Here is a 125,608-nt window from a genome sequence, read left to right on the forward strand (position 1 = left end):
AAAAACAGTAAAACCCACAAGTTTTTTTCAGCTGGTCCCCAGAAGGAAACAGATCTGGCATAGAGACCTATATAAGGTAAAACTTACAATTTGGGGTTAGTGTTAGGTCAGGAAACAATACATTGTATATCAAAGCAGATGTTGAATCTAGCACAGGCAGAATTTAAGTTATGATTAGTTGTTAGGGCTACTTATGTCTAAGTCTAATTATGAAAAGGTTATTGGGGTTTAGTTTAGGGTCAAGTTAGCAAGGAATATACAAAATATGGAATGATTTTTCTGGTCTCCAACGACAATAGAAAACAATTCCCTGTGTGAATGTGTGAGTGTTTGTGTTAGAATATAATGTGTTCGAATATAACACCATACTATTCATTGTGGAATATTTAAGAGTGTTATTACTCTATTTCCCCTTGCATTTTAGTGTAACTTCACATAGGGGAAAAAGATCAATACAAATAAATCATGTTTGGGAGTCATTGTCCCTTCAAGTTGCCGTTTCCCTGCCACTCTGTCAACTGGAAACAGGCCTTACTGTCACTGTCCCCACTGGACTTTTTAGATGCTACGAAAAACGTGAAAACTGGCAGTCGGACCTTCCACACAGATAGAGACAGGCTTCCCCGCGGATAGAGACAGGCTTCTTATCAGATCAGGATAGGAAGTTTATTTTCGGAAGTAAATCTGGATCAGGGCGGATAAAGAAATGACACATCCTTTATGAAAACAAAGAGAGCGAGAGAGAGAGAGAGAGATGGAGATTAGCTCTCCTGGAGAATATGTGGCTTTAGTTGACTCTGTCAGGCGGCGGATTGAGAGGTCATCAAACCATAATCCCTTCTTTCTTCTCCTTTAATCCTGTGAGGGTGTCTCACTCCATCCTGGAACAAGGAGGACAGAGGATGGACTCTGCAGGGAACCTGCTCTCAGTGATTACCTCTACTGCTGTATGTCTTCCGCTCTGTCTACACCTCTACTCCTCTCTGTCTACACCTCTACTCCTCTCTGTCTACACCTCTACTCCTCCACCTCCTCTACTCCTCTCTGTCTACACCTCTACACCTCCACCTCCTCTACTCCTCTCTGTCTACACCTCTACACCTCCACCTCCTCTACTCCTCTCTGTCTACACCTCTACACCTCCACCCCCTCTACTCCTCTCTGTCTACACCTCTACTCCTCTCTGTCTACACCTCTACTCCTCCACCTCCTCTACTCCTCTCTGTCTACACCTCTACTCCTCCACCTCCTCTACTCCTCCACCTCCTCTACTCCTCTCTGCCTCCACCTATACTCCTCCACCCCCTCTACTCATCTGTGCATACACCTCTACTCCTCCACCTCCTCTACTCCTCCACCCCCTCTACTCCTCTCTGTTTACACCTCCACCCCCTCTACTCCTCTCTGTCTACACCTCCACCCCCTCTACTCCTCTCTGTTTACACCTCCACCTCCTCTACTCCTCTCTGCCTCCACCTTTACTCCTCCACCCCCTCTACTCATCTCTGCATACACCTCTACCCCTCCACCCCCTCTACTCCTCTCTGCCTCCACCTTTACTCCTCGACCCCCTCTACTCCTCTCTGCCTCCACCTTTACTCCTCGACCCCCTCTACTCCTCTCTGCCTCCACCTTTACTCCTCGACCCCCTCTACTCCTCTCTGCCTCCACCTTTACTCCTCCACCCCCTCTACTCCTCTCTGCCTCTACTCCTCCTCCGATTCTACTTCTCCCTGTTTTTTGACTCCCCACCTCTCCTCCTCTTCTCTTCTCCTAACTCCTCTCTTTTCTGGCTTATTTCAATTAGTTTCAGTACAACTGATGAGGCCTTTATTGTGCTGTTGTCTTTGGTTGTGTTGTTTTGCACAGTGTGTGTGTATGTGCGCGCGCGTATGTGCTTGTGTTTGTGCTCACATGCATGTGTGTGTACGTGTGTATATTTTCTCCCCCAAGTCATCCCATCTGGTTAAACAAGGAGATCTTTATCGTCTCTGGGAGGAAATTAAAGGCCTGGCCCATGAGGTGGATATATGCTAATGACATGCAGAGCAGTTGGAATTTAGTGTCTGTTGAGTTACTGTCTGTCTGTCTGTGATTACTGGCTGTCTGTCTGTGACTCCAGCTCTGTCACTGACTACATATTCATGAACAGAAATGCAACGTTCCCAGAGTCGTGCCTTATGGTGACAGATAGAAAAACAGACAAACAGACCGATAGACATACAGAAAGACATGCAGAAAGACATAAAGTCAGACAGAGAGAAAGACAAACCGAAAGGCAGACCAGGTAGACAAACAGATTGGCAGACAGACAGATGGACGGACAGACACACAATCAGACAGACAGAAGAAAGGCAGACCAATCGGACAGACAGACAGAGAGTCAGCCAGGTAGAAAGTCAGATAGCCAGAATGTCAGACAGGCAGAAAGACAGCTAGAAAGTCAGAAAGACAGAAACGCAGACAGACCGAAAAGCAGACCAGGCAGACAGACAGGCCATAGTGTCTCTGATATGACCAGTAGAATTGGAAATGTATTAATGCAAAGTTTCTTGGCTACTGCGGAACATGTCATTTTGATATGTTCTGGTGTTATTGTCCTGTAGACTGCTGTAGATTGCTGGTGTGGTTTGTATTGTGGGGAAGAAGCAAACAGCAGGGGAGATAGTAGCAGTAACCCTGTCCTTCCACTCCTAATCTGTCTGGATGCTTCCCTCTCTTTGTCATTTTGCTGTTTCCATCCACTTAAGCTGTAATTAAGTTTGCTGACCCCCAGTCTAGCAGCCTTAACTTAAACTTGGCAATGGGAAATGTACAGCTACAGCAGATCTCTTAGCCTGATGCGCTTCTCTCCTTTATATATCTCTTGGTCGTCTCTTTGCGTCTCTCTCTTTGTCTCTCCCTGTTTCTCTCTCTTCGTCTCTCTCTCTGGCTGTTCATTTCTTTCTGTTCATCCCTCACCATCTCTCCCACGCCCAACTGCACCTCTCTGTGGTCCTTTAACATTTATTAATCGAGTGATTGGGTGGAAAATGTATTAATCGAGTGATTGGGTGGAAAAATGTTTGATCGAGTGATTGGGTGGAACATTTATTAATCGAGTGATTGGGTAGAACATTTATTAATCGAGTGAGTGGGTGGAACATTTATTAATCGAGTGATTGGGTAGAACATTTATTAATCGAGTGAGTGGGTGGAACATTTATTGATCGAGTGATTGGGTGGAACATTTATTAATCGAGTGATTGGGTGGAACATTTATTAATCAAGTGACTGGGTGGAACATTTATTAATCGAGTGACTGGGTGGAACATTTATTAATCGAGTGACTGGGTGGAACATTTATTAATCGAGTGACTGGGTGGAACATTTATTAATGGAGTGACTGGGTGGAACATTTATTAATCGAGTGACTGGGTGGAACATTTATTAATCGAGTGACTGGGTGGAACATTTATTAATCGAGTGACTGGGTGGAAAATGTATTAATCGAGTGACTGGGTGGAAAATGTATTAATCAAGTGATGGGTATAACACATTATTATGCATGGAATTTCCCCTTTCTCATGGAATGTCCCCTTTCTCATGGAATGTCCCCTTTCTCATGGAATGTCCCCTTTCACATGGAATGTCCCCTTTCTCATTTTCGATGCATGATTATCAGGCTATAGGACTGGATCTACAACACCCATTTCTATTTCCATCATTCCTTCTATTCTCCTTCATCCTGATCATCTCACACACACACACACACACACACGCACACTCACATGCACACACACATGCACACACACACATTTACTGTGTCTATCCTGCCAACACCAAAACAAGCAAGTTTATTTACATACCACAATTCATACATCAAAGCAATTCAATGTGCTTTACAAAGACAAATATATTAAAGTACAATAACATAAAAACAAATACAAACCCAACCTGAAAAGTTGGGACACTGTATTAATTGTGAGTAAAAAAGGAATGGAATAATTTACAAATCTCATGATCCCATGATCTTCGGGCCCTCAGACGGCACTGCATCACATACAGGAATGATACTGTAATGGAAATCACAACATGGGCTCAGGAATACTTCCAGAAAACATTGTCGGTGAACACAATCCACCGTGCCATTCGCCGTTGCTGGCTAAAACTCTATAGGTCAAAAAAGAAGCCGTATCTAAACAGGATCCAGAAGCGCAGGCGTTTTCTCTGGGCCAATGATCATTTAAAATGGACTGTGGCAAAGTGGAAAAGTGTTCTGTGGTCAGACGAATAAAAATGTGAAGTTCATTTTGGAAAACTGGGACACCATGTCATCCGGACTAAAGAGGACAAGGACAACCCAAGTTGTTATCAGCGCTCAGTTCAGAAGCCTGCTTCTCTGATGGTATGGGGATGCATGAGTGCGTGTGGCATGGGCAGCCTAAACATCTGGAAAGGCACCATCAATGCTGACAGTTATATCCAAGTTCTAGAACAACATATGCTCCCATCCAGACGTCGTCTCTTTCAGGGAAGACCTTGCATTTTCCAACATGACAATGCCAGACCACATACTGCATCAATTACAATGTCATGGCTGCATAGAAGAAGGATCCGGGTACTGAAATGGCCAGCCTGCAGTCCAGATCTTTCACCCATAGAAAACATTTGGCTCATCATAAAGAGGAAGGTGTGACAAAGAAGACCTAAGACAGTTGAGCAACTAGAAGCCTGTATTAGACAAGAATGGGACAACATTCCTATTCATAAATTTGAGCAACTCCTCAGTCCCCAGACGTTTGCAGTCTGTTATAAAAAGAAGAGGGGATGCCACACAGTGGTAAACATGGCCTTGTCCCAACTTTTTGGAGATGTGTTGATGCCATGAAATTTAAAATCAACTTATTTTCCCCTTAAAGTGATACTTTTTCTCAGTTTAAACATTTGATATGTGATCTATGTTGTATTCTGAATAAAATATTGAAATTTGAAACTTCCACATCATTGCATTCTGGTTTTATTCACAATTGTACACTGTCCCAACTTTTTTGGAATTGGGTTTGTACTCAAATGAAAACATCAAAGCAAATGAATACATCATAATAATAAAAAAATACAATAAGAAAACATATAAAGATTAAAAGTGGGTCACTATAAGGCTAAACAGTGTGGTTAAGTTTAAGTGCTCAGTCATAGGCACGTGAGAAATCTTTTTAACCTGGATTTAAAAATGTATACGTTTGGGGCACATGTAAGATCTTCGGGTAGTTTATTCCAGTTTTGTGCCGCATGAAGGCTAAATGCAGCTTCTCCATGTTTAGTTTGGAGAAAGAAAAATAGCACATATTGTAAAGTTACACATCTGATTTGGAGCATTACGAACATCTTATGAAAAGAGCGATAGTGTCTGTGTTTTTCAGTTTGCTCCGAATGTTGCAGATTTTTCTTTCATAAGGTTCATTTTAGAAAAGAAATGTGAAATGATTTTAGATTGACATATTGTACATTTCATGCTCTGCTCTGTTCACACATACCTTTCAATGCTAATTTAATTAACACCTTGCAAAGCATGAGATACTATTTCCTGCTAATGTTGGCATATTGTACCAACCCTGCTAGTGTAAGGGACAAATGTATGAATCAGAATGTCAGCTAAGCACCTTTATAATAAAGATATATACACAATAGAAGGTGATTAATTTGCCTCAAAAGATTTAATTTAATACATTTGAGTCTGATCAGTGTTCCAATGTGTTTGGGGTAAAGTTTGAGGTTGAACCGAACCAACTTTACCGCTGTGGTTTCATACAGACGCTGCACAATGCATTATGGGAGCCAACACGTCCTCATGGCTTAGGGCACCAGGGGGATGGAATGGGGGAAAGGAAACTGATTGTTTTTGACACTCAGCTGTTCAGTAAGGTGTCGGTGTGTTGAGGAAACTGAAGATTGTTTAATTAAAAACTTCCTACTAAAGGTCCCTGCATGTTGAGTAGAGGAGATGGAGGGAATGACAAACAGAGGGAAAGAGGAAGAGATGGATGGAGAGAGAGCGAGAGTGAGGGGGGTGATGAGTGTCTGGCAGGTTTGGAGAAGGTTGGAGCTGGCAGGGGTAGGTGGTGCTTCAACAACGTTTATTGGCAAGAGCCTTGGTCTGGACCACAAGTGTCAGATCACTCTCAGACCGAACGCCTTGGTCTGGACCACTAGCGTCAGATCACTCTCGGACCGAACGCCTTGGTCTGGACCACTAGTGTCAGATCACTCTCAGACCGAATGCCTTGGTCTGGACCACTAGTGTCAGATCACTCTCAGACCGAATGCCTTGGTCTGGACCACGAGTGTCAGATCACTCTCAGACCGAACACCTTGGTCTGGACCACTAGTGTCAGATCACTCTCAGATGAGTCAGCACCATCAATTACAAGCAAATAAACGTAGACATTCTCCTGAACGCACGGGGCACGTAGTCGGTCAGTGTTTGACTGACTGAATGGATATGGAGACACCTTGTGAGAGAAGAAGAGGGCTGCATAACTCAGTCCCCATTCTCTGTTCTCTCAGTCAGTGTGGGGTTTCCTCTCTGGCACTCATCCACCCTCAGGAGGAGATGAAGGCAGCAGAGTCTCAAACGGATCTCCAGGAACAGAGAGATTAAGGAGAAGCGCCAGAGAACAGAGGATTATGCCGTATCAGGTGATTTCCCTTGATGTACCTTCACACTTGGTTTTCACTTTTGTTATGCCCCCCCCACCCCCCACCCCCCCCAAAGAGGGTCAGGATATTTACCCGGGACACACTCATGTATGTCGGAATGTCTGCGTACGTTGGTTCAAAGATGTTCTATTTCAAGGGCACCCAGTTCTGATTATGCTCTTGTAGTTTTACTGATCTTCTTGTTAAAGGTCCATATATATTATGATCATAAGGTGTGTGTGTGTGTGTATATGCACATGAGTACTGTGTGTGTGTGTAAATGCTTGTGTGTGTATGCGTATTCGCACATCTCTCTGTCACAGTGTGTGTAGCCATTCGATTAAATCCACTGCCATCACTAACAGGATTAGTTGAATGGGAAGACAGAAGTCTATCATGGCTTATTGATCCACGCCGATCCCCATCAGAGGACAGACATTCTCTGGGGAACAGACAAACACGTGTACACACACGTTTAACGTTTTACTATCCTTCTGAGGACTGTAAAACTATTGCCATTCATAACCCTAAAAACCGAACTCTAAACTTCTAACCCTCAACTTAACCCAACACTAAACTTCTAACCCGCAACCTAACCCAAGTGTTATAATAATTACCCTAAACTTAGTGCTTAAGATAAGAAATAGCATGTTTCAAAATGGGGACAGGAAAAATGTCCTTGCAGAACATGTTTGTCCCCATTTCTGTCGCCTTAACCCCACCCCACGAACAAAATAATTAATGAACAAATCTTGATTCACCCCATGTTGCTATACACACACACGCACGCGCACACACACTGGGCAATGTCAGCTCCCCACTAAAAACATACATTGTAAGAGATCTCTGAAGCATCCAATGAGACACCCACCTTGGTCCAGGCCACGCCCCTCCCCCCCACACCATTTTGCTTGGGTATAAACTCCCTCTCCATGTCCCCCAGTCCTGGATCAATAACCAATCCAATGATCCATCCGTCAATAATGCTGAGCTACAGTGGAACGGGAGCTCTTTGTTTTTACAACCTCTGACTCAGTGAATAAAGCTGCTCTGGGGAGGGGGTAGTAGGGGTGGAGTGGATGGGGGGGTCTCAATTGATAGGAGATCAGGCGCAATGGAGCCAGTGGTTAAACCAATTGACAGGAATAGAGAGAGTAAATAGAGAGAGGGGGATGGAGGCAGTGGAGGTGGGGAAAGAGGGAACGGTTGTGTTGGTGAGGAATAGACAGAGGGAGAGAAGGAGAGAGGGAGAGAGAGAGCGAGGGAGAGAGAGGGAGAGGAGGGTAATACTTACAGAAGCAAACTCCAGTTCATGTTTCGCGCCTCACGTGTCAGAGGAGTAGAAGAGGCCAGAAGAGAGAAATGAATCCATCTGTGGAGAAAGACACACTGCACAAGGGGAGGCTTTAACGGGTAATTCTGGATGCAGCTGTGACAAGACCAGAAGAATTAGCACAATTAAAAGTGGTAATTGCTTGGCTAATTCCCCTGTTAATTTCACTCCGGGTGCACAGAGGGGTGATAGCATAATAAGCAGAGCTATTTTACCCCCTCGCCTCACCTGACTTCCCTCCCTCTTCTCAGTCTTTCTCTCTCTGCCTCTTTGAATAGCCTCCCTGCCCCCCCATCCCTGTACATACCCCCAGCCAACCCATTTCTCCATGGAGTCTCCTTTTGTTTTTTAGCCTTTTGTCACAATTGGTTGTTAGCAGACTGCTTGGATAAGGAAATCTGCAGAGAGAGAGAGAGAGAGAGAGAGAGAGTGAGAGAGAGAGAGAGACAAGCAATCAGTTGTTAGATGTTAGTGAACCAATGGTTTTAGACATCTCTGTGTAGTCAGGTGTGTTAGACATCTCTGTGTAGTCAGGTGTGTTAGACATCTCTGTGTAGTCAGGTGTGTTAGACATCTCGGTGTAGTCAGGTGTGTTAGACATCTCTGTGTAGTCAGGTGTGTTAGACATCTCTGTGTAGTCAGGTGTGTTAGACATCTCTGTGTAGTCAGGTGTTTTAGACATCTCTGTGTTGTCAGGTGTGTTAGACATCTCTGTGTAGTCAAGTGTGTTACACATCTCGGTGTAGTCAAGTGTGTTAGACATCTCTGTGTAGTCAGGTGTTTTAGACATCTCTGTGTAGTCAGGTGTGTTAGACATCTCTGTGTAGTCAGGTGTGTTAGACATCTCTGTGTAATCAGGTGTGTTAGACATCTTGGTGTAGTCTAGTGTTTTTTGGTATCTTGTTGCAGCCATTATGTTGTAGCTAGGTGTGTACGTAGTTAAAAACAAAATATCTGTTGAACATTTGGCCTAATGTCCGTTGAGAGGCAGATTATGTGTAAGGAAGACATTCAACATGTGTTCAGAAAAACAATATTCTATCTAATTACAACATTCTTTCATTTCAGAAACAACCAAATCAAGTGGTTTTCCACTGTTGAGGGTAAACTTGACGGTTAAATGTCCTTGCAGCATGTCTTTGTAGCGGGTCTTTGTAGTGTGTCCTTGTAGCGCGTCTTTGTAGCGTGTCCTCGTAGCGTGTCTTCGTAGTCTGTCCTTGTAGCGTGTCCCTGTAGCAAGTTCTTGTGTTGTATCCTTGTAGCTCACCCTTGTAGCGCGTCTTTGTAGCATGTCCTTGTACCGCGTCTTTGTAGCATGTCCTTGTAGCGCGTCTTTGTAGTGTGTCCTTGTAGCGTGTCTTTGTAGCGTGTCCTTGTAGCGCATCTTTGTAGTGTGTCCTTGTAGCGCGTCTTTGTAGCGTGTCCTTGTAGTGCATCTTTGTAGTGTGTCCTTGTAGCGCGTCTTTGTAGCGTGTCCTTGTAGCAGCTGTAATCTAACGACTTCCCTTCTGTCAAACCAAGAAACTGTATGATTGATCTCTATCCGATTAGCTTTTAAATCAAATCCCACCAGAGGACAGTGAATTACATCTCATCTTTTTCTCATCAGTCAATCCCATGTCGAGTGGTAATTCAACATGGATTCCAAGGCTGGTCATGAACAGAGGAACAGACACACAGAAGTGTGTCTAAGCAGACAGGCCCTTTGGATTCTCATCCGTCATGGTTAGTTACGCGCCTGTCAACTACTTTTCAACTGCCCAGCAGCCTACCGCGGACCTCTGACCTCTACCCTCTGACCTGGATGCATTACATCTTGTTTGCGTAACTTTTTTCTGAAGCTAGTAGACTAAGACATCTGCCTGTGTGTCGCTCCCATCAGGTTTAACCCCCGACATGCTATTGACAACAGCTTTATTAGCTATTTTTTCCCTTCTGTAAGGTGTGTGTGTGTGTGGTTTGTCTGTATGGTGTGTGTGTGCTGTGCTAAGTGTGTGTGTGTGTGTGTGTGTGTGTGGGTCAGGGTTTGAGTTCTAACAACCTGATGGAAGGACAATACCGTGTAGGACAGGACAACAAAAAGAAGTGCCTGGGTTTCTTTCTATTCAGCACTAATGGATGTGAGAGCAAAGCCTTCTGTCAGTCCATGCTTAGCCTTGCTGCTTTTGTTGCCTGCAGATGTCCCAGACTGAAGGAGTGTGTGTGCGTGTGTGTGTGTGTGTGTGGGTTGGCGTGTGTCCGTCCTGTTTAGGTAATATTATCCTAATTAGGACCGCCGTGAAAGGTGTGGCTCCCACAGATCCAGACCTTTGATCACTCTGTTGCTCAGAATGCGGGAAATGCAGGAGAGTTTTGTAGATGAATGGGGACATGAATTCACTGAGAACCTGCGCTCAAGACACACTGTCAGAACACTGCAGCATCCGCGGTCACATTTACAGAGACTCAGGGGGATGGGGAGGGGGGAAGAAGAGGGGGGAGGGGAGAGGGGAGGAGGGAGGGGAGGGGAGAGGGAGAAAGAGGAGGGAGGGGAGGGGAGAGGGAGGAAGAGGGAGGAAAGGAAGCAGGGAGGAACGAAGAGAGGGGAAAAGGATGGAGGGAGATCGGGAAAGGGAGAGGTTGGGAAATGTAGAGAGAGAGAAAATAACTCAAATAACTCGTTCTGTTTCAATCTTGTATAGGTTTGTGTATAGGTGACAACCATGTATAGGTGTGTGTGTGTGTGTGTGTGTGAATGTGTGAGTGTGTGTGTATGAATATGTGCTGGTGCTTGCATGTAGGTGGGTGCACCTTTCTAAGATACATGAGATTGAATGTTTAGTCTATTGGCCCTCTCTACCTGATGTCCATGGAATGGAAGGCACTAGAACTACGGCCTCAGTTATCTTCCACACAGACACACAGAATCAGAGCTCTTAAAGTTGAAAATGCTCAGGTTAGGACAACTCAGTCAGCCTATCAGCCACTGTTTGAAAATAAACAGATTAATGGGATGAGTAGCGTTGCTAACTGACCTTGTTGATTTTGTGGTAATGGGCGTAATGGGGGTTCATATTGTCTTATCAAAAGCCTGCCCGCCCGTGACCTCTGCAGATCCTATTTTCACTGTCCTAGTTACGTTTTTGGTTCCACCTTTGGGGGTGGACACAGGCTACTAATACATGATAACAAAATGGTGTGGAAATGTTTTGGCCAATATGTGGAGAGGAGAATGGACAACCGCAGAGTGTCTCAGCTGAGGTTTGGTTGACATGGTTCAGACTCTTCATAATTCCATGGAAAATGCACCCTCCCTTAACCAACATAGACCTTTACAATGGTATCTACAGCCATGTTTTTGGATGGATGATGAATAGATGGATAAATGGGTGGGTGGCTGTCTGGATGGATAAATGGGTGGGTGGCTGTCTGGATGGATAAATGGGTGGGTGGCTGTCTGGATGGATAAATGGGTGGGTGGCTGTCTGGGTGGATAAATGGGTGGCTGTCTGGATGGATAAATGGGTGGGTGTCTGTCTGGATGGATAAATGGGTGGGTGGTTGTCTGGATGGATAAATGGATGGGTGGCTGTCTGGGTGGATAATTGTGTGGGTGGCTGTCTGGATGGATAAATGGGTGGGTGTCTGTCTGGATGGATAAATGGGTGGGTGGTTGTCTGGATGGATAATTGTGTGGGTGGTTGTTTGGATGGATAAATGTGTGGGTGGTTGTCTGGATGGATAAATGGGTGGGTGTCTGTCTGGATGGATAAATGGGTGGCTGTCTGTCTGGATGGATAAATGGGTGGGTGTCTGTCTGGATGGATAAATGGGTGGCTGTTTGGATGGATAAATGTGTGGGTGGTTGTCTGGATGGATAAATGGGTGGTTGTCTGTATAGGTAAATGGCTGGGTGTCTGTCTGGATGGATAAATGGGTGGGTGGCTGTAGGTGTCTGTATGGATGGATGGGTTGATGTGCTGTAAAAACGTCTCTTTCCGTCTGCTTCAAAACTAATTAGCTAGGAGATACTCAACCCTCGCTTTCCAGCCTGGCCCTTGTCTGCGGTGAAGTGTGTCTTCCTCACACCGTACACACACACCTACCGTGCGCACAGCCATGCGCTCTGGCCATTGTGGTGTTCTTAGCCCAAGGACGTGTGCTATTCAGAGCCCAGCTATCTCAGAGCCCACGCGTAGACTGCTGCAGCTACTCCTCATGCCTTCAATTAGCGTTTAAGTCGTAAGAGGCAGCCGCTCGGTGACTATCTACTCGCACACACACACGCACACACACACACACACACAGGTAGGCACTGATGAGATTTTTCCTGTGCTTCTGGCTCACAATAGACAGTGAGCAAGCCTTGGCCGATCTCAAGATGATACGCTGGCCTTCCATCAAACATTCAATCTGCTGTCTCTTCTGTCTCCTCTGTATCCTCTCTCTCTTCTCTCTCCTCTGTCCCTTCTCTCTCCTCTGTCTCCTCTCTCTCCTCTGTCTCCTCTCTCTCCTTGGTCTCCTCTGTCTCCTCGGTCTCCTCTGTCTCCTCGGTCTCCTCTGTCTCCTCACTGTTTTTACTCTTCAGTCCATTCACTCTTTCCTCTCTTCTACTATTTTTCCTGTCGTCTCCATCTCATCTCTCAATTTTAATTCAATTTCAATTCAATGGGCTTTACTGGCATGGGACGCATTTGTTTACTTTGCCAAAGTGAGTGAGAAATAATCTGTAATATAAAGCAAAAGTAAAATCTGAAATTTGAAAAAGATTAAGTCCATCTGAATGCTATAATTAACACAGCATATAAATCTGCAAATAAGTATGGGTGTGTGTGATGGACAATACAGATTAATAATGGTTGGAACAAAGTGGTTTTCCACAGATCAACATTTTTCTCCAGGAAATGGGTCACAGATTCTCCTCCTGAGACGTCAAATTGTAATATTTGGCCAAGCAGAGATTTATTTAATAAATAAAACTACTCTATCCTTGCTTCTCTAGTCTCCTCTCCTCTCTACTCTAATAACTCTCCAGTTCTCTCTCCTCTCCACTCTAATAACTCTCCAGTTCCCTCTCCTCTTCTGTTCTCTCTCTCATCTCTCTCCTCTGGCTCTAACCCTTGGCTGTATTTATGTTTTATAATACTGACATCCACTACAGGTTCTCCAGTTTCAATGGTCAATGTCACTGTATTAAGTGGAATCGTAACAGGAGGGAGTTGGAGTTGTGGTTCAAATCCCAACCCTAACCCTAAAACAGGTTGTACCTCTTGACCGTGACCTAACCCTAAAACAGGTTGTACCTCTTGACCGTGACCTAACCCCTAAGACAAAGGTTTTCACATTATACTTGGTTGTTCCTTGCAGAGATATTTTCTAACCCAGTATTGCCTCAAAACTGACAAAAACACACCTCCCTCCATTTCTCACAGACTCTCATCGCCATTTCCCCCTGAAAGGCCTGAAAGATTTCTTTATATATTTACTGCTGATTTATTCAGAGGGACCAATTTTCTCCATATTCATAAGCGTCCGTTCATTTCCATTCTCACCCCGGCTCTCGTTTCCTCTTTCAGCTCTAAATTAAAGGTACAGGAGTGAGCCAGGCCTTTCATCATGTGGGGAGGGGAGGGGGTTCTCTCAGAACACCATTTATTAGCCCCGACCCACACACCCCGCACCACCACCACCCCTCCAACCTCTAAAGACCCGGAGCTGGTAGCCTCCACCCTCACCGAGACCCTCTTTCCCCTCTTCCCTGTCATCCAGTCCCTCCTCTTCCCCCATCTCCTCCACACACTGCACCTGGCAGAAATGATCCATTCATTCAAATAGCAGCGTTTTGAAAAGCAGCAGTTCAAAGGCACTGGCCAGGGAAGGGAGGAGAGGACACAGAAGAAGAGAGGAGACCGATAAGGAGACAAAATAGGAGAGGAGACAGAAGAGGAGATTAGAGGAGAGGAGACAGAAGAGGAGAGATGAGAGGAGACATGAGAGGTGTGGCGATGAGCAGTAGGAGCAGGGAAAATGTAGCAGGGAGTGAATTTAGTTGAAAGCAGAATGCACCCCCCCCACCCCCCCACCAAAGAATAAAGATTAGTGAACACCACAGCGAAATTAGGAGTAATGACATATCCAGTTCAATGGCAGATGAATGGCACGGAAAGTCGGGATCCTATCCTAACCCTAACCGTATTTGTTTAAATATCTTATGGCAGGACAAGTTGGAACACTGTCTTTACCATAACCCTATCTGGTTAGTTATATTATGGCAGGACACGTTGGGACACTGTCTTTACCATAACCCTATCTGGTTAGTTATATTATGGCAGGACAAGTTGGGATACTGTCTTTACCATACCCCTATCTGGTTAGTTATATTATGGCAGGACAAGTTGGGACACTGTCTTTACCATAACCCTATCTGGTTAGTTATATTATGGCAGGACATGTTGGGATACTGTCTTTACCATAACCCTATCTGGTTAGTTATATTATGGCAGGACAAGTTGGGACACTGTCTTTACCATAACCCTATCTGGTTAGTTATATTATGGCAGGACAAGTTGGGACACTGTCTTAACCATAACCCTATCTGGTTAGTTATATTATGGCAGGACAAGTTGGGACACTGTCTTTACCATAACCCTATCTGGTTAGTTATATTATGGCAGGACAAGTTGGGACACTGTCTTTACCATAACCCTATCTGGTTAGTTATATTATGGCAGGACAAGTTGGGATACTGTCTTTACCATAACCCTATCTGGTTAGTTATATTATGGCAGGACAAGTTGGGACACTGTCTTTACCATAACCCTATCTGGTTAGTTATATTATGGCAGGACAAGTTGGGACACTGTCTTTACCATAACCCTATCTGGTTAACCCTGTGGCTCTAGCAGTCTAGGTACAGAGACCCGTAACATAAAACTCATGCTAAGGGGTGTAGTGTACAGGATCAGTGAGAACAAACGGCACAGACAACCAAAGCTACCGTCAAACATAAAACGTTTATTATAAACACACGGTAAAGGGGTTAGGGAAAAGGGGCTGAGCTGGACCCAAGAAATTAAATAATACAGTCCAAAAACCCCTAAACTGAACTTGCCTGCCTCAAGAACCACTTAGCTGACTGCTAACCAATACAAAAATACAGTGGGTGGTCCGCTCAGTTCTAACTAGTGTTTTTAGACAGAGGTTTTCCCAGGGACACAGGGACAAACAAAACACACAGGTTGAAAAAGGACTAAACAAGGACTCAAACGGCCAGATAAGGACAGCTGTCCTGACATCGGGGACACGTTCTCACGGTCTGTCGGGTCGTCCATGTAGGGTGTTTCTCGGAATACCTTCTCGGGGAGAACAAACTCGGGAAAATGACCTTGAAATCCATAATATAACAATCCTTCTCTCACATCCCCTCCTTTTCTTGTCTTTTCTTCATCCTCCCCTCCTCCCCTGTCCTCCCCCTTAACTAAAGAAAGGTCACTGTGTTGGAACCACTGCAACCTCACATTGAATGAACTATTATACATTTTGGAGTTTGAATCTTGAACTCCAACTGGCTAAATGGCGTCATATGACAAATACAATATTTGTTAACAAAGCGATTATACTAGTAAAGAGTATGACAACACATAACTCTTTACTGGTATAATTGCTTTGGTAACAGTTTATAATTGCGGTAAGGCATCTTGTGGGTTTGAAGTATATCAGCAATTACCCTGTTAAAGGTCAAAGTGCACTGTGTTAAGTTGTTCCAAATAACAGCCGTTAGTTGTGGATTGACTGGGAGAGTTGTAGTTTTTCTTCGCTTTAACAAGTGGTACATTCTCATTGATTGCTTTGATGTTCTGCAACCTGCGGATTTTGGCAATGTAGGTCCCTAACAATTTTAATGGATTTAGCCAAACTGCCAGCTTGAGGGGAGACATGGCGTTTCCTGAAGTCAACCACCACCTCAGAGGTTTTATCTGTTTAGCTCCGGTTTACTTTGACCCCACCAGGCCACCTCCAGGTTGTACCTCTCTGCAGTACATTGTCTTATCAACGTCAGCAATTAAACTGACCCGACTGGTAAAATCAACTAATCCCAGAAGCCTGACGGATGCATTTTAGGAGATACAGTCCTGGACTTTGACGACGGTTGGGGTGAGAGCTCACATCCTTGTGGTGCTTCAGTCCTTCTGTACTGAGGGACAAAAATTCCAGAATGTACTTAATCATCTTCATGCTACTGATCACCACTTCCTCTTCTCCTTCATTTATTCACACTTTAAATATGACAGAAATGCTGTGCACAAAAATCGCTGCTAAAAGGAATAAAATGGAGATACAGCTTCTGGAGCTCCTCATACTGAGATGCCTGTCTGTTAAAGCATTTTGGCCAATAGCAATCCTCCTCATACTGACATATTTATCTGTTAGAGGATTTCAACCAATTGCAATCCTCCTCCTCACACTGACATATGTTTCTGTTAGAAGAGTTCTGCCAATTGCAATCCTCCACCTATTAATGAGCAATATTTTACCATTTTGGTTATACGCCTGTACTTAAGTCCCATTGCTGTTTTTCATTGTTCCCCTTTAATCAGGGGTGATTTAAACCTGGCACCCACAGCTATCAGGTAGAACCTTGTAGAGTAAGAGTTCCACTAGACTCACCCAGGGTGGGTGACAACAGCTATCAAGTAGAACCTCATAGAGTAAGAGTTCCACTAGACTCACCCAGGGTGGGTGATAACAGCTATCAAGTAGAACCTCGTAGAGTAAGAGTTCCACTGGACTCACCCAGGGTGGGTGATAACAGCTATCAAGTAGAACCTCGTAGAGTCAGAGTTCCACTGGACTCACCCAGGGTGGGTGATAACAGCTATCAAGTAGAACCTCGTAGAGTAAGAGTTCCACTAGACTCACCCAGGGTGGGTGATAACAGCTATCAAGTAGAACCTCGTAGAGTAAGAGTTCCACTAGACTCACCCAGGGTGGGTGATAACAGCTATCAAGTAGAACCTCGTAGAGTAAGAGTTCCACTGGACTCACCCAGGGTGGGTGACAACAGCTATCAAGTAGAACCTCGTAGAGTAAGAGTTCCACTGGACTCACCCAGGGTGGGTGACAACAGCTATCAAGTAGAACCTCGTAGAGTAAGAGTTCCACTAGACTCACCCAGGGTGGGTGACAACAGCTATCAAGTAGAACCTCGTAGAGTAAGAGTTCCACTGTGCTTTGGAATGATTCTGTTTTTTTATGATGCCAGTTCCACACTGACAGGTATGTGTACAGACAACTTCTGTTCGTCTCTCCTTTCATCCCCACTCCCTCCCTTTCACTGGTCTCTCCTGGGTGTGTGTGTGTGTGTGTGAGAGAGACCGGGCCTCCTTTGGGGTCTGATGATTACAGTATTAAAAATAAATGTGGGTTAGGGGGTGTGGGGGTGTGGGGGGATGGCTGCATACATGTCTGTTCATTTTCTGTCCCCTCGTCCTCCTTCTATGTAATGACTGATCTGGCTGAATATGATAGTGGCCTGTCAAGCCTGTAATTACAGTAGGCCCTGTTTTCCATGAGGTCATCTTACAGGGATGTTGGACAGCTGTGGTTCACACACAGGGCTCTGTGCTGTAGCCCCACCCTCTGTGCTACTGCCCCGCCCTCTGTGCTACGGCCACACCCTCTGTGTTGCAGCCCCACCCTCTGTGCTGCAGCCCAACCCTCTATGCTACGGTCCCACCTTCAGTGCTACGGCCCCACCCTCTATGCTACGGCCCCACCTTCAGCACTATGGCCCCACCCTCTATACTATGGCCCCACCTTCAGCACTACGGCCCCACCCTCTATACTATGGCCCCACCTTCAGCACTACGGCCCCACCCTCTATACTATGGCCCCACCTTCAGCACTACGGCCCCACCCTCTATACTATGGCCCCACCTTCAGCACTACGGGCCCACCTTTAGCACTATGGTCCCACCCTCTATGCTATGGCCCCACCTTCAGTGCTGCGGCCCTACTCTCTTTTCTGTAGCCCCACCCTCTGTGCTACGGCCCCGCCCTCTGTGCTGCAGCCCTCTAGTCCCTCCATACTTCTAAGTGACAACTAGAGAATACAGCCCCCCAGCTCAATCAACAGCTGCAAACTGGAATTAGAAATCAATTGCTTAGCTTGGCAAACACTCATTTAGGTTGTGAATGGGATTCAACCTTTTGCTGTTTGCGTCCTGACTTCTCACCACTCCTTAACGCTAAACAACGCTGTCTTATTCTCCCTGGTAATGTTTAGTGTGAAGTTTATTGTTGGTGGAAAACTTAAACTTAATTCCGGTGTTCCCCAAGGCTTGGTACAAGGCCAGTTTCTGCTCATTAAATTTATCCGCTCCTATCTTGAATGAGTTACCTTATTGGTTTGAAAATATATGCCATTACACAGACCCTTTAATCCAAAGCAACCTACACTCACTCAGGTCATGTATTGTATTTAATTTTACACCCAGGGGTGGAGCCATAGATAATTGAATATGTAACATTTGGTGTTGATGTCATCACGCTGGACTGGCTGAGTCTCCTCCTGGGTTGTCCTCCTCCTGGGTTGTCCTCCTCCTGGGTTGTCCTCCTCCTGGGTTGTCCTCCTCCTGTGTTGTCCTCCGCATGGTGACAAGAGTGGTAAAAGACATGAGGGCAGGATTGGTAAAGGACATTAAAGAGATTGTGTGGTTTTTGTTTAACGACTCAACAGGCTGTGCTTATTTCAGGCTCTTCCTAATTGATTTGAGCCATCATCAGACTAAACTACGCATTAATAATCAAAGGCATGAAAGCTAGGTAAATTAGGCATTAATAATCAAAGGACAACTGGAAATGAATCCACTGGTTACAAATCAAGCAACAATAATCATCAAGGAGATGGAGGAGCAACAAAGAAGGGAGAGAGATGTGGGAGAATGAGACAGGAGGAGAAGATAGAGGGTGAGACAGGAAGAGAGCGAGGTGGGAGAAAAAGACTGAGAAGGTGAGACAGGAAGAAAAAGAGGTGAGAGAATGAGACAGGAGGAGATTGTGGTGGTGAGACAGGAAGAGAGAGATGTGGGAGAATGAGACAGGAGAAGGAGATAGAGGGGGTGAGACAGGAAGAGAGAGATGTGGGAGAATGAGACAGGAGAAGGAGATAGAGGGGGTGAGACAGGAAGAGAGAGATGTGGGAGAATGAGACAGGAGAAGGAGATAGAGGGGGTGAGACAGGAAGAGAGAGAGGTGGGTGAATGAGACAGGAGGAGATTGTGGTGATGAGAGACAGAGGGCCTACACATTGGGCCTACATCACCAGCTCTCGCGTCGTTCTATCCATGTCTCCTCCCTCCCTCCCTCCCTCTCTCTCTCCCTCTCTCTCCCATTCTCCCTCTCTCCCCTCTCCTCTCTCCCCTCTCCTTATTGTGTGTCTATCTGATCCTGTGCTCTTTTGTTGCGGTCTGAAAGGCCTGATGCCAGGCTCATTATTTCCTTCTATATCTCTCTCCCCACTGCTCTGATTAGAACAGACTCCCCAACACCTACTATCCATTACACCCCCCTGTGTGTGTGTGTGTGTGTGTGTGTGTGTATGTGTGTGTGATTTCGTGGGTGTGTGTTTGTGCATGTGTGTGTCTGCAGTATAACATTCAGACATTAACAGAGAGTGACCTGTAGTATTACAATGTATTTATACTTCTTTGCTGATCTGATGCTTTCTCTGTCTCACCCCTACACTCTCTCCCCCGCCTTTTCCCTTCCTTTTTCCCTCTCTCTCTACGGATGTGAGGGTTGTTGAGAGTCCTGCCTGGGCTTCGGTGTTCTCGTCCCTAAGGTGTGTGTGTGCGTGTGTATGTATGTGTGTGTGTCTGTGTGTGCGTGTGCGTGTGTGTGTGCGTGTGCGTGTGCTTGTGTCTGTGTGTGCGTGTGTGTGTGTATGTGTGTGTGTATGTGTGTGTGTCTGTGTGTGCGTGTGTGCGTGTGTGTGTGCGTGTGAGTGTGGGTGTGCGTGTGTTTGTGTGTGCGTGTGTGTGTGTGTGGGTGTGTGTGTGGGTGTGTGTGTGCGTGTGTGCGTGTGTGTGTGGGTGTGTGTGTATGTGTGTGTCTGTGTGTGCGTGTGTGCGTGTGTGTGTGCGTGTGTGTGTGCGTGTGCGTGTGTCTGTGTGTGCGTGTGTGTGTGTGTGGGTGTGTGTGTGGGTGTGTGTGTGCGTGTGTGCGTGTGTGTGTGTGTGGGTGTGTGTGTGGGTGTGTGTGTGGGTGTGTGTGTGCGGTGTGTGTGTGCGTGTGTGCGTGTGTCTGTGTGTGTGTGTGTCTGTGTGTGTGTGTGGATGAATGAGACAGTGAGAGATAGAAAGAAAGAGATGGAATTGCTGATTTTACTGTTCTGGGAAAAAGCACCCTGACTGGTATTGCTCGACATCTGAACTGTGTTTGTCTGCTCAAATTGCTGTTCAAGTGAGGACTGGTCTGAGTTTTACACTGTTTAGGTCAGGATCTTTTGCTGACCTAAACAGTTTGATGTTTTAGGCTTGAGGCTAAGTATCGAGTTAGCAGTGAGTTCAGGGTTTGAGTCAGGAATAAGGATTCGTTTTAGCAGTTAGGATTTAGGTTTAGAGAAAATACAAGCATGTCAGTGAGTTTGTTAAAGGTTCAGAAGATTGGAGTGCAATGACTCAGAAGTATATATGAAGAGGGGGGGGGGAGGGAGGGAGGGAGGGAGGGAGAGAGGGATGGAGGGAGAGAGGGATGGAGGGAGAGAGAGATGGAGGGAGAGAGGGAGGGAGGAAGGGAGAGAGGGAGAGAGGGAGAGATGGAGGGAGGGAGAGAGGGAGGGAGGGAGGGAGAGATGGTGGGAGGGAGGGAGTGAGGGAGGGAGAGAGGGAGAGAGGGAGAGGGAGGGAGGGAGAGAGAGAGAGAGGGAGGGAGGGAGGGAGGGAGGGAGGGAGGGAGGGAGGGAGGGAGGGAGGGAGGGAGGGAGGGAGGGAGGGAGGGAGGGAGGGAGGGAGGGAGGGAGGGATGAGGGATGAGTGAAGGTGGGGGGATAAGGGAGGGAATTATATGCGATTATAAAAAAACTTTTATAATCGCATTTAGAAAATAACGGGACTCATTTCTACATACATATTTATTTCTCATCACTTAGAATTTCTGGCGTCACCTTTTTGTGGTCCAAAAATGTTATTTGCTTTTAAATTGCATTAACATACAAAATAAAACAGATATTTGATGAAATTCAGATGGATTCACCTGAGTTAATGGAATATGGGTTTAAGAACGAACTAATTATCTGGTTTTGGCCTGAGAATGTGTTTCTTTGGTAGGGCCTGATTTTAAATGTAAACATTAATGGCCTCCTTGATTAGCATTAGAATAGTCTGTTATTGTCCTGTGTACGCAGCCTTCTGCATCTGCCCGCTTTCTGCTTTCAAAAAACACACTCACACGCACAGAGGCACACACACACACTCAAACACACACAGCGCCAGCTTTGAATCAGTGATTACTTAGTGTACTCTATCTACTGATACGGACAGTGTGGTCTCTCACAGTTTTTCAGAGATGCGTAGTTATCAGTACACAGAATTATGGGGCCTGAGTTATTCTTCTAAACGGCAGCACATGAACACAGTTGTAAAAATTGTTGAGTGGAAGTGGTCTGTCTTCAACTTGTTCTCTGTGTCTGCTGTCTGAGATGTCCTAGTGGAGGAGGAAAAATCTGAAGAGGAGGAGCGGGAAGGAGGTACAGAATAAAAGACTGTCTGGAGAGGAGGAGATGGGGAGGAGGTAAAGGGCAGGTTAAGGTGAAACTTTGAAGCCCCTGGCCTCCTGGATGCATGACCTCATCTAGAATTCTGGATGTTTCAGGAAGAGGAAAAGAGGGAAGCGGAACCCTGTGCTGAAAAGACACACAGACACAACAAACCAAAATACTATCACAGTTTAAACCTCAGAGACATGACAAACACACTGAATATGATGTCTTTAAACACAGACACAACACCAGAATACTATCACAGTTTAAACCTCAGAGACATGACAAACACACTGAATATGATGTCTTTAAACACAGACACAACACCAGAATACTATCACAGTTTAAACCTCAGAGACATGACAAACACACTGAATATGATGTCTTTAAACACAGACACAACACCAGAATACTATCACAGTTTAAACCTCAGAGACATGACAAACACACTGAATATGATGTCTTTAAACACAGACAAAACACCAGAATACTATCACAGTTTAAACCTCAGAGACATGACAAACACACTGAATATGATGTCTTTAAACACAGACACAACACCAGAATACTATCACAGTTTAAACCTCAGAGACATGACAAACACACTGAATATGATGTCTTTAAACACAGACACAACACCAGAATACTATCACAGTTTAAACCTCAGAGACATGACAAACACACTGAATATGATGTCTTTAAACACAGACACAACACCAGAATACTATCACAGTTTAAACCTCAGAGACATGACAAACACACTGAATATGATGTCTTTAAACACAGACACAACACCAGAATACTATCACAGTTTAAATCTCAGAGACATGACAAACACACTGAATATGATGTCTTTAAACACAGACATAACACCAGAATACTATCACAGTTTCACTTTGTTGAGGTGAGGATAAACATCATCTTCATGGCTTAGTTGGATTTTCAGTGAGTTTAATGTTTGGGACTGGTTGAAAACAGAAAGGAATTGAGTGTTAGGTTCAGGCATGCTCTCTTCAACTGGTGCTAGATCAGGTAAAAAGGAAAGCCAGTGCAATGGGATTTAACTTGAGACCCTCAGAGTCATGACAAACATGACAAACATGACATTTTCTTTACACACACACACACACACACTCGTCTGCTCTCTTCTCTGTTAGAAACGGATGAGAAAAACAACTTTGCGTGTTTGGCCTGACAGAGGTTTTTTCTAAGCCAGCAAGGCTCTAAACATCCAGGGACTAGAGTTGTTCCCAAGCCCAGGAGAGTGTGGGCGTAGGGGGCACCGGGGTTGAAGACAATCACCCCGGCTGTGACTTGTAAGCCTGGATTTCTTTTTCCTTCGTCTATGGAGCGTGTCAAATTTAATTGGCAGCTTGTTTTATGACATGATGGGTGAACGGCTGTCTGTGATGTGTGCGTTTGTCTGTGTATGCATGTAAAATACAAAACACATCAATCAAGAATGTCCTGTTACAAAATACAGTGAAGATTAAAGAAGTAAAGGGTATTCACTCACCTCTAGTATTTCCCCATTATTCAGAATCCCCCGAGTGGGTCAGCACTATTTACTATAACAGGCACCCTGACCAGGGCCAGGACATAGAGCTTATGTTTTAGATGAACTCACCTGTTGGACCACAGGTGTTGAATTTACACACTTTATTGATTAGCTTAGTTGGTCTGATGCAAGATCGTTCTTTTTTATATTTCAGTAATCTATCAGATGCTCTCATCCAAAGGGGCTTAGCAGTGTCCTCATCCTCTCCTTTCTATTGCATGCTTAGAGTCCTCTCCCCCTCTTCCTCCCCTTCTACCTCCCCCTCTTCCTCCCCCTCTACCTCCCCCTCTTCCTCCTCCCCCTCTCGTCACCCTCGGTGGTACAGCAGATCTACAGATAGCTCTGTCTAATGATGAGAGCTGTAAAGTGCATCAGCCCTAACAAGGCCTAAGTGCCAAAGTGGTTAACTAGGAAACCATCTCCATCGCCCGCCTCTCTCTCTCTCTCCTCTCTTCTCTCCCTCCTTCTATAACTCCTCCTTTACAAGCTCTCCTTCCCTGTGCTTTACTTCACTGCTGCTTCTTTCCATCGCTCTCTTTCCATTTTTCTTCCCTCTTCTCGCTCTACCTCCGCTCCCATTCCCTGTCTCTATCTACCCATCTCTCCCCTCGCCTCATTCCCTCTCCCCCTCCTCTCTCCCCCTCCTTTCTCCCCCCCTCTATCTCCACCTCAGCCAGAGTGTCTTTGTGGATCTTGTCTATGTGATGGCCATTAGCGCAACGCCTTATTACTTTTTAATTTTTTGTTTTGTTTAACCGCGAGAAAGACTCACTGAGATAAAAAAATCTCTTTTACAGGAGCGTTCTGGCCATAATGACTGACTGTGAGGCCTAATTAGAGATGTACTGGGTGCTTGGAACTTGCTAGACCTCTCCTCTCTCCTCCCCCTGCCCTCCCCTCTCCTCCCCCTCTCAAGTCACACTGTGAAGCTGTTACTGCAAATCCCATCATCATGGCGACACCATTAGCACCGGCGCTCTAAGAGTTGCGACTGCCGACTGGTAAAACCATTACACTCATTAGAGGCCAGTCAGAAGGGAAGGTGTTACGGATAATTGATAAATCCCAACAATGTCTGGGAACATCTTGCTCTATAATTGCTACTGGGCCAAAAATAAAGAAAGAACTGGAATAAAAGCGAACAAAAATTGACTACTGTACCATTCTAATCTTTATGGACCTGAGGTTTGTATATGTTTTTTATGGATTGATTTCAAAAACAGACCATCCCCTTTCATAATGTGCAGTTTATCCAGGTTTTGTGATGAATGACAAACCACTCTTCCTTTGATTATGACAACATTTGACTATATTCTTTGGCAGATTTTTCCTCCTTCACATTAGGCCCGGAGAAAAGAGAAAAACAGGGATCGTTCTACAGAAATGTTAAATGACGATCATCACAAAACCTGTGCCCAGATGAGGGTTTGGGTTTGAAGAGCACCACTCCTGTGGTCTGATGGGATGGGGGTTGAGTGTGTGTGTGTGTGTTTTCATTTTAAGCCCCCCTGTCTCTTTGAAGTGTGTCTATAGTGAAGGGTTTGCCTTTGAGGATTTCTGTCAGCCCTTTATGAATGGAACCGGGACCCTCTCTGCTTTTGCCCCTTTGTCTTTCTCCTTTCCATGCTTTTAGGCCTGACCCTACTACTTTCTCTCACCCCCGTCTCTTAACCCTTTTCTCTTTCCGTCCCTCTTGCCTCATCCTAATACAATCAACTTTCTTCAAAACCAATTTCTCTCTCCAGCTCTCTCTGTCATATTCTTTGGTTGATGCCTCCAGCTTTTTTCTGGCCCTTTTCCACTTCTCAGATTGTTATTCCCTCTCAGTTCTCTCCATCTTTCTTTTCGGTCTGACAGTCAGAGGGGTTGTGTCAGTGGTGGATATGTCAGTATGTTGATATGTCGGTATGTTGATGTCAGTGTTGAATGTGTCAATATGTTGATGTGTCGGTGTTGAATGTGTCAGTATGTTGATATGTCAGTATGTGGATGTGTCAGTTTGCAGATATGCCAGTATGTGAATGTGTCAGTATGTTGATATGTCAGTATGTTCATGTGTCGGTGTTGAATGTGTCAGTATGTTGAAGTGTCGGTGTTGAATGTGTCAGTATGTTGATATGTCAGTATGTGGATGTGTCAGTTTATAGATATGTCAGTATGTGGATGTGTCAGTTTATAGATATGTCAGTTTATGGATATGTCAGTATGTGGATTTGTCAGTGTTGAATGTGTCCGTGTTGAATGTGTCAGTATGTTGATATGTCAGTATGTGGATGTGTCAGTTTATAGATATGTCAGTATGTGGATATATCAGTGTTGGATGAGTTAGTATGTTGATGTGTCAGTATGTTGATATGTCAGTGTTTGAATGTGTCAGTATGTTGAAGTGTCGGTGTTGAATGTGTCAGTATGTTATAGATATGTCAGTATGTGGATTTGTCAGTTTATAGATATGTCAGTATGTGGATGTGTCAGTTTATAGATATGTCAGTTTATGGATATGTCAGTATGTGGATTTGTCAGTGTTGAATGTGTCCGTGTTGAATGTGTCAGTATGTTGATATGTCAGTATGTGGATGTGTCAGTTTATAGATATGTCAGTATGTGGATATATCAGTGTTGGATGAGTTAGTATGTTGATGTGTCAGTATGTTGATATGTCAGTGTTTGAATGTGTCAGTATGTTGATATGTCAGTGTTTGAATGTGTCATCATTTACTATTTTTGCATTTTCTTGACAAGCTTTATGAGGTAGTCACCTGCAATGCTTTTCCAACAGTCTTGAATTAGTTCCCACATATGCAGAGCACTTGTTGGCTGTTTATCCTTGATTCATAGCTTTGATGTCTTCACTATTACTCCACAACGTTGGAAATAGTAAAAAATAAATACTCTCAAATTAGAAAGGTGTTTCCAGACTTTTCACTGGTAATGTAGATATGCCAGTCATTAGTCTTAATTTAACCACTTTGAGTCCAATTGAGATTGGACAAATCTCTATTGCAACAGAAACCTGGCCAAATTGGCAGCTCATAGTACACTGTTATGTATATTACCTCAAGGTTAATGAGATCCCCAGTGCTCTGTGGTTAACAGAGTCCAGCATGCAATGAGGCCATAGGTAAATGCAGGTACAAGGTGTGAACATAATTACCTACAGGCAAGCAGGGGTGGAGTCAAAGGAGGGGCACAGAGTGGCTCGTGTCACACCTGAAATCTGATTGGTTCCCAGCTGCCCCCCCCCCTATTTTAATTGGCTCTGAACGAAAATAAGAAACAAAGATCTTTTACAGCAATATGGCTCAACAGTAAATTTCCCCCAAACTATTGAAACTGCAACTGCAGCATCAAATAAAACCATGTGATGTGATATGGTGGTATATCTACGGACTTAGACTATAAGAATAGTAATATTCTCAAACAGCGGTCGGTGGCAGGATAAGCTGATACTGCGTCCAGTAATGCAGTGCCGCTGAAGAAGAAGAAATCTTGCTGTACTAAAAAACATACGTTGACACACTGTGGACGACGTAAGGTGAGATAAGTTGAGATAGTTCCCCGGCATTGCATGTGTATAGGACACACAAACTGTAATTAAATTTGCAAACTAACATCTCAATTATAATTACAGTTAGCATGTTTTCATGTGGTCAGGTCCCTATTCAAAACGTTAACCATCATCTACTTGGCCTTACAGGTAGGGAGGTCAGACGTTCTTGCGCGGTTGTGCGGTTGATTTTTGTAGCATATTACTTTGGTATTCTGGAAGAGTTACGTTAGTGAAGTGACGTTAATACCCAACGTTAGCTAAGCACAAAACAACAGGCTCACGTCGGTCAAGCACGGAATTTAACAAAATTATACGAAGTGCTTTGATTTTAACAAAGGCTAGAAGGAATTTACATACTCCTGTATGAATATTTACCATAAAACATAATTAAAAAGCAGAATAGATTTTCCCATACCTATTGTCCAGATGAACACATGAACAACAAGATGTCAGTACACATCCCAATAATGCAATTTAAGGAAACACAGTGTTTCTATTACTCTAATGCACATTACTTGAACTTCTGGATGCCCCCCCCTCCCCAGTTTTACTGCTGCTCCCCCTGTGCCCCTCCACTGATAATATTCTGTAGCCGTCCCTGCAGACAGGAAGGTATGAAAAACAATATTTGTTTCCTAATAAAAGCGTAACTTGACTCTGGGTTTTTGAGGTGAAACACTCTTCTATGAAAAAATGGCTGTCACTGTAAAGGTACACTGACGGTATGCAAGTGGCTTTTCTCTTCCTGGGGCATTATGAATGTTTGACCTTGATGTTGTCAGTGGCTTGAGATGAATGAATGCAATAGGTGCAAGACGTCTTCTAACTTCAGAGAAGATTGGACTGACGTTTTGTTTATATACCGCTCTTTGTGGACAGATGTCACTGCAGAGTTTTCTAGTAAACATATCCTATTGCACTCAGAGCGAAAACAGAGTCCAAAGTGTTTCCATGACGACAATCACTCGACCAGGTCTGCTTTAGACACTAGTACACCACCCAAGCAGAGAGCCCAAGCAACCCACATATTCTGAAGGGTGTGGAACAGCTGGATGTCACTTAGCGGTTCTGCTATGTCTTTCATCTGGTTAAATAGTAAAAAAGAAAGTTCTGTAAGTGCCAATATATTTCACACCTACTGGTGCTAGTGGACTGACACTAAACTGAGAATTACTGTTTCTGCAGAGCACCTGCTTTACAGTAACACACCACAAAAGGAAGTTCACTAATTATTCCTCGGGCCAAATGCCTGGCCAGCTTGTCTGCTGCCGCTGTCTGGAGGCAAAGTGAGCGTCCGCTCTGCAACAGTTTGGCCTGTTAAACACCAGGGACACAGCACATACTGGTCTGGATGCCTTCCTGGGTCTCTCTGTGTGTGTGTGTGTGTGTGTGTGTGTGTGTTATGTGCTAGCACTGCAATGTTGTTTGAGGGGCTTGATCACTGAAAAGATGAGAAGAGGAATCAACTGCCCAGATCCTGATGTTAAATGAGGTGCCGACACTCTTTGAGGAGAAAAAAATGTGTATTACTGGAGCTTTAGTCAGACGACTTGGCTGTGGGATCAAGTCAGACGACTTGGCTGTGGGATCAAGTCAGATGACTTGGCTGTGGGATCAGGTCAGACGACTTGGCTGTGGGATCAAGTCAGACGACTTGGCTGTGGGATCAAGTCAGATGACTTGGCTGTGGGATCAGGTCAGATGACTTGGCTGTGGGATCAGGTCAGACGACTTGGCTGTGGGATCAGGTCAGACGACTTGGCTGTGGGATCAGGTCAGACGACTTGGCTGTGGGATCAGGTCAGACGACTTGGCTGTGGGATCAGGTCAGACGACTTGGCTGTGGGATCAGGTCAGACGACTTGGCTGTGGGATCAGGTCAGACGACTTGGCTGTTGGATCAGGTCAGACGACTTGGCTGTGGGATCAGGTCAGACGACTTGGCTGTGGGATCAGGTCAGACGACTTGGCTGTGGGATCAAGTCAGATGACTTGGCTGTGGGATCAGGTCAGACGACTTGGCTGTGGGATCAGGTCAGACGACTTGGCTGTGGGATCAGGTCAGACGACTTGGCTGTGGGATCAGGTCAGACGACTTGGCTGTGGGATCAGGTCAGACGACTTGGCTGTGGGATCAGGTCAGATGACTTGGCTGTGGGATCAGGTCAGATGACTTGGCTGTGGGATCAGGTCAGACGACTTGGCTGTGGGATCAGGTCAGACGACTTGGCTGTGGGATCAGGTCAGACGACTTGGCTGTTGGATCAGGTCAGATGACTGATCAGCTGCTCTATGAGGATGTATGGGAGTGAGAGAGGTCACTATAGATTGAGGACTCATATTATTAAACCCTGGTTTTGAGATTGTGTGTGTGCTTGACAGTCTCCATCAGAATCCTGAGTGTTGCCGCCTGCCTGTCAAAGCAATGTGGTGGCAAGCTGTGTTAGATGACAAACCCCTCCTGAGATACACAACAGATGGTGGATAATTAATTATATTGTAGCTGATAACTTGGTCCACAACGTTGCATATAATGCCTGTGGACTGTCTAATGTTGATTTATTTTAAAAGTTTCACTTTAATAATTTTACTGGAACATTGTTGAATATTGTTACACATATAGATGTGAAACTGTAATCATAGCCAATAGGCCTATTCAAAAAAAATATGTGCAACCCTTACAGTTTAGCAGGAGAAATTACTCCAGTCTAAAACTTGATTAATGCAAAGTATTATATAATCCTAGACCTATTCGAGAATAATAAGCAAAACCGTTCTCTTTTCCCGCTCCTGTCCCCACTCACGTCTCCCACTCTTTTCTCCACTCATCCGCTGTTCTCTCCCTCTCCTTTCTATCAGTGCGTCGCGACCAGTAATGTGAGTCGGTATCCATGGGAAGCCGCACGCGGCGCACAGCCAGGTTCCCGCCCCCCTCTCCCCTGAATGCGACGCAGCTGCTTTTCAGAACCCAACCGCTCGAGCCCATTCATCCTTCGAGAGCGAACAAAAAAGTGGCTATTTATTAGAATACTTGTTTTGTATTATTCCGCCCCACACAAAAGACGCTTCATTATGTAATAAGCAACCCCCTTTCGATGGGACAAACAATAACTTGAAATTGTATTTTAGCTTGTATAATAAATGTAATTTCTTCTTGTCTCTTCTCTCAGTGTTGAGTGGTGGGTTTGGGCACCGGGCACGGATGGCACACACAGAAAGTGGTTTGAGTTTAGTTGGGATGGCGTTCTTACAAGACGCTTTGGTTAGTTTAGGACAACGTTAGGAGGAGCATGGGGAAGGAATCGCATCCTACTTCACTGGCAACGATAGAGACGATCAGGAAGACGTGCGTAAGTTTGCTTAACCTCAGCTATTTTACGCGCGAGGCGGTTGGTTAGTCTGTCTTTTCCTCGACGTCTTTATTTTCCAGTGGCTGCTGCAAGAGTAGCTTTTAGATATGAACTAAAACATTTGAAATATTTTGTGTTTAAAAACAGGTTGTATCTATGGGTGTTTTTATGATGCCTTGCGGTGTAATATATTACAAATATGGGTTCGTCAATTAATATTTATCGGTCATTAAATGTAGGTGATGTAGAGTAGCCTAATCCTTGACGGGTAGGTCAACTGAAGGCAAATACAAGTCCCGAATCTCTGGTGAGCATTGGAATGAGTGTGTAGCCCAATAGTAAAAGCATAGTTAATAATAATACAGTACAATATCGAAATAATTAATATTAGGCTATTTAAGTTATTGTAGTCATTGGATATCGCCTGGACCTAATCACAGAGATTAGATTTTCGGAATTAACTATTCGGTTTCCCCCTAAATGTATTTGACACTTTTCAGCTGTTTTACACTTTTCAATCTCATAATCGCAGCAAAGTAAAACCTGTAGCATTTTTATGTGTATTTATCAGCGTATTTTCCAGGGCACCGAATATCCCTGTGGCTACGACGGGTTACTGTGCAAGCCGTCAACAGGCGGTGGAGGGACTGGGGGGGTCAACAGGCGGTGGAGAAACGGGGACGTGCGGGCGAGGCAGAGGAGGGTATAGATAAATTGATCAACCGATGAAGACCCTCGCCTGATCTCTGTCGCTGAAACAGGTGTTTTCACATGATAGCCGGGTAGGTTAATTGACTGGTACAAATCTGAGTTTTACGGCCGTGTCTCTGTGCTGGTATAGGTATTGTCTTTAACGAGGCTGTCAAGACACCTATTACTGAAGACCAGTCTTCTCGATAAACTACCTCAGACGCTTATGAAGGTTATTGGCCGCTATATACTTTAATGTCAGTCCAGGGAACATAGTCTACATTCATTATTGTAACTTGTTAAAAATGTAAAACCAGTGATATAGGCTATACTAAATACACATATTAGGCTACGAATAGTTATTCCAATATATTGACTCGTGACAGACTACATATTTATCCTAAAATAACATAGCACAGTAATGCAGGCTGATTCAAATTGTGCTTATAATATCACATCAGAGTTACGTTTATAATAACAGTTTGGAACAAGCAATGGTTTACAATCAGTGGTTCTTGAAGAATACATGTAAAATAACATAAAAATGCTTGTTCTTTTATTTGTTATAGTATATTTGACATACATTTGAGAGTATTGACTGAAATATTCTGAGTAACTATACACACATTTTGATAATGCACATACTAACAGTAAGCCTTCTATGTATTACCATTACTAATAAGATGCATTAATTTAAACTGCAAGATGTTTTACCATATATACTCAGAATGAATACATAACTCTAACCTAAACAACTCATTCCTGGACTTTTGCAAAATAAAAAAAATGGAAACCTACATTTCAAATCTTTTGATGTGAAATGTTTTGTTAATATTTTATTTGCATTATATAAGTAGAATTAATATCATATCTTAGTCAGCAATAAAATTCCAAGTTTCAAAGGAGTGGTTTTGATCAGGGACCCATTTTTGCTTGACAGCGCCTTTTTTACAACAAGTGGCCAAACATCTCTGAATGCATCTTTAATGCCTATCCATAAACCTAACTCTAAACTTAAGACTATAATTCTAACCATAGACATTACCGTAAATGCCAACTTTAATACCTGACTCCAATATTTGTATAGCCTACATTCATTTTATAGGTTTCAATTCACCCAAAGGACAAACGCTGAATACTGATGTGAGCTTTCAGATCACATGAACACACAAAACACACCTGTCAGAAGGCAACCAAGCTAAATGCTACCTCTCCCAAATTCTAGAGTCTTTACATGCATGACTAGTTTGCACAGAATGGCAGCGGGGAAACGGATTTGGGTGGCACAAAATAAACGTTAAGGCATACAAGTAACCTGATCTGAAACTGGATCCTTTCTGATTTTATATTGAATAATTACTATGAAATTATAGAAACAAATCAGGTCCCAAAGAAATGTTCATGTTGCCAATGAATCTAAAAAAAAGTAAATTCAATCGTATCCCTATGATTAGGAGGTACTTCAAAACCTGCGTGCTCCGGATTAGTCGCATTTCCCGTAAATCTCCATACCTAATAGTGCCTAGGCGAGAAAATAACAATAATAATGCGGATTGGAAGTAAAGCGCGGGACCATGATCTGCGGACTGCGGGCAACCGAACAGCTCGAGTACTTCGATGGGAAATTAATATTAAGCACATGATATTGCAGCAGTGATAGGTTGGACTAACTAAATTTTGGGTAAAGGTGGTAGTTCAGTCTAAATTCAATGCCCGTTGTCAGCATGTTACCCTAAAACCACTCCCTAATCAAAATTAAATGTGAAGCGAGAAAGAAAGTTCAAAGCTATTGTTCTAAGGTAGTTGAGGGGCAGAATATCTGCTGTGACCCTTGCTACTGCTCGTCAACCTGCAGCAGCGCGTGTGTAGCGTTTCACAGAGTGCGCATGCACAAAGAAGCCGGGAGAATTCTAAAAGCGCAGGCGAGTGATCCAGAATGACAGGGAAAGTAAATATGGCCCACGAGGGTCGGAGTGGGTTTGCAAAGGCTAATCCCCTCACTAACGCTATTTCCACTTTAGGTTCAGGCTCTGCGAGTTGTGTTTGATTTCTGAAACGATAGGCATTTTGAAATTATGCTAACTAGAATAAAATGATTAGCCCATCATTGTAATATTCAATAGTTATGAGAATAATGGCACATAATATATCTTATTATCATTCCAACAACATAATAATAATTCCGTGTGTGCCCTTGATGGAATACGGTTATGCAAAATAATTAATCCGAAATTATCCAAATGAGGACTAGGCCTACATCAAATATAATTGTTAATCGGTCTACCAAGAAATGTACGTTGATTTTATTAATCATTATACATGCCATCAGTCATTATCCACTTTGAAAATTGAAAACCATTTGTTGCAATATAACAAAATGCTCTATATAGAGAATCTATTAGGATGGTTATTATTAGAGTCACCAATATACTGCACGTTCGTCGAGTAATCGTTGTCTGTCACTTGAAAAGTTAGTTCATCTGTAAACATGCTCTTCAAAAACAGGGTATGTTCACTCACCTAAGAGTAAATACATAGGCTACTGTATTTAGACTATACATTTGCATATGCTGTCCTTATTGTGGGCTGTTTAAGTGTAAAGTGTAAAACCAACATCTCTAAAGAGGATTGTTTATTCTGTATGTTATGGTGTCGAGGCTCCCACTTTCTAAAACTACGAACAGGCCTAATTTCAAATTGTCCAACTGAAATAATTATTAAAACGTGACGTTACTACATGGCTGTTTGTGTTAACATAAAGATTCGTCTATAACCAGACTATACCTCACAAACATATTGTCGACTGTGTATCTTTTTTATTCGTAGAAACTATGTATACATCGAAATTATCACAATGGAAATATTATATTTTGATTTTACAAGCTTTAACGCAAACCTATTATCATGACGCTTCATATTTGTCATTACAGATGACCTAATATAGCCTAATGGCAACAGTTGTGATGTTAAGCCAAACGGGGGATCTTATTATTGTGTAACATGGTATCAGTCCGCACTCACGCTGGTTGGGTAAGCTATGGTGGATGTATTCCATGAAAAAATCTTTGAGTCAAAAGCCAGGGTCGCTGTATACACGGTCGCAAATACATCATTGACCGTTGTGAGTTCGCGTAACCATATTATGGAACGCAGAGGGATAGCTAGAGCTACCGGAATTATCCTGCTACGGTACAGAAGGATATGTCAGCCAAACTAAAACCAACAAACTCCGATACAATTATTAAATCGTTAGCTTCGCCGCAGGGAAGAGACATGCAGTTTAGCTTTTCAATTAGCAGCTGATTGGGCCTTTTACGAGGTCAGCTGTGAAATTTGAATAATAAGTGCGCGCGATCGTGGGCGGGTGAAAGACCTGACCACAAGTTATAACTTTTTTAACATACTTTAAAAAAAATATTATAATTTTTTACAATAGTAAAGTGTGTCATTTGCACATAAAAAATGATGATTTCTAATGTTCTATCACCATGCTCATAATTTGGTTCATATCATTATTCTTTTGAATGCACATATCTGTTTACAGAGAAGCCCTAGCCATTTCACGTCCTGATGTAAAGGGAATAGTATGTCCTTACTATAACCGTTCCATTCTGCTCCCCTCCAGCAGGCGGCGATGTCAGTCTAGATGCCAGTAACTCAGTTTTGTTTTGATGCTTAACTGCTGATAAGTGAAATATCTCGGCCCATAACCCAGCTTGTGCACGACATCTGAAAAAGCTACTCTTTAGGTTTGTTTGTACGTGTGTGTATCATCTTCTAAGTGTCTATCGTCTGACTAAACATGTCACTGTGCAAAAGTCTTAGGCGCCTGAAATTCGAACTAATGCCATTTATTTAGGTAGTGTTTTAATTAAATATATATAATGTATTTGTATATGTATATTAATACATGAATATACTATACAAATAAACACTATCCAAATAAATTACTTTAGTTAGACTTTCAGGTGCCTAGGACCTTTGAACAATACTGTGTATATACATATTTATAAAACAAGTAGCCAGATGAGTGTGAAAGTGTATCTACATTTGAGCATGTATATGCCTATAAAGTGTAATAGTTATGCAGCTGAATAACGTCTACGCTTGCCTGGAATGTGGCAAACGGCTTCAGATGTTGTGCCCCCCAATTTAAACCCACCATGCCACTTCGGGGGGTGACCCTCCTCTCACCCCACTGCTAGTGTGTTCCTCATTCACCAGCTCTTCGTCACCTGACCGAGCGCCATGCAAATCGCTCTGTTTCTAGAACGCGATTGGCCGCTCGTGGCTCATTTAATGCTGTCAAGGCGCGTCAGACGGCTGCGGCTTTAACAAACTTCTCAACTCCGTCAGAGAAAGTGGCTCTATTGCGCATTCTGTCAGCGTGGATTGTGAACCAACAACCGGAGAAGACATAAAGCACCCACAAGGAAAACATTTCAGCAACTTCCTCATCCTTGGATTATGAATTAAGTTTGCATTTCACAATTTTCTGGGCGTAGGATTGTTTCCGCGTGTGCACCTGCTCTGCCGGACTCGGGTGCCGACTGAACCAGACTTTTTTTCTTTGTTGGTTGAAAGTTTGTAAACCAGGTGAATGTATAGCATGATGATGGAGACGGACCTCCATTCCCCTGGACCCCAAACGAACACAAATTCGGGTCAAACGGGGCCGAACAGTGGGTCCAAAGCGAATCAGGACCGGGTGAAGCGTCCGATGAACGCGTTCATGGTGTGGTCCCGCGGACAACGCAGAAAGATGGCTCAGGAGAACCCCAAAATGCACAACTCTGAGATCAGCAAGCGGCTTGGCGCCGAATGGAAAGTGATGTCCGAGGCAGAAAAGAGACCTTTTATCGATGAGGCGAAGCGGTTACGAGCTATGCACATGAAGGAGCACCCGGATTACAAGTACCGACCGAGACGAAAGACCAAGACGCTGATGAAAAAGGACAAATACTCTTTGGCCGGTGGCCTACTCTCTGGGGGCAGCGGTGGCGCAGGAATGGGTCTTGGGGCCGGGATGGGTTCATCCGGTGTTGGCCAGCGGTTAGAGAGCCCGGGCGGGCATGGAGGCTCCTCAAGCTCTGGCTACGCGCACATGAACGGCTGGGCGAACGGTGCGTACTCTGGGCAGGTTGCTGCAGCCGCTGCGGCCGCGGCGATGATGCAGGAGGCGCAACTAGCTTATAGCCAGCATCCAGGCAGTGGCCACCACCACCACTCACACCACCACCACCCGCACAACCCCCAGCCCATGCACCGCTACGACATGACGGCGCTCCAGTACAGCCCCATCTCGAACTCTCAGGGCTATATGAGCGCCTCCCCGTCCGGCTACGGCGGGATCACCTATACACAGCACCAGAGCTCTGGCGTCTCCTCCTCGGCTGCCATGGGCACGCTAGGGTCGCTGGTGAAGTCAGAGCCGAGCGTAAGCCCTCCCGTTAGCACTCACTCCAGGGGCCCTTGCCCCGGAGACTTGAGAGAGATGATAAGCATGTATTTACCGACTGTAGAGCCCGGGGACCCGTCGCTGCACAGTAGACTCCACGCGCTGCCGCAGCATTACCAGAGTGCGACGGCTGGGGTAAACGGAACGGTTCCGTTAACACATATATAGATTACTTTTAAGACAATGGAATCTGCAGACACAATACAAAAACACATAACCAAATATTTACCTCTTTTTAAAATGATCACTGAACTACCTGCATTTTGTACAGAATGTTTATGGTGTTCTTGTAAATGAAAGGTAAATTAACATAACCATTTCGCTTTTTTGAGTATACTTTCACTTACGCACAGAACTTGAGTTATAATATTGGTTGTTGTTTAATCATTTTGTCATTTTATTAACCCCACGTTTGGTTGAGGGTAATGCCAAATTAATCAACACATTTGGTTAACTATAATCGTTTTATTTTGGGTTCACTGTAAGTTACTGGCAAATACGGTAACATGGTTTTCTAAATCATGAAGTGAAAGTGGTTTTAAAGATTGATATTTTCCACAGTTGAAAACATGTCCGTTGACACTGTCTATTCATCATAATGATTTCTTTTTATTGTAATAATTATTGTAAATTGTGAATAATTTGATTATTTTAAAAGACTGAGGCCCAACTATATTGTATAATTTACGAAATGCATTTCTGCTAGTTAGAGGTCTTGATATTGCGCTGAATTACAATTTAAATAAATTTCACACATATGTTGCTCTGGTTCCACAAAAAGCTTGATTATTGTTCACTTTCGTCAGTTGGAATTTGGATTTTATTTCATTTGAAGACCACGAAAATGATCAACAACGGAGTCTGTCTCGAGTCAGACGCAAATCTACCGAATCCGTTAGTGCAAATAGTTTTGTAAAAGGGAAAGTGTTCCCATAACAATAAATACATTGTTAAAATGCGTACCAATTTGTAATATAACCAAAGCATAGCAGCTTTTTTGGACTTTGGATAGGGAGTAACAGGTCTCACGGTACAGGCAAACTATTTTGATGATTTATCTTAATGGGTTCATAATGATTTATGAAAATTAATTACAAGTTTTTACAGTAGAACAGATCCAGAGATTCTAAATAGAAACACTGTATTTACAGTAGTACTCCATGAGCGTCTCGTGCGCTATGCATGTCTAATGAGGAGTTATGTTGTTTTTATTTTTGATTATTTTCTTTAGCAATTAGCTTTAAAGTATGTACATTTTCATCCTATCCTGAATATGACTGATATAGGCTACAGGCAGCTTGGTTTATCTTGGCTATTGACAAACGTCAATATTTAGGGTATTAGTTACACCAGGCCTACTGCAGTTCATACATTTGATTCATGTTATATGTTTTTTCTATCTATTTATATATTTTGTTAGTAAGTTAACTTACAAAATATTTTCATTTATTGCACAATGTACGAAATTGATAATTACATAATTATTATGGCGATAATAATCATTGTAAAACAAGTGAAGTTCTTATCTATTTATTATTGAACAGTTTTCTTGTAGTGAATTAATCTAACCCCAGATTTCCTTTTTTTCACTGACTGTTTCCCACTTTTGAATACTTTCACTAGACTATGAGTAGATAATCCCGATAAGTAGCCTACGAGATTAAGGCTTTTTAATGGTCCATTTGGAAGAATAGCGGAAACTTTGCTGTTTCCTTGTTATGTGTGCAGAGGTCAAAGTTCAGGCTGTTGTCTTGACCCCGAAACAAAGCCTGTCTCCTTGAATAGGAAGCAGTATGGATACAAAGAAACCACATTAGTCAGTGGTTTTCCCAGTCTGCACCTCTCTGACATAGGCCTAGGGAATATATCTAGCAAGATTGTAACGCTGGATCAGGGCTGATCCGGTACGACTTGGGACGGTTTCCAGGCTATATTGGGAATCCAGCCGGGAATGAGTCACTTGCATGTGTTGCATGATCAATACCCATTTCATTGATGATTTTATTTTCTCCCAAGACTCGCAGAATATCTTCTGCACATTCAGGGAAAGATTATTTCTGTTAAAATTCAAGGGAAGTTCGTTCAAGTAGTATTCTTTATTTTAGCAATGTTTGTAATGTATTACCGACATCAACGTTTCTTTAACAGGCCAAAGATGGTGTTGTTACGGCTTGCGTTAGATTTAACGTATTTCTTTATTTTTACCTTAAAAGCTTCTGAGACATTGGTTAGTGTAGGTTCGATCTAATATTGCTGTTGTCTGTTCCACGATAAATGGAGACTAATAATGTATGAAATCACAGTGGAGATGGAGATTTGAAGATTTGAAATGTGTTGTAGGCGGCGATACATTTGAGTTCTCTTTGTTCGCTCGCTGAAAAACAAGGTAATCTAGAACCTAAGAAAATCAAAAGGTGACCGGGTCACTATTCTTTTCATCTGAGTATTTGTTTATAAATTAATATTAAACATGTAATAGACATATGGTGTAAAAAAAAAAAACAGCCAATACGAGCATAAAAACACGCATACTTTTTGACCGTGAATTCCTCTGGAAGCAGACTTACATGCACGATGCGGGGTGGCTGTTCTAATCTCCTGTTCAAATAAATTATTTGACAGTAAAATCATTGCTGGGTTAGGTGGTTTTGATCAGAGCACGCCGACAGTAGAAGCTCCCGGCCGCGTAGTCAGCAACAAGTGACCTGGCGAGCTTCTCTTATGGGATCTGATTCCACAAACTTTGACGTTCCTTTTCCCTCTCCAGCCCTTGATGTGGTCATACGGAGTAAGCCAGGGCTAGAGTAGAGCAGAGGCCCATGTCTCAAATTAGCCCGTTTCCTCTAAGAGGTATCAATGAGATGAAACTATAACCTTTTAGACCCACTCTGTGCCTTAAAGTCCCTGAAATCAAGGGATTCGATGAATTGAAAAAATGACGAGAGTTAGTATTTTCTGAGGTGGCTAAAGTGGACTGTGTTCACTAGCACTTACAATCTCTCTCCGACAATTATGGTGGGGTTCAATCAAGATCTGGACCCAAATGAAATGTGTGGAGGGGTGGGAGGTGAGGGTAATTGTTTATTCAATATTGAATGGGTTTCAGTGTTAGACAACTTAGACAAGTAATAGTTAGTGTGGGACGTACACTTTTACTGTGTGTTAACTTATAACCAAATAATGTTACTACCATTTCTGGCCAAAGCATAAAATGGTGGGCGAAAGAAACCACTTCAAAACCCCACATCATACTCGCTTGCAAAACAGACGGTTTAAAAAAATGACATGGAGTATAATGTAGGCTAATACTCCTGAGAAGGATGAGTGGGCCAATCAATCAGAGGTCTAGAGAAGGATGAGCCGGCCAATCAATCAGAGATCTAGAGAAGGATGAGCCGGCCAATCAATCAGAGATCTAGAGAAGGATGAGCCGGCCAATCAGCCGTCTACTCACATTCATATTTTCAATAACCGGTACAAGCTGACACCATTCTGTTGTGCACACTGTATTCCAAAACAGAATATACATGCCCATATATATATATATATATATATATATTTTTTTTTAAATACCCAATTGCCTTTTTTGAAAGAAAACTTATTTAATACATTATAAGTGATTATAGGTAATATAATAAAACTCGCAGGAGGGCAGTAACTATTTTGCAAGTTGATTCATGATGGTTCATCGGCCTAAAATTAATATCTGGGCTAAAAGTGACTGTAATCAGTGGTTCAGTTTTAGATTACAGTGATGACAAACTTCAGCTGAATTGAACCACTTCCTCTCAAAATCAATGTCGTGTGAGTAAGTACAAAAAGTATTATTACAAAAATCGTCTGAAACTATTGGGTTGATGTTGGTTGTATGATTTTGCCATAGAAATAAAAACAAATACATTGCTATCTTTCTTCCATGAAAATAATCTTCTTAACATGAATTTATTGGAAGGTTTTCCATCAGTTTGTCCCCAGTCAGGAATGACAGAACTAATGATAGATCTGTCTGCCTAATAGAGGCATGTGTTTTGCACGAATTTACAATTCTTAAACTATGGGTGCACGAAAGAGGGTAATACTGCACCTGAGAAGGTAGGTAGGGGTAGGTGGACACCAACATATTTAACAAAACAAACAAGAAAAGTTTTCTGTAGACACTTAACTAAAGAGTAACACGGTGAATTCAGAGCTTCCCTCCTACGCAGCGGAGGAGAAAAAGAGGATGGCACGCTTGGCGACTGTATTTTATCTGCAGATGTAAAGCCACACAGATTAACGCTGAAAAATCGGAGAGGCGGGGCGCGTCACGGCAGATCGCCAGGCTAAAAAAGGAGCGTTCTGGTAAATTTAACCCGAGTAATTTACTACTCAAACACAGATGGGGAAATAGGAGGGCGGAGAATGGATAGGGAACGGATGATGGGCGGAGGTGGAGATGAGGAGGTTGTGGAAGGGAAGAGAGGAATGGGGGGGTGGGGGGGGGGGGGTTGACCAATAAATCTCTCCAGCATGCGATACTCTTATCTTGTACCAACCGATATATTCCGCGCTAGGAAGCCATCAGCGCTGGCGCACACTCGGCGCTCGTAAAGCCCCGATCCCTTGCACTCGCTGTCCTAAATGGGGATAATTAGCGTCACTTTATCACGCCTCTGCATATTTTCTCCGCTCCCCCTCCATCCCCACGCCCCCTCCCTAAAAAACCCAGCCGAGCTGCCTGCTTTCGGTGCCCGTTCTGTCACAGAAGATTACGGAGACAGATTGCACAGAACGAATGTGCCGGGTGAGATTAGCGCGCAATAGAGAAAGCAACTGGGCCAATGAATTCCTCGCGAGGGCCTTATCGTGCAATTACACGTTGACATGTTTAACAATCTTGCTGCCTCTTAATCCTGCGCTGTTCCAGGAGCACGGCGCTGCTGATGCGGCTGTTGCTCTATCCAGCACCGTATACGCTGGAGCACAGGCCATAATGCACCCAGGCGCAATGTCACATGTAGCCCTATAGTGCACGGATAAAGTTTTGATTTTCACATTTTCAAACTTTTCCTCGTGATGTTTCATGTCATACTGCCATCCGTCGTACGAGCACTGTTTCACAGGAGAGGAGATGTTCTGCACCTTAGTTATACCCTCTTGAACTGTTTCCAGTAGATTTGTGTATAAGCAGAAATGGTCTGTCTATTTTAAATTCCAATTTTAATCATGTTGCTACATCTCTGTAGGGCCTATTAGTTTTTTTTTTTTTAAAGGCTTTGGTCCTAAGTTTTGTGGACCCAGATACAGTTATAACATACAATAACTTACTAAGATACACCCAAATAAGGTAATTGATTCAGGCCAAAACTGTTTTTCACCCGTTTCACTATTCACAGAGACGCTGAGAAACGTTGCCCGGGTCAATTGTTTTTGGACTATTTCTCTCTCTCTCCTCTCTCATCATTCAGCCCCTCTCGCCTCCCGTCACTTCCCTCCTCTCCCTCCCTCCATCCCTCCTGCCTGGCGGTAGCGGAGCCTGTATGGGAGTGATTGCGAACACCACTGTTGGAATTTGGCAGCGGCCGCGGTTTGGAGAGCCGCCCCACGCTGAGTCTCATTCAGCGGCCGGCGCACTGTGAGGTTGGGAAGTTTCACTCAGCCGTACAACTCAATGCCCCCACAAAGGCGATTACAAGCCCCAGCGCATTACTGAAGGGACCGGCAGTGAAGCAGGTGCGAGGGGACCGGGGTAACCCGTCAGAGAAGTGACAAAAACGGGGCAGTGCCGGGACCACACAAAACCTAACACACCGCGGGAAGCAAAGATTTTTTGGGGAATGGCTCGGGGGTAGAAAGAAAAGAATAGATTTGATGAGGATAACATTTTCAGATGTCTTGGAAGACGTAAGTCTGTGTCTTTATTGCGGGAAACAGCGTACATTTATTTCTAAAGCACATTTCCAAGACAGCAGTGCGGTGATTTGAAAAGGAAAACTAGGCTCAGTCGAAAAATCTTGGCAAAAAATTCAAGGACATTTACAAAAACACTCTTACATCGAGTTTTGATATACAAAAGTGAATACAAAATCTCTCATTCTTCCTCTTATGTTGTCAGAATAACTGGTTTATATTTACAGAGGTCAACTTGCATTGCGCCCAAGCGTGTGGTTTTGGCCGGCTATATAGGTTTGTATCGTGGAGACAGACGGTATATTTGATTAGAGCAGCGTCTAACTATCAATTACCGAAGAGAAACAGAGGATCCCTAAGGAGCAGTAATCAGCATGCCAGCAGCTCGCGGACCTCTCATTTCCCACCACTGGAACATAATGGAGGCACGAGGGAACGCATGAGAATGAGCCCAGCGCGCAAAATGAACTGTCACTCACTGTTTAGCGACGGATTCCAAATACTACAGGGTTCCACTGTAGGGCGCAACAATAGCAAGTCAAAGAAATAAATTGAAGAAACTTACTTCTGCTTGTGATGAGCACCTCGGGTGTCTTTTGAATAGATTCAATAGAATGTAGTCCTAGGTCTAAATAAATGGAATTTTATAAATGTGCCAACAGAAATATTTCCCTTTGTTTGTGTGTGTGCGTACGTGCCTCCCACGGCCACGGACCCCATAGGGGTCTTTTGGGTAATCGGACAACCGCTCAGTCCCCTGCCTTTACCTGGTGGCTGAACCCTTGAGTGAGTGAGGGACAAAAGCGTAAGCGGTGGTCAGTCAAGCAGAGCATCATATGCTAATGTTCCTGACCCAGAGATGCGAACCGGGGGGCAAACAGAGATTCCGATTGTTCATGATCTCAGTTGACGCACAGCCGCGAAGCAATGCTTGCTAGTATGCGATCTCTCAGATCCAGACACATTGGACCCTACCAGTGCATCCCCCACATCGCCGATGTGTAGCCTATCATTTAATATAGTTTGTGTAGACTTTAACATGTGTTACCATATTCAAAAAGAGAGTTGAAGCTATCTTTGGACAAAGCTGAAAGGGCTTATGCCTAGCCTGTGGCTTTCTTCTTTATTGCCAAAAGGATCCTAATCTCATCCACAGGATTAAGTTAAAATTATCCATTCCTCCTTTTCACTGTAGTTTCCCTGCTGGTCTACAACATTTCAAAGGTACAGTATGTTTTTGCATTCTCAAACGGGCGCTGTTCAGTGCTGAACGCTAGGTTAATCAAAAATGTGTTCTTGAACTTAGACCTAGAGCAGATGAGCGAAGTGTATCCGCTAATATTGTACATTACTTTCCATGACTTAAATCAGTACCATTTTAATACGCATTTTACATGACCAAGGACACACCATGAACATACCAGGCAGCCATTGGAGAAGTTCCAGGCCTTTTCAATTCAGGCTAGTTCTGTGGGCGCACACGCAGAAAAGTACAAATAGTGTCAACTGATTTGTCCCCTTGAAAAAATTTTCATCAGGCCACATTGAATACTTGTCTTCTACATTAAAGGTGATTTTAACTGTTGCTCAAGTACTTCATGTAGCCTACTAATTGTTAATGCTAATAATCGTACAGTTGTGAGACAATAACACGTCTTCTCCACACTCCTCTACAACCAGCGAATTTCGTGTTAAAATCCAATTCCTCTGAATAACTCTGCTCTTAGAATGCACATACCACTTACGTATTTGCCGAGTTGTTCCTGATAAAACTGTGTGGTCCAAATGCAATTAGTAGCCTAAATACATTTTTGAATCCGGTTTCACCAGAATATCGGCAAGAAAAAGCAGATGACTGTGTTCCCACTGTTTCTCAGATCATCTCCGTTAGCCTACACCAGTTCTAACATGTATGGTTCAAGCAATCAAACACACAGACTGGACTGATGAAATCATCCAGAATGCTCGTCTCTGCACTGTTTTGTCTACTGTTTATCACACACAGGCAAAATCAATGATGTATTTATAATAATCATGATAAATTAGTAACAGCAGCAACCACAAAGCTGGCATTCTCAATAGGCTATTTCACAATGGTAAATACCATGGACCAACGTTAGCAACATTAGCTTGTGTATAAGCAGAATTAGCATGCATACAAACCAACTTGCTCATACTTAGACAGTTTAGCCTACACCCCTCAGTATTTATGCAAGTATTTAATGAATGAATGGGATATAGGGTAATATTATATATGTGATTACATTTTCTTTACAGTATAATTGGAGAAGGTTTATGGATTATCCATATTCCTATAAGTTGTAAAGAAGTTAATTATGTCACTTTCTGCCACCAGTTCAGTTTCGCCAAACAAAAAAGTAATCACTGTTTACTAACACAAAAAGGGTGTATAAAAACAAACTTAACTTTACTGTCAAGACAGAGTACTATTTTGTTAAAATTCAGGAAGAAATCCCTAGTGATAAAGCAAAAACATATCTAATTAAAAAAGCAAAAACATATTGACAATTTACCAAAATTAAAGAAAACAGAGATATTTAATTATATTTAAAGCATTAAAGATCTGAATATGTGCAGTTTCGCCAATTCTTCTCAAACACTGTCAGATTGGATAGGGAATGTCAGTGAACTGTGATCTTCAGCGTTGTTTTGGCTGTGTGCTTTTGGTTGTTGTTGTGCTCAAGTCTGAGGTCCTCCAGATAAGCTTTTCTTCCAGGACCTCTTGTTTTTGCTGCGTTCATATTTCCTCTAATCCTGAATAGTCTCTCATTCCCTGCTTTTGAGATGCATCCCCATAGCCTGATGCTCCACCATGCTTCACCATATGTATGGCATTAACCAGGTGATTAGCAGTACCTTGTTTTTTTCTTGATGTAATGCTTGGCATTCAGAGTTTGAGTTTGGTTCATCAGAACAGATAATCTATATCCCCTCGCTGACCAAGGTTTGTCTTGCCAAGGTACTTATCATTAGGAAGAGGCTTGGTAGTTCCAAACTTCTTCAGTTTATCAGTGATGAAGCCCACTGTGCTTTTGGGAGATTTCAATGCTTTATACATTTTATTTGTAACCTTCCTGTATGTCTCGACATAATTCTATCCCTGAGGTCTACAGAGAGTTCTTTGGATTTCATGGCTTGTTCTTGCTCTGACAGGCACTGTGTGGTGTGGGGTTTTATTTCAACAGGTGTGTGGATTTCAAATAATATCCAATCAACTGAATTTGCAACAAGTAGCCTCAAGTTCTATAGACCTCTGAAGGTTGATCAAAGGACACCAAGGATACATATGAGCTCATTTTCAAGTGTCATGGCAAAGGGTTTGTGTATGTACATGAGCTCAATAGGTACATGAAATAGTTCAGTGTATTATTTCAATTAATTGAAACAAAAATAAATAAATTTAATAAAAATAACAATAATAACACAAGAAAATTTGCAGAAAGTGAAGGGTTCTGGATACTATCCATTTGCTCCATACAACATAGTAATGTGTTGTTTTGGATAGAGTACCCCTTTAATTAAGGCAAGTGAGTCAATTCCATTTGTAGGCATTCATACCCAAGCTATAACACGACATCGACGTTTCACAGAAATACACTCTGGATTATTGGCAGTTCCTTTTTTTCTCCACACTGTTCTCTTAATCACTTTGATGCAAGTTTAATCCTCATCTGACCAAAATACTTTGTTCCCAAAATACTGTATTTTCATGGTACTTGTTTTTAGCAAACTGTATTTTAGACACTCTGTTATTGAGGCTTCCTGGTCTGTTGTACATATATTTGAGTTCTTCACCATTGATAGTATTCTTCTGACATCAGTTCAGGGCCAGAGTCAGACTCATTTTCAGCCCTGGAGTTGCATGGTGCAACATCCCATTTAGATAGGGGGCGTATAATGTACTAATGAAAACGACCCACTTTTTTGGGGCACTTAACAACTACATTATATTACAAATATAAATATAGATAACATAGAAATGCTTTTGAATAAAATATCTCAAATAACAAGAACAGAAAACTATATAAAAAGTGCTGTCTGTCAATTAAAATAACCATACATTTTTTTGCCATTAATATAAACTTTTCTGTATATAAGCTGTGCAGTATGTTAAAGACATACTGTATTGTAAACTATGGACATTGTTTGACTTGGAATTACACATCGCCGTAACTGGCAGCATCTATATGTTGCCCGAGACAATCTAAATAGAAGGTTGTTGGTCTATGATCCCATAGTTCTACCATTTTATATTGTTCTCTTGATTAAGGTACCAAGTACAACTACTACAGTGGATATAAAAAGTCTACACACTCCTGTGAAAATGCCAGGTTTCTGTGATGTAAAAGAATGAGACAAAGATAAATCATGTCAAAACGTTTTCCACTTTTAATGTGACCTATAATGTGAACAATTCTATTGAAAAACAAACTGAAATCTTCAAGGGGGAAAAATGAAAAATAAAAACCTTACAATAACCTGGTTGCATAAGTGTGCACACCCTCTTATAACTGTGGATATGGCTGTGTTCAGAATTAACCAATCACATTCAAACTCATGTTAAATAGAAGTCATTACACACCTGCCATCATTTAAAGTGACTGATTAATCACAAATAAAGTTCAGCTGTTCTAGTAGGATTTTCCTGACATTTTCTTAGTTGCATCTCAGAGCAAAAGCCATGGTCCGAAGAGAGTTTGCAAAGCATCAGAGGGATCACATTGTTGAAAGATATCAGTCAGGAGAAGGGTACAAAACAATTTCCAAAGCATTAGATATACCATGGAATACAGTGAAGACAGTCATCATCAAGTGGAGAAAATATGGCACAACAGAGACATTACCAAGAACTGGACGTCCCTCCAAAATTTATGAAAAGACGAGAAGAAAACTGGTCAGGGAGTCTTCCAAGAGGCCTACATCAACATTAAAGGAACTGCAGGAATTTCTGGCAAGTACTGTCTGTGTGGGGTAGGGTGGCAAGACAGAAGCCTTTTCTTACAAAGAAAAACATTCAAGTCTGGCTGAAATTTGCAAAAACAAAAATCAAGTCCCACAAAAGCACGTGGGAAAAAGTGTTATGGTCTGATGAAACCAAGGTTTAACTTTTTGACCATAATTCCAAAAGGTATGTTTGGCACAAAAACAACACGGCACATCACCCAAAGAACACCATACCCACAGTGAAGCATGGTGGTGGCAGAATCATGATTTGGGGCTGTTTTTCTTCAGCTGGAACCGCTTTAGTCAGGGTGGAGGGAATTATGAACAGTTCCAAATACCAGGCAATTTTGGCACAAAACCTTCAGGCATCCGTTAGAAAGCTGAAGATGAAGAGGAAGTTCACATTTCAGCATGACATCCAAATCCACAAAAGCATGGCTTCACCAGAAGAACATTAACGTTTTAGAATGGCCCAGCCAGAGCTCAGACCTGAATCCAATTGAACATCTGTGGGGTGATCTGAAGAGGGCTGTGCACAGGAGATGTCCTCGGAATCTGACAGATTTGGAGCGCTTTTGCAAAGAAGAGTGGGTAAATATTGCCACATCAAGATGTGCCATGCTAATAGACTCCTACCCAAAAAGACTGAGTGCTGTAATAAAATCAAAAGGTGGTTCAACAAAGTATTAGTTTAAGGGTGTGCACACTTAAGCAACCAGGTTATTGTGAGTTTTTTATTTTCTATTTTTTCCTCAGAGATTTCAGTTTGTTCTTCAACTGAATTGTTCACGTCGTAGGTCACATTAAATGTGGAAAATGTTCTGACATGATTTATCTTTGTCTCATTCTTTTACATCACAAGAACCTGGCATTTTCACAGGGGTGTGTAGACTTTTTATATCCATTGTATATTAGGGTACTCTAAAAACACATATTAGCTCTCCATTTCTGAACAGCTGCAGGGGATGTGGGCATTTGAGCCAACACTGAATCACAACTCAGCTTATAAAGGAAATGTGGGTTAGAATGGGGTTCAGGTGGGGGCCTGTAAACAGTAGCTCTTCTGATGGATGGTTAGTCACCCTAACCAGACACTTGTGTCGCTATTAAATGATTCCCAATGAATTAGGCTACCTGAATAGGCACTGATATAGAGTAGTCAAGGTTGTGCCATGGTGCAGGTGAGGCAGGACACATGGAGGAAAGTGCATGGGTGACATCCTTTTATTTTTTCTCTCCAACAAAAATAAAAAAAGAAGGTTGAAGCACAAACAATGAACCACAAACCAAAGAATAACCAGAGCAACTTAAATAGGCTCCCCAAAACAGAGACAAGGTACAGCTGCCTCTGGGGAGAACAGAAAACCGTAACGCAGAGATGCCTAGAGGCACCTCTGCGGTCAGGTCTTGACTGTGGCACCCAGGGCGCATAGAGGTGCCTAGAGGCACCCCGGCCAGGACCTGACAGTTTGCTAAAGATGTTTATCTACAAACATTAATCAAGGGAGATCTGTAATTTATGCATGCAAGTTGTTTGTTAATTCCACTATATGGATGGCTCTGAGGCTCAAAAATGTAAAATGAGTAAACGGAGACAAAACAATTACCAGCATTAGTCTAAGTATTTATATTACTTGCACGTGTATAAGCCTTATCTCTGATAGGCCTAATAAAAAGTTAAATGATAAATTACACTACATATGGTCGCATACCCTTGCCTATACCCACTTCTTTTCTCTTTTTCTTCTCCATCTGTAAACGTGTTATCAGTTGTCATCAGTCTGTCTCTCCAATGTAAACTTGTAATTATGTCAGGTCAGATGAGGGCCACTCGTTTGGTGTGGGCCGTGGGGGCGTTCCCGCCCAGTTGGCAGCACTTCTGTGTTTGCGTGTGTAAGAGAGAGAGAATTAGATCATGTGAGGAATGAACGGCGCTCTGAGAGTGGACCGCACTACCGCACGGTGGCCAGTGGCCCACTACACAGCGGGAATGGTCCAGATTCTCCCAATTACTCACTCTGGCATTGCATCAGTTAGTGGTCTTCTGTGGTCTACCGGGTTTGCTGTGCTCACCGATGCTTTGTTCCTTCAGTACGTTTTAGCTAATGTTGTTGTTATGTTTCTCGATGTTTTCAGATTTTTCTACTTCGTCATGTCCAGCTTGACTTTCGTTGACAGCTCTTTGGTCCTTGTGTTGTCAAACACCAGCAGCAGACTTTAGATGGAAATGCAAAGCATAGAGTCATGACTAGACATTTACAAATGTGTTTGCCCGAAAAGAAACAGCTTCAAAACAAATTGTCCAAATGCTTTTTTATATTGTTAAATAGATTCTATACTTTGTATAATTGTTGATTAAATATGGATGAAAATGTCATAAAATTAAAGCTGACAGACAGCACTGTAACCTCCTGGTCACTGTGTCATTTCAAACATGCTGGAATACAGAGCAAACATTAAATGCGTCTGTCCAAATACCTCTGGCGTTCACTGTATATATTTCTACACATATGCAAAGTAAAAGGTGCATTCTGGTTTCATGATCAACGCCACTGATACTGTCAAACCCCTCCAAAAATACATTGTTTTAAATAGGTGATACGATCACATCTATAAGGGTCCTCTAAACCAACAATTTGTTTGGAAGTTGGGACGTTTTAGCTGGAAACCTCTCAGATGAAAGATCATGAGACAGCCGGGTGCTTCTTTGACATGGTGGACTCGTGGATATACTGTCTGTGTGTCTCGAAGACGTTTATACCATGACAGTGTTCCAACATAGTGGTCAGATCTTCACCTGGGGGCCACCAACAATCTGTCACCACATGGTAATGTCATCCAGCCATGCTGGAGTCCAGTAGAAAACCCCACCCTGAAAAGTCAGGAATGGTTGGTTTTTTCTTTCTACTGTTGACCTGCTCTCTGTCTGTTTGTTGGTGTCTCTGTTTGTGTGTGTGTGTGTGTGTGTGTGTGTGGAGGACAAACTTACACCACTCTTTGCATCTGGGCTGCCTCAGCTATCATCTACGAGCTGAACAATAACATGTGAAAGAGGACAATGAATGGACTAGATGTTTATGGATTGCTCATTGATCTAGCGGCCGTCTTTGAAGCCGTTGTTGGTTTGTTTGTTGTGAGGATGGGCTCATTGTAAATAGACAACAGGATTTTGTCACTGCTGGCGTGGCCAGTGGAGGCACAGCTCCGTTCCACTCAGACGGTCGATGGAGGCCGGTGCCGGAGGTGGGATAGGCGCGTGGTGACGGGGGCAGTGTGGTTTGATGAAACCCCCACGGTGCGTTATAACTTAAATAGCATGTTGTGGTGAAATGAGCAATTTTCTTTTTGTGGTAGCTCGAGGTTCTGAACACCCCCATATCTACTGGTCACAAAGAGCTTGTTCACCCCCCACACGCACATATACTGCCTTCACAGAGCCACACATGCACATATACTGCCTTCACAGAGCCACACACACACACACACATACTGCCTTCACAGAGCCACACACACATATACTGCTTTTACAGAGCCACACACACACATACTGCCTTCACAGAGCCACACACGCACATATACTGCCTTCACAGAGCCACACACACACACACACACACATACTGCCTTCACAAAGCCACACACACATATACTGCTTTTACAGAGCCACACACACACACATACTGCCTTCACAGAGCCACACACACACATCTACTGCCTTCACACAGCCCACATCTACTAATTTCACAGAACTGCATCTTTAAGGTTTTAATTTAGTCTTTCTCCCTCTCTCTTCTTCTATTTCTCTTTCTGTCTTTCACACAGACACATACATACAGAGAAAAAGAACTAGGGAAGGGAACGACAGAAAAGAGATTCCACGTGTGTTAAAGAGAGAGGGATAGAGAGAGCGAGACTGAGAGAAAGACATACTGTGCACAGAAAATTGACTACATTTGGTTAAAGTTTTCCTGGACTGTGATTCTGGTGAGTGAAGGTGTCTTGCAGGTCAGAGTGGTTTGGTCCAGTTGTGACAGATGTCTTTCTCATGTTCTTCTTCTGGCATTTCCCGTTAACATCTGGGAGACGGACGGTGACAGAATGAAGCACTGGGAACCCTGCTGCCAAGATGGCTAATCCTTTTAGCGCACTGCTGCCGGAAAATCTTTGGCTGGATAATCACGCACACACACACATACACACACACTGGATTGTGCTTTTACACACAAATTCTCTATCTTACTGTCCCACGCTGCTATAAAGGATCTCTGATAGCTCAGAGGCAGGTGATAATTTCTAAAGTGGCTTGGAAGGGGTTAATGGGAGGTCAGTAAGTCATGATAAAGAAAACGTTGGTTTCATTTCTTGATGCTGCAACCCTGCACCTCACTGATAGCTGTTTGACCCCATGACCTCTGACCTTTGTGAGGTCAAGTGATCAACAATCCTGGGTCATTTAGATGACGTGAGATTGTGCCCTGTGAAGGATGTCTTCTCAGCCGGCTGGGATAAGTAGCCTTTAATGATTATGATAACGCCACTCTATTTGTTTTCGAGGCCAATAGATGGTTGTCAGCTTTTGAGACTATTTAGCAGAGGAAGGTGAAATGGGATTAATCCTGTTCATGTGTTAATATGCTGATAACCTCTCAAGTGATTGGGAAATTCACATATTTGCCCAAATCCACATCATCGTGGCAGTGGTGTGTGTGTGCGTTTGTGTGTGTGTGTGTACATGTGTGTGTGTTCACTTTAAGCATGGTAGGAAGAATGACTGTACATGAGTTGTAAATAAGCAGTAAATAAGTCCAGAGTATCTATCATCTGGTTGGAGACCAGATGGCGTGTGATCTTGGGCCAGTCCTTCCCAACCCACAGCCTGCTTCTCTGAGTTCCATCCTGGGCCAGTCCTTCCCAACCCACAGCCTGCTTCTCTGAGCTCCATCCTGGGCCAGTCCTTCCCAACCCACAGCCTGCCTCTCTGAGCTCCATCCTGGGCCAGTCCTTCCCAACCCACAGCCTGCCTCTCTGAGCTCCATCCTGGGCCAGTCCTTCCCAACCCACAGCCTGCCTCTCTGAGCTCCATCCTGGGCCAGTCCTTCCCAACCCACAGCCTGCCTCTCTGTGCACTCTATCTCTAGATCAGAAGAAACCGGGGAAGATGAATATAGCTGTGACTTCTGTACTGACTGACTGCTGACCTTTAGATGTCTGTCTCGCTGAGTCCATCTCATCTGTTTCTCTCTCTCTCCAGAGTATCCAGTATGATGAGTGTCATGGAGGAATGTCCCTGGATCACCATGGAGACCTGTGATTGACAGACAGGCGCTGGTCTGGCCGGCTGGCAGTCCGTCATTACGATAAGCGCCAGTGGATTTGCGATGCAGGGCGAAAGTACCGTACAGAAAATGTCATTGACCATCAGGGCTCCTAGACAGGCTTCCTGTCCTCCCCCAAGCACCTCCCCTAATGTCACCTAATGTCACCTAATGTCACCTAATGTCACCTAATGTCCATACTTGTCATCTAAACCACTGGTTCTCAAACTATGGTACGTGTACCCCTGGTGGTACGCGGTGCTCCCTTTAGTTGATATTTATTCAGTGAGGTGGTATGCAAAGTAAGATCTCTGAGAATCATTGATCTAAACCATCTCCCATCTTAGAACCCTGACTCACCCTCTTATCTTAGAACCCTGACTCACCCTCCCATCTTAGAACCCTGACTCACCCTCCTATCTTAGTCCCCTGACTCACCCTCTTATCTTATAACCCTGACTCACCCTCCTATCTTAATATCCTGACTCACCCTCTTATCTTAGTCCCCTGACTCACCCTCCCATCTTAGTCCCCTGACTCACCCTCCCATCTTAGAACCCTGACTCACCCTCCTATCTTAGTATCCTGACTCACCTTCCTATCTTAGTCCCCTGACTCACCCTCTAATCTTAGTCCCCTTACTCACCCTCTTATCTTAGAACCCTGACTCACCCTCCTATCTTAGTCCCCTGACTCACCCTCTTATCTTATAACCCTGACTCACCCTCCTATCTTAGTCCTCTGACTCACCCTCCTATCTTAGTATCCTGACTCACCTTCCCATCTTAGTCCCCTGACTCACCCTCTTATCTTAGAACCCTGATTCACCCTCCTATCTTAGTCCCCTGACTCACCCTCCTATCTTAGTCCTCTGACTCACCCTCCTATCTTAGTATCCTGACTCACCTTCCCATCTTAGTCCCCTGACTCACCCTCCTATCTTAGAACCCTGACTCACCCTCCTATCTTAGTATCCTGACTCACCCTCTTATCTTAGAACCCAGACTCACCCTCCTATCTTAGTCCCCTGACTCACCCTCCAATCTTAGTCCCCTGACTCACCCTTCTATTTTAGCCCCCTTACTCACCCTCCTATTTTAGTACCCTGACTCACCCTCTAATCTTAGTACCCTGACTCACCCTCCTATCTTAGTCCCCTGGCTCAGCCTCCTCTCTTAGTACCCTGACTCGCCCTCTAATCTTAGTATCCTAACTCGTCCTCTAATCTTAGTACCCTGACTCGCCCTCTAATCTTAGTACCCTGACTCGCCCTCTAATTTTAGTACCCTGACTCACCCTCCTATTTTAGTCCCCTGACTCACCCTCCTATCTTAGTCCTCTGACTCACCCTCCTATCTTAGTATCCTGACTCACCCTCCTATCTTAGTCCCCTGACTCACCCTCCTATCTTAGTCCCCTGACTCACCCTCCTATCTTAGTCCCCTGACTCACCCTCCTATCTTAGTCCCCTGACTCGCTCTCCTATCTTAGTACCCTGACATACCCTCCAATCTTAGTCCCCTGACTCACCCTCCTATTTTAGTCCCCTGACTCACCCTCCTATTTTAGTACCCTGACTCACCCTCCTATCTTAGTCCTCTGACTCACCCTCCTATTTTAGTCCCCTGACTCACCCTCCTATCTTAGTCCCCTGGCTCACCCTCCTCTCTTAGTACTCTGACTCGCCCTCTAATCTTAGTACCCTGACTCGCCCTCTAATCTTAGTACCCTGACTCGCCCTCTAATCTTAGTACCCTGACTCGCCCTCTAATTTTAGTACCCTGACTCACCCTCCTATTTTAGTACCCTGACTCACCCTCCTATCTTAGTCCCCTGGCTCACCCTCCTCTCTTAGTACCCTGACTCGCCCTCTAATCTTAGTACCCTGACTCACCCTTCCTCTCTTAGTATCCTGACTCACCCTCCTATTTTAGTACCCTGACTCACCCTCTTATCTTAGTACCCTGACTCACCCTCCTATCTTAGTATCCTGACTCACCTTCCCATCTTAGTCCCCTGACTCACCCTCCTATCTTAGTCCCCTGACTCACCCTCTTATCTTAGAACCCAGACTCACCCTCCTATCTTAGTCCCCTGACTCACCCTCCAATCTTAGTCCCCTGACTCACCCTTCTATTTTAGTCCCCTGACTCACCCTCCTATTTTAGTACCCTGACTCACCCTCTAATCTTAGTACCCTGACTCACCCTCCTATCTTAGTCCTCTGACTCACCCTCTAATTTTAGTACCCTGACTCACCCTCCTATTTTAGTACCCTGACTCACCCTCCTATTTTAGTCCCCTGACTCACCCTCCTATCTTAGTACCCTGACTCACCCTCTAGTCTTAGTACCCTGACTCACCCTTCCTCTCTTAGTATCCTGGCTCACCCTCCTATTTTAGTACCCTGACTCGTCCTCTAATCTTAGTATCCTGACTTGCCCTCTAATCTTAGTACCCTGACTCACCCTCCTATCTTAGTACCCTGACTCACCCTCCTCTCTTAGTACCCTCACTCACCCTCCTATCTTAGTCCCCTGACTCACCCTCATGACCTACATCTCAGCATCACTTTGCCTATTAAAACATTTCTTAAACCCGAAAATTGGAACGGATCAATATTCTCTAGCCTCCGAGGAGCCAACATAAAAATAACGTCCGGCCACTTCCAAGACACCAGTCCTGCCCTGCAATCCAGGCGGCTGGTTGGAACATAAGCTAGCTAGACAGTTAGCTGGAAATCAGGTCTGGCCAGTTCTAAGAAAGACAGGCAGTCTGACTGGCAACCTGAGTGGATAGTAAGTGCCGTGTTTAGCCTCTCACACAGATAACACCAGCTTACTGCGGTTTGGCAGCACACCGGCAAAAGAACCAGCCAATGCCTGGAAAACTGACTGTTATCCCAGCTAGTTAGCATAGAGGAAAGTGTTCTATGGAGACAAGGGACAAAAGAGGCGATAGAACATTTGTGAGGAAAGACTGTTTTTTTCGTATTGTAGTGCAAATGTTTGATAAATATGCTCCAAGCTATACCACTAAAGAAGTCGGCTGTCCTTCTGTCTAACTCATGGCCAAGACATAGTGTCTGCAGCCTTTAACGTTACGACAAAAGAAACAATCAATTTTTAATAAACACTTTAAAATCACTCCCTGTTACCTTTGTTTGCCATCATCTGGAGAAAATATCTGTTTTATTCTAAAGAAAATTAAATGAAAGATAATTGTGGAGTACAAGAAAGAAATGATAGGAAAAGTTTTCTGCGAGGCCACTGTTAAAATATAATGGGTAGATTCACTCATTTCATTTGTTTTTTCATTTATTTCATTCTTGTTAATGTATTTTGTTGCTCAAGATGCTGCGGGAAGCAACGAGGGAGAAGGTTAAATGGTTGGGTACTGGGCAGATGCTATAAATGAGGCAATCAGAGAAGAAATCTGCAAAATCAATGAAGCATTTAATACAATGTCGAGATTCTGATTGCATCAAAAATGACTTAATCACACAATCATCTCAACAGTCTTGTAATATTGATTTTATATCAGTGTATCTAGTTTAAATGACATTTTTGGTTGATGATGTCTTGTCCCTATACATGATTTTTGACTTAAAATCTGTTACTTGCATTGGTAATAAATGCAATGTGGTAACTAAAGAGTAAGAATTTATTGTGTCCTAACATCGTTTACATGTTTCTCCTCACCCCCTACAAAAACACATGCGCACACACACACACACACACAGACTCCACCTGAACTTCACATTCACTGGATTGGTTGAAGCATGCAGCAGCTCTTTTCCCTCTCTCTGGAGAGGAAGTTTGAAAGTTCGCTCAGGCTATGTGAGGTGGGACCAAGCCAGACTGCACAGGATCATGGGTAACTCAGGTGACTACACAATTATTACCAGTATTATACTATCCAACAAGGTGCTCTAACCCTTCATGTCTACACACACACACACACACACACACACACACTCCTGTAACAGATCCCTTGGTTATCACAGCCATGCAGATTGTTGTGAACTGCTTATGGAAAACACACACATCTCAAGATGCGACCAGTCTTTGCCAAGAGTGAGCCCAGTGTTAAGAACAGTTGTTGTCCTTGTTTTCGTTCGCATGTTTTTTTTCAGCATCTCTAAATTCCCAGCGTTGCTAAGGTGCTTTGGGGAGAGGATTAGCTGATGTTGGCTGGCTCTGATGATGAGCTAGCCCTGCATATTTCCTTCCGGCAAGAGAAAAAACAAAGAAAGACTGGAAGGATGAAGGAAAGGAGGAAGAAAAGATGAGGGGAAAAACAAGAGGGAGAAGGCAATAACAGCTTGTGTAAACATGATGACTTGGGAAGGTAAAGGTGGTGGGGAGGAATGGAGGAGGGGGGTGAGGAGGAAAGAGAGAGGGGTAAGCTTGCCAGGTGAATGGAAACAATAATTACCCTAAAGGAGGCAGTTCCACTTTCATACAAACACTCAAGAGACGACTCCCAGTCTCACAGACTCTCTGGTCCACTTTGCTCAACTCGACTCCCAGTCTCACAGACTCTCTGGTCCACTTTGCTCAACTCGACTCCCAGTCTCACAGACTCTCTGGTCCACTTTGCTCAACTCGACTCCCAGTCTCACAGACTCTCTGGTCCACTTTGCTCAACTCGACTCCCTGTCTCACAGACTCTCTGGTCCACTTTGTTCAATTCGACTCCCTGTCTCACAGACCCTCTGGTCCACTTTGCTCAACTCGACTCCCAGTCTCACAGACTCTCTGGTCCACTTTGCTCAACTCAACTCCCAGTCTCACAGACTCTCTGGTCCACATTGCTCAACTTGTCTCTACTGTCTCACAGACTCTCTGTCTCTATGTCTTCATAGCTTCCTTTCTTTTTACTTTCTCTGTTTCTGTTGATTATTTCTCACTCTTTCTCTTTCTCCCTCTACTTCTGTTTCATTCTCGTGTCTCTCTGTTTCTCTCTCTCTCTCTCTATCTCTCTCCATCCTGTCTCTACCTCTCTCTCTCATTCTTTATTCCCAGAAGGTGTCAGTTCAGTTCCAGACTCTTTTGTCTGTTCTCTGTCACAACTTCAAACGGCAGTGCTGTTCTGGTCATACTGATGATGCTGGGAGCGGTGGAGCTCTGCGTCTCCGGTTTACACGGCTCTCTGTGTCCTTGGTGACACCCTTCCTCTCCGCTCTCTGTCTGTCTCTCTCTTTTTCTCCGCCTCTCTCTCTTACAACCTTCTTTCTGTTTTTAATTAGCGGGTAGGGTGGTATTGGCGAAGTGGTGAGGAACAGTGGACTGCGTTCACCAATTACCGGTCTGTTCAGCCGGCGGCACCTCAGGGACACACTCTGAACCTGTCAATCTATGTGGAATTTGATGTGAATAAAAACCAATTACATGTGAAGTGACTCATACGAATACTGAGTATCTTTGATTTTGATAACTTATTAGCCTGGGCTAGAGAGAGACATAAAGTTAGAGTAAGGCACAAAGCTAGAGAGAGGCACAAAGTTAGGTTCTTAATAAGTTGATGTCTCTTTTTTCTTTATATTTTGTGCCCAGCATTTGATGGAAAAAACTTTTTGAGTTTTGAAGTGTTGTATTTTTCCATGGCCCTTTGTCACATGACTGTGGTATACCATTTCAATAATAACCTTATTATGCCTAAAGGGCAGTTGATAAGGCAAAGCACAACAAGTAGGGGTGGTGGGGGTAGTAGGGGTGGTGTTGGTGGTGGGGGTAGTAGGGGTGGTGGTGGTGGTAGGGGTGGTGGGGGTAGTAGGGGTGGTGGTGTTGGGGGTAGTAGGGGTGGTGGTGGGGGTAGTAGGGGTGGTGGTGGGGGTAGTAGGGGTGGTGGTGTTGGGGGTAGTAGGGGTGGTGGTGGTGGTAGGGGTGGTGGTGGGGGTAGTAGGGGTGGTGGTGTTGGTGGTGGTGGTGGTGGTGGGGGTAGTAGGGGTGGTGGTGTTGGGGGTAGTAGGGGTGGTGGTGTGGGGGTAGTAGGGGTGGTGGTGGGGGTAGTAGGGGTGGTGGTGGTGGTAGTAGGGGTGGTGGTGGTAGTAGGGGTGGTGGTGTTGGGGGTAGTAGGGGTGGTGGTGTTGGGGGTAGTAGGGGTGGTGGTGGGGGTAGTAGGGGTGGTGGGGGTAGTAGGGGTGGTGGTGGTGGTGGTAGGGGTGGTGGGGGTAGTAGGGGTGGTGTTGGTGGTGGGGGTAGTAGGGGTGGTGGTGGTGGTAGGGGTGGTGGGGGTAGTAGGGGTGGTGGTGGTGGTAGGGGTGGTGGGGGTAGTAGGGGTGGTGGTGTTGGGGGTAGTAGGGGTGGTGGTGGTAGTAGGGGTGGTGGTGTTGGGGGTAGTAGGGGTGGTGGTGGTGGTAGGGGTGGTGGGGGTAGTAGGGGTGGTGGTGTTGGGGGTAGTAGGGGTGGTGGTGTTGGGGGTAGTAGGGGTGGTGGTGGGGGTAGTAGGAGTGGTGGGGGTAGTAGGGGTGGTGGTGGTGGTAGGGGTGGTGGTGGTAGTAGGGGTGGTGGTGTTGGGGGTAGTAGGGGTGGTGGTGTTGGGGGTAGTAGGGGTGGTGGGGGTAGTAGGGGTGGTGGTGGTGGTGGTAGGGGTGGTGGGGGTAGTAGGGGTGGTGGTGGTGGGGGTAGTAGGGGTGGTGGTGGTGGGGGTAGTAGGGGTGGTGGTGGTGGTGGTGGTGGGGGTAGTAGGGGTGGTGGTGGTGTTGGGGGTAGTAGGGGTGGTGGTGTTGGGGGTAGTAAGGGTGGTGGTGGGGGTAGTAGGGGTGGTGGGGGTAGTAGGGGTGGTGGTGGTGGTGGTAGTAGGGGTGGTGGTGGTGGGGGTAGTAGGGGTGGTGGTGGTGGTGTTGGGGGTGGTGGTGTTGGGGGTAGTAGGGGTGGTGGTGGTGGTAGGCCTGGACAGGCAGAGCATCCAGAGAGACAGAGTCAGTTTGAATCCCCTTCTGGGGCATCTCATTTCAGGACCCAGGTAACCCGACACCTCCTGGTTGTGGAACACAAAGCACTTGACCGAGGGCCAGAACTGCCTCACCCCCTCACCCCCTCACCCCCTCACCCCCTCACCCCCTCCTCTCTGCATCCTCTCTTCCACCGCCACCCTGTTTCAGGTTACACCCCCCCACCCTCACCACCATAACAGTGGAAGGCAGGTAAGGGTGTGTGTGTGTGTGTGTGTGTGTGTTAAGGTGTTTGTTATGTGTGTTTGTTTGTGCTTGTTTAGGTGTGTGTGTGTGTGTGTTAAGGTGTTTGTATTAAGGTATTTGTTATGTGTGTTTGTTTGTGCTTGTTTAGGTGTGTGTGTGTGTGTGTGTGTGTGTGTTAAGGTGTTTGTATTAAGGTATTTGTTATGTGTGTTTGTTTGTGCTTGTTTATGTGTGTGTGTGTGTGTGTGTGTGTGTGTGTTAAGGTGTTTGTATTAAGGTATTTGTTATGTGTGTTTGTTTGTGCTTGTTTAGGTGTGTGTGTGTTTGTGTGTTAAGGTGTTTGTATTAAGGTATTTGTTAAGTTATGTGTGTTTGTTTGTGCTTGTTTAGGTGTGTGTGTGTTAAGGTGTTTGTATTAAGGTATTTGTTATGTGTGTTTGTTTGTGCTTGTTTAGGTGTGTGTGTGTGTGTGTGTGTGTGTGTGTGTTAAGGTGTTTGTATTAAGGTATTTGTTATGTGTGTTTGTTTGTGCTTGTTTAGGTGTGTGTGTGTTTGTGTGTTAAGGTGTTTGTATTAAGGTATTTGTTAAGTTATGTGTGTTTGTTTGTGCTTGTTTAGGTGTGTGTGTGCTTGCATGCACCTGTGCATTTCCATGTGCATACCTACACATGTCACATGCGGGCCAGGCAGCTGTTCCTCTCCTGGCGCGGTTCTCTGATCGGGTAGCTGAGCCGTGACAAGGGTTACCTTTCAACCACCGATCCCCTCAAAATACTCATCTGATCAAGCCCTGCTCGCCTGGCTCCCGCTCCACGGCTGCCGGTCTCCCAACCTCAGGAGTTAGAGCCCTGATAATAGACCCTCTTAACGTTATACTGTGAGGAGAAGGAGGAGGACCAACTGTAGATGTGTGAGCAGGAGCATTTGGCTAGTGAAGATATATATGATTTCCTATACTTATGCCTCCCAGTCAGTCAATCAGCCAGTCAGTCAATCAGCCTGTCAGTCAATTAGCTGGTGAGTCAATCAGCCAGTCACACTCTAACTATGGAAACCCTCCCCATTCCCAGCTAGGGCCAGATGATTTCTTCTGTTGCTATGAGTTTACTTTCTCTCTCTGTCCCTCTCTCTCTCACTCTGTGTGACTCTCAAATCAGTTAAATTCAAAGGGCTTTATTGAAATGGGAATCATCTGTTTACACTGCCAAAGGAAGTGGAAAATGAAGAAAAGAACATCTAGCATTTATTTCGTTGGAGCACTGTACATTACCCAGCTTAGAAGTTTTAAGTGCGTTGCCAAAGGTTATTGTGTTGTTTTTTTCTTTCTTTAACAGAATAGTTCAGAGAATACTTCTCATTACGTGTTTTAGAAACATCCTTCAACTAGGTGACGTTGTTCTCAAAAACATTCTTATTATGTTAAATCCAACACTTTTCTGTGCTCAGTACTATAACATAATCAACCTTCTACCGGCTTCCTCAACTGCCCACAGCTATAGTATATTTACAGTCCATCCCGCCCTTATTGCCTAATTGAAGCATTATGCTATTTTAGAGGACAGTATTTAACACCAAGCCCTGTATAAATTCCTTTTTCTTAATGTTAGGAAATCAACTTGTTTAAGGGGTGTAAACTAAAACATTGTCAGAACCTCCCTGCAACCTAGTATAAAAATCTGTTTTTATACAATACTAGTCTGGTAGTCGTTGTAAGCTTTTATGAATCACTCAGTCCAGAGAGTTCATTTGAACATAAGAGAAAGATCTAATGTGTAAGGTGAACACAGATTTTCTCTCCAATCTGACCTCAAGCCATTTCATTCAACAGCATGTTGGACTCCTTTTGAACTCCCAGTGGTTTGAGACATGGTGGATGTATTTGTTCCAGCCCTACTTTTCTCTTATTTTCTGGGAGTCTGTGGTTTACTTGCATCATCCCTGGTTAGTATCAGTTGGCTTCTGGTTTGGCTGCATCATCCCTGGTTAGTATCAGTTGGCTTCTGGTTTGGCTGCATCATCCCTGGTTAGTGTTTGTTGGCTGCTGGTTTGGCCAGTGTGACTTATTCTGAGCACAGAGCAACTGTCCCTCAATGCTAACCAATACTCATTTAGACACACACACACACACACGCACACAAATACACGCATCTACTCACACACACAGAAACACTAACATACACATCTCACTTCCTGCCGCATATTTATAGAAATACTGACAGCTGAGATAACCACTAAATCCTTGTGTGTATGTGTGTGTGTCTGTGGGTGTGTGTGTGTTTCTAAGAGAAAAGATAGCAAGAGAAGGGAGGAAAAGAGTGTTTGAGAGAGAGTTGGAGGGAGAAATAAATAAAAAGAAATAGAGTTGGAGGGAAGAGGGAAGAGGGAGAATAAGGAAGAGATACATATTTCTCTGAGATTAGACCCACAAAGAATTTCAATACTGTTAGATATTTGTTTGATCAAATCACAGCAGCAAGTATATAACAGCAAGTATATAAAAGCAAGTATAACATTGATGTAATGACACAACATTATTAGCCGTTAACCATTTCAAATGTTTTTGAGTGTAATGATTACTTAGAAGTATATACACTCACCTAAAGGATTATTAGGAACACCTGTTCAATTTAATTAATACAATTATCTAATCAACCAATCACATGGCAGTTGCTTCAATGCATTTCGGGGTGTGGTCCTGGTCAAGACAATCTCCTGAACTCCAAACTGAATATCAGAATGGGAAAGAAAGGTGATTTAAGCAATTTTGAGCGTGGCATGGTTGTTGGTGCTAGACCGGCCGGTCTGAGTATTTCACAATCTGCTCAGTTACTGGGATTTTCACGCTCAACCATTTCTAGGGTTTACAAAGAATGGTGTGAAAAGGGAAAAACATCCAGTATGCGGCAGTCCTGTGGGCAAAAATGCCTTGTTGATGCTAGAGGTCAGAGGAGAATGGGCCGACTGATTCAAGCTGATAGAAGAGCAACTCGTTACAACCGAGGTATGCAGCAAAGCATTTGTGAAGCCACAACACGCACAACCTTGAGGCGGATGGGCTACAACAGCAGAAGACCCCACCGGATACCACTCATCTCCGCTACAGAATGTTGCCTGGTCTGATGAGTCTCAATTTCTGTTAAGACATTCAGATGGTAGAGTCAGAATTTGTCGTAAACAGAATGAGAACATGGATCCATCATGCCTTGTTACCACTGTGCAGGCTGGTGGTGGTAATGTAATGGTGTGGGGGATGTTTTCTTGGCACACTTTAGGCCCCTTAGTGCCAATTGAGCATCGTTTAAATGCCACGGCCTACCTGAGCATTGTTTCTGACCATATCCATCCCTTTATGACCACCATGTACCCATCCTCTGATGGCTACTTCCAGCAGGATAATGCACCATGTCACAAAGCTCGAATCATTTCAAATTGGTTTCTTGAACATGACAATTAGTTCATTGTACTGCAATGGCCCCCACAGTCACCAGATCTCAACCCAATAGAGCATCTTTGGGATGTGGTGGAACGGGAGCTTCGTGCCCTGGATGTGCATTCCACAAATCTCCATCAACTGCAAGATGCTATCCTATCAATATGGGCCAACATTTCTAAAGAATACTTTCAGCACCTTGTTGAATCAATGCCATGTAGAATTAAGGCAGTTCTGAAGGCGAAAGGAGGTCAAACACAGTATTAGTATGGTGTTCCTAATAATCCTTTAGGTGAGTGTATCATTGTCTGTGTCCATATTATGGCAAGAACAGCTCAAATAAACAAAGTGAAACGGCATCTCATCATAACTTAAAGGCATGAAGGTCCATCAGTCCAGAAAATTAGAAGAGCTTTGAAAGTTTGTTCAAGTTCAGTCTCGAAAACATTTCAAGTGCTAATGATGAAACGGCCTCTGGTAAGGACCACCACAGGAATATGTGTTACCTCTGCTGCAGAGAATAAGTTCATTAGAGTTACTTATATATATCATCTGTATAGTACATCCAGAATATGCTAAAAGAGCTGTTCATTTGACATCAAAGGGACAGTCCACCTAGCATTTAGAAGTAACACAGTTCAAATGACGGCAATACATAGAATATGTTTACAAGCCCAGGTGAAGACACAGAGCCAGCAGTAGTACTAGAGCTTGTTGTGAAAGAGGACCTCTCGGTGGTGTGACAATGGGCTCTTATCACCCACGCTGTCTGTCAGCTCTCTCTCCGACCGTGTCACCGCATCACATGTCCTAGCAGAACACCGACCCGGCGTGGCAGTGTGACCGTGTTCGGCCGACAGGGGTAGCTGGGCGTCCCATAGAGGTGGTCCTGGAGGACATGCAGAAACATTTAAGTCGCTCTGGTCATGAGTCCCTATTAAATAACTAAGGTGAAAATACAGACCATCAACCCTGCAGATCTGTCCCAACTCCTGAGCCTCCTCCCCCTCCACTCTCCTTCTCCCCCCGTCTCCTTCGTCCTCATTTCTCAGTAGTGCTCCTCATAGTTAAACTTAACCGGAAGACCAACTGCCAGCAGCAGTTTTACCTGTTCCGGTTCTGATCCGTTACTCTGGTCACATGTTAACCCCCTTCTGGCTGTGGTCTCTTCACACACACACACACACACAAAAACACACACACACAAACACACACACACAAACACACACACAAACACACACACACAGCTCTGTTCCCTGACTCCGGGAGTCTGATGGACAGGTCTGATAAAGTCATATAGCACATGGCGAGGAAGAGGACGAGGACGAGGAGGAGAAAGAGATGGCAGCTGAAACTGTAGACTCTGTTAATTAGCTGACTGGATGGAGAGATTGTGTGATAGAGAGATTGAAGGAGAAGGAGAAAGAGAGACAGAGATAAGACATAGAAGGGACACAGCGATAATCAAAAGGATGGAGGCTTTATTGACTGTGTTGATTATTTATTCACAGGAAGGGTGAGTGGAAGTTTTAGAAGCGCTAAACTACTGAAGATACACACACACACACACACACATCCACACCCACACACACATCCACACACACATACACACACATACACACACACGCACACACAAACATCCACACACGCGCACACACACACGTGCACACACACACACATTCACACACATCCACACACACACACATTTGGCACATTGCTCAGGAGACTTACCTGTCCAGGTATTCCAGTATTCCAGCTCTGTCCGGTGGAGGAAAGTCAATCCCAAAGCAGGTGGGTGTAATTCGTGGTGGTGGTGGGGGGGGGGGGGGGGCAGTAAGTCTAGCCCAAGGTGAGATGTGGTGGGATGGGTGGGGTGATGGGCGGAGGGGGTTAAAAGGGGGATCGTTTTCAGGCTCTTGGGGACGTCAGGATTGGCATGGCACCACACTGCCCACCCAACATCAACAGGCTCAGGTAACAGCAGTCCTAAAGGACACATAATCACACAACTCTGTCTGTCTGACTGACTAACTGCCTGTCTGTCTGTCTTACTGTCTGACTGTCTCTGACTGTCTGTCTGTCAGACTGTATTTCTGTCTTACTGTCTGTCTGTCTCTCTGTCTTACTGTCTGACTGTCTGTCTGTCAGACTGTATTTCTGTCTTACTGTCTGTCTGTCTCTCTGTCTTACGGTCTGAGTGTCTGTCTGTCAGACAGTATTTCTGTCTGTCTGTCTGTCTGACCATCTGAGGAAGAGAAACAGAGCTGAGAGACAGACATTCATGAATGTCCACATGATGATGTTTCACACCAAAATACGAATAGCAAATATACAAACATGTCAATACAAATACAACACAACTGGCCCCTTAATGTGACTAACTTTCCTTGGGTTCTGCCAGTTCCACCTGCTGAGAAACCGGTCAGACGATGCCTCTAGCCCTGGACCCAAGGGAAGAACCAAACCCAACCACAATAGCATGTTCGCACATTAAAACAGTAAACAATTCCAAAATAATAATATAGAAAAAAGTAATGTGTGTATGCATTTATATACATAAATTATAATCCACCATCTCCTGATTATCTCTGCTTGGGGGACTTCATGACTATGTAATGTTTTTATGTTTAAATGTTAAATGTTTTTAATATGAATCCAGTTCCCTGCTGGCCATAGATCAACCCACCTTACCCAACACATTACCAGTTTAGTAGTTCTTTGTGTCCTTGAATATTTCTTGTTTTTAAATCTTTGTATGTTAATGTGCTGATTTTGCCCTAAAAATAAATAATAAAAACCTAAAGAATGATCATATTACACATTGATGAAAGCATTTGTTTTTAGATCCCATAGAAAGACACATGGAAGTTCATCTGAAACCTGATGTTATGAGTTAATAGCCATTCCTGGACCTGACTCCAAAACCGCACCACCAGTGGATCACAAATCCTTTACACACACTTATTCTGACAGTACGTCCATTTGGGTTGTACCGTACACATCTCTGATAAGCCCTTTCTTTGTCGCCATGGTGACACTGCGATTGACACCCCTGTCCCCGCCAACATCAGAGGATGGACACTGTGATTATCACATCACCGCGGTAACCTATCCCAAGATACCTCTAATCCCATTATAATCCCTCAATCAACACAGAGTATCTCGGCCCCTTGCTTCTCCGCCCCCCCACCCCCCCTTTCTCGCTTTCTTTCTCTTACTCTCTCACACACACACACACATACACACATACACACACACACACACATACACACATACACACATACACACATACACACATACAGATACACGTGACACACGTCTCCCCTAACATGTCACACACGTAACACACACCTCCTCTAAGATGACACCAGCTGAAAACCCAAAGTGTTTAGAAGGAAGATTTAAATAAATTATTACACATCAGAGTAGTGATTGGTCTAAACATTTCAGCGGTTGAATTGGTAATTTGGAGAATTTGGAGGAGTGCCATTTTGTGGTTACGATAATCCACACATTTGGAAAAACTTTAGGAAGTTCTGGTTGACCAGTCCCTCAAACATGGCCTTCACTAGCCAAAAGTCGGAATTAGGTCGGAAATTCTTGGCATGATACCAGCACGACACGCATTCAGTTAATCTTCCACAACACACTGTCTACCAACCAATCATTTCCCACAACACATTCTTCAAAGAGTCCTACGCAACACCAGCTGCTATTTTGCTACCGTGACGACTGACAGCTGAACTGTACGGTGGACCAGAGCTGCCTCCATGAATTCTGACAGAGCAAGGACGATGTTGCAATGTGTGTTGTAGGTTTTCAGCTGGTTAGCTTCTCTTGTGTGGTGTGAAGTGTCTCAGGCTGGACTGTAGATAATGGACAGTTGTTCCTTTACACACTACCACATATTCAGTGAAATCAAATGATGTTTACCCTGAGTAAGGTCACTCACTGACTGATACGACTGAACAATGACCAACCCCAAATGGCTCGTGTTATGTTCAGTAGCCATAAGACACTTCAGACACTTGATGCCCTCCCGGTCCCACCTCTACTTTCAACTCAATGGTATTCACAAGCATACTAACCCACATTCAAACCTGACTTACATAAAAGAATAACGTACTAAAATCTAACTTCCAACCTTAGTCTGTGTATTATTCCTCTGAGTGGAGACAAGTGATTTTGTTCTACAATAATCCATTAATTCAGTCATTCCTAAAAAGAAATAATAGTTTTGATATCCTCGTCAAACTATCATGCACAAGAAAAAATGTAAATGCCCCTGAATGTTTCATGTCTCCAAATGAATACAGTTGGTTCCAATTTGGACAAAGTGAAGATGTAAACAATGGCAAGTTGTATAGGTGTTTTTACTACCCTGGGATCTACTGTAATCACTACCATGGGATCTACTGTAATCACTACTCTGGGATTTACTGTAATCACTACTCCGGGATCATCTACTTAACAGAATACTTGTTTTGAGACATGACAGGTGCATAGTAGCTCCACACAAACCAACCCACAAACACACACATACCCTCAGGTAAGACCAGTGTTAGCCTCTGTTTTGAGTGACAAAAGGGAGATACTCCAAGAGATCCTTCCCTATCTAGGCCCTGATGTTAGATTTGAGTTGTACCTGACCACTTTTTAAAATCGCCAACTGCAACAATTATTTGGGTTTGTAAAGGCAATCCAGAATGTTGGCAATACACTGCAATGACAAGCATGTGTATGCATATTTCATGTGGAGTGTTGAAATGCATTAAAGGGGTAATCCACACCCAGAAAATTGTGAAACTACTGTGTATAATTGTGATTTTAGAACAATAGCATCAATCTTTACTTGCTGATATCAAAGTATTCTCAAAAGAAAATAAGATAATTTGTATTTTAACCTTAAAGTATTTTTAAAAACTCATACTTCCAGTTCGTCACTTCTGTTTCGTCATTTCATTTTCAGTCTTATGCAGAAACCTCGCAGATGACACCGGTAAGAAAAGTATTACATTTTAGATGATATACAAAAGTCATCATTCAAAATGTGTCGAAATCGATCGTTAGTAGCACTGTTTTCTAAAGTTAAGAAAACATATTTAAGCGTATGAAAATACTAAATACAGCCGTATGACATTTTTTTATTCAAACGTGGTAAAGATTTATGCTAAAATCATAAAAATGGATTTTTGCGTCAAATCTTAAAATGTCTTCTTTCAAACACGCTTTTTTTATTTTTACGTTCGCTTCTTACAATTTGTTCCCACCTTCGTTCAGTCATCTTTTCTCAAAGCCAAGTTTTGAGCCTCTATTGGCGTGGAGTTGGGGCTTTACCTGGGCATTGAATTCTCGATATTAACCTTTCCATGCACATCTTTCCCAACGCAATATGTGGAGAAAAGTTTAAGAATATATATTGTATAAACTAGGCTAAATGTGTACATCTAAACAGAATAATAAAGTGTTATTCCCAGGTTGCATCGATGTCACTGTTGCCATGGTCACAGACACAAATACTGATGAAAGTTGAACGTGTTCTTCTTATGGCTGCCCTATGTACCCCAACATAATTTACCCCCAAATTAAGGGTGACCAGGTTGACAGCAGTAGATACATACGCCTATCAGCGAACAGGTGTGTGTGTGCTATGGTTTATTTAACTAATTAATTACTATTGATGTTCATTTAATAAACAGTTGTTCTTAATTAATGTACAAAAATGTGACGTTATTGGGGTGGCAAAAATAAACGAAATTCAAATGTGATAAAAGTTTATACTTAATTCATTAACTGGATTTTTTTTTGCTGTGCTGTTTCCAAACCATTAGGCTTTCAGCAAATGATAATTAGACATCTAACTTCAGTCACCAGAACAAGTAAAACTTTCATCAATATTTGTGTCTGTGACCATGACAACAGTGGCTTCTATGCAACCCTGAGAATAACAGTTATTATTTTGTTTTAAATGTACACTTTAATCCTGGAATATCTAAATCACAGTCTTATTACATTTCCTGTTTTAACGAGAAAGGCGTTCAAACTTAGGAGCACGTGAGGTCTTGGCTCAGACCTCACAATTACCAGGCTCCAAAGACTTGTTGCTGCCACTGTCCAAAGTCCTCCTGGCTGTGTTGCCAGCCAGACGATACCTGACGATTCCAATTGCCAGTCTGATAACCACCACCCAGCCCCACCTCCACCCGGTTGTCCCTGTCCTAGTCCATCTGGTCATGCTTCTGACCTGGATTAGGTTTTATAGACTCTAGACAAAGCCCAAATTCATTTACCAGTTATTACAACTTGTACTCTAAAAATGTGCACCCAGCACAGCCAGAAGAGGACTGGTCACCCATCTGAGTCTCATTCCTCTCTAGGTTTCTTCCTAAATTCTGTCCGCTTTTAAGGGAGTTTTTCCTAGCCACTGTGCTTCAACATTCTTGTTGTTTGCTCCTTGGGGTTTCAGGCTGGGTGTTTTGTAAAAGCACTTTGTGACAAATGCTGATGTAAAAAGGGCTTTATAAATACATTTGATTGATGTATTTGGGACTCGCTGTATATATTTGTGACTCGCTACTTACAAGTTTACAACCTTTTGATTCATAAAATTCGGCCAATTCTAGTATTTTATCAGTATTTATCATCATGTGTCTTTTATCCATATTTCTTCTATCAATCCCTTCATCCATCCTTCTCCTCAACCAGGAAAACTCCCAGGTGTCCAGAAACATTTTCTATGAGGAAGTAGGCAGAAGTCAACCTGCACTGCTCTGAATCCCTCACTGCCAGATGTTTCCACTGGATGTCATCCACTGAAACAAGCCTGTTGAGTGCAGGTCCAGGGTCAGGACACATTACTGGGAGAGTCAAGAGGTGTGCTAGTGATTCTATTTCAACATGATAATGATGCAGGCAGGGGTTTGAGAGTTTCAGGGTTTTTTTTACACCATGGGCGGTCCAAGATCTTCCCTGACAAATAAATGAATTCCTGTTCTCTGAATTTCCCCTGGTAAAGTGGAGAATGTGGGGTGCGACTTCTATTTTAAGTCATTTTGCAAAAGTTCCAGACTGCATCTTTAAAGTTGGCATACAGTTACATACAAAACCCTTAGTGATGAGGATGAGACAGGTCCAGCACCACAAAGGGGCAAGATGGGGCTTAGCCCCCTCAGTTGTACCCCCCCCCCCCCCCCCAGTTTAAATACCCTATAGAAAAATTGCCAAAAAAGATTAACCCCCTAGCCATTTTTAACTGCCCCCTCAGTCACTTCGTACTGGCGCTGGGCTTGATGAGAGATTAAGGGATATGAGCACTAAGAATTTCCTAGACATTATTTTACGGTCATTTGGAGTTTCTGTGCACTTTTACATAGGTATGTGTATACCGTGTGTTTCTCTATTGCAGGCTTCACTACAGACAGGACCAGTTCTATGCGCTCATGATAAATCTCAGCATTTATAATGAATACAGCCACGGAGCCTGTTCTAATGTAGGCTAACACATTAGGTCACATTAGGTCACTAGTCCACTGGATCACCCTAGGTCACCAGTCCACTGGATCACCCTAGGTCACTAGTCCACTGGTTCACCCTATGTCACTAGTCCACTGGACAACCCAATTCACCTTACAGCTCAATCATGTTTTCACAAAGAACATTTTATAAACGTGTCTCTGTTGTATGTCACAGACATCTACAATATCAACTGTTACAGTACAAGGACCAAACACCAACATGTCTCTCAGGAGAAGACAGCATATACAAACCAGTTCTCTCTGTTTCTGTCTGTGTGTTTCAAGATTTTATAGTCCATGTATAGGTTTGTGTCTGTGTGTATGTGTGTGGTGTGTGCATCAGACATTTTTGTATGCTTGTCTTTGCTGAAGAAAGGGAAGCTGTTCTTCACCCTCATTAGTGGGACTGTTCAGCCTTGGGCCAACAGATGTCTGTCTGTCTGCTTTTGTTATCAGGAGGGAGTAATCGAACCCAGAGTTTCAGCCTCCACATTTGTTTAGAAACCTTGTGTAGAGAGCTGTGACTTCTTAATAACCATCCGAACAAATCTCTTTACCTTCAACATCACAGCATGTCTGTTAGTCTTTCTGTTTGTCTGACTGTCTGTCCCTCTAACTGACTGTCTATTCATTTTTTTTCTGTAGCACAATCCATTTGACAATGAAACAGAGTACTCTTAAGACCTGACACAATGGCAGGAAGGCGGAGAAGATTATAATTATTTTTCCTTCATTCAAGTTCACTCACCTTGCCATTTCTTGCGCTGAGGTACCCTATTTCAGAAAGTTTCAGAACAGGCAAAACTCTTAGCTTTTCAATTGCTCAGAAAATGTTCCTTGTAAGAAAGTTCAGGACAGAAAATAATTCAGGGGGCCAGTGGGAACAGAGAAGGCCACACAGAGGACAGAGAGTCCGTGCCATCAAAAATAATTAGTTTATCTTTCTGATTTATTTTTTTATTCTCTGAATGTTTCCATCTAAAACCAATTATTATGATTCCTGAGGCCAAAGAACTTGCCATTGTGAACATGTTTGTTGAAAACAACCATTGTCCTCCTAAAGTTATACGCTTAGAGAAATCCTGTCAAAAAGAATAATTCAAGACAACAGAATTTATCATGGTATGGAGACAGAAACCAGTCTTTGATGTAAGTGAAACTCTTTGACCCAGGTCAGAGAAAGGATGCTCAGGCTTAGCCAGATAAAACGTTTAGTTTTGATGACTACAACTGTATAAAGACACTTTTTCCCTTTTGTTTTCTTGGGCAAAATGTTAAGTGTTGCTGAATTACAATGCAAAACCCAAACAAAATATTATGGTATTTTTTGTTTTTTTCCTGTTCACTCAAGATACTTAATATACAGTCTGTAATACCATGCGAAGAAATATTTCCAGCGGTAATTCTTGAACACCTCATTTCGGGAATGCAGCGAACCTGAGAAAATAAACCATTATTTTTTACACTAAAAAGTCATGCAGTATCCATTGATTTTCAATGTGCTTTTTTTACGCCAATCAGACGTAGACTTTCTTGCGCGTTTTCGATCATTGTCTTGCCTTGTGATTTATGTTCGCTGCAGGATAGCCTGACATTCATGGCTCAGTGACGGCAGGTCGTCGAGGTCCTGTGGTAACGAGGCACCCGGATAACAACCCACTGCCACTCTGGGAACGGGCTCACGTGTACGTGGGCACGCATGCGTGCACGGGATCACATAATTACCCGTAGAGCTGAATATGAAACCGCGCCAGCATATTGTACCCGGAGATCGGAGACACCCGAGAAGACCTCAGGAGAGTTAGACAGTTGTTAACATCACACCATGTCAACAACACAGGCAATCTGACACACTTTTACTGGACTTCAATGTACAAACAAAAGCACACTGTGCTGGTATATATGTTTTTTATCTTGTATATATTGGACCCATACAGGTAGAAGTCAGAAGTATGGGAGGGGTGAAAAATAACCTTGTACATGGAGGCAGGATGTGACAAGAAGACTATTGTGAATAGGAATGGGTGTGTTTTTAATAGTGGTAAATAAACATGCATAACTTTTTTTCTCTCAGCTTAAACCTTACCCATTTTGAATTAGAACTTCACCCTAACCTAAATACATAAACCATAACCTGTACCTTAACCATTCAGAATCAGTACCTAACCTTAATATAAGCATAATTCCAAACCATTTATCTTTATGCAAATGCTAGGACAATCTTCCACTTATTGTTAATTCCTCCACTTCACACATAGATGTTTGACTCTTTCACTTCACCAATAGATGTTTGGATGTTTATCTCTTTCACCGAAAAAAAATAGATGTTTATCACATTAACCAAATTGGTTTATTGAATTTAATGAGAGCAGACACACCCAGGCTTCATCACACCCTGTTCAATATCACTTATATGGAACCTCAGCAACAATGTGAAGTTGACTACAAGGTCTCAACAAGCCGCACATCATGGTGAATCTTCCCGTGAGTTGCTGGCCTAACAAAATTAATCCAAGGGCACAGTGATGACTCAGACAGAAAGTTGCAAACATCTCCAGCTCCAGCTATGGTAAAAAAAGAGGAATAACAAAGTGTAAAGGAAAAATTGAATCAATGGGAAGGCACAAACCACTGCTAACTAAGAGAAACATTTGTGCTCATCTCACATTTGCAAAAAAGCACACTAATGACCTCCAAGACGTTTAGGATAATGTTCTGTGGACAGAAGAGTCAGAAGTGGAACTTTTTGGAAGACACGGTTCCTGTTATGTCTGGCATAAACCAAATGCAGCATTTCACCATAAGAATAACATCCCAACAGTCAATGATGGTGGTGGTAGTGTGATGGTGTGGGGATGCTTTGCTGCTTCAAGGCCTGGAAGACTTGCCATCATTAAAGAAACTGGTAACTCTGTTCTCTACAAAAAAACTCTGAAGGAGAATATCCAGTCATCAGTCTGTGATCTGAAGGAGAATATCCGGTCATCAGTCTGTGATCTGAAGGAAAATGTCCGGTCATCAGTCCCATCAGTCCCATCAGTTCCACCTCAGAATGTCTCAATAGAACCAAAATGAAACTTTTGGTGTGGCCTTGTCAAAGTCCCATGGAGATGCTGTGGCAGGACAAGCAGTTCATACTAGAAAAGCCTCCAATGTCACTGAACTACAGCAATTCTGCAACGATTTGGTCAAGATTCCTTCATAGTGATGTGAAAGACTGATCTCCAATTATAGAAAGCATTTGTTTTCAGTTGTTGCTGTTAAAGGTGGTGCAAGCAGTTATTAAGTTCAGGGGGGCAATTACTTTTACACAGGGCCAGTTGGTGTTTGATAACTTTTTTCCTGAAATTAATACAATTATAATTTAAACAGTAACTTTTGTGTTTACTCTGGTTCTCATCGTCATTTATTACATTTTATTTGAAGATCTGACACCATTCAGTGTGACAAATATGCAATCCCAGGAAATGAGGAAGGGGGCAAACACTTTTTCATGGCATTGTAGACTTACAGTAAAACACAAGACTGTGTGTGTGTGTCTGTGTGTGTCTGTGTGTGCATGTTACGGGGTAGAGGCTGTTACCCTCGATAAGAGGAGGCGGAAAATCAATCACCTCAATTGACAGCCATGTGAATGACACAAGAGGACTGTCATTGGCTCTGTCTCTCTCTTTTTCTCTTTCCCTTTCACTGTCTCTCTCTCCACCTCTTTTTCACTCTCTTGTTCTCTGTCTCGCTCTCTTTTTCCTTTTTCTGTCTTTTGTTTCTTCCTCTCTCCCTCTGTTACTCTGTCTTTCTCTCTTTCTTGCAGCCTGGCATCGACTCATGTTTCTATCAGTCACTGTCTAGTCTCATTAACCAGCTGTGTGTTACAGACACACACACACACACACACACACACCAGCCACCTGGAAAGACCCGAGTTGCATCACTATGAGTTTCTGCTATGAACATTTGTACAGGTCACTCTATGCCTGCAATCAACCGTGTGTGGGTGTGTGTGTGTGTGTGTGTGTGCGTATGTGAGTTGGAGGGGTGAGGGGGCACCAAAGCCGTAGAGAGGACTTGGCAGGTCCCCTCTCCCTCTCGCTTCATTGCTCTGCTCCTTCCCAAATCCTATTTGGTGGTGCCAGGCATTCCCTCCCTGGGATCTCCACAGCTCCCATCTCCAGACGCAGCTTTAAGCCCCTCTCCTGGCACCAACGCTGAGCTTGGAGAGGGAAGCGGCGCCCATCCCTCTGCCAGGAACACAGACACACCTATTATCATTACACAGAGACATGCTCCTCCCTGTTCACCTGCCACACTCACCAAGCTGAACCACATCCACACCGACAGGCCACAGATGTAGAGCCACTCGCTCAGCGACACCAACGTGCTGAGGAACGCTGACACACTCACACTTTCATTTCAAATCCAGTCATTTGATGTGTCTCCACTGTTCGTGTTTGCCGCTGTTGAGCAACCAAGCCCAGTTGCTGACTTTCAAACCAACACTGGAAAATCAGATTGGGTGCATGTTTAATGAGAAACCACTAGATGGCAGCACATACTCACTTTTCACCCCAAAAGAAAATTGGAAATTATTAATGAGACTTACAAAAAGGTTTTTCTGTTTCCAACTGAATGGAGTGGCACCGTTTCCCAGTGAGTCACGTTTCCGGCAGACTTGCTTTGTCTCAGAGCTAAAGCCAGGAATCCAGGTAGCTTTCAGCTGCCAGGACAAACGCTTCCTGGAACTCAAAAAGTCCATCTTTTGTAGTTATCCGATCAATGCATGTCGTGTCTATTATTTGATTTGTCTTCCTTCAACTGCTTTGCTGAATATATTGTGCTAGTACCGGTGCTGTGTAGTTGTTCCTTGTGTCAAGTTTAATAATAACTAATTAATTAAATTATTAAATTACACAAATGTAAATATAATAGCAAGGTAAGTAGATTAACATTGTTTAACAGCCCAAAGCAGTAGTGGTGAGTCTCTGAGCATCCCTGTCTCGTCTGATGCCCACACTATGTCCTCCTGGGACCATACTGGCCCTTTAACAGTGCTGGCCCTTTAACAGTGCTGGCCCTTTAACAGTGTTGGCCCTTTAACAGTGCTGGCCCTTTAACAGTGCTGGCCCTTTAACAGTGCTGTAGCAGAGGGGAGTCCCTTCAAGCATCCTCTTATGTCAAGGCTTTTAATGAAGACCAGCGCCCACGGTATCTATTTATCATCCTTGGCAGCACATTAGCAGACACTCCACGGACACTGGTACGCCCTCAGAAAGAAAGGAACCCAAAAGGGGTTCCAGGAAGAACACTTTTTAATTCCAACTAACAACCTTTTGGGTTAGAGGTAGAACCTAGGGTGCCAGTATAAAGGGTTCTCCTCCAGGGACAGCTGAAGAACCCTTTTGGAACCCTTTTATTTGTCCTGTGATGTTGGTAACCCAGTGGTCTATTTCCTCCTTGTCCCCCCTTCTGCTGTGATGCTTCCCTTACAGTCAGGCTGCTAACGGGCAGAGGAACATTAGCGCCGACCCACTTCCTCCTGTCAGCTGGAGCCACCATGGGCAGTCATCTACGAAGTAACCAAGGTAACTGAATGAACAAACAGCTCTCCCTGCTGTTCACTGGGCCGAAAATGAAGCCCAATCATTACATTATATCTGGCCAACTTGCCGTTCAATCCAAGAATACAGGTGCGGTTTTATCTTATGTTCAGATCATTTGGATATCTTGGTGCTATGAGAATGGGAGATTAAACGTTTCAGGACGGAGCCCTTGTAGAGATTTGGCTGGGAACCTTGGTGATAATTTATTCCTGTAAATATGTACATTTTGCCACGTGAATGATGAGAAAATATTGCAATTTATAACACTTTTTGTGCAAGTGCTTTTTCTTTTCTATTAGACAGGGAGAGCAAATATAACTCTTAAGATAATTTCTTGCAATTCTAGACATTTTGCAATAATAATAATAACATGATAAACATAATTTTTATATTGAGATATATTTTTATGGTGTATTAAACTGAGACAGCTGTAAACACAGAGAAGAGTGTTCTTGCTGAAAAAGAAGTGGGACAGATTTGAACGCAGGCTGTATCATTACAGTGCAGAATGTAGAAATCAATCAGGTCTGTTGAGGTCAGAGTTGGTACGTTTATCATCATTATGTTTAGATTGCTGGCTAATTCACATGGCAAATGTAGTGAATGTCTGCTACTGACTTCTAGATCTAGGAGCAAACCTTCTGATGAAACCAAACGCACCTGCTGGATACAGTTGTCTTCATAAGTTTTCCTACCCTGGCAGAAATTGTGAAATTTAGGCATTGCTTTTCTAAAATATGACTGATCATGCAAAAAAACTGTCTTTTATTTAAGGATAGTGATCATATGAAACCATTTACGATCACATAGTTGTTTGGCTCCTTTTTAATGATGATGATAACAGAAATCACCCAAATGGTCCCGATCAAATGTTTGTATACCCCTGAATGTTTGGCCTTGTTGCAGACACACAAGGTGACACACACAGGTGAAAATGGCAATTAAAGGTGAATTTCCCACACCTGTGGCATTTTAAATTGCTATTAGTGTATAAATACTCAATGAGTTTGTTAGCTCTCACGTGGATGCTCTGAGCAGGCTATATACTGAGCCATGGGGAGCAGAAAATAATTGTCAAAAGACCTGCGCAACAAGGTAATGGAACATCATAAAGATGGAAAAGAATATAAAAAGATATCTAAAGCCTTTGCAAATGCCAGTCAGTACTGTTCAATCACTTATTAAGAAGTGAAACATTCTGGGATCTCTTGATACCAAGCCACGGTCAGGTAGACCAAAAAAGATTTCAGCCAAACTGCCAGAAAAAGTATTTCACTAAGACTCCTTAGTGTCCTTGCTTACTTCCATCCATCCATCCGTCTATCAACCAATCCTCTTACTTCTCTCAGGCATTATGGGTAAGGAGGGGCGTCAGGCGGCGAGGAACAGTGACTACGCCATCCCAAAGTTCAAACACCTGAAGAAAATGGAATGTGAATCCCATGAGAAATAAAAGATGTGTTTTGCCTGCTCACTCATGTTTTCTTTACAAATGGTACATATATTACCAATTCTCCAAGGGTATGCAAACTTATGAGCACAACTGTACACCGATCAGTCATAAAATGATGACAACTGGCAGGTGAAGTGAATTAGATTAATAATCTTGTTATCATGTCACCTATCAGTGGGTGGGATATAACAGGCGACAAGTGAACATTCAGTGCTCAAAGTTGATGTGTTAGAAGCAGGAGAGATGGGCAAGTGCAAGGATCTGAGCGACTTTAATAAGGGCCAAATTCTGATGGCTTGACGACTGGGTCAGAGCATTTCCAAAACTGCAGCCCTTGTGGGGGCTCCAGGTCTGCAGTGGTCAGTACTAGTGTCACGATACACTAGTAACATTTAAAAAATGAAATATTGATATCATGTTAATAATACACATGATAATATCGTATTCATTTGGCAAAACTGAAGTTGTATTTTTCCAAAAAACCCTCTTTTCCATACCTTATTCATGTCACCTATAGACAAACGATGCATTTGCTTCAACAAGGAGACTGGACCTAAACACTGGTGTTGAAATCCACTCGTTAGCCCCACTAGAACCCCAGGAGAGATCAGCAAAGACGCTCCAATTTGTAGCCTATTCGCACAGAAAAAAGGACGTATTTTTCCCAAAACACCTCTCGATTTTTCCATGGCTTATTCATGGACAAACAATGTGTAAGCACAATGTGCTTAAACTACGAGTCTGGACCTATACACTGGAACTATACACTAGCTTTCGAATAAACGTTTTTCGTAGCCTATTTACTAGCCGAAAATGTTTTCTATTTTTCCCAAAACTCCTCTGGGTGTTAGGCCTTGTGGATCTTTTGTTTATCAGTTTATCTGGTAGTCTTTTCACTATCCATTTTTTTGTACGTTTTTATTTTTTTATTTGTACAATTATGGTTACAGACTCTCTCCACCTCCATACACTCCATACAAAGAGAAAGAAAAACACATTAAACAAAGTTGAAGATGAATTTGACTGATAGCATTTTTCGTCTTCAAATTTTCTACAGATACCGTGATAATAGCGTTACTGTGAATTATTTTGGCCACGATAATTGTGTAGTGAAAATCTTATGTTGTGACAGTCCTGGTCAGTACCTATTGAAAGTGGTCCAAGGAAGGAAAAACAGGTTCATGGGCAGCCAAGGCTCATTGATGCACGTGGGGAGCAAAGGCTGGTCCCGTGGTCCGATCCAACAGACAAGATACTGTAGCTCAAAGTGCAGAAAGAGTTCATGCTGGTACTGATAGAAAGGTGTCAGAACACTAAGGTGGCCTGGTCTGATGAATCACGTTTCCTTTTATCTCACGTGAATGGCCAGGTGTGTGTGCGTGGCTTACCTGGAGAACACATGGCACCAGAATGCACTATGGGAAGGAGGCAAGCCGGTGGAGACATTGTGATGCTTTGGGCAATGTTCTGCTGGGAAACCTTGGGTCCTGACATTCATGTGGATGTTACTTTGACACGTACCACATACCTAAGCATGGTTGCAGACCATATGTACCATGTCATGGAAATGGTATTCCCTGATAGCATTGGCCTCTTTCTGCAGGATAATGTGTTTAGGAATGGTGCCTAGCCTGGCGATGAGGCTGGATGATGAAAAGATGACTGAATGGATGAATGAATGGAAGAGTGAATTAATGGATGAATTAATGGAAGAGTGAATGATTGAATGGTTGACTGAATGGTTGACGAAATGGAGGATTGAATGGAGGACTGAATGGATGACTAAATGGTTGACTGAATGGATGACTGAATGTTTGACTGAATGGATGACTGAATGGTAGACTGAATGGTAGACTGAATGGTTGACAATGGACGACTGAACAGTAGACTGAATGGATGAATGAATGGATGACAGGATTTATGAATGGATGACTGAATAGATGAATGAATTAATGGATGATTAAATGGATAAATGAATGGATGAATGGATGACTGAATGTCTGAACAGTTGACTGAATGAAGGACTGAATGTTTGATTGAATGGATGACTGTAAGGATGACTGAATGTATGAATGAATTAATAAATGAATGGATGACTGAATGTCTGAACAGTAGACTGAAAGAAGGACGGAATGGATGACTGAATGTATGAATTAATGGATGACTGAATGATTTAACGGGTGACTGAATGAAGGACTGAATGTTTGACTGAATGGATGACTGGATGGATGACTGGATGGATGACAGGATGGATGACTGGATGGTTGACTGAAATGCATCCATTAAACTTTCATGAGGAGGTTTGGGGAGACACACAGTGACATATAGAACTAGCACATTAGTGTTGTAACCTCTGAATCTCTATGCATTATTAATAGGATCGATGCTAATTGAAAGTCATTAACCCATAAATGTAATGTCTGGAGCAGACAGTCAGACACACCCTGGTAAATCTTTCTCTGATGGTAGAAGAGGCTATTTTTATCTTGTATTTCCATGCGCTCAGCTCAGCTAGTTCATAGTGCTGAGTGTGATGGGGCAGTGGAGGGGTTGTGTCCTCAGTAATCTTCAAAACGGCTTGAAACATGTTACGTCCGACAGTCTTCGCTACACTAAAGCAATTTATTCACGCAATAACATGAGGGTGTGTGTGGTTAATGCCTGATGTAGGCTACCACAACTCAGGTCTGTTCTTAGGTATGATGCATTTGATCAAATATAACTCCGGCACATGTTTTGGGGCAAATATATCGATCCCAGCATTTTACCAGTAAGCGAAAGGTTGCTAGATTGAATCCTGTGTTCTGACGTTCAAATCTTTGTTCTGACTATCAGCAAGGCAGTTAATCTAAATAGTTCTACCGGTCGTGGAGGCAGATGGCAATGTGTTCGCAGCCAACTAGCCTGTGAAAAAAGGCCAGATTTCTTTTGCACTGTTGTTTTGGGCTTTCTATCTCTCCCTCTCGCTATCTATCATAACATGAACATGTACAGTATCTTGCTATGCTGCGAACAACTGCAGAATTTTAAAACGTGGGCCCATTGAGTCTTCACATGAGCATGTTGCTAGGAAACCGAACCTGACTATAAAATGCTCATTTATATCGTAAAACATATTTAGGATACGTCGTTCTTAGGCCTTTGTCCAATATTACATTTGAATGTGATATGTTTGTAGGATTTAAATAGGAAAGGCTCATGCGGCAGCCGGTTTCAGAAAATACCCGTTATAATGCAAATTAGGTACATTTTGATTTTGGAATAAACCGTAGTGTACAAGCGGTGAGAAAAAAATCTAATGCGCAGGCGCAGCAATCTGACGTACAGCGGCGAAGAGCCTTTCGCGTTGACTCCTTCCAGATTGTAAAGACGGCAGGACCCGTGGGAAAGGTTGAGCTATGAAAGGAGATTTTATGAAATAATGAAACTTACATTGCCTGAAAATTTACTCTTTCAAAAGCCGTTGCAGTAATTCGTTAGAAACGTTTGGACCGCACGTAGTGAAAGGGACATTCCGGAAACTATGCTGCAAGGATAGTTGCACCAGCGTCACATTGCTCAGTGGAACCGCAGTTCAAGCCGCTAAGAATGACATGAAAATCTAAACTGGAGATTTGAAGACCGCTGCTTTCTCGCGCTCAATCAGATGGAAAGCCAGCGCGGTCGTGAGCGATGGATGCGCGGACAGAGATGTTTGTAACGACGGTTAACGATCGCAGGAGAGTGGAAAGTGAACAGTAAAGAATTGCTGCCGGTTAGCTTTCAAGAGGATGGATTTTAGCGTGCTACGCAACCTCATTAGTAGATACGTAAGTAGCGGATCAATCAACGCCGAAATGTTACAGGTCGTTGCATTTCAGTGATCAGCAGATATTCTGTTAGGTTAGCTAGGTATCCATTTAGTTGATATTAGTGAACAGAGAGCGTTACCATGTTGACACAGAGACGTGGGTTACCAGGTTTCACCTTTTTTGATTTGGGGAGTTATGTTCATGTTTGATGACTAATCTAATGTCAAATGGTTCTCACAACAGAACAGCATTACATTTGAAGTTCCCAAAAGTACCTCGTTTGTAACCTGAATTCTAAAAATGCCTGAAAGGTCCTGATGAATTGGATGTGTGTAGAATAGAGAGAACTTGGCCTGCCCATTGATGGTGCTTTAAAGAACATGCTTCAAATGGTGTCATATTGTCTCTCTTTTCTCTGTCTCTCACTCACACACACTCAAACTCTCTCTCTGTCATTAACTCACTTTCTCATTCACACAAACACACACACACACACACACACACACACACACACACACACACACACACACACACACAGGGGAGATCAAGAAGGAACAACGCACACAGAATGACTTCAGTACACGTACAAAATGCAATTGCATCCTTATAATTAGCTGTGTAATGAAGAAACTGAACAGGAAGGAGCAGAGCAGGGAATGTTTATGTTGATTATAGTATTACAGTATTACCGGTCAGACTGCTAATTGCAGTGCAGTTAACACAGCCACCCATCTGCACTGGCAGGAAGCAGCTGGAAACTAAAGAGGGAGAGGAATTGTGAGAGGGAGCAGGCTTTTGTCACCTCACAACCTGTCCTCCATTACATAATACACTAGCGGTTTACTACAGAGGGATTACTTTTTTATTACGCAGTCTCAGAGAGTTCAAAGGTTGAAGTGCGTCTGCCTCTTACCAGGGCCGTGCTCTCTGTAGTGCACAGTGAAAATACAAACCTCTTGAGACTTGCTGTGGCCCTTATAGAGATGAAAAGCTCTTTCTAAAGCTCTTTGAACATACTGTACGCTACACGGACATACATGCTTTCTCGGTCGGTTCTGTACATCATCTGTAAATGATTAACTCACCGGTCAGTTCATGTTATACCCACAATCCATTTTGTAGAAACTGTAATCGTAAACTTTGTCAATGTTCCTTTAAAAGTTGTCTCGCACAAACAGCGTCATTACAACAAGTAAAGTGTATTCTGTCAAAATGTATATAGCCAACTAAAGCTGCCAGCTAAGTGACTCATTCTGTGTTTCTGTTTGAGTCTGTCTTCAGTCTGCCTGTCTGACGCATCTGATAACCTGCCTGAAGAGCCAAATCATTGCTTTGATCAGATTCTGTGCTCCCGATCGTTCTTCTTTGGCTAAGAGTCTAGAGATCGTATTCCCACTCCAACCATTTGTGGAATGAAAAAACCCAATCTGACCACTCTGATTAATCCCAGAAAGAGTTTGGGTCGATCGATACGATGGCGTTTTGAAAACGTTGACACTCCGATTGGTTTAAGATTGTATGTAGATGAGGTGTTTGACTGATGACCTGCTGAGATGTCCGGGGAAACCAGATTTACTAGTGAGGGGTACAGGAGGTCATTGACTGCTCGCCTATCATCCCTCACTCTCCTTCCTCCCTTACTGCCTTCATCCCTTACTCTCACTCATCCTTCCTTGCCCTCTTTACTTGGTCATCTCTTTATCACCGTGGCAACATGAAGTTAAAGTGGTCATCTGTTCTTCCCTATCTGCACTGCTTTCTCCAGGCGACATGAACCCCAGTCTGGAGCTGATCGTGGTTGGAGGGCTAGAGAGTTTGGAACAGGGTTTCAACATTGCCGGGGCATGACCTGGTGGGAATGTGTGTCCGTGTGTGTGTGTGTGTGTACCGCTGGGTCCAGTCCTTCAGGTACCACGCTGTTCATAGCCTGGTGTTTTTAGCCGTGGTGTCTGTAATGGGCCCGAGTCGACACAAAGTACCCACACAACTGTACAAGGTCATCTAGGGACACAGGGATGTGCACATACTCTGTCACTCTCACTCGTCCCTGTATCCTTACACCAACCTTACACAAACCTTCCCTTGGTCACAAAGCCTCTTCCAGCAACATCAGACGGGCTGAAGCCATTGCAGCTGTACCCAACAAGAGAAGGCTGCTGAATTGAATCCCTGAACTAGAAATCTGTCGTTCTATCCTTGAGCAAGGCAGTTAGTCATTATCCTCACTGGAGACCAATTATATGGGGAGAACCGAAAGCAATGCTTTCCAACAGTCTTTTTTATAGAAATGGCGTTATTGCCTTTAGCACTCTAAACTAACATTCTAACAACATTTTAGGAGGAGAGGAAGAGCAGAAGTTGCAGGAAGAGGAAACAAGGGGAGGTGTGAGGAAAGGTGTGAGGAGAGGTGTGGGAGGGAGTGGAGGAGAAGTAGTGGAGGAGGGTAAGGGAAGAGCTAGGGGAAGAGGGGGAGGAGGAGAGGTGTGAGGCTTTGTAGAGGCTTGGTGGCATTCTGTGTGACATCTGTTCATTTTAAAGAGACAGGTGCCAGACTGTGGTCAGGGGTCACACAGAGGCAACTAGCCAGGAAAGAGACCTCATAGGTCTCTGTTAGCGCCAGTGCTAACCTGGCTAAGTGCTAAGGGCCATTTATTCCTATCTCTAACCCTGGTTGACCGCTGGGGTGAGAGGGAGTGGACTGCAACACTGAGCTGCAGCCTAAACATTCTGCGTGGGAGAGGGAGACCCGTCCATCTGTAAATTGTGCTTTTGGGTCATTCAGCAGGTCCTTTCACCCTGGGTGACTTTATAGAACATTTAGGGTTAAGTGCTTTGTCCAGTGGGAAAACAGAAGATTTTACCTGTTCACCTTGGGATTTGAACCAACGGTAAACCGTTACATAGAGAGGTCTATTGATTTAATGTGGTGTTGACAGCATTGTCTGTTTAAATACCATCCGTCTGCCTGTTGTCATGGAAACAGTCCTGCCGATCTTAACTGAGGTCTACTCCCTCTCCCTCTTTTATTCCCCTCATCCTGTTTGCTGCTACTACTACTACTACCACTACTACTACTACCACCACTACTACTACTACTACCACCACTACTACTAATACTACTACCACCACCACTACTACTACTACCACCACTACTACTACTACTACTACCACCACTATTACTAATATTACTACCACCACTACCACTACTACCACTACCACCACCACTACTACTACTACCACCACTACTACCACTACTACTAATACTACTACCACCACTACTACTACCACCACCACTACTAATAATACTACTACCACCCCTACTACTACTACCACTACTACTAATAATACTGCCACCACTAATACCACTACTACCACCACCACTACTACTACTACCACTACTACTACTACCACTACTACTATTACCACCACCACTACTACTACCACTACCACCACCACCACCACTACTACTACCACTACTACCACTATTACTACTACTACTACTACTACTAATACTACTACTACCACTACTACTACTACCACCACTACTACTACTACCACCACTACCACTACTACCACAACCACTACTACTACCACCACTACCACTACTAATACCACTACTACTACTACCACTACCACTACTAATACCACTACTACTACTTCTGCTACTACTACTACTACCACCACTACTACTATTACTACTACTACTATTACTACTCCTACCACTACTACTGCTTCTGCTTCTGCCACTACTACTACCACTACTACTATTACTACCACTACTACTATTACTACTACTACTACTACTACCACCACTACCACTACTACTACTATTAATACGACTACATTACCAGTGCTATTACGACTACAGCTGAAGCTACGACTGCTATACTACTTCTACTATTCTTACTAGTAGTACTACTAGAACTCCTGGTACTATTGCCACTAATAATATTAGCTACACAGCTACTATTACTAATACTGAACCTATTCCAGGGTTTTTCCTGGCTGAAAATTTGTCAAAGGTGGTACCCCAACCCCCGCTAGCTCGTGCTCCACTGGATGCCCCTCTGTGATGTACTTTATATAATATCTGGATACACTTTGTGATATATTAACATTATTATTATTATTATTATTATTATTATTATTATTTTTAACATTTTACATTTGTAGGATTTTACCCTCATGTGTTTTCTGTTCTCCTCTACCTGTCCAGGACTAGTAGACATTTTATTGGATTTAAGGACATCCAGCCTAAAGTTTCTGCTGGTCTGTTTTCCTAAGCCCCCACTGTTCTATTCTGGAACCCCCCAGAATGGAGCAGTGGAAGGTTCAACCAGGAGGTGTGGACTCCTGGTTTGATGCCAGTCTTGGCATCGTGACAAAGCACATCTGCACCAAAACTGTCCAATGCATAATAATTTTTTTGGCAAAGAGCTACAGCTCAAACACCTTTTCCACACACGCACCCACACACACACAAGCACGCACGCAGCCGCACACACACAGCCACACACACACTCCTAGACAGTCTATAGTAAACACAGTCAGACCGTCTCATAGTCAGTCTATATTACACACAGTCAGTCTCATAGTCAGTCTATATTACACACAGTCAGTCTATATTACACACTGTCAGTCTCGTAGTCAGTCTATATTACACACAGTCAGTCTCCTAGTCAGTCTATATTACACACAGTCAATCTATATTACACACAGTCAGTCTCGTAGTCAGTCTATATTACACACAGTCAGTCTCATAGTCAGTCTATATTACACACAGTCAGTTTCATAGTCAGTCTATGTTACACACAGTCAGTCTATATTACACACTGTCAGTCTCGTAGTCAGTCTATATTACACACAGTCAGTCTCATAGTCAGTCTATATTACACACAGTCAGTCTCATAGTCAGTCTATATTACACACAGTCAATCTATATTACACACAGTCAGTCTCGTAGTCAGTCTATATTACACACAGTCAGTCTCATAGTCAGTCTATATTACACACAGTCAGTCTCATAGTCAGTCTATGTTACACACAGTCAGTCTATATTACACACAGTCAGTCTCGTAGTCAGTCTATATTACACACAGCCAGTCTCATAGTCAGTCTATATTACACACAGTCAATCTATATTACACACAGTCAGTCTCATAGTCAGTCTATATTACACACAGTCAATCTATATTACACACAGTCAGTCTCGTAGTCAGTCTATATTACACACAGTCAGTCTCATAGTCAGTCTATATTACACACAGTCAGTCTCATAGTCAGTCTATGTTACACACAGTCAGTCTTTATTACACACTGTCAGTCTTGTAGTCAGTCTATATTACACACAAACAACTCAAATTTTTAGCTCTTTATATTCTTAGTGTTAATTCTCTTTTTGCTCGTGTTTAACAAGTGTATTCTCTCCCCCACTCACAACTCTCTCACTACCCCAGCCCACACCCCCTTTTCCATCATGCTGTTCCTCTTTTATTTCTGGAGCCTACCCAAGTTGGCTGGCACACTGCTGGCTAAGTGTCTATTTATAACTGTCTGTTAAATGCCTGTTGATCAGTCTGGTTTGGGCAACAGTCTGGGGCCACTGGGCTAGTCTCACCTGGTCTGGTCAGGGCTATGGTAGTGTCACCTGGTCTGGATTAGGCTGGTCTGCACTAGGTTGGTCTGCTGTGGGCTCTAGTCTGAGCTGGACAGTATTGACAGCTTAGGTCTGGACTTGAATCGTTTGGTGTTTCTATCTGCTGCTCACAGTTGTCAACAGCATTTACTTCAGAAAGAATACAGATGGAAAATCTTCCCAGGACTTTTCATATTGTTTTTATTTAACTGTTAATATTTAACCAGGTCAGTTAATTGACAACCAATTCTCATTAACATTGACCACCAGGCTTAAGACCTTCAAATACAGCATTACAAATCAACACGCAGTTCCACAACAAATCACAAAGGAATAGGCTAATTATACTGAATAGTGAGACACATTTACACTAAATACAATGAGACACATTTACACTAAATACAATGAGATACATTTACACTAAATAGAGTATGACACATTTACTTTAAATAGAGTATGACGCATTTACACTAAATACAGTGAGACACATTTACAGTAAATACAATGATACATTTACAGTAAATACCGTGAGACACATTTACAGTAAATACCGTGAGACACATTTACACTAAATACAATGAGACACATTTACACTAAATACAATGAGACACTAAATACAACGAGACACATTTACATTAAATACAATGAGACACATTTACAGTAAATACAGTGAGACACTAAATACAGTGAGACATATTTACAGTAAATACAATGAGACACATTTACAGTAAATAAAGTGAGACTAATTTACACTAAATACAGTGATACACTAAATACAGTGAGACACATTTACACTAAATACAAGGAGACACATTTACACAAAATACAATGAGACTTATTTACACTAACTACAGTGAGACACATTGACACTAAATACAGTGAGACACTAAATACGGTGCAACACTTTTGCACTAAATAAGTAGGATTGACAGGATGGTAATTTCTACAAGGGTATTGGCAGCATGGGTGAAGGAGGACTTGGTGTGGAAGTGTTTTGGTTTTGACTCTAGACTCAAGCTGGGTCATGTGGGGGTTAAATGAGAGTGAGCATTGCAGCTGTATCCCTAGATACTAGTAGGTGTTGACCAGAGATGGGCACCAAACCGTTAAAATGTTCGTTTTTAATGAACAAATTAATATTTTCAATAATGATTTAACATTTAAGAACATTATTATCAGACTAATTAACTTCCATTATATTAAATTTCCGTTAACTCAAGTCTGCTAACCCAAAAATGTCATAAATATGCTTTTTAAACCCTCTAGAGTCTAAGCCAATTTTTTGCTTCCGTCTGTAGTGGGGAGTGACACCAAATCCAATGCTTGCTATGCTGAATATCTAGATGCTATTTAAAAAGTCAAAAATGTATTTCTCTGCAGTAAGATTGCGCATTTCAGTATGAAGCTCAAGAGTGAGAATAATACTCGGTAGCTCTTGTATTACTTGCGAGAAGCTATTCCTGAGTAAACATAAGCCATTGTTTGTTGTGATTGGCCAACAAATAATGGCTCTCTAGTATCTGTGAAATGGACTGGCTAATCATTGTTAGGCTGGTAGGAGACATTCCGAAAATGGAGTGACGTCAACGTAATTTACGTTGCATTGACTTGGTGGAAAAGGACAAATGTAATGTAATTTGACTATCAGGAAGGCAGGAATCCAATGGAAACAAACGTGAGCTTCTAGCACGTTTCCAGAAATGTATAATGCAAACCAAAAAAGTCCCCAAAAGGCTTTTTATTTATCGCACTTTGTTAGATGTTTTTAGAGCAAACACTTTTGTTTCCTAATAAAAATGAACATTAACATTTATTGCTGACTGCTGTTAAATTTTTAACGATTTAACTGATTAACGGTTGTGGAAAGTAAACTTTTTGGTGAACAGATTAGCGGTTAATGAAGTAAATTTTTTTGATTAACTGCCCAGCAATGGTGTTGACATACTCATTCAGGGCGAGGCTGTTAGGGGCAGGTTGAGTTAAACTCTCATAGAAGAGCGGACATTTTGTTTTCATATTCGGGAGTAGATGGAGGCCAAAAAAAAGCATTTTGGACCTTATTAATACTGTTTTTTGCGGTGTTCAGTGAGGGGACATTTGCATTCAGGATAGTGCTGAGGAAATTACTGGCAGTGAGCACAACATTGATAATTAACCCAGAGAATAGGTGGCCCTAGAATCGAAAACTTAGATTCCCCCAGAAGGGCTGACAGCAGCTGTCAGAGTGGCAACACAGAATACAGATGATTTCACGTTGGGGTTACCAGAATGTTCTGCTTCTCTGAGAGATCCAGAGCTCGGCCTGCCCAGGGACTTCCCAGCGTCCTGTGTGAGAGCGATCGGTTTCTGCATGGGCTGCTGCACAGCTGGCGCCGGGCCAAGACACAATCTGGACTCTGTTCTGCCTCTCTGCTATTTGAAGCTGCATCCACTTCTGTTTTTCAGAGAACTCTGTGACATATTCTCACATCCGGGGCGACTCAACTTCCTTGTCTAAACCAGGCCATTTTCACACCTGAACTAACCCTGTTATTGTTTGTTGCCTCCCTCCCTCCCCCCTCTGTGTTCCCACTGTCTCCCTGTTCTCTAACAGTGTGTGGGGGAAGAGTACTGGGTGGACAGTCGGACGGTTTATATTGGTCACAAAGAACCCCCACCAGGGGCCGAGGCCTACATCCTTCAGCGTTACCCTGACAATCGGATCGTCTCTTCCAAGGTGAGCAGTCACAAAAAAAAGGCATCGCCCTTCTGCCACCAAGCCAAACTACAACATGATAACCAGGCCTGTTTTACTCAAGTTTCAACGTTACTAAACGTACGCTAAAGTTTACATTTAGCAACTTCTTGGACAACAAGCACAATCACACACACTGCTGTTTCACTTTACTATGTCTTTATTTTGTGTGTGTGTGTTCTCTCTACCAGTACACGTTGTGGAACTTCATCCCCAAGAACCTGTTTGAACAGTTCAGAAGAATTGCCAACTTCTATTTTCTGCTCATCTTCCTGGTCCAGGTAATATGCCCTCTCTCTACTAGATGATCACATTGATTTGAGAGGGTGGGGAGTGGTCAGGGATGGGGTGGGGTGTTCAGGGGTGTGGTCAGGGAGTGTGGTGGGGTGGTCAGGGGCGTGGTCAGGGAGTGTGGTGGGGTGTTCAGGGGCGTGGTCAGGGATGTAGTGGGGTGTTCAGGGGTGTGGTCAGGGAGTGTGGTGGGGTGTTCGGGGGCGTGGTCAGGGAGTGTGGTGGGGTGTTCAGGGGCGTGGTCAGGGATGTGGTGGGGTGTTCAGGGGTGTGGTCAGGGAGTGTGGTGGGGTGTTCAGGGGCGTGGTCAGGGATGTGGTGGGGTGTTCAGGGGCATGGTCAGGGGCATGGTCAGGGGTGTGGCACTCCCTTCACTCAGGTTAACAACAAAGCAGTCATGACTGGAGAATCCTGAGCTAGTGCAAGGCTCTTTGACAGGAGTGTGATGCGTCATGATCCTGGTTAATGAGCGTGGAGACCTACTCAGTCACAATAAATCCTATCCATAACAGTCCTGCAGCCGTGTTCTCTCATCGATGGCTGCTGTTAGGCCTTTTCCAAATTCTGCATACCACTAAGGATCTTGTTTAGTGGCCTTACGATGAACCAAAGCTCAGTGGATCTTGCATATTCCTCACAGAATGAATGATTCATTATCATTTTACCAGAATCAAAGAGCTGTACAACAGCAGAGCAGTTTGGACATTTCGCAGGTAAAACATAGATTCCTGCAGTGATGATGGTCTATTTTTAAAACGTAACTTGTTTTAGGGTATTAAAAATAGAAACAGATCTCGGGAGGCGATGTGTGTGCATAGATGGATGAAACCATCAATGAGAAATGAGGACGTCATTATAAAACAAGAGATCATTACAGCCCCGAAATAAAGGGGGAAATGTGGGGTTTAGTGCTGTGGAAAGCTGTTTCCCTGATCACTCAAAAAGATAGTTTATTCTTATATTGACTCCCTGCTCTACCCCTCTCCTCTTCCCCAATCTCTCTCCTTCCCTTCTCCCTCTCTCCTGTCCCTCTGTACCTCCTCATCCCCCATCTCTCTCCTTCCCTTCTCCCTCTCTCCTGTCCCTCTGCACCTCCTCACGCCCTATATCTCTCCTTCCCTTTTCCCTCACCTGTGTCCCTCTGCACCTCCTCATGCCCTATATCTCTCCTTCCCTTTTCCCTCACCTGTGTCCCTCTGCACCTCCTCGTGCTATATCTCTCCTTCCCTTTTCCCTCACCTGTGTCCCTCTGCACCTCCTCATGCCCTATATCTCTCCTTCCCTTTTCCCTCACCTGTGTCCCTCTGCACCTCCTCATGCCCTATATCTCTCCTTCCCTTTTCCCTCACCTGTGTCCCTCTGTACCTCCTCATGCCCTATATCTCTCCTTCCCTTTTCCCTCTCCTGTGCCCCTCTGTACCTCCTCATCCCCCATATCTCTCCTTCCCTTTTCCCTCTCCTGTGCCCCTCTGTACCTCCTCATCCCCCATATCTCTCCTTCATTTTTCCCTCTCATGTGCCCCTCTGCACCTCCTCATGCCCTATTTCTCTCCTTCCCTTTTCCCCTGCTCCTGTCCCCTCTCTTCCTCAGCTCATCATTGACACTCCCACAAGCCCCGTCACCAGTGGACTGCCTCTGTTCTTTGTCATCACCGTCACCGCCATTAAACAGGTATGAAACACACACACACGCCATTAAACAGGTATGAAACACACGCACACGCCATTAAACAGGTATGAAACACACACACACACACACCATTAAACAGGTATGAAACACACACACGCTATTAAACAGGTATGAAACACACACGCTATTAAACAGGTATGAAACACACACGCTATTAAACAGGTATGAAACACACACACACGCTATTAAACAGGTATGAAACACACACACACACACACACACCATTAAACAGGTATGAAACACACACGCTATTAAACAGGTATGAAACACACACACACGCCATTAAACAGGTATGAAACACACACGCTATTAAACAGGTATGAAACACACACACACGCTATTAAACAGGTATGAAACACACACACACGCCATTAAACAGGTATGAAACACACACACACGCCATTAAACAGGTATGAAACACACACACACGCCATTAAACAGGTATGAAACACACACACGCCATTAAACAGGTATGAAACACACACACACGCCATTAAACAGGTATGAAACACACACACACGCCATTAAACAGGTATGAAACACACACACACGCCATTAAACAGGTATGAAACACACACACGCTATTAAACAGGTACGAAACACACACACACACACACACCATTAAACAGGTATGAAACACACACACACGCCATTAAACAGGTATGAAACACACACGCCATTAAACAGGTATGAAACACACACACACGCCATTAAACAGGTATGAAACACACACACACGCCATTAAACAGGTATGAAACACACACACACGCCATTAAACAGGTATGAAACACACACACACACACACGGGACTGAGCATCTGTTGATCTGAGGAGAACGTAATGTAATCATTAATGTGGGCATGTCTGTAACCCTCGGGATGGGGGTCCTTCATTGTGCTCCTGCTGCTGGGTCAATATGAACCACCCTGGCTAACGAGGCCTTCTCACAGCAGAAGCATCTCCCGGGCGACACGCTGTGTTGAGGCCCTGGAAACCGGTCACCTTGCCGACAGAACACTAATTAGAAAACACGGATGACCGTATCTTTCTCTATTTTTCTCTATCATGTTTATCTGTATATCTCTCTCTCTCTTTCCTACGCTTCCCACTGTCCCTCAACCCCCTCCGTCCCCCTCCCCCCTCTCCTCCCACAATCCTTCTCTGTCCTCTCCCACCTTCTTCTTCCCCCAGGGTTATGAGGACTGGTTAAGACACAAAGCAGACTGCAGTATAAATGAGTGTCCTGTGGACGTGATCCAGCAGGGGGCGGTGGTGAGAACAGAGAGCCATAAGCTACGGGTACGAAATGCAACTTTCCCTTTAACACTGTTGTCGGATAAAAGTAACCTAATTTAACAAATGACACTGAAATATTACGTTTTGCAATCACTTATTCATAAAGAATCAACCGAAGAGTACTATATAAATAAAGTTATTAATATTATAAATGCACTTTCATTGTGTGGAAAAAATAAGTACACGGCTAGTTTCAATAGCTGGCGTATAGCTGAAGTAATCTCACATAGCCATATCTTGTAACCATCCGTCAGTCTGTTCTATAAACTGAAATCATTTTTTCCCACCTTCTTTACAATACTGCTTCAACTCTATGTTTGAGTCTTCTTGCATATACAGCCGACTTCCAGTCCGCCCACAACATTTTGATAGGATTGAGTTCTGGGCTTTGACGCTGTCATTCCATCACCCTCCTTTCTTCTTTTTGAGCCATTCTGTTGTAACTTTGCTCGTGTGTTTTGTACCATTTTTCTGTTGCAAGATCCATGTTTAGTTCAGCTTCAGCTTATAGACAGATGGCCTCACATTCCTAATAATTCTTTGTTACAATATGGAATTCATGGCTGACTCAATGATGGGAGGTTGTCCAGGCCCTGAGGCAGCAAATCAGCACCAAACCATCATGTCACCCCCTCCATGCTTTACGGTTGGTGTGTGGTTCTTCTGTTCAAAGAGTTATGTTTTCCCCAAACATGGCACCAGGCATTGTGGGAAAATAACTACCACCATTGACTCTAAGTATTCTCATGACATACTTGACATGTGTGCTACTGAATTCCATCAAATTAACTTAGTTGTACTTTCTTATAAATGTTTTCTCGAGTGCTCTGTCCAGAGCTCATTGTTCCAGTTTTGTTGTTTGGCCAGGTGTTTTTTGTCAAATGTCAGTCTTGTCAAGATTGTGTTTTTTGAGAGCAAAGGCTTCTTCATTCCTGACCTCCCCTGTAGGCCAAGTTTGTGCAGTCTATATCTGACAGTTGACTAATACATTTCATAATTGATTCTGTCCAAAGATGCTTGTTACCCTGGGGTTCTTATAGACTTCTATGAGAATCTTTCGGGCAGCTCTTGGGCTGGATTCTTTTCACAACCTGTCCTATGTAGTTAGCCAGTGTCACGGCTTCGGGGTTTGGACAAGGAGGAGCAGGAGAAGGCGTGGTGGAAGGATCTTTTTAATGGTATCCTCACGAACCAATGCAAAATAAGTATATACAGGTGACGAAGCGTCGTACAGCTCTTTAGTAGGTAGAGACAATCACACACAAAGACAGGGGGAGCAGAGGGAACATATATACCGGGGGAAACAGCGATGATGAGGAACAGGTGCACTAAACGAGACACAGGTGAAATGTATGATGAGACGGTGGTGTCAGAAGGCCGGTGACGTCGACCGCTGGGGCCCGCCCACTGCAGGGGGAGGTGAACCAGCAGAGGTCGCAGTTGTCACAGTACCCCCCCCCCGACGCGCGGCCCCAGCCGCGCGACGACGCCGGCCACGGGGCCGACCCGGGGGGCGCGGAGCAGGGCGGTCCGGCCGACGCTGATGGAAGTCGCGGACAAGGACGGGAGCCAGGACGTCCTTCACCGGAACCCAGCTCCGCTCCTCCGGGCCGTACCCCTCCCACTCCACGAGGTACTGGAGGCCCCCCGCCCGGCGCCTCGAGTCGACGATGGAGCGGACAGAGTACGCCGGGGCCCCCTCGATGTCCAGAGGGGGAGGGGGCACCTCCCGCACCTCACACCCCTGGAGGGGACCATCCACCACCGGCCTGAGGAGAGACACATGAAACGAGGGGTTAATACGGTAGTCGGGGGGAAGGCGTAACCGATATGTTACCTCGTTGACTCTCCTCAGGACTTTAAAAGGCCCCACAAACCGCGGGGCCAGCTTCCGGCAGGGCAGGCGGAGGGGCAGGTCCCTGGACGAGAGCCAGACCCGGTCGCCCGGCCGATACACCGGGGCCTCCCCGCGGTGGCGGTCTGCGGAGGTCTTTTGACGGCGGACAGCGAGCCGGAGGCGGGATTGCACTGCCTCCCATGTGCCCGCTGCCCGCCGGAACCAGTCGTCCACCGCAGGGGTACCGGTCTGGCTCGGCGTCCACGGCGCCAGGACCGGCTGGTAGCCCAGGACGCACTGGAAAGGCGTCACTCCCGTGGAGGAGTGGTGCAGAGAATTCAGTGCGTATTCCGCCCACGGCAGAAACTCTGCCCACTCCCCCGGCCGGTCCTGGCAGTAGGACCGGAGGAACCTACCCACTTCTTGGTTGACCCGTTCCACCTGCCCGTTGGACTGGGGATGGTAGCCCGAGGTCAGGCTGACCGAGATCCCCAGGTGCTGCATAAATGCCTTCCACACCCTAGACGTGAATTGGGGACCCCGGTCAGACACGATGTCCTCGGGCACCCCATAGTGCCGGAAGACGTGTGTAAACAGGGCCTCCGCGGTCTGTAGGGCAGTAGGAAGGCCGGGCAGGGGCAAGAGGCGGCAGGACTTCGAGAACCGATCCACAACGACCAGGATGGTGGTATGGCCCTGGGAAGGGGGGAGATCAGTCAAAAAATCAACAGAAAGGTGGGACCATGGTCGTTGTGGAATGGGCAAGGGGTGCAACTTGCCCACCGGTAGGTGCCGGGGTGCCTTACTCTGGGCGCACACCGAGCAGGAAGAGACGTATACCCTCGCGTCCTTGGCTAAAGTGGGCCACCAGTACTTACCGGCCAGGGCGCGCACTGTTGGCCCGATGCCAGGATGACCGGAGGAGGGAGATGTATGCGCCCAGTAGATGAGGCGGTCGCGGACAGACGCCGGCACATACGTACGGCCCTCAGGGCATGTGGGCGGAGAGGGCTCGTCGCGCTGCGCTCGGGCGATGTCCGCGTCCAGTTCCCATACCACCGGTGCCACGATGCATGACTCCGGGAGCACGGGAGCATCATCCACAGGCCTCTCCTCCGTGTCATGCTGGCGGGACAGCGCGTCAGCCCCGACGTTCTTACTCCCCGGCCTGTAAGTGAGAGTAAACACAAACCGGGTGAAGAACATAACCCACCTTGCCTGGCGAGGGGTCAGTCTCCTCGCTGCCCGCATGTACTCCAGGTTCCGGTGGTCAGTCCAGACGAGGAAAGGGTGTTTAGCCCCCTCTAACCAGTGCCTCCACGCCGACAGAGCTCGAACCACGGCCAGCAGCTCACGATCACCAATGTCGTAGTTCCGCTCCGCCGCACTGAGCTTCTGGGAGAAGAAGGCACAGGGACGGAGCGTGTTACGACACCCCGTCCGCTGGGAGAGGATGGCACCGAGCCCCCAATCGGACGCGTCCACCTCCACGATGAACTGGAGCGACGGGTCGGGATGGGCCAGGACCGGAGCGGTGGTGAAACGGTGTTTCAGTTCCACGAACGCCCGCTCCGCGTCCACGGTCCACCTCAACCGGGTCGCCCCCCCCTTCAGAAGGGAGGTGATCGGAGCCGCGACCTGGCTAAAGCCCCGGATAAACCTCCTGTAGTAATTAGAGAAGCCTAAGAAACGTTGCACGTCCTTGACCGTGGTTGGGGTCGGCCAATTACGCACGGCGTCAATGTGAGGCTCCTCCATAGCCACACCTGCGCTGGAAAAGCGATATCCCAGGAAGGACACAGACGACTGGAAAAACAGACACTTCTCGGCTTTCGCGTACAGGTCATGCTCCAGCAGTCGAGCCAGCACTCTGCGCACTAACGAGACATGTTTGGCGCGGGTAGCAGTGAATATCAAGATGTCATCAATATACACTACCACTCCTTCGCACAACAAGTCCCGGAATACGTCGTTGACGAAGGACTGGAAGACTGAAGGAGCATTCATCAACCCGTACGGCATCACTAAATACTCGTAATGGCCAGATGTGGTACTAAAAGCGGTTTTCCACTCGTCTCCTTCCCGGATACGCACCAGGTTATAGGCACTCCTGAGGTCTAATTTAGTGAAAAAGCGGGCCCCGTGCATCCTCTCCACCTCCGCAGAGATCAAAGGGAGAGGGTAGCGGAACGGAATGGTGATCTTGTTCAGCGCCCGGTAATCGATGCACGGGCGCAAACCACCGTCCTTCTTTTTCACAAAAAAGAAACTCGAGGAGACCTGTGACTTGGAGGGCCTAATGTATCCCTGTTCCAACGCTTCCGTAACGTAGGCGTTCATAGTCTCCGTTTCGGTGCGGGACAGTGGATACACGTGACCCTTCGGGAGTGCGGCTCCGTCAACGAGGTCTATCGCACAATCCCCCAGCCGGTGTGGTGGCAACACAGCAGCCTTGGCTTTGGAGAAAACCGTAGCCAAGTCCCTGTATTCGGGGGGAATGGGCACGGCGGGCGCACTGTCTGGACTCTCCACCGAGGTCGAGCCAACGGAAACACCCAAACACCTACCCTGGCACTTCCGCGACCACCCCGACAGACGTCGACTAGACCAGGAGATGACGGGGTCGTGTAGGGATAACCAGGGGAAACCTAAAACTATTGGGAATGTGGGTGAGTCGATTATGTGAAAGGATATGGTTTCACTGTGTCGGTTGTCGGTAACCAGGAGGAGGGGAACAGTGCAACTCGTGACCAGACCTGACCCTAGTGGCCGGCTGTCTAGAGCTCTCACGGGCAGGGGGGTGTCGAGGGCCTGGAGGGGTATGCGTGACCGCAGGGCAAAAGACTTATCCATGAAATTTCCGGCTGCGCCTGAGTCTACCAGCGCCTTACACCGGGAGAGCCGCGGAAAGCCGGGGAACCTAACAGGGACAGTGCACATAGAGAGGGAAGAGGTTAGTGGTGAATGTGCATGTGCTACCTGGGGTGATGCGGAAGTGCCCTGCCTGTCACCTCTTGACTCGGGGAGGGAGGTGCGGTGCGGCGTGGTTGTACGGCCTTGTTTCCTCTTGGAGGCACTCCGCACCTCTCCTCCCCTACACCTGCCCGACAGCGCAGCCGTCCCCAGGTCCATGGGGACGGCGGCGTCTGGTTGGCAGGGTGGAACGGGCGGGCCTCTTCCGGGACGTCCTCGGGCAGCTAGCAGGTTGTCGAGACGGATGGACATGTCCGCCAGTTGGTCAAAGGAGAGGGACACGTCTCGACAAGCCAGCTCCCTCCGGACGTCCTCGCGAAGGCTACACCGGTAGTGGTCGATCTGAGCCCGCTCGTTCCACCCCGATCCCGCTGCCAGGGTCCGGAACTCCAGAGCGAACTCCTGCGCCGATCTCGTCTCCTGCCGTAAGTGGAACAGTCGTTCACCCGCCTCTCTCCCCTCGTGAGGATGGTCAAACACGACTCGGAAGCGGCGGGTGAACTCGGTGTAGCTGCCCTGGGTGGGCTGCTCGATGTTCCAAACGGCGGTGGCCCACTCCAGGGCTTTCCCAGACAGGCAGGAGACGAGTGAAGAGATCTTCTGGGCTTCGGTCGGCGCAGGATGCATCGCCTGGAGCGCGATGTCCAGTTGTAGCAGGAAACCCTGGCAGCGGTCCGCCGCCCCGTCGTAGGCCCTGGGCAGCGGAATGGGCATCGCTCCCATGCTGGGCGATGCGGCTTGGGGAGGTGGAGAGACGGCCGGTGCTGCGGGGTTCCACTGGCTCAGCTCTAGGCGCTGCACCGCTTTCAACACAGTGTCCATCGCGGCGCCTAGGCTGGCCAGCAAGGTTGAATGTACTTTTACCACCTCCGCAACACCGGCCTCGCCTGTGGCTCCTTGTTGCTCCATATCCTTGTTTGTCGTCTTGGTGTGTGATTCTGTCACGGCTTCGGGGTTTGGACAAGGAGGAGCAGGAGAAGGCGTGGTGGAAGGATCTTTTTAATGGTATCCTCACGAACCAATGCAAAATAAGTATATACAGGTGACGAAGCGTCGTACAGCTCTTTAGTAGGTAGAGACAATCACACACAAAGACAGGGGGAGCAGAGGGAACATATATACCGGGGGAAACAGCGATGATGAGGAACAGGTGCACTAAACGAGACACAGGTGAAATGTATGATGAGACGGTGGTGTCAGAAGGCCGGTGACGTCGACCGCTGGGGCCCGCCCACTGCAGGGGGAGGTGAACCAGCAGAGGTCGCAGTTGTCACAGCCAGGAGTCTGGAATTGACTCCATTTGTTGATGAAACCAGCTAATATTTATTTGGTGGGTCTTGCATGGGTCTTTTGACTTTGGCATGATGTTGCCAGATGCCTACAAGGTTAAGACCAAACCAGACAAGGTTTAAAATCTTTATGGAAGGCTGGAGCCTCATAAATTGTTCCATTATTATGATTTTCTTTTCATTTGACAACTTTCTTGGGGTTGTACTTTTTCACATCCCTGATATTCCTCATTCATTTACATGATCGCAACAGATATCATCCCTGATATTCCTCATTCATTTACATGATCGCAACAGCTATCATCCCTGATATTCCTCATTCATTTACATGATCGCAACAGCTATCATCCCTGATATTCCTCATTCATTTACATGATCGCAACAGCTATCATCCCTGATATTCCTCATTCATTTACATGATCGCAACAGCTATCATCCCTGATATTCCTCATTCATTTACATGATCGCAACAGCTATCATCCCTGATATTCCTCATTCATTTACATGATCGCAACAGCTATCATCCCTGATATTCCTCATTCATTTACATGATCGCAACTGCTATCATCCCTGATATTCCTCATTCATTTACATGATCGCAACAGCTATCATCCCTGATATTCCTCATTCATGTCACGATTAAATCAATTTCTTGTGAGCTTTTATATTAGCAGGTCTCTGTGGAAACGAAACCCTGGGGGTCCGGCTAGTAAACATGTTTCTCTGCTAAGCCACAGCTTCCTGTCGCTAACCTCCAAGAAAGGAGGATAAGTCCTCGTTCAGCACCATCGCCAGACATCCCGTTCTTATTTATCTGGCCCGGTTCAGGGAAAAGGAGATTAAATGTCAATGGGAATAATATACAGGGTGTCCATCATCCTGTTATCTTCTGTAATCTGGACTCATCTCAGAAATGGGTTGTAATAGGATCTTCTTGGCTGTGACTATGGGACAGATTGCAGTGTCCTGACCACACTGCACATACACTGTCCTGACCACACTGCAAAATACAGGGACTAGTTCGCATTTAAAGGCACATCCATCTATGTGTCATAGCTGTGAAAAGCAATGTTAATACACACACACACACTGTGCAAATACACACACACACTGTGCCCCATAGATCAAACAGTGGGGATTATGGGTAGAAACTGAGAGAGTAATATGTTACGCAACAGCTCAATCCCCAGGATAAAAAAAAATACTGGAGTGTGTTTTAACATTGCAAAAGAATGGAATTTATATTGACACAAGCAATATCTATGCATGTATATAGCATACAAAAACATGTTTTTGCGAGTTAAATGTTTTCGTGCTCTGTTTGCATTGAGCCCCACCTTCTATCAATCAGGAAGCACAGCTCCTCTTCCTTTCTATATGACTGGTTGTTGACCCGAGCCAGTGGGTCGCGGTCCATTCAGACCAGGTCGGATATAGTGTGCGAGGACGTGAAGGAGATGACACGGTTGATGTGGTCGCCCTGACAGGTCGGTGACATTGTCATGGTGAGAGAGGACGACACGTTCCCATGTGATCTCATCCTGCTCTCGTCCAGCCGCGACGACGGAACATGCTACGTTACCACCGCCAGCCTGGATGGAGAGTCCAGCCACAAGGTGCAGGTCACACACTCACACACCCAGTTGGGCTCGCACAAGGCCCTGGGCAGCATTCTTCCGGCACACTCTCCTCTCTCTCTAAATCTGCATCTTTTTTAATCTCTGTCTGTTTGTCTGTCAGACATACTATGCTGTCCCAGACACCATGGCCTTTGTAACTGAGCAGGAGGTGGATTCTCTCCATGCAACTATTGAATGTGAACAACCACAGCCTGACCTCTACAAGTGAGTGTCTACCAAAGCTTTTTTGCAGTCGTCTGTCCATCTGTTGAAAATGGCATTCATGTCATGCTTTCTTTTTCACCATACAGATTTGTGGGGCGGATTAACATCTATAAGGAACAGGAAGAGCCGATAGCCAGGTAAGACCACCAGGTTCTACTCTCCTATTTGTTAAATGTCTCAGAGAGAGAATGTCTCTGTATTTATATCTGTCTTCTGTTTTTCAGACCCTTAGGAGCTGAGAACCTTCTTCTCAGAGGAGCCACTCTGAAGAATACAGAACACATTTATGGTACCACACACACATACAACGACACAGTGTTATGTATAAAGAGATAGTAACCCCTGGTACTACACACACACACACACTGACACACAGTGTTTTTTATATAGAGATAGTAACCCCTGGTACCACACACACACACACACCGACACACAGTGTTTTGTATATAGAGATAGTAACCCCTGGTACCACACACACACACACACCGACACACAGTGTTTTGTATATAGAGATAGTAACCCCTGGTACCACCCACACACACCCAGACACACAGTGTTATGTATAAAGAGATAGTAACCCCTGGTACCACACCGACAAACAGTGTTTTGTATATAGAGATAGTAACCCCTGGTTCCTGTGTCTCCAGGTGTAGCTATCTACACAGGGATGGACACCAAGATGGCCCTCAACTACCAGTCCAAATCCCAGAAACGGTCTGCTGTGGAGAAGTAGGAAATCCCCCTATACCTTGTGATCTCACCCGTGTTTAACTACCTACAATTACATGTACATTATTGTCTTTTAGCACGACACCTCTATTGGCGTCCAATAACGATTTATTTGTGTGTGTCTGTGTTTGTGGTGTGTGTGGGAAACACTCTATTGACAGTCTGTTTAATGTGCTTCCCCAGAATCAATTTGCGTTTAGCTCATTTAAAATTCTCCCTCCGTTCCTCTCTTCCTTTTTCCATTCGTCCCTTTCTTTCTCTCCCTCCCTTCAGGTCGATGAATGCCTTCCTCATCGTGTATCTGTGTATGTTGATCGGTAAAGCGCTCATCAACACTGTTCTGAAGTATTCATGGCAGTGGTCCTCCGACCACGACGAGCCCTGGTACAACCAACGGACCGAGATCGACAGGGAACGCCATGTGGTCAGCCCCCTCGCACAACTACGCTACCCACAATGCATGCTGTCACAGATTCTGATGAAGACTGTTGTTTTCAATGTCTACTTTGGGTATCCTTGTCCCTTATCCTTCACCACCCTCAACCACACCTTTATTCCTCTCTCTCCCTCACTCCCTCCCATCTTCACCTCCCTCAACCACACCCTTATCCCTCTCATCTTCACCTCCCTCCCATCTTCACCTCCCTCTCTCCCCCTCCTTGTGGGTCTCATCTCCACCAGGTGATCCGGGCCTTCACAGACTTCCTTGCCTTCATGGTGCTGTTCAACTACATCATCCCCGTCTCCATGTATGTAACTGTGGAGATGCAGAAGTTCCTGGGGTCGTACTTCATTGCGTGGGACACAGATATGTATGATGAGGACCTGGGGCAGGGCGCCCAGGTCAACACCTCTGACCTCAACGAGGAGCTGGGACAGGTACACACTCAATAAATACACACGTGAATAATAAAAATAAAAATCAGAATAAGATCTAAACTTATTCCAAAAATGCATCCTAAAATGGCCCAGAAAATATTATGGGCACCTTATCGAAGTAGTTAGAAATAATTACATTTCCACCTGGTGATTCTCCTTTACTTTGTGGTGAGTTTCACGTGCCTGCAATATGAAAATTCTGAGTTCAATTTTGTGTGTGTGTGTGTGTGTGTGTGCAGGTAGAGTATGTGTTCACAGACAAGACTGGGACATTGACAGAGAACTGTATGGAGTTCATAGAGTGTTGTGTGGACGGACACATCTACATCCCCCACGCCATCTGCAATGGACAGATTCTCAGTGCTGCCTCCAGCATCGACATGATAGACTCCTCACCAGGAGGACAGCGCAGGGTGAGCGAGGGAGGGAGGGAGACAGCGAGGGAGGGAGGGAGACAGGGAGGGAGACAGGGAGGGAGACAGGGAGGGAGGGAGGGTAAACGTATGCCACCATACTTATCAGATACCAACTCCTCACTATTATAATCTATTCCTAATCAGGAAAAGGGAGGACATCTTATTTTTTTGTTTTAGGCTTGTTAAGGTTGATTTATGATGAATGTTTGTGTGTGCGGGTGTGTGTGTCCAGGACCACGAGGACCTGTTCTTCCGGGCGTTGTGTCTCTGTCACACGGTCCAGGTGAAGGAGGAAGAGACTGTGGACGGCATCAAGATGGGTCTCCACCAGGGCAAGCCCACCTCCTTCTACATATCCTCCTCCCCTGACGAGGTGGCGCTGGTTGAGGGCATGAAGAGGTAGCACACAACAGCCTTTGACATGCATTAATTTAAACACCCAGAATGAGGTAGCACACAACAGCCTTTGACATGCATTAATTTAAACACCCAGAATGAGGTAGCGCACAACAGCCTTTGACGTGCATTAATTTAAACAACCAGAATGAGGTAGCGCACAACAGCCTTTGACGCATATTCATTTAAACACCCAGAATGAGGTAGCGCACAACAGCCTTTGACATGCATTAATTTAAACACCCAGAATGAGGTAGCGCACAACAGCCTTTGACGTGCATTAATTTAAACAACCAGAATGAGGTAGCGCACAACAGCCTTTGACGCATATTCATTTAAACACCCAGAATGAGGTAGCGCACAACAGCCTTTGACATGCATTAATTTAAACAACCAGAATGAGGTAGCAGACAACAGCCTTTCATATGCATTAATTTAAACACCCAGAATGAGGTAGCACACAACAGCCTTTGACATGCATTAATTTAAACACCCAGAATGAGGTAGCGCACAACAGCCTTTGACGTGCATTAATTTAAACAACCAGAATGAGGTAGCGCACAACAGCCTTTGACGCATATTCATTTAAACACCCAGAATGAGGTAGCAGACAACAGCCTTTCACATGCATTAATTTAAACACCCAGAATGAGGTAGCAAACAACAGCCTTTCACATGCATTTAAACACCCAGAATGTTCCTTGGGTTTATGGTGTTTCTACCAGTAGACAAGAAGGGAAAATAATACACTTTGTTTGCTAATCCAAGTTTAGTATTTTCAAAGTCTAATTGATCATTAGAAAACCCTTTTGCAATTATGTTAGCGCATTAAAAAAGCAATAGAACTGTCTTTTAGACTAGAGGCCCAATTACAGGCCCAAAATTGCCAGAAACAAATAACTTTCTTCTGATACTCGTCAGTCAATACTTGTTCTGAGAAATGAAGGCAATACCATGTGAGAAATTGCCAAAAAAGTACTGTAAAAAAAGCTGTAATTAGATGAGCGACATCTATATAAATATATACAATACCAGTCAAAAGTATTGAAACACCTGCTCATTCCTTTGTTTTTGCTATTCTCCACATTGTAGAATAATAGTGAAGACATTAAAACTATGAAATAACACACATGGAATCACATAGTAACCAAAGAGTGTTAAACAAATCAAAATAAATGTATATTTTAGATTCATCAAAGTAGCCACCCTATCCCTTGATGACAGCTTTGCATAATCATGGTATTCTCTCAACCAACTTCATGATAACAAGTGACTTTTAGAAATAAAAACTATAATAAACACTCTTTTTGATTCTGTGTCCCTTTTCTCTTTTTCTCTGTCTCTCTCTCTCACCTCTTTCTCCGTCCCTCTCAGGTTGGGCTACACATATCTGAGACTGAAGGACAGTCACATGGAGATTCTGAATAAGGATGATGAGATTGAGAGGTGGGCTTTTACTGACACATTTCACTTCTTAGGATATTTATTTAATCTTAACTATGTAAATAAGACTCTATTTTAGTGGTCTAGCTGGTCCAGTAGACTGGGAATAAAATTCTGTTTTAGTGGTCTAGCTGGTCCAGTAGACTCTGGGAATAAGATTCTATTTTAGTGCTCTAGCTGGTCCATTTTGTGGGAATACGATTCTATTTATTGCTCTAGTTGGTCCATTTTGTGTGAATAAGATTCTATTTTAGTGCTCTAGCTGGTACCGTGCTGTCTTCCTTTCCAGCCCACTGCTATTTCAGGAGGATGGCCAATACAAAGTAAATAGTGAAGAAGGTGGGAAAAGACAGGGGCATTCTTCTGGGAGGCTGGATTTTGGGTTCAGAGAAGATCCAGTTTATTGTGGCTGAATTTCCTCTGTGTGTCTTTCAGGTTCGAGCTGCTTCATGTGCTCAACTTCGACTCTGTCAGAAGGAGAATGAGTGTCATTGTCAGGTCCAGCGCAGGTAACACACACACGCACACACACACACTTACACACACACACACACACACACACACACACACACTTATACCTCATACACACCCAGAGACATTGAGACATGGAGTGATAGTGTGAAACCTGTGTCCTCAGGGGAGAACCTGCTGTTCTGTAAGGGGGCAGACTCCTCCATACTCCCCAGGGTGGTGTCAGGGAAGGTGGAGCAAGTGAGGGCACGGGTGGAGCAGAACGCTGTGGTAAGTCAATACCCACATACACACCCTTTAATGAATAATGTATCACACCCTAACCCCTACCCACAGAAATCATCCCAGGAACACCTGACCCGGGGGTTCTCAGGCCCGGCCCTGTAGGACATATTAGTGTAGCCCCAGACCACCCCCCTAGCCCAGCCCCCCAAGCCCAGCTCCCCCAGCCCCCCCAGGCCAGAGCCCCTGACTCATGGAACTCAATGAAAACAACAGAGACCTGACCCTGACCCTGTTAAATATGCACACTGGAAACCTTCTTGTTTTAGTGTCTTTCTTTAATCAGAGAAGTCTTCAGACAACCAGCGAGTGAAAGTAACAGGTAGAAACAGGAATCACAAGTGTTTTGGCTCTGGGGTTGAATATCCCTGATGCGGTCAACGTTACATGAATACTACGAGTCAGAAAACACTCTGATCGTGTTTCTGTCGCCGCCTTAAACGATTTGTGTCCCCCACTCTGTCCTCTGCCAGGAGGGCCTGCGGACGCTGTGTGTGGCCTACAGAAGCCTGTCCCCGGCGGACTACGAAGAGGCGTGTCATCGTCTGAGCGCCGCCAAACTGGCCCTGCAGGACAGGGATCAGCGTCTGATGCAGGCTTATGACTTCATCGAGAGAGACTTCACTCTGCTGGGGGCAACCGCGGTGGAGGACAGGTATGGGGGGGGACCGGAGACCCATCACAGATTATCTTTTTGAAGACATCTTGATCACTTGATGCTTGACACACCAACCTGGTCCTGTATTCATGGACTATCAGAACCTGGTCCTGTATTCATATCCGTGGACCATCAGAACCTGGACTGACTGATCAGTGTGTTATCTCATCGGCTCCTGACCAGGAGACTTTTGGACTCTCCTCAGTTGGCCCACAACCTCCAGAACTTCTCCTCTGACTAGATTGTCTTAACATTCATTCATGGTGTAGAATCAGTGTGATGTTTTTATTGGGATTTAATGATAGTTTCTCGTAATGGGATACAGCTGTATGTTAACTTCTCCACCTGCTGCTGTGAAACATACTTTTTTCCATCCATCATGTTACTTGTATACTTTGAAATGAGGTGTGTTCTAATAAGCCCTTCCTCTGGTGGTAAAGGCTCCAGGAGAAGGCCGCCGACACCATCGAGTCCCTCCACAAGGCCGGGATGAAGGTGTGGGTCCTGACGGGCGACAAGATGGAGACGGCGGTTGCTACGTGCTACGCCAGCAAGCTATTCCGCCGCTCCACCCAGATACTGGAGCTGACGAAGAAACGCACAGAGGAACAGAGTCTCCATGAAGTCCTGTTTGACCTGAGCCGGACCGTACTCAGAGAACGCTCTGTTTTAGGGTACACAAACTCATACACACACTCATACACACACTCATACACACCCATACACACACTCATATACACACCCATACACACACTCATATACACACTCATATACACACCCATACACACACTCATATACACACCCATACACACCCATACACACACTCATACACTCATACACACACTCATACACACACTCATATACACACCCATACACACACTCATACACTCATACACACACTCATATACACACATTCATATACACACTCATACACACACTCATACACACATTCATATACACACTCATACACACACTCATATACACACTCATACACACACTCATACATGCACTCACTGTGACTGTGGACTGCCAGAGGACTGTAATAATGGGTGGAGCCTCGTGTGTGTTTATGTCCAGGTTGTCTGTGGACTGTCAGACTATAATAATAGGTGGAGCCTTGTGTGTGTGTGTGTGTGTTTATGTCCAGGTTGTCTGTGGACTGTCAGGACTATGGGCTGATCATAGACGGAGCCACACTGTCTGCAGTGCTGAAGCCCGGTCCGGAGAGCTCCGGCTCGGGGAACTACAGGGAAATCTTCCTGGAGATCTGTAGGAACTGTAGTGCCGTGCTCTGCTGTCGGATGGCTCCCCTGCAGAAAGCACAGGTTGGTGTGACGTCACTTCCTGTCTCACACTGAAAACTTTGTATTTTGTCAGTTATTCATTTAGTCTGTCAATCTAGCTAGTTTGTAATCTGTTGGTTAGCCTGGTAAACCATTATGAAAACCATATTGACCTAGTTAGGTCAGTCTATACCCGACTGTTAGGTCAGTCTATACCCGACTGTTAGGTCAGTCTATACCCGACTGTTAGGTCAGTCTATACCCGACTGTTAGGTCAGTCTATACCCGACTGTTAGGTCAGTCTATACCCGACTGTTAGGTCAGTCTATGCCCGACTGTTAGGTCAGTCTATGCCCGACTGTTAGGTCAGTCTATGCCCGACTGTTAGGTCAGTCTATACCTGACTGTTAGGTCAGTCTATACCCGACTGTTAGGTCAGTCTATACCGACTGTTAGGTCAGTCTATACCCGACTGTTAGGTCAGTCTATACCCGACTGTTAGGTCAGTCTATACCCGACTGTTAGGTCAGTCTATACCCAACTGTTAGGTCAGTCTATACCCGACTGTCCTGTGTTGAATGAGCAGTGGCTGTTGTCTGTTCAGATTGTAAAGCTGATCAAGGCATCTAAGGAACATCCCATCACTCTGGCCATCGGAGACGGAGCCAACGATGTCAGCATGATCCTTGAGGCCCACGTCGGAATCGGTAAGCCCAACAAAATATATGTTGTTGGGGTGTCGAACCTGGATACAGTTGTGCTCACAAGATTGATAAGGATATAAAAAGGTGTCCAAAGCCTTTGCAAATGCCAGTCAGTACTGTTCAATCACTTGTGGAAAATTGTGGAAAATTCGGGGTTCTCTTGATACCAAGCCAAGGTCAGGTAGACCAAGAAAGATTTCAGCCAAAACTTCCAGAAGAATTGTTCGGGATACAAAGAAAAACCCACAGGTAACCTCAGGAGAAATACAGACTGCTCTGGAAAAAGACGTTGTGGTCATTTCAAGGAGCATAATATGACGAAACATGAACAAAAATGAGCTGCATGGTCGAGTTGCCAGAACGAAACCTTTACTACGCCAATGCCACAAAAATGCCTGGTTACAAAATGCCTGACAACACCTTGACACGCCTCACAGCTTCTGGCACACTGTATTTGGAGTGACGAGACCAAAATGGAGCTTTATGGTCACAACCATAAGCACTATGTTTGGAGAGGGGTCAACAAGGCCTGTAGTGAACAGAATACCATCCCCACTGTGAAGCATGGTGGTGGCTCACTGATGTTTTGGGGGTGTGTGAGCTCTAAAGGCACAGGGAATCTTGTGAACATTTATGGCAAGATGAATGCAGCCATGTTATCAGAAAATGCTGGCAGACAATTTGCATTATTCTGCACGAAAGCTCTTGGGACGCTCTTGGACTTTCCAGCACGACAATGACCCCAAGGACAAGGCCAAATTGACCCTCCAGTGGTTACAGCAGAAAAAGGTGAAGGTTCTGGAGTGGCCATCACAGTCTCCTGACCTGAATATCATCAAGCCACTCTGAGGAGATCTGAAACATTCGGTTCATGCAAGACGACCGAAGACTTTGCATGATCTGGAGGCATTTTGCCAAGACGAATGGGCAGCTATACCACCTGCAAGAACTCCTGCCAGAAATTATTACAAAAGACTCCATGCTGTCATTGATGCTAAAGGGGGTAATACACAGTATTAAGAACTAAGTGTATGCAGACTTTTGAACTGGGGTCAGTTCATTTTTTTCATTGTTGCCATGTTTTGTTTTATGATTGTGCCATTCTGTTATGATCTACAGTTGAATGTGAATCCCATAAGAAATAAAAGACGTGTTTTGCCTGCTCTCTCATGTTTCCCTCACAAATGGTTGATATATTACCAAATCTTCAAGGGGATGCAAACTTTTGAGCACAACTGTATTTCACTAAGACTCCTTAGTGTCCTTGCTTACTTCCATCCATCCATCCGTCTATCAACCAATCCTCTTGCTTCTCTCAGGCATTATGGGTAAGGAGGGGCGTCAGGCGGCGAGGAACAGTGACTACGCCATCCCAAAGTTCAAACACCTGAAGAAAATGCTACTGGTCCATGGTCACTTCTACTATATCCGCATAGCTGAGCTGGTTCAGTACTTCTTCTACAAGGTGAAACATTTGTACTGTTCTGGTAACTTTACCTGAAACACATTTTGATGTCTAATATGGAATAACAACATTGGACTCAACACAGCCTTTCTCAGTCAGCCTTTGAAGGAATAATAATGTTTAATTATTTCCTTCTCACCTGGTTTCTCCTCCTCCAGAATGTGTGCTTCATATTCCCTCAGTTTCTTTACCAGTTCTACTGTGGCTTCTCTCAGCAGGTAGGTTCTCAGAGTAATTCAGAATAACGGTTGCTTTGACAATTGCTTTGTACTTGTTTGTTCATGTGGGGTCTGTATATCTGTCTGACTGTGGTTTGGTCGTGTGGGCTCTGTATCTGTCTGACTGTTGTCTGTTTGGTCATGTGGGGTCTGTATCTATCTGACTGTTGTTTGGTCATGTGGGGTCTGTATCTATCTGACTGTTGTTTGGTCATGTGGGGTCTGTATCTGTCTGACTGTTGTTTGGTCATGTGTGGTCTGTATCTGTCTGACTGTTGTCTGTTTGTTCATGTGGGGTCTGTATCTGTCTGACTGTTGTTTGGTCATGTGGGGTCTGTATCTGTCTGACTGTTGTTTGGTCATGTGGGGTCTGTATCTGTCTGACTGTTGTTTGGTCATGTGGGGTCTGTGTCTATCTGACTGTTGTCTGTTTGGTCATGTGGGCTCTGTATCTGTCTGACTGTTGTTTGGTCATGTGGGGTCTGTATCTGTCTGACTGTTGTTTGGTCATGTGGGGTCTATATCTGTCTGACTGTTGTTTGGTCATGTGGGGTCTGTGTCTATCTGACTGTTGTCTGTTTGGTCATGTGGGCTCTGTATCTGTCTGACTGTTGTCTGTTTGGTCATGTGGGGTCTGTATCTGTCTGACTGTTGTTTGGTCATGTGGGGTCTATATCTGTCTGACTGTTGTTTGGTCATGTGGGGTCTGTGTCTATCTGACTGTTGTCTGTTTGGTCATGTGGGCTCTGTATCTGTCTGACTGTTGTCTGTTTGATCATGTGGGGTCTGTATCTGTCTGACTGCTGTCTGTTTGGTCATGTGGGGTCTGTATCTATCTGGCTGTTGTCTGTTTGGTCATGTGGGGTCTGTATCTATCTGGCTGTTGTCTGTTTGGTCATGTGGGGTCTGTATCTATCTGACTGTTGTCTGTTTGGTCATGTGGGGTCTGTATCTGTCTGACTGCTGTCTGTTTGGTCATGTGGGGTCTGTATCTATCTGGCTGTTGTCTGTTTGGTCATGTGGGGTCTGTATCTATCTGACTGTTGTCTGTTTGGTCATGTGGGGTCTGTATCTTTTCTCCTCCTCTGTGTGTCATTCTGCAGCCTCTGTACGACACAGCCTACCTGACGCTGTACAACATCAGCTTCACCTCGCTGCCTATTCTCATATACAGCCTGATAGAGAAACATGTCAGTGTGGAGACACTGAAGAGAGATCCCAGTCTGTACAGGTCGGAGCCACAACCTGCCACAGCCTGCGCTTCACAGATGTTTATTAAATCATAATATACGAACAATTATTCATTTCACCCGCATTTGACACCACCATCTCTCTCTGTTTCTCACTCTCCACCCATTTTTCTGTTTTTTTGGCCCCATTTCTCCAGGGACGTAGCTAAGAACTCTCTTCTGTGCTGGCCCGTGTTCCTCTACTGGACGTGCCTGGGCTTGTTTGACGCCTGCATCTTCTTCTTCGGTGCCTACTTCCTGTTCGACAACACCACCTTCACCAGCAATGGACAGGTGAGCCCTTATGCCAACATCTCCGTGGTAACTGCAACAGCTACGTTACTGAGGGTCAGTTGACTAGTTGCCCCCTCGCCACAGATCTGAGATCCCATGACCCGACATGACTGTATCATGATCATTGACAGTGAGCTGGAGAAAACAGCACCACGAGCGGCTCTGGGCCAAAGCATGGCACAATGTGTTGAACGGGTGGCCATCTGTCTCATAGTGGGTTTTTAGAGCACTTCTCCATTTCCATGTGTTTGTCACATAAAACCAGAGAATCACAGGGGAAACACTCAGTGGTCAGGTTCTGCTTGTCTGTCGGTAAGTCATGATGAAGTTGTGGTTCAGTTTTGTTCATGGCTTTGTTCAGGATTTCATTCATATAGACGACACTGTAGCATCTTTCTCTGTACGGTTGATTCATGTCATGTGAACTGTTTTATCTTGCGGTTGGTCCTGTTTTCTCTCTTTAAGTTGGAATTCATTTACTCTTTGTCCTGATTCTTTTCTCTCTTCTTCTTCCTCCGTTCTACCTGTTCTCTATATTTTGCTTTTCTTCCTGTTCCTCAGCTTATGACCACCAACACGCAGATGGTAAGCCTCTCTCTCTCCCTCTCTCCCTCTCTCTCTCTCTCCCTCTCTCTCCCTCTCTCTCTCTCTCCCCCCCCCTCTCTCTCTCTCTCTCTCTCTCTGTCTTCTTACTCTCTCTCCATCGTGTTCTTTTAGTTTCTGTTGGTTTTTAGTTGAGTTTAGCTTTGAGTTTTACCGCTTCAACCTGAAACATCAACTCCCCATCAATCCGTCCGCCATTCGCCCCCATTACGCATGTAGTTGTTAGTTCCATGTCTGATATCTACCCAACCCCAAACTTGACTTTTATCCAAACCAACACCTAACCTCTACCCAACCCAAAACCTGGCGTCTACCCAACCCAACAACTAGCTTCTACCCAACCCAACAACTAACCTCTACCCAACCCAAAACCTGGCTTCTACCCAACCCAACAACTAACCTCTACTCAACCCAAAACCTGGCTTCTACCCAACCCAAGAACTAACCTCTAAACAACCCAAAACCTGGCTTCTATCCAACCCAACACCTAACCTCTACCCACCCCAAAACCTGGTTTCTACCCAACCCAACATCTGACTTTTACCCAACCCCACATCTGACCTCTACCCAACACCTGACCTCTACCCAACACCTGACCTCTACCCAACCCAACACCTGACCTCTACTCGACCCAAAACCTGATCTCTCCAGATACTATCCTAAGCTACTGTGTATGCACTAGCCTTTCCCCACATCCTCCTTCTGTCCTGGTAGTAGATATAATAGAACCTGTGTGTATTTGTGTGAGTTTGTGAGCGGATGTGTGTCTGTACAGTAGTACCATGACTATGCATTATGTCAGTGGCCTGCTGAGGTGATAACCAGGGTGCATTGTAGATGCACTGTTTCGGAGGAGTGCTTCTTTACCCAAATTATGACGTTATTAAAGGTTTGTAAAAGGCTGTCAAGGTCCTTGTCTATGGGCATGATTATGTTGGTTAGGCAAATGGGTTGTCTGTGATTATGAAACACTTCCCTCTATCTCTATATCACTCTCTCTGTCCATCTCTCCATCTCTATCACTGTCTCAGCCTGTATCTCTCACTCCCATTCATCTCTGTTGTGTAATTAGGTTAAGTAGGGGATGCTTCTTTTCATAGAAGACAGCAACAGGGATTCTGACACCTTCTCAGTTATAATGAAACATCCCTTTTTTCCTTCTTTCTCGATCTCTCTCTCCTCTGTCTCTCCCTGCCTCCATTTCTTTCTTAGTCTTTCTCTCCATCACTCTCAATCACTCCCTTCATGTCTTTCAATCTCTTTATCTCAACAGTCTCTTTCTCCATCCCTCCTTTTGCTCTCCATCTCTCCTTCCATGTTTACAGATGACCTCTTTCTCTCGTTCACATCTACCTGTTGCACCATTGCCAGTCTTCTATAAGGACATGCAGAATAGGAGATCCATATGTAAACATTCACAGAATAGGAGATCCATATGTAAACATTCACAGAATAGGAGATCCATATGTAAACATTCACAGAATAGGAGATCCATATGTAAACATTCACAGAATAGGAGATCCATATGTAAACATTCACAGAATAGGAGATCCATATGTAAACATTCACAGAATAGGAGATCCATATGTAAACATTAACAGAATAGGAGATCCATATGTAAACATTCACAGAATAGGAGATCCATGTGTAAACATTCACAGAATAGGAGATCCATATGTAAACATTCACAGAATAGGAGATCCATATGTAAACATTCACAGAATAGGAGATCCATATGTAAACATTCACAGAATAGGAGATCCATATGTAGACATTCACAGAATAGGAGATCCATATGTAAACATTCACAGGATAGGAGATCCATATGTAAACATTCACAGAATAAGAGATCCATATGTAAACATTCACAGAATAGGAGATCCATGTGTAAACATTCACAGAATAGGAGATCCATGTGTAAACATTCACAGAATAGGAGATCCATATGTAAACATTCACAGAATAGGAGATCCATATGTAAACATTCACAGAATAGGAGATCCATATGTAAACACTCACAGAATAGGAGATCCATATGTAAACACTCACAGAATAGGAGATCCATATGTAAACACTCACAGAATAGGAGATCCATATGTAAACATTCACAGAATAGGAGATCCATATGTAAACATTCACAGAATAGGAGATCCATATGTAAACATTCACAGAATAGGAGATCCATATGTAAACATTCACAGAATAGGAGATCCATATGTAAACATTCACAGAATAGGAGATCCATATGTAAACATTCACAGAATAGGAGATCCATATGTAAACATTCACAGAATAGGAGATCCATATGTAGACATTCACAGAATAGGAGATCCATATGTAAACATTCACAGAATAGGAGATCCATATGTAAACATTCACAGAATAAGAGATCCATATGTAAACATTCACAGAATAGGAGATCCATGTGTAAACATTCACAGAATAGGAGATCCATGTGTAAACATTCACAGAATAGGAGATCCATATGTAAACATTCACAGAATAGGAGATCCATATGTAAACATTCACAGAATAGGAGATCCATATGTAAACATTCACAGAATAGGAGATCCATATGTAAACACTCACAGAATAGGAGATCCATATGTAAACACTCACAGAATAGGAGATCCATATGTAAACATTCACAGAATAGGAGATCCATATGTAAACATTCACAGAATAGGAGATCCATATGTAAACATTCTTATGTTGCATAACAATGTTTCTAGTTCAATAGTTCAATAGTTATTCATCAGCATTTGCATAAAATGAAATCCACAGATAAAATAAAATAATTGACTGACAGCTGACATAAGCGTGACATAAAGGTGAATTGGACATTTCTTGGTATAGCATCAACAGGTTTTAAGAGTTTTCATGCAGTAGTTAGTTAGCGATTTATTCAGCTTCAGTGAAGGGCAACGCCAAGATCAGGGAAATTAAAGAACAAGGGAACGAAGATTAAATGAACAGCAGGTGCTTCTGTCCAGGTGTAGATTTACCTTCCCCTCAGGCTTCAGGTCAGATATAGAAATACTGGACAGGCCCTGTTACCTATTGTTTTGGCTACCATTACTAGAAGACATGATCTGTGTGACTTTGAACTGGGGTGAAATATTGGGCCACATTTGGCAGAAGCATCAGTGAGTATGGGTATGCCTAGCCATCTAGGTCCCCAGATCTCAACTAACCAGAGGTCCTGGAACAGTGTCTGAAACAGTGTCTTAACCACCAAAAAATGCACCCCTCCAATGGGATTGCAGACACAGAATCCATACAGACATTAAACTTGTTCTGGCAGGTTGTCGTGGTGGAACGCCTGGTTTTATTTGGCTGCATATTCATCTGTGGTTTCCACAGATGACAGCTTGGCAACAGATTTAAATAATGTTATTTTGTGAAAACGTCTGGAAAAATAATCAATAAGGAAGGAAAGTTAACTCAAATGAATACTGAGAACCATGCTTGTCTCAATGGCCTGATGCTCTTAGCTACATGATGGATGAAATGCAGCGAGTTGATGATGATGATGACTTTTGTCTTTCCAGATGTTTGGGAACTGGACCTTTGGCACCCTCATCTTCACTGTGTTGGTGTTCACAGTCACACTCAAGGTGTGTGTGTGGGGGGGGGGGGGGGGGGGGGGTGTTCAATCTCATGCAACTTCATAAAATGTCAAGTTTTTGCACATGCACAACTACCATTGTCTAGCCAGAAAACGAACGATCCCGTGGTTGTGGCGTTTCTACGTTTGATTCTAATAAAATTTCGCTAATTATTATTTTAATAAAGAGCATGATAAGTAGAATCCTGCACCGTGGAAATGAAAGCTCATCTGTTCTTGTTGACAGCGCTTCATTGGCACTGCCCCAGCTGTGTTCAAGTAATGTAATGTAGGTCACCAAACTGCTTTCTTGTTTTCTGTGGCAAAATGTCCTACATCTCAAACGTATCAGTCTCCATAGAGTCCCATCTAATCAACGCGTCATGGAAATGATCTCAGCCCTTCAGGCTTGAAAGCAAAAGCTAACACGATGTCTGGCAAAATCGGAATGATGTTTGCACAGCCTACATCGGAAACATAAACAGAATTATGACATAATTTGGACCCATTTGTTATTTCTTGAAAATTGTGGCTATAGCAGATTTTAGGAGCCTAGGCTACATGTATCAAAGACCACACATTTTTGTTTCACTAGAAGCGAAGGGATAAATATTCAAGGACAATTTCACATTTTAATTTTATTTTCCAGACCTACATTTTTGTATGTTCTGACGTGATTAAATCATTTAATTGGACTGCAATGTTGATAATTTTTTCTCTATGTCTATTTGTAATAGGCAGTAAGAATCCCGCCAAAATACTTAAACAATGTAGCTCCTAAATGTATATACATGCACCTAGTTTCTTCAGCTTAGTAGCTCACAAAATGCCAGCGCAGAGCCCTGGGTGTCTGGGTAGGCTGAGGTGTCTGTGCATATTTAGTCCGATAACTGATTCATCTGCTCATTGGCCATTACAGCTGGAAGCACTGTGAGCGTGGTAATTGATTGGCTGATTGATGAATTGATATTGAGTTTGTGTGTGTTACAGCTGGCCCTGGATACTCACCTCTGGACGTGGATCAACCACTTTGTCATCTGGGGCTCCCTGCTCTTCTACGTCATCTTCTCACTGCTCTGGGGAGGGATCATCTGGTAATCCTAGCATTCTGATTGGCTCTTGCTCTCTCACTCTGGCGGCGGATTTGTCCACCCCTTCTCATTCTCACAGCTGATTGGTTTTTACCCTGTCACCCTGACAGCTGATTGGTTCTTACTTTGTAAACAGGATGTACGTCTTCGCGTTTATCTACTAAGCGTGCAGATGTAGAGTAACCAGAAGGTACATGTCTCCTGCCAGGCCTTTCCTGAACTACCAGCGAATGTACTACGTGTTCATGCAGATGTTGTCCAGTGGCCCAGCCTGGCTCGGCATCATCCTGCTCATCACGCTCAGCCTGCTGCCCGACGTGGTCAAGAAGGTCCTCTGCAGAACCATGTGTCCCACTGCCACGGAGCGTGCACAGGTAGGACCGCTGCCAGACCGCATCTGAGGACAAGCCACTGCATCAGAGAATGGAAGCGATGTTTTTCAGTCCTCATGTACACATGTCCGGTGCATTTGGGCCTCAGACATTTCTTTGGAAGAGGTTAGAGGTCTCAATGTTCCGCTAGGACAGTTAGACTTGGTTTACATTATAATTCCAGATGGTCATGCAGTAGCAGTTATTCTCTCATTACCTCAGTAACTCAACTCTGATAACACTGCTAGCCGGTAGATAGCCAGCTATCTTTACCTCACAGTGGGCAAACCTTCTTTACCTCACAGTGGGCAAACCTTCTTTACCTCACAGTGGGCAAACCTTCTTTACCTCACAGTGGGCAAACCTTCTTTACCTCACAGTGGGCAAACCTTCTTTACCTCACAGTGGGCAAACCTTCTTTACCTCACAGTGGGCCTTATCTAGAATTAGAGTATTTTTCAACCAAATAGAGTACATGTTTCAAACAAATAGAGTACATGTTTCAAACAAATCTCACCAATTACTTCTTTTAGGATACATATAAAGGCTTGTCTGTAAAATCCCATTAAACCGACTCTCAGCTGCCCCTCACATTACAAGTCATGGTACTAAATCTGTTCTAAACCTGAATGCTGGCTTAAAGCCATGGTATACGAGTCTCAAGGTTTGTGGTATGCCGACAATACACCACAGCTTGGGAATATTCTCATATTGACCATATATTATTCCCTCTTGTGTCTAATTACTTAAATAATGAATTAACTGTGTGTTAACCCCCACGGTATTGCTAAAATTACCCCCCCCCCCCACACACACACTTTCAACATCTACTATGACTACTTCCTGTTACTGCTTAGCTGAGCTCACTGCTTCCTGTGATGTAACCACTGAATTTCAAATCAACCCTTATGTTTGCCCATGCAGTCATTCCTGTAGGTCTGACACAAATACATAAGCTTCACCTTATCAGAAGGCAAGGTGAAGCAGGTCTTGTATTGCTTTGTCTGTCCTGTGTGTTCAGATCTACATTTGGGATTCAGGAAAATAGATCTGTATCTAATTCTGACTGATTTCTTTCTGCTTCTCTCTGCCCTCTGCTTTGCTTCCTTATCCAACCCAACAACCCTTTGCTGTCTCGCATCCCTCCCTCAACATTCCTTCTCCCTCCTCATCCCTCCTCAACACTTCCTCTCTCCATCCTCATCCCTCCCTCAACATTCTGTCTCCCTCATACCCCCATCTCCCTCCTCATCCCTCCCTCAACATTCTGTCTCCCTTTTCATCCCTCCCTCAACATTCCGTCTCCCTCTTCATCCCTTCCTCAACATTCCGCCTCCCTCTCTCCTCCCTCCCTCAACACTCCATCTCCCTCCTAATTCCTTCTTCAACACTTCGTCTCCCACGACCCTCCCTCAACCCTCTCTCTTTCCCTCCACCACTCCTCTTCCTGTAACCTCTGAACTCTAACTCTGTCTCTGTGGCGACGGCAGTCCAATCACCCGTGCCTTAACGTGGAGCCGTCCACCATCTTCATGCTTTCTCAGTCTGACAGTGGATTGAGTTTCTGATTGGCCAAGAGACACAAGCAGGAGACGGAGGTGAATCCTTTTTAACCCACTTCCTGTTTCTTAGGGGCGTGTCCCAACGTCAGTTTCACCATCAATGTTCCACAGTCATACAGTCACATGTTCCACAATCAACTTTCCAACATAATTTTCAAAATAGCATTTCCCACCAGGGCTGTCTGTCATCCTCCATGACATCCATTTCTATTTAAAACCATTACATTCCATTTCAAGGGATGTTATTATTCTGTCAGTGAAGGGAAGTTAAAGGGATGTTATTATTCTGTCAGTGAAGGGAAGTTAAAGGGGTGTTATTATTCTGTCTGTCAGCCAAGGGAAGTTAAAGGGATGTTATTATTCTGTCAGTGAAGGGAAGTTAAAGGGATGTTATTATTCTGTCTGTCAGTGAAGGGAAGTTAAAAGGATGTTATTATTCTGTGAGTGAAGGGAAGTTAAAGGGATGTTATTATTCTGTCTGTCAGTGAAGGGAAGTTAAAGGGATGTGATCCACTGGTGGCAGCAAGGCTTATGTGGATTTATGAGCTGGGTCGTCACATTGGCTTACTGCATGGCTTATGTTTGGAAACTCCTCCTGGCTCCCTCCTCACCCTTAACATGTGCCCACAGAGGGTGAGGGCTGATGGGGTGAGTGAAAGGAGTGTGTCCCCGGGCCCCAGTCCTGTTGCTGGAGGTGGAAGCGATGAGAGGGACATGCTCTGCCCTGCCAGAACCAGTGAGGACAGCGGAGGAGGGGTCAGGACCTATGACTCCATGTCATCACACAACCCTAACTCCCTGCTCAACATAGACCACGCCCCCTTAGAGGGCTAGGGTTGCCACGGTAACTGAATGCCAAGGGCCTCCTATAGTCTGGGAGGGGGGATTAAGGCTTCCTGAGCCTGTACTTTCTTGAACTTTTTAAGGCTATGGGGGGCATCTGCTGGGTCAGGGTGTCCTGGGGTAGTTAATCTACAGGGTCAGGGTGTCCTGGGGTAGTTAATCTACAGGGTCAGGGTGTCCTGGGGTAGTTAATCTACAGGGTCAGGGTGTCCTGGGGTAGTTAATCTGCTGGGTCAGGGTGTCCTGGGGTAGTTAATCTGCTGGGTCAGGGTGTCCTGGGGTAGTTAATCTACAGGGTCAGGGTGTCCTGGGGTAGTTTATCTACAGGGTCAGGGTCTCTTGCTTGGGGTGGTGCAGTACTGTACATTTCCTGGGAATGTGGGAGGTGTTGTCTGTCTGTCTGTCTGTCTGTCCTTCTTCCTGCTGAGTGCTGCTCTAAAGTGGATGAGTTTAGATCTCTCACATGCTCTAAAGTGGATGAGTTTAGATCTCTCACATGCTCTAAAGTGGATGAGTTTAGATCTCTCACATGCTCTAAAGTGGATGAGTTTAGATCTCTCACATGCTCTAAAGTGGATGAGTTTAGATCTCTCACATGTTGTCCATTCAAACCCAAGTGTCCTAGTCAACACTGTGTGCATTTGGAATCTTAAATATAGAGTTGTAGTAGTAGCAACAGTACTAGGAACCGTTTAAATTCTATCCTGAACATGCAAAACCTTCCAGATCCATAATCTGAAAAGGAGACAATAGCGAAAAGTAAATGTACACATGAGATTGAAAACCCCCTACAGGCCACGTCCTGTTCTGTGACAAACTGAAGACCTCTGATGTTGCAGTGTGGTACAGCATGTGTTTGAATCTCATTGTTGCTGTATGTGAATTCAACGAGGAAAAAGACAGTGTATTTTCAATTCATACTTCCCCTATCGTTCCTTCCTCCAGGATGTTGAGAAGCCGTCACAGGGCAGCGTGCCGGGGTTGACCCCCGCGTCCTCTCACCCCTCTGGACAACAGAGAAGCACCGACACCACCCACCTTCACCTCTGGGTTACAGAGCCCCTCCCACTCCACAGGACCGAACCCATCCCCCAGAAACTGCTATTGGCCCATGGGGCTGATGTGGGCAGGGCAGACCTCCATATCTTCAGCCTCCAGAAACTCTGCCTCTCTGGTTCTGGGTTTGCCTGCTACGCAGCGGAGCCAGAGACCTCTGTGTGATACACACACACACACACACAGACAGACTAATTTGACATAAACCTACAATCTACCATGGATGTCAAAGGAAGTGTGTTCCTGCTTAAACAATGAATACAGACACACACATTCTGTAAAACATGAAACATCCCAGTTCTTCATGTTCACTCTGACTGGCCATTGGTCTCATCGCGGTTGTATTTCACCCAGGTCCTCATCTTAGTCCTCTCCTCTGCCTCATCTTAGTCCTCTCCTCTGCCTCATCTTACTCCTCTCCTCTGCCTCATCTTAGTCCTCTCCTCTGCCTCATCTTACTCCTCTCCTCTGCCTCATCTTAGTCCTCTCCTCTGCCTCATCTTACTCCTCTCCTCTGCCTCATCTTAGTCCTCTCCTCTGCCTCATCTTAATCCTCTCCTCTGCAAAGGGAGAGTTTTAGTCCTGTCCTCTGACTCTCTTAGTCTGCTCTTCTGCCTCCCTTTGTTATCTGCTCTGCTTATCCTTCTCTGACACCAGAAGTTGTACAGGAAAACCCCGGCTGAACAGAAGTTAATGAATGTCTTCAACAATGGGAAGATTTTCTGTTTTCGATTTTATTTTTCTGTGTTGCCTTTTTTGTGTGTATTTTTGTTTACTTTTTTATCTGTCACTCCATTCTGTGGGGTGGGAGGGGTCAATGGGTTGGGAGGGGTCAATGGGGTGGGAGGGATCTGTGGGGTAGGAGGGGTCAATGGGTTGGTAGGGTGTATTAGTTAGAGGGGTTTAGGGGTCAGTTTGGGAATTTGCATAGAGAACATATGAGGGACGTAGACTAGTAGTCCCTCTGCCTTAATCTCTCTTCTCCAGCCAGAGACACACCTCTTGGTTTGACTCGTTCAGTGGGATCTTGTCTGTCATATTGCTCAGTGTGGGATCTTGTCTGTTTGTGTCTCTCCATATTGCCTCACCATTTTCATCTGTTTTTTCTTTCTCTCCGTCATTTATATGTCACTTTTCTAGCAAGGACCTTCAGTATAAACACCCTGAATAGCAGAACTGTCCTTTATTAGGCCCAATCAACTCACCCACGCCACCCAGTGGTCATGCCATGCAATAGCACCCAGTTAGGATCCGACTGAAAGACATGACCTCAACAGAGGCCAATAGTGTTCCTTCGTGGATGTAGTAGTCACTGATTGGTCAGTGTTGCTTGCATTCTGCTAATGTTGTCTAAAGGCTGCATGTGCTTCCTGTCATGGTATCTTCCTGGGTTGTTAATATATATGTTTAGCTGTCCAGTGAGGTTATGGTGTTTTAACAGTGGTTATCACGTATGGATGTAATTTAAACTAATGGAGGTATGGATTATTCTGGGAAAGGGGTAATTTGGGTTAAGGAGATAAAATTAACAGAGACTTGAAACAATCAAAACTGTCTAGAATGTCAAACTGTTGGTTTTGCCACATCCTCTATATAAATGATTGTAGATGATGAATATTATTTTTTCCTTCTACAATTCTAACATACAAGGTGAAACTTTTGCCTTCGGCTCACCTGTGGTGTTAGTGGGTCCCGGTGGTGTTAATGGGCCCCGGTGGTGTTAGTGGGACCCGGTGGTGTTAGTGGGTCCCGGTGGTGTTAATGGGACCCGGTGGTGTTAATGGGACCCGGTGGTGTTAGTGGGACCCGGTGGTGTTAGTGGGTCCCGGTGGTGGGACCCTGGCAGTCTCTGAGAGCATCGTTGTATGTCAGCCAACTGGTGCTGACACATTTAACACCACTCTCTCTATACAGAATGTCATCAGACTTCTGCTGTGTTGTAGGGGCAGAGGTCTTTTAGGAGGATTTTGTCTGAAGGTCAAAGTTCTATGTTGGATTATAGGTAATGCATTTGGCTGAGCTTACAGACGTGGATTTGTTATGAATGTCGTTTATAAGTACCACTTTGAAAAAAGGACCCAGTCATCTCTATTGGAAGACATGTATGTCCGATATTGTTGTAGTCGTTAAAGGCTAGCTCAAACACAACTTCATTTAAACGAGTCAGATGAAATCATCACGTTGTCAAACTTGTCAGTGTTATAGAAAATATTATTGTAGCGTCTGGCAGGGCAGTGTCTCGAACCCGCGACCTTCGGCTCCCCAGGCGGGCACACTACCCACTGCGGGGCGAGTAGCGGCCCTACCAAGGTCGCTACATTATTTTTGTGATCAGATTTTCTTCAGCTACTTTTGTATCCATGGGAGAAAATGTATATTTTAACTATTTATTTTTATTTTGCTTTCGGTTTTGTAACAACCAAAATGAAGAGTAGATCCGCAGACTAAACCAACCGAACACTTCAGAAGTGAATCACATACCACTTTGTACAACCAGAGATGAGTTGATTCTCTTAATAAGGTCTACTACTTCACGTGCACTGCGTTTGTAAAGTCGTCACCCACACAGATTATATTTGCACTGGTTGTCAGCCTCATCACTTAATTAAACAGCTTTGAGAAATAATATTTTTGTTAAATTGGTTCGGGAGAGAAATACGGAAGGTATAACGCTAAATAACTTGATCGGTCATGAAGATTTTCAATGTCTGTCTCTTATTGGTTAACAACATGGGCCTCGTGACTGTTGGTAACTAGAATGTCCCAGCTTTTATACGCGTGTTCATAACGGCGTAGATTCAGGTGCTCTCGTCGTGTTGTTCCTGAACATAAAATACTCAAAATATCAACGACAGTACCGTAGGTCGGCCCTTCAAATGGAGATATCCAACAAACCTACAGTGCGGGTCATATCCAAGAACAGATTTCATGTTTGCCAGCGTCTGTTACGAATGAGAGCAAAGTTGCTCTGTACTGTCATTTTGCTTGTAATAAAAAATAATGACAAAACACTGTTTTCAGTCTCCATTCTGTCTTACGATTGGAGGAGGTAAGACTTGACAAAGAACTGTGTTCAGTATGTTTTCATGCTCTGCAACGTTCATTTAAAAGGAAACTGTTCTGTCCGGTTGGACCTGGTCCTGCTACGATCTATGAGATCACAGATGAAATAGTCAAATGTCCTCCCGTCTGAGACCGAAGACCACCAATCACAGCCCCATTAAAAATGTGGGTCTGGCCGCCGGTTTTTGGGGAGCGGATTCTTTTTTTGCTGTTACTAATTTAACGTTATTATTGTAACTACATAATTGGTTTTGCCTGTGTGTGATACTCATTGTGGAAAAAAACGTTGCCTGATATGAAATCAAAGGGTGGCTTCGACAAAGGTATTCTATAAAAATGAAGGCCATCTTTTTATGCATTCCTATTCTGACATTCAACGGCACGACAACACGTTTTTCTCCTTTAATCCGAGGATCTTGCCTTTTTCCCTACGCTTGTTCCTGCAGTTTTCTGCCACCTCCAAACCTCACTGACGTAACCGTGACGTCCACTTCCAATGGGTCTGTAGGTTGACACTACAAGAAATGTCACAGATTTGGTCCTATAACTTTACTGGCTTATTTAATCCGTTAGATGGCGACGTCGCGTAACCGAAATAATCAGAGAATGCTTCAAATTGTTTTTCGTTACTCATCTACTAAACACAGCCCTTAATGAGATTGTCAGGCTTGCATAAAACACAGCGTTCAATACTTAACTATTGTATTTTAGATATTTTGTTTTCATTCATTTGTAAATATATAGAAACAAATGCGTCAATTTGAATCACCTTTGCAGCACAACATGTGGTGTGAAAGCCTCCAAGGTGGGTGAACTCTAAAACTGAAACCTGAAATTGTCAAATATGCAAAGCATGGGCGTGCATGTTCACAGTCTTGCAACGGAGTCCGTTTTACCGCATGGGTATTCAAATCATACCCTATGAGGTATTGGTCTTTTTCAACCTGATGGTTCTTTACAAACGGTCCCAGGTCTAAGCCAGTACCTGTTTAGAGAAATTGTATTTGGCAGCACATACTGTAACAGTTTGAGTAAAGGTCAGTGACGTGCGGTAGTGTCTAAGTCAGGGTAGGCAAAATAAATACACTAAAATCTGATCGTCTACTCACTAGTTATGTTGAACTCCCTAGAAAATCTATTTCGATTACGTGTCAATAGATCGGAGCGCACACCTTTTACAGGACTCTGTACTGTTGCCCTTGGCCCATACACGTATGTAATGAGACTGCCCAATTCCTTACGCAAATCAATATTTTACTAAATCCATCTCTGCTTCCTATGGGTAAGTCGGCTCCGTGGCCCTTTACAAAACAACAGATTCAGCAAAATAGTAGCTTGTCTGATTGACAATCCAAAACCCATCAGCGAGTAAATGAAATGAACGTAATGAATCAAATTTAGCAGAAAATAGCTAAAGAAAAGTTATTTGTGAACTGACTTTATTTGAAGATGAAATCCATTGGCCTTGGCAGGTTATTCACGTCAGCATAGCCAGACCTTGACCACATGGTTGTCAGCAGTGGAGAACAGCAGGCAGGGAAGCAGAACAACCTGCAACTTCAAGCGCAACCACACAGCCACTGGAAACTTCTGCCTCTCATGGGTTTTGAATGTACAGGTGCTGGTCATATAATTAGAATATCATCAAAAAGTTGATTTATTTCGGTTTAATTCCATTCAAAAAGTTAAACTTGTATAATGTATACATTAATTCCACACAGACTGATATATTTCGAGTGTTTATTTATTTTTATTTTGATGATTATAACTGACAACTAATGAAAACCCCAAATTCAGTATCTCAGAAAATTCAAATATTGTGAAAAGGTTCAATATTGAAGACACCTAGTGCCACACTCTGATCAGCTAATTAACTCAAAACACCTGCAAAGGCCCTTAAATGGTCT

The 125,608-nt window shown here is 44.3% G+C and overlaps 2 protein-coding genes across 7 annotated transcripts; both read left to right on the top strand.

The window, feature by feature from the left end:
• The first annotated feature begins 35,089 nt into the window (after positions 1-35,089).
• sox1a (SRY-box transcription factor 1a) lies at positions 35,090-54,246 on the top strand. The gene is made up of 2 exons (XM_010880562.5): positions 35,090-36,334; positions 52,458-54,246. Exons 1-2 carry the CDS (start codon positions 35,498-35,500, stop codon positions 52,515-52,517), a joined length of 897 nt encoding a protein of 298 aa, XP_010878864.1. The 5' UTR covers positions 35,090-35,497; the 3' UTR covers positions 52,518-54,246.
• A 26,728-nt stretch (positions 54,247-80,974) lies between these two features.
• On the top strand, positions 80,975-121,081 carry LOC105016621 (probable phospholipid-transporting ATPase IH). Of its 6 annotated transcripts, none has more exons than XM_029113555.2 (31): positions 80,975-81,468; positions 89,679-89,801; positions 90,011-90,100; positions 91,702-91,782; positions 92,991-93,098; positions 100,682-100,810; positions 100,935-101,038; positions 101,125-101,175; positions 101,263-101,327; positions 101,686-101,767; positions 102,041-102,191; positions 102,449-102,646; positions 102,886-103,059; positions 103,295-103,461; positions 104,833-104,904; positions 105,337-105,410; positions 105,539-105,642; positions 106,128-106,309; positions 106,753-106,986; positions 107,460-107,637; positions 108,200-108,302; positions 109,619-109,764; positions 109,923-109,982; positions 111,086-111,213; positions 111,370-111,505; positions 112,067-112,090; positions 115,660-115,725; positions 116,706-116,809; positions 117,015-117,180; positions 118,668-118,775; positions 120,528-120,618. In XM_029113555.2, the coding sequence occupies exons 1-30, from the start codon at positions 81,430-81,432 to the stop codon at positions 118,743-118,745; spliced, it is 3,417 nt and encodes a 1,138-aa protein (XP_028969388.1). In that variant the 5' UTR covers positions 80,975-81,429; the 3' UTR covers positions 118,746-118,775; positions 120,528-120,618. The 6 variants fall into 6 exon arrangements, with proteins under 6 accessions (XP_028969388.1, XP_028969387.1, XP_028969385.1 ...); XM_029113554.2 differs by lacking the exon at positions 120,528-120,618 and adding an exon at positions 119,370-119,467; XM_029113552.2 differs by lacking the exon at positions 118,668-118,775 and adding an exon at positions 119,370-119,583 and having other exon boundaries at positions 80,976-81,468; positions 120,528-120,620.
• Positions 121,082-125,608: the final 4,527 nt, after the last annotated feature.

Source organism: Esox lucius, chromosome 16, assembly GCF_011004845.1.
Source record: "Esox lucius isolate fEsoLuc1 chromosome 16, fEsoLuc1.pri, whole genome shotgun sequence".
Lineage (NCBI taxonomy): Eukaryota > Metazoa > Chordata > Actinopteri > Esociformes > Esocidae > Esox > Esox lucius.

Excerpts from the sequence above, each read along its gene's own strand:
- sox1a (XM_010880562.5), top strand. The coding sequence starts at position 35,498 with ATGTATAGCATGATGATGGAGACGGACCTCCATTCCCCTGGACCCCAA. Across the intron at positions 36,335-52,457 it reads TGGTGAAGTCAGAGCCGAGC|AGTATCCAGTATGATGAGTG; the intron begins GTAAGCCCTCCC and ends CTCTCTCTCCAG.
- LOC105016621 (XM_029113550.2), top strand. The coding sequence starts at position 81,430 with ATGGATTTTAGCGTGCTACGCAACCTCATTAGTAGATAC. Across the intron at positions 81,469-89,678 it reads GCAACCTCATTAGTAGATAC|TGTGTGGGGGAAGAGTACTG; the intron begins GTAAGTAGCGGA and ends GTTCTCTAACAG. Across the intron at positions 103,462-104,832 it reads CTGGTTGAGGGCATGAAGAG|GTTGGGCTACACATATCTGA; the intron begins GTAGCACACAAC and ends CGTCCCTCTCAG.